Below are 142,103 nucleotides of genomic sequence, written 5' to 3' on the forward strand. Positions count from 1 at the left end.
GTCAAAATAATTTTGACGCCCAATTTTTAAAGACGCAAATATTTGGTCCAAATGCATTAAAGTCTACGGGCGTCCGAATAATTTTGACGCACGACAAAATTTTTTTTGACATGGCAGATTTTTCACCGGTGAATTGACGCTGCAGTTTCGAGAATTAATTTGCTTGCGGTGAGACCAGGAAATTCGTCGCAAATTTGTGTCACTACATGTTTGTGTATTTTGTTATTGGCCTTTGGTACTAATTCTTTAACATGCTGTGATTTGTGTGTGCTGCTTCTTGCATTTAGCATCAGCCCTGAGAAGTTAGTTTGCTGGCCAGTGCTATTCAATTGATTGTTTTATGCAATTTCCGATATACAGCATATTTGTTCTGAAATCTTTTTAATGTTTTATGTTAAACACTTACATAATTCCCTGCCCCACATTCTTAACCACAAAAAATACCTTATACTTAAGAACAGGTAAGACAAACCCACAACATTGTGGCACAGTAACTGGAAACATTCTGGAGGGAATGCATATCTTTCAAGACTGCCCTACGAGACAGAACAAATGTGGATTAAATAAAGGGCTTTGTTCACTCTCAAAAGCCAGTACAGGTGTTGTGTTTGGATGAGCTTTGTCCAAGAAGTGGGAGAGTAAAGTAGAAATGTTCTAAAGTGGTTGAGACTCTCAAATGCTATCTTTCCTAAATATCATCCTGCCAGTGCACCAACCTATTATGGTTTCAGAAGTGTAATGGAAAAGTGTTCTGTCTTTTGGAAAGCTCTGCTGTGAATAAAACATGGGCAGGAGTTACATAGGGGGGCAGATTTATCAAAGGTCACAGTGAAAATTCGAATTAAAAAAATTAAATTTCAAGCTAATTATAGTGTACTTCAACTAGGGAATAGTCCAAATTCGACTTTGACCATTCACCCTCTAAAACTTGCCAAATTGCTGTTTTAGCCTATGGGGGACCTTATGGGGGACCTTCTAGAACCTATTTGGAGTCGATTGGTCAAAGTTTTTTTTTGGAAAAACTTCAGATCGTTCGATTCAAATAAGCTATTACTTCGATTCGTATGATTCGAATTCAATCGAAAACGGATCTATTTGGCCAAAAAAAAAAAAGGAGAGGACCAGAATAGAAAATGCATAATAAAAAGTAGCAATAACAATACATTTGAAACCTTAGAGAGCATTTGGTTTTAGATGGGGTCAATGAACCCTGTTTGAAATGTGGAAAGAACACAAATAATTTAAAAACAATAAAAGATGACCAATTGAAAAGTTGCTTAGAATGGGCCATTCTATGAAATAGTAAAAGTTACCACCCTTTCAATAAATAAGAAAAAATGGGTATTGGCAATAATTAGATGCATTTTAATGTCAGATTTAGCTAAACACGCTGAGTAGTGACTGATCTCTCGCCCTCTAGCAGAGCAGCAACTGATTCTTTGGCTGGGTTTTTGGGCATGCAATGTCATTTATTTATTTTTTTAAATGTTGCTTTCATTTTAGTTTTGGTAACCGAAGACTTGGGCTGTGATTAAGCAAGTCTGCCAGTGTGACTGTTTTAATGGGCTCTTTGCTGATGTAGAATATCACTGCTATACTTGCAAATAGACTTGGGAAACATCATAGAACGTGTTACTAAAATATTTGCTTCACATTGCCCAGATAACCAGTGACATTTCTGCTGCACTCCATTTACCAAATTCTTTGGTCTGGAGCTGACATTTCTCAGTGGATTCTGTTATCGTTATTATATTCAATTTTTTCCCTATGCCCTTTCAATTTTTGAAACAAGATAGACTGCTGACATGCTACCCAATCATGCTACCCAATCACACATCAGTTCACTTCTCCCCTAATGATTCTTCTATGGGGGGAGGATCATTAAAGCAAGGTAGAACCAAGTATATGTATTTTGACTTATGTAATTCTACTACAGCAGTGGGAAAAGTCTCTGTTCCTTCAGCCTTTAATGTTTATGATGGTTTTCAGTCATTGAAGGGATTTCTTTAGTTCAGCTGAGTGGTACAGAATTCCCTGGCATAGTAAACTCGTAACTGGGCCTTATTATATATAGGTGCTCAAATATGCACACAACACTCAAATATAGCATTTCTGAGCTGTGACAAAACTCGGAGTTATAAATAACACCTTTTGTCAATGCCCTTAGAGTTGCAGAGTGTTGTTTATAGAGTATTTGTTGAGCCTAATAGCTGTCTGTGCAGAATGTAAAGTATCCAGTTCATTTGTCCAACTGAAAAAAAAGTCTCTCTCCATTCCACAACTATTTGGAAAATCTAACCACAGGAATTTAGAAATCATTCTTGTATCCCCTTTCCCTGTAAAATATTGAACTATACTGGTTGTTTTGAATAGTCTACATACACAAAAGGCCATTACGTGGTAGTAAAATCAGTATCCATGTCCTTTATCTCTAGAGCTTACAGTGACATATAGAACATCTGCAGCGATTTAGTTTTATCTGCACTTGGCATCTGTATAGACACTATATACAATGCACAGACTGACTAACGGAGACAGATTTGGGATACTGAAAGTCTTAACCAAACTATTCATTAAAGGACAGATGCGGTGGATGCATAGTGAGCACCCTTCCCCCAATTGCTGAGTTATTTGCATGGGTCAGAGCTCCTTTTAGAGAGAAAATTGGCATTGGGTCACGGGGGTGGGGGGGTTGCCTAACAGTGCCCACCTCCCTCCCAATGATTTCACCTTTGCTTGTCCTTTACACTGAATATACAGTACAAGGGTCCATAAAAACCTCTGACTTGGCCCCTCCAGATCAGGTTGGCAGCTTATTGGCCCACGGTTTGAAAATCCCATTGGTTAAGGTGGCCCTCTTCCAACACAACTGTGATTAGAATTGCCTATTAATTAATAATCATTTTACACTGTTCATTTTGACAGTTAAACTAGTAGCTAAACATGTACCTTTAATCAACAGAACCAGAGGAGTAACTACAGAGGAAGCAGACCATGTGGCTGCAGGGGGGCCCAGGAGGTATAGAGGCCCCATGAGTCCCTAATTAATATACAATTTCAATAAATATTGAAAAAACAGGTACACCTCTAGACATTTTGGGGACCTCAAAAATAATTTGCCCAGTAATATCTAGTTATGCTATTGAACAGAACCATACACTCTAATGGTATTGAGTAAGTCTTTAGGAAGACAAACACTTACTTTTTCTTGTCATTTGCTGTATGTCTCACACTAGTAATATCACAGTGGTGTCACAGTAAGGGGGTTTTCATTCAGAGAGGGGCTGGAGGTCTGTCCTAAAGAATGTGCACTTCAGTGGCGTAACTAGATGTTACTGGGCCCAACAGCAGATTAATTTTAGGGGCCCCCAACATATTCAGAGATTGTCCCTTTTTACAAATATTTGTTAAAATCGATCATTTTTTGGGCCTCGTGGGGCTCACTATACGTCCTGGGCCCCCCCTGCAGCCGCAGGGTCTGCTTCCTCTGTAGTTATGCCACTGGTGCACTTCATATGCAAACACTGCTGTATCCGCCAATCAGCCATAGGCCCATGAATAAATAGGGCAGCACACAGTTTTTCCCACAAAGCAATTTCTACTGGACCTTCAAGCTTGGGTTACCACCAGAAATGTCTAAGCCAGAGGTCCCCAACCTTTTTTTTATTTGTGAGCCACATTTAAATGTAAAAAGACTTGGAGAGCAACACAGCATGACAAAGTCCATGGGGATGCCAACAAAGGGCTATGATTGGCTGTTTGGTAGCCTCTATATGGACTGGCATCCTACAGGAGGTTCTGTTTGGCAGTACACGTGGTTTTTGTGCAACCAAAACTTGCCTCCAAGCCTGGAATTCAAAAATAAGCACCTGCTTTGAGGCCACTAAGAGCAACATCCAAGGGGTTGATGAGCAACATGTTGCTCGTGAGCTACTGGCTGGGGACCACTGGTCTAGGCAAAAAAATACACATTGCCTAAATATCTCCCTAACTGTACATAAAGCTGAGATTCACTGCTCTTGCCCTCACCCAAGAGCAGTGTAACTGAATTCCCACATTCCCCTGCTCTCTACTCCATTTAGTTTTGTAGCCAGGGCATGGGGATAGACATCAGGTCCCCCATTCTGGTGCACAAACAAGATTTTGAGCTGATGCAAGGCTTGTCTTAATTACAGTGTCCACAACATGGCTCCTGCCTGCTTGCTATAAATATGAGTTCCCAAACTGAAGAAAATAAGATTAAAATAATTTACATAGTGTAAATAAAGTTCATTTTGCTTGACTAACATGACAAAAAAGGATTTTGAATATTTTTGCTCCCCTTTACGAGCAATGAGTGGTGTTGGACACCTTGCCTGTAGTGTTTTCTGCTTACTGTAAATGCTGCTTCAAAATACTCGAAATTCCCTCCATTGCTTCCTAAAGTCTGTACTGGCATGTACACACTATTTCAATAGGCTGCAATGTGGAAAAAGACATGACAGAGACAAAACCCAAAAGGCCTCTATGTGCCATTAACTTAAAAGCTATTCCATTTATTTTCCTTTTATGTGTTTGGATCAGAGTTTTGAGCCTGCAAGCTGTCCAGCATTCAGGTATTAACAAATTACTCCTCTTGCAAGTATTGTTTTTATTAGAAATAATTCACAATCTCTGCCAGAGTAAACAATGTGATGTATAATTAATCAGTATACTAAGAGGCCAGATGGATCTGAAGGCTTTATTTGCCTTAACTAGGCAGCAATGCACAGAAGGCCTAAAGCACTGGTTTCTGGTTTATTGCAAGTCAGCAGCTACATATATTGTAACTGTATCTAGCATTATATACACTATAGCCTTCTGCAAGTAATGCTGGTTTTTATAAGCTCTGTTGTATCTCTTACCAGTTGTATTTTTGTGCGTAATCGTTAAACTGTAAAATACCCCCTTTCATTCTGCAGTGCTGCGGAATATATTGTAGATGTATAAATAATAATAATAATAAAGACAAACACATTCTACTTAGGAAAGCCTAAAACTCCCTGCAAGAAGCAGCTGGGCTTCTAAGGAATGCACCAAGGATTATGGAAAGGAAGAGGATCAAATGCAGAATATAAATAATGATGAGTATATAAAACGATGAACAAAAATTTCTCAGAAGCTTGACTTGTTTTTCACTTTGTAAAGCAGACAGTTCATATCTGAGGTTCCTTACAGACACATGTGGTTTCCATTTGATGCTGACATGTTAAATCTGTTCCTGAGTCTGAATCTAGATGCAGAATCAGATCCTGAATGTGTATCTGTTAGTAATATCTACTCTTATGCTGCCCATGCTTACCGAGTATGGAGTATCCCACAAACTAAACAAGCAGCTAAAATACTCCTGTGTTCCATTAGTGGATCCTTCATTGTCCAATTTTTCAGGCCTTTAGATAGATAGATAATAGATTCGTAGTGACTCCCCAACCCCCATCTCTTAATAAAGGCAGTTCGGGAAAACAATCAGGAAGCTTTTGATAAATTGAGAAATAGATTGAACTGCCAGGAATCTTTCTTAATTCCCCAGTTTGATCTGTAATAAATAGACCCTTAAATCATTCAAAATAAAAGTAAAGGCCTATTATAAATTGCCTTTGAATACAACTGTCTATAGCATGCTAACATGAATCTAAAACTGAAGTGCCTCTTTCATTCAGTATACTAATATTGCTATATGTTTATGCGTTGCTTCTTGTATTCATTTTACAAGTAACATTTCTCCACCAGGTTCATGCCCTACATGCCAGGCTTAACTATAATGACTAATAAGCAATTTCTGTATATGTTTAATGTCTTATTCCTGAAGTTTAGGGGAGCCTTCTAATGATCTTGCTACAGGGACCAGTAACTTGTTGATCACTAGAGCAAAGGCAGGTTGAATGTCTTGTTAATGACTAATGCTTTTAACATTGACATCTACTCCCATGACCGGTAGGACAAACTGAAATCAATTAACTCTATGCACCATAGAGCGCTCCTCTTCCCGCTTCTTCTTTCTTCAAATTTCCCAGGGCCAGGGTTGGACTGGGGGGCCCGGGGCCCACTGGGACTTCTGGTCCAGGGCCCCCCTCCAGCCCCCCTTGCCCCCTACTGTGATGCGCCAAGCTTGGCGTTACTGTGTTAGGGCGCAGCTCAGTGCGCATGCATGAACGGCGCCATGTGCATGCGCATGCACAGCGCCGAAAACTTTTCCACCCCCAAAATTTAGATATCGGGAGAGGGGGTCTGGCCCGGCAGGGGGCCCACGAAGAAAGCCGGAAGAGGATCGCTCCATGGTGCTTGCTGGAATAACCCCGGGCCAGTGCATTTTTCTGCTAATAGGAGCATAGGCCTGGGTTTTCAGGTAAGTATATACATTCACTTGGGGGTGCCTAACTTTTGGAACCCCTAGGTGATAAACCACTTCCCTTCTCCTTTAAGATTACATCAAATTTAACATAGAATCACTATCCAAATAATAGCAGATCTCCTGATATTGCTCTGGCATTTCTAAGTAACTAATTTAGTATAATGTTATTTCCTGCTTAAATATTTATCCAAATAAGATCCGCTCTTGTTTAAACAGAGCTCTGTGTTTTCTTGTAAACTCATTTTGTGTAATGTTATTTGGTGTCTGCTTGGAGTGGGCACAATAGGCAGATCCTGGGTAAACAAGGACATAACAATAAGGTGTGCAGACCTTACTCACACTATGATATATATATATATATATATATATATATATATATATATATATATATATATATATATATATATATATATATATATATATATATATATACCTGTGTATATATATATATATATATATATATATATATACACAATATCAAAACAGGGGGGTTGTGGGAGCACTCTAAAGGCTTTAAAGTATATATATATATAAGTATAATAAATGCTATTGCATATGTACCCAAAACAGGGGTTATTTTGTTACAAAGTTATGATCATAAAATTGATAAGCCACCATACCACGTCAAGGTAAACCCTGAATGGCGGTCCCTAACTTGTTTTATATTTTATGTGCATTTTAGCATTACCTGTAATCAATGTCCGTTGAACGCTGTTTTTTCACTGAGGGCTAAATCCTCCCCAGCCAGCAATCAGGCTTTTAAAGGAGAGATATTCCCAAAACAAACGCCCAATTTTAAAAGCATAGGATCACCACTAGTTTAAAGGGGGGGTATGGGGTGCTACAACCACTGAAGCTATGCCACAGCTCCTGGCTAAATATACAATATCAAAACAGGGGGGTTGTGGGAGCACTCTAAAGGCTTTAAAGTATATATATATATAAGTATAATAAATGCTATTGCATATGTACCCAAAACAGGGGTTATTTTGTTACAAAGTTATGATCATAAAATTGATAAGCCACCATACCACGTAAAGGTAAACCCCGAATGGCGGTCCCTAACTTGTTTTATATTTTATGTGCATTTTAGCATTACCTGTAATCAATGTCCATTGAACGCTGTTTTTTCACTGAGGGCTAAATCCTCCCCAGCCCTCAGTGAAAAAACAGCGTTCAACGGACATTGATTACAGGTAATGCTAAAATGCACATAAAATATAAAACAAGTTAGGGACCGCCATTCGGGGTTTACCTTGACGTGGTATGGTGGCTTATCAATTTTATGATCATAACTTTGTAACAAAATAACCCCTGTTTTGGGTACATATGCAATAGCATTTATTATACTTATATATATACTTTAAAGCCTTTAGAGTGCTCCCACAACCCCCCTGTTTTGATATTATATATATATATATATATATATATATATATATTACCGTCTATTGGCAAGAGGCATTGGCACGATGAGACAAGATGGAGAACGTCAGACAGGGACATCACTTTTATTGCTTTTGGAAATGTCTTGCTTCTTTGCTGTCTCCCACACAGTGAGGACAAATAACACCTGTAACCCATACTGTCTGGAGAAGGAATGAACCGCACAGGAATTCTTGAAAGCAGTCTGTCTTCTTGTACTTAGGCTCCACTTTGCTGTCGAATCAAGGCCCCACTTAGCTCTTAATGAAGTCACAGAAAACAAAAACAGGCTGGTAATTGCCATTGTGTGTTAAATGGCAGTTACCAGCCTGTTTTTGTTTTCTGTGAGAGTTTTAAAATCATAAATGATTTTTCACCTTAACTTGCCTAAATTATGGGCTTCCCCTTTACTATTTTGAACCCCTAATAAGTCAAGTAACCCCTCATCAGTGGGTAAGTCTGTATGACTACACAAGAAGTCATAACACATGGAAGTCGGTTAGAAAAACGCCAGCAAAAAGAAGCTGAGAATTATTACAATTGCACATCAGGGAGCCACCTGCCCATTGAGTTTCACTCCCAGTGTCACAAACTGTGCAGGTTGTTCCACAGAGAGAGCTTTATTGGAACATTGTTGTCCAACAGTGCTCCTTGTTGCATGGATGTGCAGACCCCACTTCATTTTCTAATGTTTTATACAGAAAAGAGCAGAGCTACTGTAGTGGACTCAATGGGTTAATTTTCCTTTTACTGCACAGAAAGTTCCAGGTCTGTAACGGATGCCCAATGGGAGGGAGTTTTCCCAGTTGGTCCTGGGGGCTTTTAAAATATATAAACTTCATAGTTTATATATTTTGAGTCAGCAAGTGGCTTCCTTTTTGGTCTTCCCTTAGTGCCAGGGGTTGAGGTGCTGGGATCTTGGAGCAAAAGGTCCAAATCTAAAGCTGGCCATAGACGCAAAGATCTGATCGTACAAATCGAGGATTCGTACAATTTTCGGACCGTGTGTGGAGAGTCCCAACGGAGATCGGTTGGGACTCTTCGTCCGGCGGAGATCGGTCGTTTGGTCGATCGGACAGGTTAAAAGATTTCTGTCGGCTGCAGATAATATCTCTGTGTGTATTGCTGATCGTACGATTTTCAGTTGGAGACTGTCACCAGCTTTGGTCGGACATAACTTTCGTATGATTGCTGTCAGGGGCAGAACATCGTCTGATCTGTTCTTTTGTACTTTATTTGATCGTAATGGTTAGTGGCAGGTCAGGAGATGGGAAAGTCAGATCTTACGATGATTCGTACGATTGGATCTTTGCGTCTATGGCCAGCCTAATGCTTTGATCCCTAAGGTGACAAACCGCCATGCTGAAGTTGGGGTGTTGTGCCTCTGTGAGTGAGGTAAAGACAGGTATAGTATCTTCTTTTATAACACACCTGTCGGAACGGTAAATCAGGCAGACCAGCTTAGCAAGAGCAGCATTCCAGGCCTGCTGAAGTGTAGGGACCACAGTCTGCAAAGGGACTCAGGCTATTTTCTTCATTGAGAGGCTTTACTGGAGGGGATGGGGATCCATTTCACAAAGGTGCTTCAACTGGTGAGAATATTGTCAATTTCTTTTACTTGCTTAAGTACTTGCTTAAAGGGATACTGTCATGGGGGAAAAAACATTCAAAATGAATCAGTTAATAGTGCTACTCCAGCAGAATTCTGCACTGAAATCCATTTCTCAAAAGAGCAAACAGATTTTTTTATATTGAATTTTGAAATCTGACATGGGGCTAGACATTTTATCAATTTCCCAGCTACCCCAAGTCATGTGACTTGTGCTCTGATAAACTTCAATCACTCTTTACTGCTGTACTGCAAGTTAGAATGATACCTCCCCCCTCCATTTTTCCCCCCAGCAGCCAAACAAAAGAACAATGGGAATTTAACCAGATAACAGCTCCCTATCACAAGATAACAGCTGCCTGGTAGATCTAAGAACAACACTCAATAGTAAAAACCCATGTCTCATTGAGACACATTAAGTTACATTGAGAAGGAAAAACAGCAGCCTGCCAGAAAGCATTTTTCTCCTAAAGTGCAGGCACAAGTCACATGACCAGGGGCAGCTGGGAAATTGACAAAATGTCTAGCCCCATGTCAGATTTCAAAATTGAATATAAAAAAAATCTGTTTGCTCTTTTGAGAAATGGATTTCAGTACAGAATTCTGCTGGAGTAGCACTATTAACTGATGTGTTTTGAAAAAAAACATGTTTTCCGATGACAGGATCCCTTTAACCTTTGCTATACTACTACCTCCTTATGTTATTGCTGTGTGCAATCAAACACCTTTATGGTTAAGAACCACTGGGTTCTACTGGGTAAAATAAAATCATTCAACGCCCCTTTCTATTTATTACACTAATATACAATTTGGTATATGTGACGCACTTTCAGGAAAGATCTCTTTTCTATGCATATTTAATTTGACTTCTTGCTGCTGTGGGTGTAATAAGATTCTTCTGCTGTGGTTTGGGTTAACATGACTAAGTGAAGCCTTTGGATTTATTTCCTCTTCCTGTTTATACAGGGAGGAAACAATAATCAAAACATACTGAAAAACAGTTAGTAATGGTATTGAGCAAGAAAATTCACACACAAAGCCTCCCAGAGTTATTACTTAAAGGGGATCTATCATGAAAATGAAAAGTTAATATAAGCTTCATCTCGCTGAATAGGAAATTTTAAAAATATAATCAATTAAAAATTCTGTACCGTTTATGAACAAGTCAAGTTAATCTTCACTCTCTCCCTCTGAGAAACCTGTCTCTCTTTATTCTCTCTTCATGCAGTAAGTGGTGTCAGTTTTTGATTGACCGTTAGATCTACATACATCATTTTGGAGGGTTGCAGCCAGTGGCGTTACTACAGCAAATTATTTTTCAGGCCCCCAAAATGTCTGGAGGTTGACCTTTTTTACCAATATTGATTGAAATTGTATATGAATTAGGGCTTCCTGGGGCCCCTATACGTCCAGGGCCCCCTCTACTTCCTCTTTAGTTACTCCCCTGTTTGCACCCCTCAACTAGGTGCTTACTCTTTAAAAGTAACCGGTTCTGATGGAAATCGCATTTCTCTATGTGTAGGGTGTTTGCTAGAGTCTTTTTTTATTTCCATTTGTTTGTGCTTGAGTTGGCTGGCCAATGAATCCCGATGAAGAGGAGAAGCTGCTGACAGCCGGTGAATTGACCTGAAGAAGATCTTTCACTGAACACCAATGATCTTTTTTTTTATTTTTTTTAAAGGGCCTGTAAAGACAAAAAAATAAAATCCCATTTTTACTTTCTTTAATGAAAAAGAAACCTAACACCATTATACTTTAAATAAAAAACGTGTACTGTTTTTTTTTTATAAGAAACCTGACTGTATGCAGTGAAATTCTCCCTTCATTTACTGCTGTGGATAGGAATTGTCAGACGGTCCCTAACTGCTGAGCAGGGAAACAATCATACTTATGAACAGCAGGGGGAGCTCCCACCTTACTTCCCAGCCATGCGAAACTCAATCAACTTTGTTTGTTTTCCTGTAGAACAGTCGGTGACTGTGCAGAGATTTGTATTGGATTTTATTTTTGCCTTTACATGCCCTTTGCTGTTTCCAACTCCAGCTGCAGGGACAAAGATCATGGAGACAGATTTAAACAGATAAACTGGAATTCTATTTGGAGGATTATTTTGCTGCAGCCACTGGTTCTGCAGAATTGGAGAACGTTTGCATTAAACAATACGAAATCAATAAAATCCACATTACATGACAAGTTACAAGATGATGACCCCCTGTGGCCAACTTTGAAAGCATAAATCATTTGTTTCATTTGTTCATGTTTATGTTTAGTATACAAAAAACACCATTTCTAGCTTTATTGTATTTTTGACTTTACTTCCCCTTTAAACCCCCTAGCCACCAATGTTTTCATCTCGTAGGGGAGCCCTGACAACAAAATGCTTTTCATAACATGGGGGGTGGGGGAGGCCATGGCAACTGATGGGTTTTTTTTCTCTTTAAAAAAGTTTTCTCAAGGTGATCGAAATGGTATTAGAATCTAAGCAACCATTAAATAAAATAAAAATATATATATATTTTTTTAAATTTTTTTAATTTTATTTAATGGTTGCTTAGATTCTAATACCATTTCGATCACCTTGAGAAAACTTTTTAAAATAATCCTTTTTAACTGGATTTGGGTACTCATAGTCTGGTCCAGGGAACCACATTCAATTCCTTCATTCTCTGTTATTCATATGGCACTGGTGGATTTGTGTTTTTTTAGATTTTAGCTCTTTAAGAGATAGGGTATGTAATATACGAGACCACAGTCCTCAGTGTACTACTTTCTCCCCGTGTGGGGTCTCAGGGCTTAGAAAATAATAGGCAGCAGTTTCTTTGGGACTTCTCCACCTCTACACTATTTTCCTTTTCCTACTCAAATTTCCTTGAATGTTGGTCCTGGTTCCTTTTTCGTTAAACTATATTATTAATGAATTACCTTGTGATTTTATAATGCACTAGCACTTGCATAAATTAATCATTTTGAACCACACCCAGTCGGCAAATGAATAACAATTGAGCACTTGCACTTTATAACTTATTGGAATCTTGAATCTATCGCTTATAGATTAAGTACATGAATCAACAAGTTGGCACTGGCTATTTTTAATACACAGAAAAAGCAACTCTCTGAACTTGTTGTTTTGTTAAATCTTTTTTTATTAGCACAAGCACTTTATAATTATCAACTCATTGGTTCACTATATAATTTAGATAAGTTAGTTAATTCATTTGAGAGTACGGGGGCTCTTACTATCTTTTTCTTTTCTTTTGAATAATTGGCAACAGTAATTCACGCCTCCGATCCTCCACGATGTAACATTTAAACCTAAAGGACTGCCTTTCTTCCTTGTAATTTAAGGGTAAGGCCACACGAGGAGATTCGGGGAGATTAGTCGCCTGGCGACTAATCGCCTCGTCTTTTGCAAAAGACAAGGCGATTGTCGCCAGGCGACAAAATCTCCCTGAATCTCCTCGTGTGGCCTTACTCTTAAATTACAAGGAAGAAAGGCAGTCCTTTAGGTTTAAATGTTACATCGTGGAGGATCGGAGGCGTGAATTACTGTGTGTGGACTAGCCCTAAAAAGTTAGCATTGGCGTGACACCTAGCTATAAAGGTAATGATATATGTATTGCTGGAAAAAACCTAAGATGCATTACTAATGGCAGCCAACAGGAGGCAGGGAATTCATTCCTACTGTAACTCTTCTCTCTGCTTCACTCATTCCCTGTACTTGGAACTAAGAGCAGACAGTAAGTTTTACTCGTGCAACTTTACCAGGTACCCTGCAAATACTGCATTTTATTTGTAATTCAATGTAATCTTTATGCTTTAGCTCTGAATAGACGAGTGCTTGCTTCATATCTGCTTGATATCTGCATTCTTAGACACAATCTGCAGGGCATTTATGTAAAGTAAAAAAAGTGTGTGTCCTCTTTGTATTTTTTTCATTGTTCTAAATACAGCGTATTGTAACATAGTTATATTTGCATGGCACAAAATCTCTGTGTATACTTAAACCTCAAGTTATCTATGGCCAGCTAGAGGTTGTTAAACTACAACTCTCACATCATGGTTTTTGGGGGATACCTTGAGTTATAATTCTGCAGCAGCTGGAGGACCACAGGTTACACAATTCTGGCATATAATGTTATACAGTGATGAAAATATAGCCGCATAAAGAGCGCTGCATGAAATGAGTAGAGTAACAATATAGGAGAGGGGTATTGTTTATATAGATATGTGTGCAAAGCCATATGTGACCCAAAGAGCTCACATTTTAAGTAATGCATTTATACTTAAAGGTCAGTGATTTTTCTATGCAAACTGTAGTCATAGCTGTATATAGAATTTCACTGAAGCCGCTATTGCTTGGCTCTAAAGCTAAACGATATACAACTATATTATAAAAAGCTTGTTATTGTTAAGCTGTTTCCATGAAATATGAAGTGACCAGTTCAAGACAGAGAGGAGGAGTAAACTGAAATCAGAAAAATACATTTTATTTAAATTAAACTGGAGTTTCAAGTAATTACATTCACAAAAGCCTTAATCCATTTCGTGATTATGCTGGTTTTTAACACTTTATTGTTAAACTGTCTCAATTGTCTTGTCTTTAATTGAACATCAATGGGAGGTTCCTCTGCCAGCCTATTTCTGCCAGGATTTGTAGTTTATTCATTGACAAAGGTTGCAGGTTGAACTCCTTTAAGCTGGCCATAGATGCAAACATCCAATCGTACGAATCAACGTATGATCGGACTTTCCCATCTCCCGACCCACCACTAACCATTCTGATCAAAGGCTTACCATTCCGATCAAAAAAAGTAGTAAAAGAACAGATCAGCCGATGTTCTGCCCCTGACAGCAATCGTACGATAGTTATGTCTGACAAAGCTGGTGACAGTCTCCCACTGAAAATCGTACGATCGGCAATACATGCAGAGTTATTACCCGCAGACAACAGAAATTTTCTAACCTGTCCGATCGCCAAACGACCGATCTCCGCCGGACGAAAAATGTCGGGACTCTCAACACACGGTCCGAAAATCATACAAATCCACAATTCATACGATCGGATCATTGCGTCTATGGCCAGTTTAAGAATAGACCAAAAAGATGACATCATTTGTAATCTATGGGTCCTATGCAAGGTCACTTTCTGCTGCATTAGTAACAGATGGTGATAATCACAAGAAGTGGCTGGATTTATTTGGACAGCATACATTCTTGAACACACTGTAACCTTTACCAGGAAGCCTTGGTGCTCACCATGTCCAAAAGCCTCTCCAGAAACTCTACACATTTTATTAGCTGAGTGCAGGGAAAACATGGAGGCTCTGTCAGACCCAGTGGCAGATTAATGACATGTGGGGCCCTGGAGGCTATATCCACACAGGCCTCCCTTCTAGGCTATTGCTGGGTCTGGATGTGTGCAGATTCACACCTCAGCTCTCTACATTGGGTCACGGTCAGCATGTGCCAGTAACATCACTGGATCTGCATGTATCCGAGACACTCACGTGACGTGCCTTGCCTGTTATCTTTTCCCAGCAGGGCAAATAAAAATAAATATTAAAAGAAAATAGAAATAATAACTGGTAAAAATCTAGATGGGCCCCTGATCCCAGTGGACCCCTAGGCTAAAACCTGTGCATTAATCTGCCCCTGGTCAGACCCATTAAACCTGTGTGCTGCTGTCCTTTGCTGCAGTTATTTCTCTCTATAATGTCCTCTCACTTGCAACTAGGGTTGCCACCTTTTCTGGAAAAAAATACTGGCCTTCCTATATATTTATATATATACCTTGGCAGTCTACCCTCATAGCTTAATTGTTCCAATACCAGTTTAGTTGCACATCTCTGCTCTTCAGCTCATTTAAGGACTGGAGCCTACAACTGCACTGCATACTCCAGGTAAGGCCTTACCAGGGACCTATAAAGAGGCAAAATAATGTTTTCATCCATAATCCCTCGGTTGAATGCCTTTTTATATACAAAGGTGGGGATGTAAAGCAGAAGGCTATCTTGCATCTCTGCACTCAGTGCCTTACATCTCATTTATAGTAACATGAGCAATAAGTGCATTAGAGTAAGGTGCAATCACTTTAAGCTTGTTTTGCAGCTCTTTCATATTTTGGAGTTAATCACCTATTAAATCCATAAGAACCACAGTACAGAGATAACTTGATAGCTGGACACATTATGATCTAGGATTCCAATACTGTGTACATTTTTCTGACGTGTAAATGAAATTTGAGAAAGATATATTACAGGAGAAGGAAAGACTCTATTTTCTTGGTGGTGCCAAAAGTTAGGCACCCCCAAGTGCTTTTATATACTTACCTGACACCCTGGGGCCGGAGTTCCTATCAGCAGAAAACTGCACCTGCCCAGGGTTCTTCCCGTGAGCACCACAAATTGATTGGCTTCTGGCTTCTTCTTGTGCAGTAGTGCGAAAAGCCGAACTTTAATGTAGAAGTTGGCTATTTTGTTGTACTACGCATGCATCTGCCCCGGGAAATTTGAAGAAAGAAGAAGCCGCAAGTTGATCGCTCCATGGTGCTCGCTGTAATAACCCCAGGCCGGTTGTTCACACAACGACTCCAAATTGATTTTAGGAGGTGCCCCATAGGCGAAAACACCAACACTACCCCTTAGGGGCAGATTTATCAAGGGTCAAATTGAAAATTCTAATTTTTAAATTTGAATTTCGAGTTTATTTTAGTGTAATTCAACTACAAAGTAACATAGTAACGTAGTAAGTTAGGTTGAAAAAAGACACACGTCCATCAAGTTTAACCTTTGGACTCTAGCCTAACTGCTATTTGATCCAGAGAAAGGTTAAAAACCCCATCTGAAGCCTCTCCAATTTGGAAAAAATTCCTTCCTGACTCCAAAATGGCAGACTAGTTCCGTAGACTAGAGAATAGTCCAAATTCGATTTGAGTTTAAAATAAATTTGAAATTCTAATTTCAAAATTTATCATGTACTGTCCCTTTAAGAATTAGAATTTAACTATTTGCCATTGAAAACCTGCCAAATTGGTGTTTTAGCCTATGGGGGACCTCCTGCAATCAATTTGAAGTCATTAGGTGGACTTTTGAAAAATGGGTTGATCCTATTTACCCAAATAATTTTACCCGAAATTTTAAATAAATTTCGATTGTTTGTTTTTTTAAATTCTTTTTTTGAATTTATGGGAGTTTTTATAAACTGTTTTATAAAAAAAATTCAACCCTTGATAAATGCCCCTAATTGTAACCAACTCTATTCATAGTTATTCAGGCACAACATGTCCTGTGATAATTTGAGTTTCAAAGACCTAGTTGCTGAGCCTGGCGTGGGCAAAACTTGCCAGTGATATACAATATATGATAAACAATATATAATGCTGCTTTGGTGCATTGTGTTTTCTGTTCTCGTGACATTCAGGAAACAGGAAGGAAAAGATAAAGGCAGCAGGGAATAAATACTTGTGTCCATCCAGCTGACACTAATACATTCTAGCTCATGAAGGCAGAAGTGGTAGATAGTGTTTGACAAGCTGGCTGGTGCCATGTTCATTATCAGTATGTTTTGCTGCTGTATATCGTTTGCCCAGGAAAACACATTTTTAATAGCTTTTAGCTCTGAAGCATTGCTTATTTTACAGTTCCTTGAAAGGGGCAAGTTGTGGGCTTTGTTCTATAAAATAGTAAGCAAGACAAAGTCTAATTCTACTTCGAACCACACACCCCTTCTCTAACGTACTGACAAGAAACAACAGCTGAAGCGCTGAAATGGATACTCTATCAACAAAAATACCATAATTAATGACAAGCTTATCTGAAATATAGTATTTGTAAATAGTTTATAGCAGTTATATAAGTTATATTAGACAAAAATGATACCACAGCGGCACTTTCCCCAGAGAATTCTAATGTAATGTGTACCACTAGGTGCAATCGTTGAGAAAATACTGTTAGTATTTGCTAGTTAATATTTGCATATAAGATCACATGGGTGGGAAGTGTCGAACCAGATGCCGTCACTCTCTTTTTCCCCTACACAGTCAGAGTCCAGACAAGACAAGTTTTATTTACCAGTTCTTCATTTCCAGCAGACACAACTGCATTGTACAGAAACATCCATCCAATCACGCCTTAAACCCACATAGGCTGACCCGGTTTACCTTTTCGTCCCAAAGGGTTACAATTGAAAGGCTTGGACGGGTATTCACTCTTGTCTCCAGTCCCCGGCAATCCCTGTTCCCCACCTGTCTCAGTAATCCGGTACTCCTGCAGCACCCCTTTACTATTCCGACCAGGCTTTTTACAACTGCCAGACCACCGGCCCGAAGCCCATCATATCCTACCTGTCCTAAACCCTTCCTTTGGGGGTCCCTATTTCGTGGAATATCCACAGGGGTACTATACCCACTAACCTCCTTGTTGGGGAAGTAGTCCATACTAAATACCCTAACTCAGACACCTAGTGCCTGCCAGGTCTGGACTGAGAATTAAAATAGGCCCTGGCATTTCGGGTACACAAAGGCCCAATCAGCCCACACAGAGGCCCAAACAGCCCACTAAATACTGACTTTCTATGGCACCTTATAGCAGCCCCTCTGGCATTTGCCAGAACCCACAGATTGCCAGTCCAGGCCTAGTGCCTGCTCTACTTCCCCTCATTTCTCTAATCCTACTGCTATCTCCTATCTCCTTCTTTTCAGGTCTCTTCTTGTCCAGGCTTCCATACTCGACAACCCCCTCCCATTGGAAAACTTCAATCCAAAGGTGTGGCCCCTTTTTATACCTCCAAACTCTCTACTTCATCTGGTGGTGGGGCTGTGTATTACATTCCTACTAATAATACCGTTGTGCACCATCTAGTGGCCGTTTGATCACATTGCACTTACAATTCTTTCAGCAAATACATACACACATTAATTGACTAACTTTTAAACATCACCCAGTTACATTAATTATTTCACCCCTTACAAGTGTCCATTCTATTATATAACCTTACATTTTTAACAGTGGCAGCTGTGAAGTACATTGCTCTCTTGTGCCTTATACCAGTACAAAACTCTATTTGTGAGGTTAAACCATAATGAATTAAGGGCAAGCCCTAATATTTGAGGAAAATACAGAATCTAAGCCTTTCTCTAATTTTTTTTCCATCTGTATGATCAGTGCTGTAGCATCCACACAGTGGCAAATCTGAGCAAATAGTTTGTTGCATTTACCCTTTTGTTAACTTTAGAATTTGTGGGGATGTTGTGCGGATATTGACTCCACCAAGATGATCATTCCTGAGGATAATTCCTCTGAAGAACCAGTGCAGAAATGTGTCTCTTGTTATTAACTTGTGCTTATTAAATGCAAGTACATTTGGAAGCAGCCTTGTTCTTTATAACATAATCAGTGGAGGTTATTATATACTAAAATTATGTCGTACAAATCAGGCCAATGTAAACATTAATGAAGCTCTCAGGACTGTTTTCAATGAGATTTCCATAAACAAGTCCCAGTCTGTCCCTGCTTTTAAAGGGGTGGTTCATGTTTAAGTTAACTTATAGAATGGCCAGTTCGAAGCAACTTTTCCATTGGTCTTCATTATTTATTTTTTTATAGTTTTTGAATTATTAGCCTTCTTCTTCTGGCTCTTTCCAGCTTTCAAATGGGGGTCACTGACCCCATCTAAAAAAACAAATGCTCTATAAGGCTACACATATTATTATTGCTACTTTGTTTATTATTCATCTTTCTGTTCAGGCCTCTCCTATTCATATTCCAGTCTCTTATTCAAATCAATGCATGGTGGCTAGGGTAAATTGGATCCTAGCAACCAGATTGCTGAAACTGCAAACTGGAGAGCTGCTGAATACAAAGTTAAATAACTCAAAAACCACAAATAATAAAAAATGAAAACCAATTGCAAATTGTCTCAGAATATCCCTCTATACGTCATAAATGTGAAAAACCCTATAATATCCCTAAATGAGAAAGTGCCAGCAAAGCACACAATATTTGGTATATTTGGTATTGATTTGGTATTGCTGTCTCATTTCATTGTAGGCCTTCCAAAATTATCATGGCTTCCTACAAATCCTCTGGCATTAATCTTGATTGGCCACGCAGCTCTGTGATCTCCAATGACACCACCACACATACACCAAATCCAATCATCAGTTGATCCGACTCTATAGGTTCATATGAAAATTCAATCTGGTCTGTAACTGACCACGTTTAGTCATAAATCTGTGAATGTAATTTAAACAAATAATAATTTAAACATTAAATAAACCCAATAGACTGGTTCTGCTTCCAATAAGGATTCAAAGGATTGTTTACCCTTCAGTTAAATTTCAGTATGATGTAGAGTGTGATATTCTGAGACAATTTTCAATTGGTTTTCATTTTTTTATTATTTGTGGTTTTTGAGCTATTTAGTTTTTTATTCAGCCGCTCCGCAGTTTGCAATTTCAGCAGTCTGGTTGCTAGGATCCAAATTACCTTAGCAACATGCAATGACTTAATTTAGATACTGGAATATGAATAAGAGAAAGCCTGAATAGTAATAAAAAGTAGCAATAGCAATACATTTGTAGCCTTACAGAGCATTTGTTGTTTAGATAGGGTCAGTGACCCCCATATGAAAGCTGGAAAGGGTCACAAAAAGAAAGCAAATCATTCAAAAACTATAAAAAAAAAATAATGTAGACCAACTGAAATGTTTGTTAGACTTTGGCTATTCTATAACATAATAAAAGCTAACTTAAGGGTTATATCTTAGTTTGGATTAAGTACAAGTTACTGTCTAATATTACAGAGAAAAAGGGAATACTTTTTAAAACTTTGGATTATTTGGATAAAATGGGAGACAGCCTTTCTGTAATTTGTGTGGATAGGTAGGAATATGTAACGCTTATCTGGCCTAATCTGCCAATTAGGAGTTAAGGGTGACCAGCTAGATAGTGAGCATGGGTTACAATGCGAATCTTCCCCCAGGGCAGAGCCTTCGCCAAATGGAAGCTTCCCCTTTAAACTGTAGTTGAACTACAACTCACAGGCATATAAGTGCAAATAGAAGAATGGACGCCAGGAGGTTCTTTTAGAAGGGTTAAACAGGAGCACAGGTTTATTATGCCAAAGGCAAATGACCACAGGTTTACTTACAACAGTTCTGAGGACACAGCAGATGGAATCACTTTGGACAGTAAAGGTTCACAGTCAAACAGATGCGACTCCCAAAGGATATTGCAGATAGGTGTATATCAAATCCCAGTTCAACCGACGTTGCACAGTGAGGGGATCGGGATCAATCAGGTAGGGGTCAGGTAGTCCTTTGCTCACCTACTGCCCTAACAACTGAGTTCCCTGCTCTAAAGGCAAACAGGCCTTGTGGGAAGCTACTCCCTACTACAAATCCTCGTTGGAGCGACAGCTGCTCTTTCTGCTACACCTCTCTGTCTTTCTCTCCTAGAGAGAACTATAACAGTATCTTACTATTTAGCTGGTCCTCGTTCACGGGGTTTACCTGGTCCCCGACTTAGCACTAAAGGTGTCAGGTCCCTTTAGGGTAAAGGCTTTACTGGGGCCTATGGTGATCCCAGGCTCAATGGAGATTCACCTAGCAGCAGCACCAGGAGCCAAAGAGGAAGAGGACACTCCCTGCACACACTATATAGCAGTGTGGCAGGGGAGTGTCATTACACTCCTTGTCCAATAGGTGTGGGTGTTACACTTTACCAGTTACAAGGGCTTGGCCCAATAACAAGGGAAAAGAGAACTACATACAAACGGTAGGGGATTAACTCTATAGGGATAGGATATCCTATAGGTCCCTACAAATATACTACAGGAGATTTTTCCCAGCTGCCCCCGTCATGTGACTTGTGCTCTGATAAACTCCAATCACTCTTTACTGCTGTACTGCAAGTTGGAGTGATATCACCTCCCTCCCTTTCCCCCCCAGCAGCCAAACAAAAGAACAATGGGAAGGTAACCAGATAGCAGCTCCCTAACACAAGATAACAGTTGCCTGGTAGATCTAAGAACAACACTCAATAGTAAAAACCCATGTCCCACTGAGACACATTCAGTTACATTGAGAAGGAAAAACAGCAGCCTGCCAGAAAGCATTTCTCTCCTAAAGTGCAGGCACAAGTCACATGACATGGGGCAGTTGGGAAATTGCAAAAATGTCTAGCCCCATGTCAGATTTCAAAATTGAATATAAAAAAATCTGTTTGCTCTTTTGAGAAATAGATTTCAGTGCAGAATTCTGCTGGAGTAGCACTGTTAACTGATGCGTTTTGAAAAAAACATGTTTTCTGATGACAGGATCCCTTTAAATAGGAACCTTTCATTGGGTTGGCAGAGTTGGTGTCTTGTTTGCTGCATCATTGAGAGAATGTTGTTAATGCTTTTTTGTGTGTTTCCCAAAACAAGGTCTGTAGCACTAAAATGGAATGAGCTTGTTTAAGGCCAACATCATGTTATTTGTGACCTAAGCCAGCGTCTCGCCTTTTTCTCTGTTTACACCTCCAAAGAAACTTTTAACCAAATATGGTTTATAAAACTGCTAGCTAATTCAAGTTAAAATTCCTCATGATCCATCCAAAAAATCAAGCTGTTTGAAATCCCGTTCCACCAAGCAGTGCATTCCTAAGTGATGTCATTCTGAACTGCAGGATTTGTGTATTTAGTTAAATCACCAGAAAATTATTTTAAAATGTTTTTACTATGAGCCTTGCAAGCATTCTTCCTCCTCTCACATGATCCTTGACATGGACAACGCAATGCAGGCAAGGCTACATACATTATGGGGCGTGGAACATGTCTGCAAAACATTACCGCCTTTATGTTACTTTACCTTATTACTATGCCAAATCAACAAGGTATAACAAGGTACTACAGTATATTCCCTCATTGCTTTGAACATAAAACTTGGCTATTTTAGCTACTCCATAATACTGAAAAGAAGGGCTACTCTGTTTCCTTATAATTGTAGTCTCTGCACTTGACTTTTTTATGGAACACTGTTTTCAGGGCATATCCATTTGTATCTCAAAACCAACAACATTTCTACAGGAAGAGGCTCTTTTATACACACACACAGACACACAGACAGACACACACAGACAGACACACACACAGACACAGACACCCACACAAGCAGCGGCACATACGCACACAAGCAGCTTGTTTAGCTGCCACATATGCAATGCCCACCTTTCTGCAAGGACAGGTAAAGGATCTGTTATCTAGAAAGCTTAGCATCTGGGTTTTTCTGGATAATTTTGATCTTCATACTTTAAGTCTGTTTAAAATCTTGTAAGCATTAAATAAATTATACCTTAGTACAAGGTACTTTTTGTTATTGCAGAGAAAAAGGACATACTTTTTAAAAATGTGAATAGTTTTGAGATTGAAACGGAGGAAACATTAGTAGAGGCTGGCACAAGCCGAACCCCACAAGTAGAGAAGCAGGAGCCAGATTTTAAAAGTTAAAAAAAAAAAAAAATCAAGTTTTATTTTCCATAGTTAAAAGCAAAGGCCTGACACATTTCGTGTCTACCAGGGACACTGAGCACAACATACATGGTGCTTGAAGGAACAAAAAAGCCATTAGGGAATGAGTGGGTGGAACAACCAAATGTACCAATCATTGAAAAGCCATTGGATTCCATTAGAACAAGTTTAAACACACCCCAAGGCTAAAAAAGACATTAGTTGGCTTAATTAAGGAATACAAAATTAATATAATGATGAAAAAGAATATTGATTGAGATAGCGTCTATGGGAGATAGCCATCCTGTAATTCAGAGCTTTCTGGATAACAGGTTTCCAGATAACAGATCTCATACCTGTACCTCCTATCAAAGACTTTTGACAAGTCTTTGGCTAATGGCAATACGCATTGGTGCCCAAAACCACGACAACCAAAAATCAGCTGCAGGTACTGACTTTAATTGCAAGAACATGAATAACAAGATACTCCTGTTCCTACTGAATAAAACTCCACTAAAACTCATAGGCTGATGTTTCATTGATACAGAAAAAATATTCTTGCTTGAAGGAATTGGTGGGGAGAGGAGCTAGTCCTTTCTCATTTTTTTTACCAAATTAGGTTGTGTGTATATTTGTTTAGTTTGATGTTTAACTAAGGTTAACTACTTGCGAGATTTCTAAGTGAGGGGAAATAAAAGCTGCTGAAAGTTGAATATTTTTGGCAGAGATCTTGAGGCAGAAAAACAAACCTAATGTTCCATTCAGATTACACTCATTGGGGAAGAGATTGCAGCCAGATGGCTCCACAGGCTTTGCACTCCTAGAGCTTTTGTGGTTATTTCAAGTCAAATTCACATTTTCATCCAAGCACACCCCCATGCAAAGGAACTGTATGATTATCAGAGCTGGCAGCCTGCCATGTGACAGAAGTCATGCTTTCCATACAAGTGTGACCCATAACATAATAGGCTGAGTGATGAGTGCACAGGTGGCTAGGATATAATACAGCGACTCCCTGCCCATCATTGTTACAAATGTTCCCTACCTGTTATTCTTAGCTTAGACGTTAACCAACTCTCTCTGCACGTGATGAGTTTCAGTGCAGCATTTAGCTCTGCATTATGTAAAAATTCTGCAGAAAGCATTTTGAAAATGCTTGTTTTATCTTTGTCTCACAGCAAAACTTGCTCTTGCTTCCCTGATAAAGGTGGTCAGAATAAATAAGCGGCCATGACAGGGTTGGTATACAGTGATATTATATATGATGATATATGATCTAAGATGTATCTGTACACTTGCCATAGGTGATCAATATACAGGTCTGGACTGGGAGTCAAAATAGGCCCTGGCATTCCAAGTACATAGAGGCCCAAACAGTCCCCTACCAACCCAATAAATAGCGACTGTCTATGGTATCTTACAGCAGCCCCTATGGTATTTGCCAGAATCCACAGATTGGCTGTCAAAATATGCATGGTCACAGACCCCATACCAGACACTAGTGGGACATTCACTAAGATTCATAGTTGCGCTGGCGTCCGATTCGCAGCGCTTCGCCGCACTTCGCCAGGCGTATTTTCGCCAGCGCTCCGCAAATTCACTAAAATCCAAAGTTGCGCACAGGGGTAGCGTAAGGTTGCAAAGTTGCACTAGCGTTAATTCGCCAAGCAAAGCGAAGTTACGCTAGCGATGGTTAATTTGCATACGGCGCCAAATTCATGTTACAATGGAGGAATATGTAGCAGCACTACACAAGCCTGGGAAACCTTCAAAACAGCAAATAAAATGTTTATTTTGCCCTACACATGTGCCCACTGTATAGTTAAGTTGCCATGAGTTAGGAAATGTAGGGGGGAAGGAGGGGAGCCCCAAAACATTTTTCGATCTTTTTCAGCCTATCACCCATAATAAAGAAAAAACACCAGCGTTTTTTGGGACTTAGAAAAAATGTTAACTTTTTTTGAAGCAATCCCTATCTACTCTATTGCACTTCGCCTGGTCTGAGGTGGCGAAGGAAGTCTAGCGTAAAAGGTAGCGTTCAGAACAATGCGCGTGTTAGTGAATTTGCGTAGTTATGTCCGTTGCGCAAATTCGCCAGGTGTAAGGTGCGAAGTAACACTAGCGAAGTTACGCCAGCGTCCATTAGTGAATCGGCGAAGTAACGAAAATGCCCAACGCTGGCGTATTCACACTAGCGTTAGGCGCTTTCGCACTTAGTGAATTTGCTCCAAGGGGTGTCCAAGCATGTTTAAGGTATTTGGAAGGTGGTAAAAACAGGAATCCAAATAAACTCATATTGTTATAGCCTTGTAATTCAATGGCAGATGAAAAAAGCTAATTGCTTTCTTGCTACATTAATCCTTCTACATCTAATCCTTTAACATCACAGGGATGGCTATTTATAAGGTGATACAGTGTTAATATGAAATGGTGGGTGGCTGTTGTACTGTAGCAACTGCTGGGTGACAAGGCGTAAGAGACTGCATTCATATACTCACAAGTGTAGAAATACACGATCGCTTTTACCTGCCGGATGAAGATGCAACATGCAGCGTTCACATGCGACAGTCGTGTCGTGCCGGATGCTCGCAGTGACAACGTCTGACATTCCTATTACTTACCTTAGATTCAGCGCATTCGACGTGACGCCTGCGATTCATCTCAGCGTCGGAACGGATGCTATCGCAGGTAAAAGCGCTTGTGTAGTTCTACCCTTATTATGCTTTCTTTAAAGGTAAAACTCCACAAGCACTTCTTATCAGATTTTGTGGGTCAGATCTGATCTGATCCTCCATGTAACACCATGCAACATCACAAGATTTTGTAGGATGCTACAAATTTGGATCCACCTAGGCTAAAATGTAAAGACGGATCAGATAAAAGTCGCATGTAGTCAGTGTTGTAACTACAGAGAAAGCAGACCCTGCGGCCCAGGAAGTATTGGGGCCCCATGAGGTCCTAATTCATATAGAATTTCAATAAATATTGGTAAAACAGGTCGATCTCTAGACATTTGGGGGGCCTGAAAATTTATTTGCTTTGGGGCCCAGTAATTTCTAGTTCCGCCACTGGATGGAGTCTTTTCTTCATGCATCCAACAGTAATATATATTCAATGAGAATAAATAATCTCTCTGACACCATCTGTTTTATCTTCGTCGTCGTCGTGTTGTGTAGGACTGAACATTCTACATATAGTTTATGCATCAGATTTTTCCATCATTCCCATTACATTTTGACCCATGCAACTTCATTAAGTCAATCTGACGCCATCCTATAAAAGCACTTGTGGAGTTTAGCCCTGAAGCTTGCCCTGTGATATTCTGAAGAACTGGTTGAAATGTAGTTTCTTAATGAAATCCTACTTCAGTGAGCTGCCTAACATTGTATTAAACAAAACAGTAGAATAATGACAAGCTGTAGTGCAGTTCTGCAGCCCCTTGTGTTGTGTTTGTTGGATTGCCTTTGCTACATATGCAAGTGATAATCTGTGGGAAATAAGTGTGTGAGTTGTATAAATGATCTGACGCTGCTCATGTCTTTGCTTTTTGTCTGCAGGAAACTCTATTAATCCAGTATAGAGCAGGCCAGTGATTAATAGCACAGGTTACGTTCTCCCTATCAGGTAAAGTCTTATACTAAAATAAATATAATGGCTTATTAAAAAACAAAACCAAAACAAATAATATAACACCTCACCCCTTAAGTGACACTCCATTGTTTAAAATCTCATGGATGTAGTTTTGTGATGCTTTTATGGACAGATAAATGATCAAAAAATTGTGTTGTAAAAAGAGGCATTTTGAAAGTGGAAGTACTTAGTGCCCCTGTTTTCTTGTCATATTTATATTTTCTCTGCATAAAATACTATTTACACAGAATACTACACAAATTCAGCACTTGCACTAATTGATCTACAGTTACTGTAGTGCACAGAACATCTAGGGGCAGATTTATCAAGGGTCGAAGTGAATTCGAGGGAATTTTCGAAGGAAAAAAATTCAAAATTCAAAGTAATTTTTTGTATACTTCGACCATCGAATAGGATACTACAACTTCAAATTTACTTCGACTTCGATTCGAAGTAAAAATCGTTTGAATATTCAACCATTCGATAATCGAAGTACTGTCTCTTTAAAAAAAACTTTGACTTCAATACCTGCTGAAGTGCTATGTTAGCCTATAGGGACCTTCTACAACCATTTTCTAAGTCTTCACACATTGAAGTAAAATCGTTCAATCGCATGCTAAAATCGATCCATTGAACTATTTTACTTCGATCGTTCGATGGCCAAATTCGGTGGAAAATATATATAAAGTATTTTTACTTCGAAATTCGACCCTTGATTAATCTGCCCCTTATTGTATGGTTTTGCACCCCATTAAAGGGGACCCGTCACACAAAAAAATTATTAAAAATCCTATTTTATCACATTAGTCAAGCAAAATGAACTTAAAATACACTATATAAATTATTTGAATCTTGTTTCCTTCAGTCTGGGAATTCAAAATGTTAGCAAACAGGCAGCAGCCATTTTGTGGACACTGTTATTAAGACAAGCCTTGTTTGTGCACCAGAATGGGGGACCTGATATCCATCCCCATGTACTGGCTACACAATTAAATGGTGAAGAGAACGGGGGAATGTGGGGAGAGCAGTGACATCTAGGAAGTGCTGAATGGAAAGTGAAAGTAATTGTCTGCCCGCCTCTATGCAACTGGAATAGAGGAAGGGCAGACAATATTTGATTGACAGCTGAGATTTTTAAATGAGTTTACAACAGCTCTGAATGCTTTAATAAAAAATAAAAAATTGGATTTCATGTTTAATTTGAAAAGGACTTTTATTATACAGATTTTTGTGTCTGGGTGACAGGTCCACTTTAAGTTAGAAACCAAAAATTCTTCCCTTTTGCTCTTTTGGTTGGGACTCCAGATCTCCCTTTTATGCAGTAAATGTTCTCTTTACAATAGAAAATAGTATTCAAAATGGGGAGACTAACAATTGTGTAATCTGGTTCCCATGAAATACAGGTTAGAAAACCTTGTTCTTGAGTGCTCATATGTTACTAGCCAAACAATATCCATCATCTGCAACAGCAAATTCCTGTGTTCTTGGGGGTCCCATACATAAAGTTTTTTCATTTTTAAATTCTATACAGTATTTCTATTAGCACCAGGGCAATATCGCCCATTAAGTGTGTGCAGCAGTCTCACTGGCACCCACTGTGAGTGTATCAGGAGAAAATAGGGAGACTTTATGGAGAATTTGGAGATATGAGAAGAGAAGTATGGTAGGGGGCAGTTGAATAAATGTTTCTTGGTTATAAGTGTGGTAATCATTTAAGAAGGGTGTGTGAGCCAGTGAGTGCAGGGATATGCAGATAAGGGTGACCAGACGTGAATGCCTGGCGACTACAAAACATGTGGGTAAGTTTCTGCAATTAGTGATCAAATATGAAAAGGTTTGTAATAGTTTATATGGGAAAGTATTAAAAACTAGATAGGGGGTATTTATCAAGGTCCGAATTTATCTCAATATCGACTGCTGCAAACTCCGATCCAACCCGGGTTTTTAACACTTATTTATTATAAATTTGTTTCCGGGAAAAGCTCAGATTTTCTCGATTTTTTTGTGAATTTTCCGCAAAACCTCTTAATTTTTCACCCGGAAGCTCCGAAAACATTGTGAAATTGCCCGAAACCCCCGACACAACCAAAAATCAATGGGACTGTTCCCATTGACTTTTATGCAATCTCGACAGGTTTGAGATGCCGTGTTTTTATATTCTGGCTTTTTAGCCCCCAGGGGTTTAATAAATTCCGGAAAATAATCACGAATTTTCGGATTTCGAGGAATTTCGGGTATTCGGAGCTTAGTAAATAACCCCCATAGTGTTTTTATGGTCATTGGATGAGGAAAACGTAGCCAGAGAATATAAACGTAAGTTGTTTTTCAAAGCATTTTAAATATTTTGTTGTTGTTTATGTGAGTGTATTTACTGACGCGCATTACCATACACTCAAGTACAAAATAATTCCATAACACTTTGTATCTCCTGTGACATAACGTGGCAGATAAATGCTACAATTATATATCACACTGACTCTTCTTTTCGAACTAAACCCACTAAAAAACGTGCCATCACATTAGTGACTGAGAAAAAGCAAAACTTGGCGCTGTGAATTAATTTATTTTGCTTTGTTGAAAGGAAAGCTTAAAGGGGATCTATTATGTATGTATAATGTATCAAAATGTCGTTTAATTAAAATAAATTATTCATTTAGAACCCAAGTGTATATTTTATTAAAACATGGGCAGGCTTCCTGAAGGTTCACTGCATTATGTTAAGTGCCTGTAAGTGTGCCAATATGGTCAATGGTGTATGGGGGATTGGAATATTTTGGGGTCATTGAGCAGTTCTCAGTTATAAGCAACTGCAATTGCCTTTTCGTTTTTATTGGGTCATAATTAGCAGTCAGTGCTTACAGAATTAACGCAACTGTCATTCTGCTAAAGACGAGATTGCAGTCAGTAAGGAATGACTCATGCAGCCTGTCTGGCTTTGGAAATGTTTTGGTATTTCCAAGTGTCCATGGAAGCTCCTGACTATAATAAACATCCACACAATAAACATACAGAAACTAAAGCGCTGAAAATGTCTCATGTCTCAAAGCTCATTAAACAGTAAGAAGGCATGGTTACTGACATAAAAATCGGTTATTAGGAGTTTAGTCGCCCGCGATTTTTAAAAAGGAAGTTGCAGCGACAAGGCGATCGTCTTTGTGCAGGGAAGATTTCACGCGACTTTTGTTTGGAAGCAATTTATATCCCATAGTGCTTGGCGCTACGTCCAAGAGCTGGAAGTAGTCTCGGCGTTCATTTCCTTGGCATTAATTTCATCGGCATGTTATCTCGGCGTCTTCATTATGGAAAACACGCTGGCAGTTTTATTTAAGCTTATATACTTATATTATTATTTTCTACAGAAAGAAAGACAAGAAAGAGCAGCTGCTAGACAGTATTGGGTACATCCCATAACAAATCAGCGGGTAAGGAGTTAACAGTTTTATGTTCTATACGGTGAACTGTGAAGTTATCCTGAAAAATTCCAAAAGTTTTTTTCGAATGTCTACATTAAGCTTTGATGAGCTGCTGACCATTTTAAAGCCAGGTCTGTGTCATGCCCACACATTGATGAGCGACGCTGTGTGCATAATAGCTCGCGATTTGCATATTCCTGTATGTAAAGACAAAACGAACAACTTGTCGCCACAACTCACTTTTAAAAATCGCGGGCGACTCATCTCCCCTTATCGTGCCTGATGACCCGTATGATAGACTGTATGCAGGACAATCAGTAAATGAACAATTGAAGGCAATGAAAAAACACAAAACATTAAGCAAGACAATTCAAGAAAAGAAATAGGAAAGAACCTTATATTTATATATATTTTGAGCCTGTAATTGGGTCGGGTTGAGTGTAGTTCACAAGAGGACTTTCATGCTGTTATCTGGTTATTTATTCTAGCGACTGGAGACCGGTGTTCAAATGAAAATTGAAGATGAATGGTACAGAACAACCATTCCCCCCCCAACAACCAGCTAGTATTTTCGGTTTTAGTCTGTAAAAAGGCAAAAAACATATACATAGTAAATACTAAATGAAAAGTTGCTTGGAAAAGGTCCATCTATAACATACTAAGGGGCAGATTTACTAAGGTTCGAGTGAATTTTCAAAGTACAAAAAGTTTGAATTTCGAAGTAATTTTTTGAATACTTTGACCATCGAATAAGATACTACGACTTTGAATTTACTTCGACTTCGATTCGAAGTAAAAATCGTTTGACTATTCAACCATTCTATAATCAAAGTACTGTCTCTTTAAAAAAAGTTTGACTTCAATACTTCACCAACTTAAACCTGCCGAAGTGCTATGTTAGCCTATGGGGACCTTCCAGAGCAATTTTCTAAGTTTTTTATATTCTAAGGAAAATCCTACGATCGTACGATAAAATTGTTCGAATCGTACGATTCGAAGTACGATCGGAGTACAATCATACGATGAATAAAATCCTTTGAATTCGAATGTCGGAGGATTCTATTCGATGGTCGAATTTCGAAGTATTTTCCACTTCAAAATTCAACCCTTCATAAATCTGCCCATATGTTAATATAAAGGTGTCCTTCCACTTTTACAGTAGGAGAAGAAAACAAATAAGTAAGGGTGAAGGGCTGGGCTGAAGAAGTTTAAGGGGATGAGTAGGGGGTTAACACTGGTGGGAAAAATCAGATAGTGTTAAAATAATATTAGAGGAAGGCTGGGGGGGCAAGGGATGGAAGTGCTACAAGAAAAATGTGGGGAGGGGGAGTGGGGATTAAATGAATGACTCACACTGCTCAGTTTGTTCATCAAAGGAAATACCTTCTCTTTGGTTATTTATAGGGAGATTTCAGATAAGAACCAGAATTTCTACAAATTAAAAAAAGTCAAAATAGATTAAAATGGAAACCAGATATTTGCCCTTAAGGAAGTACATTCAATTCATAGCTTGGTGTGATCCATTCCTCATGCTTGCCTGTTACTATACAATTACAAGCAGCCCGTTCTGTGTAAGTGCAGCAGGCACATGTGCATATCTACTGTATAACATTGGGCCTGTAACAATGGCCGGTGTTTTATTGGGGCCAGATTTTAATAATGATGTTGAGGTTATTTAGAGGTAATTTAGACAAAACTTGATAGAGCAGATCAGAATCCCATATAAACAGACATAGTAAAGGCTAAAGTACAAGAATGACTTCTCTCACTTTTCCTGCACACGTTTACTTGGGATTTCAGCTCTTGCTGAAGCGCCTGGATCACTTGTTGCATCTGCTGAACGTCTATATATTTTCCTGCATTAAAAAATTTCCGTTGTCTGTACAAATGTATCAAACATCATGAAAACAATTCCTTCCTTTTCTTATTTTATCTCTAGTGGGGGAAAACCTGGACCTGAACTGCCATGAAATGCTTGCATGGCCAACTATATACGATTTCTCTACGCTAACAGCAGTTTGTTTGGTTAAATTGCCCAGTTCCCTGCTCATCTACTTGATAGATTTACAGGCTGAACAAAAGCATTGGCTAAGATTTCTTGTCCACATGGAGCCTGGAGCCTTTACTGGTTACTGGCATTAAATGAAGCTGTGGCAGCTGATTTTTAATCTAGAATCGATACTGTACATGCTGTCAGCAGTCACTGCTTCCTCAAAATCTGCATGGGACTGTGGTTACGCAAATAACAGCGAGTGACAGGTTTTAATACAGAAACAGTAATACACAATGATCTCACAGCAGCAGCCTTGATTTAAAGGGGTCTATCAACTGTAGGGAAAGAGAACAACCGTTTGTCTACATGGAAATGCAGTGCCAATAGGGGGCAGATTCACTAAAGTACGAAGTGGCTAATGCTAGCGACAATTCACCAACGTTGCCACCCGCAGGGACATCGCCAATTCGCCAACAGGCGCCAATTCGCTAACGAAAGAGACCGTCGCTAGTGTTCGTTCACACTCTCTCGCCAGGCGACTTTTCGCTCTGGTGAAAGGTCGTTATTCCGCAAATTCAGCAAAGTGCGGATTTTACTGAGCGTTACCTCTTTGGCCAGAGTTGACTTTGCCCCCTCAGACCAGACGAAGTGCTAAAAAGAAGCTACATCTTCCTCAATCTTCTGTCACTTATGTCTTATCCTGTCTGCCGAAAAATGCACTAAGTTCAAAAAACGCTGGCGACTTTTCCTTTTTTAAGCGGAATTGCCTGCAAAAGTCCTAATTTAAACTTTTTTTGGGTGACCGGTTTTCTCCACACATTTCATAACATATGGAACATTAATTTTACAGTGGACTCTCTTGTCTTTATTAAGGTTCCCTGGACATGTATAAGAAAAAGTGGTAACTTCAAACATTTGCACCAACATTTATAATAAAGCCCTCCATACAACTATAAATTACCCCGCCCTATGCAAATTGACATGAAGATCACTAGCGAATTTTAACTAGGCACAAAGAATGCTAACAAATCTTCGCTATGAAATGCTCGCACTGCTGAAGTAACGCTAGCGTTCGGCGCCCAGGATGAAACTTCGCAAATTAGTGTAGTCATAGCTCATTTACAACTGGCGAAGTTGTGTGAGGTGTGCGACGCTAACGCTGGCGAAAATTTGCCGTTAGTGAATCTACCCCTAGGTGTGCAACACTTCACGCTATAAATTTTGCTCATACTGTATAATACACAGATTTTTGCCCTAAAGAACCCAGTGGAGTTGATTTTGCTACAATAACTCAGGGCTAGGAATTATGTCCAAGTTTTATAATAGGGGTAGTTCATATAAATTAACTTTTATAGTTATGATGGTGATATTCTGGGACAATTTCCTATTGATCTTAATCTTCGAATTATCTTGTTTTACTTTTAAATTATTTCCCTTTCTTCAGCAGTTCTCCAGTTTGGAATTCTATCAGCTATCTGGTTGCTAGGGCCAGTTTGCTCTAGCAACAAAGGCAGTGATTTGATTGAAGGTCTGAAATATGAACAGGAGTGGCCCTGGATAGAAACATAAACAATAAAAGTCATGACCCCCATTTGAAAGCTGGAAAGAGACAAAATAACAAGGCAAATAATTAACAAACTATAAAGTAAAATTAGGGATGCACCAGATTCAATTCAGAATTTGGCCAAATCCAAGTCTTTTATCACAGGATTTTGATTCAGTCAAATTCAAGTGCCTGGCTGAACTCTTGTTGAAGATTTTTAGAAATGTATCTGTGAATGTTATAAAATGATTTATTTAAAGGGATACTGTCATGGGAAAAATGTTTTTTTTTTAAAAAAAACGCATCAGTTAATAGTGCTGCTCCAGCAGAATTCTGATCTGAAATCCGTTTCTCAAAAGAGCAAACAAATTTTTTTTATATTTAATCTTGAAATCTGACATGGGGCTAGACATATTGTCAGTTTCCCATCTGCCCTAGTCATGTGACTCGTGCTCTAATAAACTTCAGTCACTCTTTACTGCTGTACTGCAAGTTGAAGTGATACCACCCCCCTCCCCAGCAGCCTAACAACAGAACAATGGGAAGGTAACCAGATAACAGCTCCCTAACACAAGATAACAACTCCCTGGTAGATATAAATGTAGCACTCTGACTCAGTAGTAAAATCCAAGTCCCACTGTGACACATTCAGTTACATTGAGTAGGAGAAACAACAGGCTGCCAGAAAGCAGTTACATCCTTAAGTGCTGGCTCTTTCTGAAAGCACATGACCAGGCAAAATGACCTGACATGGCTGCCTACACACCAATATTACAACTAAAAAAATAAACTTGCGGGTTCAGAAAATGAAATTTTATATTGTAGAGTGAATTATTTGCAGTGTAAACAGTTGCTGTACTACAATCTGTAATTGGCAGCTTTTTGTGGATTCTGTGTTTGAGCCAATCTATACAAGACAATATTTATTTTGTGGTTGTCACTGCTCACAAAAACGCAGATATGATAAATCTCATACACTACACATACAGTAAATAAGACATGGGTTTAGCTATATTCAAAATAACAGAGACAGCTGGACTAACCATTTTGTCTTGCCCAAATTCCCAAGTGCATAGAGTTTTCATTGGACCATGTTGTCGAATTAAACCTCATGCAATTGGGTACCGAGGGGCAGATCTTAGTGACCTTGTTGATTACAATCACCCAGCTCCTCCCTGCCTGTTACTTGTCTCTGTCATGACCTTCTGTGGTCAAAAGATGCACTTTACAAGGAAGGTTGGTCACATAGTAGTAGGATGACTTTTTGGTGCCACGACCTTCTGCAATACAACAAGAAACCAGATTTAAAACTCCTCTTCCCCCCTCCAGGGCTATGGAGATTAGCAGCATCAAGTCCTTGAAATAGTATTTTAATGCTTGCCTGTCAGCAGGGTCTCCAAGAGAAAGGAATGCGTTTGCAAAGTGATCTGGATATGAATATTTATCATTTTAGCATAGGATCTACCTATGTCATATTTGCTGCCAAATAAATACAGAATACATACAACACATTTCCAACCTGTACTCATAGTGTAAATTAAGTCAGAGGCTTAAGATAAAATGTGCACAACAAGTGTAATCACCCATCAGCAGTTAAATTTAATTAATACACTGTAAATTGAACATTGGAGGCAAATCTGACTTGCACCACATGAAAGAATTGCACCAGTAAATTACACAATAGTCATTAAACTGTCAGACCCTATACATATGCCTTTCAATTGCAATCTTGTGATCTATAGGGCTGATTTAATAAAGACAGCTGCAAGTGCAGTCACACTGCAATGGATGCAATTAATGCACATATCAACTTTATACATTTGTTTGTTTTTTTTATTAAAGTCCGAATGCTAAAAGCTCGTGAATTATTTTACTATAAAATGTGAATTTTTAGTGGAACACATCGAAAATTTATTGTACCCTGTGGCTGCAAAAAGTCAGAATCCGAAAATACTCCATCTTCAAAATGTCAAGGTCCTGTAGAAATCAATGGCAGATGTCCTATTTGTAATTTGAAGATATTATTGTCTGCGCTGGATTTCGCACAATAATTTGAACATTTCGGGCTTTTCTGGCCATTTCACAAAAAATTCTGACTTTATGAGCGTCAAATCCCAAACATTTGGATTTTTCGCGTGACTGAAAAAAGTCACAGTTGTTCCTGATCCGAAATCGTGGATTCTAGTTTGATTCTAGTTTTGAAAAATAACCAACTAAAAGTAATTGCTTTCAAAGATGATTTTTGTATTTTTGTATCGTTGTTCCAAGCATCATTGTGTCTATCTGGCCTCTCCTGCTCTACCTTGTACAAGCGAGACAATTGATCCAAGGAAACTAGGGATGCAAAAAATCCAGGATTCGCCCTTTTTCAGCAGGATTCGGCCTAATCCTTCTGCCAGGCTGAATCCGAATCCTAATTTGCATCCTAATTAGGATAACATATGCAAATTAGGATTCGGATTTGGTTCGGTATTCGGCCAAATCTTTCAAGAAGGATTCGGGGGTTTCGGCCGAATCCAAAATAGTAGATTCAGTGCATCCCTAAAGGAAACCCAGACCGTGGCAGTGATTCCAGGCTTTCCAAAATAGGCCATGTGAAAAGGATCAAAGAATTACATGCAATTAAATGCAAACATCATTTTAACACCACTTGTCAGAAGTGACTTCATCCTAAAAATCTCAGCTGCTACTTGTATCTCATTTGTTACTACACTCACATGCAACTGCATTTGTTTTGACACAATTGTGGTGGTTAAAACTCCCACATGGTCCAAACAGTGTTGGAATTGTTGGAACTGCACTGTACATAAACACATGGCTATTTGTACCAAAATTGCAGTTAATGTACAGTTGAATGAAAAAGTGTAGGTACCCCTGATCAAATTACATTTTCAGTTGCTGCCAGACTCAGTGAGGGTCATTTATAAACACTGGGCATATTTGCAGATGGGCAGTAACCCATGGTAACCAATCAAATTACTGCATTCATTGTTCTACTTGCAGATGACTTTAAAAAGCTAATCACTGATTGGTTGCTATTGGTAACTGTCTATGGACAAATTTGCCCAATGTTGATAAATGAGCCCTAGTGTGTTAAAAAAACAATATATTTGAAAATGATAATGCATAGTTATAGTTTATTTCACCAACTTTAAAACCCAGGAACAAAGAATATTTTAATTGTAGCATGTGCAAAAGTTTTGGCCTCTATGGTCCAGTGATAAATAGGTGAGGTCCCTGACCCTAATTACCTCATTAGACCTTAGGAATTGTCTGCTGATCTGCTAATGACAACTGCAAAGCAGCAACTGAGTGAAGATCCGCAAAAGAAGCTCAATGGTGTCTGCAAAGCAGGGGAAGGCTGTAAAAAGATTGCAAACCCATTCCAGCTCACAATTTATCTGCAATGTCACCAAGGAATGGCAATCTGGAACTGTGGAAGTCAAGGCAAGATCTGGAAGTCAAAGAAAACTTTCAGAGAGAACTGCCATATGCTGGCCAGAATGGCAAATGCACCCCCCCTTCCAAAGGACCTGCAGGAAGATTTGGTGACAAAGGTTGATGATGCATTGTTCCACAGTAGATGTCAGGATCGTAAGGGTTCTGGCTCCGCCCCTCGAGACATTCCAGGCGCAGTCACGCAGCGCTTCGGAAGCAGCGCGGGCGCGGTGACGTCGACGCAGGCGCGGTGACGTCGACGCAAGCGCGATGACGCCGACGCAGGCGCGACGGCACTGACGCCGGCGCGGGACGCAGGCATGTGACGCTGACGCCGACGCTGACGCCATTTTGGACGCTGGGCCTATTTAAACCATCCTTTTAGAGCAGGACCTCGCTCAGACATCGTCTTTGCTACTCTGAAGATTCCTGTGAATTATCCAAGCTTGATTCTTTTCGACTTTGATCTACTTGACTACGCCTCTTGCTTATTCCTCCTGTTTTGACGTTCCGGTTGCTGTTTTCCTGGTTGACCCTGCCCGACTTTGACTTCGCTGACCTCTCCGTTCCTGACCCGGCCTGCCTGACCAATCTTCTTCTTCTCCGCTGGGAGCTGTGCTTCAACATCCTACTGCTAAATCGGCTCTCATACCTTCCCCTACCAGTCTCTCCTCTGTTCATATCGAGGGTATACCGTGTGGGGTACTGTAGGAGCGGCCTTCTATCAGCCTATTGGTTCCAGACTCCGGGTAAGCCTGACAGTAGAGCATTGCTTGCACAACATGATCTTCATGGAAGAGTCATCAGGTTGAAGCCTTATATGCAACTTACTTAAAGAGATACTCTTAAGAGAAAATAACCTTTTTTTATATCTATCATAACATTGTCTTTGAATGCTATTTATAATTTTGCCATAAAAGTAATTGCCTGATGCTTTTACATTACCTTTCTTACTACCCTGTTGGGGGCTGCCATATTTGTGCAGCAGGAGTCCATTAGCATTAGAAATTATAACTGACAGGTTAAGAAGGGACAGTCAGGTTGACAAAACAGTCAGGTTTAGGAACTTCAAGTAACAATTACTTACAAAAGCAGAACTATCAACGAAGAATGATCAACATGACCTATAGGTAACTTTTAATGAAGATAAAAAATTTGAAAACATTTTTTAGTGTCAGTATCACTTCAAGCTAATTTATTATGTACAGTATGCAGAACAGCATCTAGACAAGCCAGGGGTCTTTTGGAAACAAGTGATGTGTAAAAAAAATAAGTAAAAACAGAACTCATTGGCCAGAATCCCCAAAGGTTTGCTTGGAGAGAAAAAAAAACATGTTGACAACTGTTGAACATGGGGGTGTCTCCATTATGGTTTGGACTTGTGTGGCAACTAGTGGCACATGTAACATGGCATATGTAGATGGAAGAATGGATTCCTCTACAGATCAGCAAATTCTAGATGTCAATGTGAAACAGTCAGTCAAGAATCTGAAGCTGGAAGGGGGTCCTGGATCCTACAACAAGACAATGATCCTAAACATAAGCACCAAGAGGATATAGTGGCCAAAATATGGCATCATAATGCCCACAATTCACTGTTGTGCTCCAATGTATTTTATTGTTCCATTCAGTTTTATTGTTATTATTAAATCTCTTAGCCCATGGATCCTTAAAGTTGAATTTTAGATTGATATTGCAGTGTTGCTTTGATAAAAAAAAAATAAAAAAAAAAAAAAAAATATATATATATATATATATATATATATATATATATATATATATATATATATATATATATATATATATAAAGAAGACTTCTATAAGGGACAGTGACAGAATCAATACTCAAATACTACTTCAATTCTCCATGAAAATATAGAAGCATCATTTATAGTTAAAAAGAATCATTTTTTTGGTGCACCTTTAAAGGATATAGAATGTGTTTTAGGTCCAGTAACAAGCTGTTCCTCAGAGGGAGTGGGCCAATTGGCAGAGACCTACTGTCTAAATCCTGGTTTCATTTCCGTATCAGCTACTGGTGACTGTATTGGAGCCAATTTAGCCCCCGGTGTGTTAATCTGTGGGCTCTGCAGTCGCAGGACTCTCTGCACATGTACACTGTATAGCCATTGCTTATTGATAACCGATTAGTTAGTTAGTTCGTTCCAAAGAATGATTTTATTTTGCGTTTTCTTGTCCTGTTCAAACACAGGTATGCGCTGCTGCCCTTCTGTACAATGGCATGTCCATTCTTAGCACACAGATTTGGCAGCCATGATTTTCCAGGCATGAATGCTTAATGTCAGGCTGCTGACTCACAGTTCTTCAATAGAACTGGCATTTAGCACTGAACTATCCATGCAGCTCTGAAAAGATCCCATCTTATCTGTCTCTACGTCCCAATCGCAGTATATATTCCCTCCTTGGCTGCAGGTTTCCCAGGAGCTATTTATACCGCAGCCTTTTGTGCCAGAACTAGCATTATAAATTCCGGGGGGGGGGGGAAGGAATTAAAAAAAGTGATGATATTGAGACGAAATAAAAAGATAAAATTGCCAGATTTCCTTCCATATTCACAAACCTCTCAACTTCTGTGAATTTGTCTTTTAAACAGAACAGTTTTCAGATTTTGTCTTTCGTACGACATTTCAAACGACATTTTCCCAACATTTTTTCGGAATTTGTCTTTATCTCTTCCTAAAATCTCTTCCTAAACCTGTCAGTCATTAGATGCCTCTCAGCTGTACATTTGCCTCATACTTATGATTGTGCCCTTCAGAGAAGAGATTCCCTGCCACTTTAACAGGCCAATATGGCAGAACACAGGGTTTATCTCATATCCATTCCTATTATTTATCATGTGCAGTAGCTCAAGATCCCAGTTTAGCCATCAGTGTGTATGGGCTGCTCACTGATTGGCAAGATGGATGTTGGGAACAGAAGGGACACCGTTAAAAGAGGGTGCAACACTGCTGGGCAGCTCTGTAGTTCTAGGCAAGATGGGGGTGGGTTGTGTACTGGTACAAAAACTAACATTTGCCAGGGTGGCTTTACTTCATCTTCAAATAAAGATGCATTATATGCTTTCAAATTGAGGGGATGTTCTATTAAGCTGGCCATAGATGTAAGATCCAATCGTTATCGTGAGACCACCATTATCTCGAACTGATCATTTAAATGTACGATGTGTCCATCAACTAAAAAGACCATTTCAGGCGATATTGCCAGCAAAACTGAAGAGTAGCTGCCTGCTTGGCCCTGCAAACATAGATAGATTGCACTGGGACCGATAAAGATTTTTAAACCTGGCCGATCAATTTTCTGACAGATGTACGATCATTTGAATCCCACTACCGCACGATAATTTGACAGATTGCACTGAAATCGGTCATTCACCAAAGAAGAATCGTCGCATCTATGGGGACCTAAAGGCTGCAAATTTATCCAGGCCCTTTTCTATTCATATTCCAGTCTCTTATTCAAATCAGTGCATGGTTGCTAGGGTAATTTGGAGAGCTGCTGAATCAAAAGCTAAACCGCTCGCTACAACAAACTTAGGGGCAAATTCACTAATCGGCGAAAATTCGCCATTGATGGCTTTGCGCACATCGCAACACTTCGCCAGGCGTAAATTCGCCTGGACAACAGGGTACCGAACGCTGGTGAAATTACGCCAGCGAAATTACGCCCAGCAGTTCGAAGTTACGATAGCGTTGGCTAATTAGCATACAGCGTGCATTTAAAGTACAATGGACGTATATGCTGCAGCAAATACATTACACTACACAAGCCCAGGAAACCTTAATAAAATTATATAAAGTTGTTATATTGCCCTACACATGTGCCCACAGTATAGTTTAGGTGCCATATGTTAGCAAATGTAGGGGGGAAGGAGGGTACCCCAAAAAAAAATCTAGATCTTTTTCAGTCTATCACTCTATAAATAGGAAAAAACGCCAGCGTTCAACTATTTTTTAACTCCTATCTACTCTATTGCACTTCGCCTGGTCTGAGGTGGCGAAGGCAAGTCTGGCGATAGAGGTAACGTTCAGTAAAGTCAAAAACTTAGTGAATTTGCGTAGTAACGCTCTTTCGCCCGACTGAAAAGTCGCCTGGCGTTAGAGGGCAAAATTACGCCAGCTACCCTTAGTAAATTGGCAAAGTGCCAAAATGCCAAAATTTGCCAGCGTTAGCCACTTCGCCCTTTAGTAAATTTCCCCCTATAAGTTAATGGAGTTAATGTTTAAGGTGAACAACCCCTTTAGTGCATAATCATATGTGTAGGTAGTCACTAGAACACACAATCAAGACAGTAAATGATGATGATGATTATTTTAAATTAAAAATAAACTCCCAGGCACTTGGTCATAGGCTTTTAACTATACTGTGAATGCAACATGACTTAAAGGGGTAGTTCACCTTAAGTTAATTTTTAGTATGTTATAGAATGGCTAATTCTTGGAAACATTTTTATTTTATATAGTTTTTGAGTTATTTGCTTTCCTCTTCTACCTCTTTTCAGCTTTCAACTATTAGTCCCTGATCTCGGCAGCCAAAAACGAATCCGCTGCGAGGCTACAATGTTATATTTATAGTTACTTTTAATTACTTATCTTTCCACTTAGATCTTTTCCTTTATATATACCAGTCTCTCATTCAAACCACTGCCTGGTTGCTAAATGTAATAATAATAATAAATGTAATATTGCATGTAATAATTCAATAATAAAAATGAAAGCCAAATGCAATTTGTTTAAGAATAACATTCTCTACATCATACTAAATGTTAATTTAAAGATACACAACCTCTTTAAAAAGAAAGGCAACCAACCAAGGACAAGAACATTACTGGCCAATCAAATAAAAGGATAAAATAGGGAGAATAAAGGAACTTATAGCAGATATATAACCATAACATTAGGATACATCAAAATTGGAGTTCATGCAAAGGGACTGTAGTACTGGGAACAGTTTCACTTCTTGGATAAAAACGCAAATAAATCCAGTAGCATGCCCATTAAAGTTGCAACAGTACAGAATGTGTTTATTCAGCTCCCTGGGCTCTTTATTAAGCCTAGTGAATTACATCAAAACCCAACAATTATAATGTAAGTGAAGGGAGGAGTCACAAAGCATACTCATTGCTGTCATCAAAAGTATCATTAATAATAATGACATAATAAAGTCCAGTTGAAGTATACAAAAGTCCAATAAACATAGTGATATGCCACCCCACCAGTCTCTATACGTTCCATGAGCAGGGGAGAAGAAAAGCAAACAGTTTGTGTTGGATCTGCTCTATTTGGGGTGCCACGCTAATGACTTGAGAGAATCTGATCTGAAGTGGTATTTATTTACAAATGAATTAAAAGGTATAAACTATAAAGTGAACCAACTAAAATGGAGGAAGGAAGAAAGGCATAGGGAAAGTTGTAATGGAGGAAGTGGAAAGTGCATAACTAACAAAGTGTTTACAAATGCTCTTTATATTCACACGAGGAAGACCATTCAAACAAGCATACTACCCTTTTCCCAAGACAGCCAAACCCAAAATATTGTCTCAGCCAATGAGGTTGATGTTAGCTGTTTTTGGAAATTATACATCTCTTCTTAGATAGACAAGGGAGCTAAATCAAGTTAGGATTCACTGTAGATGAAATGACATGGTATAATGCTTCAGGTGTCATTGGGAACTCTTGCTATCCCTGCACCCAAACCAGTGTGCCCAGTAATTTGTATCTCTTTGATATTGACATTACTGTAGCTGAAAGGATTGTTTTATGGCAGGATGTCTGTTTTCCAGGCTTACACCTACACAATTGCCATTGAGGAAAGGCAGATGTTAGTTACCCCATTGTGTGTATGGGACTTACTGTGAAATATCCAGCATCCAGTACTACAGTGTGAGTACCATAAGCAATGTGAGATTGACATACCTGGTATAGTAAACAATACCTGCACATTGCACTCAGCACATTCCTTAGATGCATTCATATATGCAGAAGATGCAAACCACACTCAGGGTGTTCAATGGCGATCAACAAACTTTAAAAAAAAAAAGTATAAAATTAGTACTCAAAATAGAAAACAGAAGAGATACATGTGTACACTATTAGATAACTTACATGTGGATAACCATGGCAAGGGTGTATTCTCTATTCAAGCCCCGGAGCCATATAGTGTCCAACTTATTTATCCAGTACATTTCCCTGCGTCTAAGTAAAAGGAGTCTGTTACCTGACCTTTTTGCTACTTTCACTGGGTCGATAACCGAAAACTTGGGGAAAATGTCTTTACAGATTATTCACCTTCCGACAATGGTTTCTCAGCTTTAGCAGTTCCCATGTCTCAGACATTTCTTCCATTATAAGAATGGTATATAGATGGTATTTGTCTCCAGCAAATAATGTGCAGGGCATCAGACTTGACATGTGCTCACAGGAGAAACTGGAATATATGACATCAAAAGTGCAATGTATGTGTATGGCTTGTCTCAGGCTGATAATATATACCAGCGTGCAAAAAACAGTTTAATTGTATCGCTTTATATAATAATACATATGCTTTCTTCGTACATGTTAAAATGGCATGACATAGTGAAAGAAAGAGAAAATAAAAATAGACAAGGAAAAGAATTTAACATATTGCACAGAGGCCTGGATTTTTGGGCAGGCCACAAAGGCCTCTGTGTTATCCTTCCTATATATTTATCTTTTATCCCTATTAATAACATTGGGATCAACCATCATGGCGACCAGGTGGCAACCCTACATGCCACCCATTGGCTGCATCTGACCTGGGGACTGGGATGGAGATTTTGACAGTTGTGTGACTATCCATTCCGCCTAGTCTCCAGTGCTGGCAAATGGGGAGCTGCAAGGATGGGGGAAAGCAGTGGGGCTGCGCAAAAGAAGGGGTTGCGAGCTGGTCAGGGCAGGGGTTGTGTGAGTAAGTTAGGTGTGAGTGGAGTGGGTTGTGTGTGTGGGGGCGGGTGGGGCGAGCACCCTAGGGGCACACAATTTTAAAATCCTGCCCTGATTGCACAATTACAACGCTCGATCAGAGTTTCCACTGTATATACTGTATCTAACAATACTATTTATCATGTAACCTTACACCTTTTGTAGATGACCAGGTTCACTCAACAGTGATGGGATGTCCCAACATGTTTAGCATCCCTATAGCCCAGAATAATATTTGCATTAATGGGAGCTAAGCTAGTCCCCATAGCTGTCCCACAAATCTGCTTATTTTACCATCAATAATTTATTTTCAGTTGACTATTTTGTGCATTTGTTTCTGTCAAGGACTTCTACCAGTAAATTGTTGCTTCAGCTCTATAGGACTATATATTTAGAAGAAGTTCCATACATGTACATCTTAATAATATAATCTTTTGTATGGTATACATACATGCATTGTGCATAATTGTTCTTGCAAATTTGTTTTTTGTTTTTTATTTTCACACTAATTTTCTTCTCCCACCTTAGTGTCCCGTTTTTTTTCCAATATGCAATATGAAGTAGAAGTGTAACTGTTTATAACATATTCTGTCTATCTCTCTCTCTCTATCTATCTATCTATCTATCTATCTATCTATCTATCTATCTATCTATCTATCTATCTATCTATCTATCTATTGGTCATGGTACCTTTAATTATATGTTATAATGGATTGTGAACCTACTATGCTTTAAGTGCTCTTATAGCGATGGCTGATACTATGTAGAACTGGAGGAGTTATGACTTTCCTGTTTCGAATATATTATTTCCATTGTGCTATTTGAACATCGTGTTACTATTTTGAAAATCACTCTTAACTAAGTTATACTAAGCCATTTTAATGGTCCCCATCTATTGTATAGGATGTTATTGCAACTCATATCCATCTAATGTATTTTATTTGCATTTTTTGTATGTCTATTCTGCGGAGAACAGCCTCTTATTTACAGTATAAGGGAATTTAATAATATATTGGATAGGGACTGATGGCATATAGCTCAATAATGTGTGTTTAATTTTTTGGCGTTTGGCCATTGTCTGGCTAATCATATGACAGTTGCTGCTGCTTGTCCCCTTATAGAGACTAGTCTGTTAAAAGGTTAAAACAGTTGACTCATATTGTTCAGTTTATAACTCAGTCTCACTATGACAAATGAATGTAAAACAGTGAAATTTAAAACCCAATATGGGAAAAGCAATATCTGATTTCTTAAACAACATGAGAAGAATTTATATACCTGGCAGAAATCTAACAAATATTGAAATATTTTTTCACAGTGGACTTGTGTCCTGCACTCACAGATGAGGCAGGGACGTTCTGTGATCTTTCAGTGGGGTGTTAGGTTTCCTTAGGGCTTGAACTTCTGTGTTTTCATGGGGCGGCTAAATTAGAAATCTGAGTAGTTGCGTGGGCATTTTATGTGTACACTATTTTTTCTGGACTCTATTCTTCTCTCAAAAGATAACCAAAAATGGTCTTGCTTTTCAAGTAGGATTAAACAAGAAATCCCTGGAGGGGGGTGTGAACATTTTGCATCTGACTCCTTATTAATAGCTCCCTGTATACATCTGTTATCAAACAGTAGATTTGCTATCAACCAAAGAACAGAGCACTTGGCTTAGGAGGCTGCTTGTGAATTTCACTTTCCACAATGTCATTTGAAAGGCATTCAGGTAAATCTATGTAAATCTGAAGGTAGGGGACAATTTGGAAAGGGGTGATCACGAGATACTTGGTTCTAAGTGTTTCCTGTTATATTGCTCCCAGTTTCTGTTTATTCCGTCAGGTTGCAAATGGGGAGCAGAGGTGTCTGTTATTGATTATTTTTTGCATTTGTAGTTTGGAAACCAATTTTTATTTTGTCTGATGTAAAGCACAGCTGGGAGTAGGAATGGTATATTAAGTTACTACATTTCAGTGTTTGATTGTTGAATTGAGTTGTGTGTGTGGTCACTGTGAGCGAGTCAATGTGTAACACAGAGAAGACACCAGATAAACATAATCAGATAGCAATAGCCTGAAGTGATAACTAAGTTGCTTGCCATGGGTATAATAACACTTATACTGCAGCCAATACAGTTAAATATCCTTAGCACTGAGGGCATTGGTATAATCACAGACACAGCAAAGATCAGTATGTATATTTTACATTACTGCTGTTCAGGAGCTGGAGACACATTTAGGGGGTTATTTATCATAGTCGGATTTTATCTCAACATTTTCTGCTGCAAATCCGCTCAAGGTTTTTTACGCTTATCTATTATTACATCAAAAAATCATTGGGACTTCTCCCGTTGACTAATATATAACCTCAACGGGTCTGAGATGCTGGATTTTCTGATTCGGACTCTTCCATCCTCGGGGTATAATAAATTCCGAAAATATGTGACTTTTAAAAGTCAGATTTTATATAAAAAAAAAAATCACAAATTTTTCTGGATTTTTGCATTAGGAGTTTAATAAATAACCCCCTTGATGTTTGTATCTATGGATTATTAATTCTACATTTTATTATAATTTTTCTCTGTATGGATTGGAGTATACTTATACTATATTTTAAAATCTATATTATAAAGTTTTACCCCCCCCCCAGACTAACTAGTAATTGGTGTGATGCTGACATCTATGGTGCCTACATGTTTCATGTCTTGAGACTGCAATGAGCACAGCTTGACCTTTCTATTGTCTGAAGTGTCAGACACCAATATAAGACTAGTGAGCTATTTGTACTTTCTCAAAACCCCTGTACATGGCAGTGTATAAAACCTGCAGTGAATGGATTTCTATGGGACATAAAAGCAGTGATGTGAAGTTTCTCTGATGTGACTGTGAATGTATCTAACAGGGCTCTCATACTTTTTTCACGGTTTGTAATGCACACACTGATTCATAGGATTCATTTTCATATCAGTTGGATGAATGTTTATTAAAGCATACTAATTATTCCTCACAAGGAGGTTTATCTATCTGTTTGTTAGGAAAAATCAATATGATTCAACCTCTGAAAACCATAAACTTGAGGTTATTAAGAGAATGTGGGTCTCATTGACTTATGATTAAGTACCAGAGGGTATGAAATGCTTAAGGTGAAATACCAGTTGGTCTGTATGCCTATTCTTTTAACTTGATGTTAAATAAAAAATAGCTTTTTAACTTTACTATAGAGTTTTGAGATATTCTTTTTGTTTTTTGATACATGTGCCATTGGGACTGGGGCTGTATCCCAAGAACTTTGGCCCTTTTGACAGGCCTTCCAAACTGCAGCATTTAATTGCTTTTTTCAACTCATTTACTAATGGGACAGTGTGGAATCTGATCTTTGGTTTCCAGAAGATCTTGAGAACTAAGTCTGCGATGCCCTGCCCAGTAATATGGAACACAGTGTAGCCTTCTTCCTCATGGACTTGCACATTCTTTTATGGCTGCATTTGAAACAAGTAATATAAATAACAGAGCAGTATGTAGAATAAAGATGACTTCATCATTGATGGCCAAATTGCAAAGTCTGGCTGTTGTCTGGGCAACAGGCTAAAGAGCAAACATATCCCAAATAAATTAGTTTGGGCTTATCATGCAGCCTGTGACAGAATTCCAGCTTGCCATTGTTTGTACTGCATCTGTCACATTTTTCTAGATATCCTCTGACATAAAGCAAGACATCCAAGCAACTGGCCAGGCTTTTATTTAGCGCAGTTTGTTGTTAGGATACAAACAGATGTCAGGGCCAGGGATGAATGTTTTCTATCTGCAAATCCATGCACATAGTATGTTATATGACCTATGCATAGCCATATAACAAAATAACTACTGCTTTTTTGGGGCTGCAGTTTTATTGGTACTAGTTTATTGCTTATCTTTCCTATGTATTCAGGCTGACTCCTATTCATCTTTTAGTTATCATGTCATTAAAATGGGAAAATGGAACCATAGTATCCACATACAGTACCTGATAATATGACACACTTCATATAAAGAATAATTGTAAAATGACTCATGATATCACTGTCTATGTCACAGAAAGGCAATTTTAAGGTATTACATAGTAATTAAGGTTGAAAAAATGAATGACTATTACTTTTTTCGTACCCAAGTAAATCTTCGACACAGATCGACAGGCACGCACTCAGCGGGACTCCATCCGAAATGCTTTATTTACACAAACATATTATGTCCTAACGCGTTTTGTGTGTTTCCACATGTAAATCTTACCTAACTTGTCAAAAAGAGATAAGAAACCACCTGAATGTCAAGTTTGCCTCAGAAGAGGACAGCAATTCTTCTCTGGCTTCAACAGGTCAATCTGACCAGCCCTGGAACAAGTATTGTACTCAGAGTATTATTATCGTTAGCCTTCTATATTCTTGCTTGCTAAAAAGGCATCCGTTAGAACCAGATCAGGGAGGAAATGCCATAGCTTTATAGCTTTACAGCTTGCAGTATCTGCACAAACTATAAATGTTATACAAAACTAGGAGGTTTCTACCAGATGTCAGGTCTGGGGACATTGAACAGGGGAGCATGCTGAGCTTAAAGGGGTATTTTACAATAAATGTACCTGAAAGTATGAAGACAATGATATTTTAAGGCATTTTACAATTAGTATTTTTAAATAAATGATTTAATTATTTGTTCAGCAGATCTCCAGCTTCGTATTTCAGCAGATGTGCGGTTACTATGGTCAATTTATCACAACAGCTAGGCAGTGGCTTTATTGACAGACTTGAAAAATAAATAAGAGGCCTTTATAGAAAGATCAGCAATAAAATGCAACAATGACATCCTAGATTTACATAGCAAATGTATTTGTTGATTAAGGTAAGGCAAGTTGCTGGTTTCAGCGTGCAAATTCCAAATGATATATTACTGTAGATTCCAAGGAGAATGTGTCTCACTCCCACACTTGAAAAAGGGTTATACCCGAAACATGTAGTGTTTACATTGCTAATAAATTAAACACTTGCAGTTTTGAAAATACTGCCTTGATGCTGTTTATTCCTACTATATACATTATTCTGTATTTGTTGAACAAGGCAGAAAGGAGGCAACACATTTAATAACTATTAAAAAAATTAAGACCATTGCAAAATCGCTAAGAATAGACAATTCTATAACACACTAGATGTGAACTTCAAGGTGACCTGCCCCTGTAAGGGCAAGAGATTCTGTTAGGCTCTGCACAATGACTAACTGCTAAACTCTGTTCATTTAGGGGCAGATTTATCAAGGGTCAAATTTCGAGATTATGGGAGTTTCTAAAAACTCCCATCAACTCCCATAAACTCAAAATTTGGAAAAAAAACGACCAATCGAAACTTATTAAAAAAATCTAATTCTTTAAAAACGAGTGAATAGGATCGAGCTCGAACCAAATTTTTTTTTTTTCAAAAGTCCACCAAACTACACCAAATTGATTGTAGGAGGCCCCCCATAGGCTAAAACACCAATTTGGCAGGTTTTAGATGATGAATAGTCAAATTCAAATTCTTGAAGGGACAGTACATGATAAATTTTAAAATGCAAATTTTTTTAAAATTCAGATCGAATTTGGACTATTCCTTAGTTGAATCACACTAAAATAAACTCGAAATTTGAATTTAAAAGTTCTAAATTTTGACCCTTGATAAATCTGCCCCTTAGGGGTTTGTGTACTTCGACTAGGAAATAGTCCAAATTCTATATGAATATGAAAAAAATTAAAGACATTCAAATATCGAAATTTATCATGTACTGTCTCTTTAAAACTTCAGCTTCGACCATTTGCCATCTTAACCCTGACAAATTGCTGTTTTAAACTATAGGAGACCTCCTAGAACTTATTTGGAGTCAATTGGTGGACTTCAATAAAAGTTTTTTTTTAAAAAAAAAATACTTTGATTCTAATTTGTTCGAATACGATCTCACTTTGATTCGAACGATCGAATATAGTCTATTCACCCGCAGATACATTTCGGTTGGTCTTTTTTTATTCGAATTTCAAAAGTTATGGGAGTCAAAAAAACTCCCATTACTTTGAAATTCAACCCTTGATAAATCTGCCCCTTAGTGTTGCTAGAACACTTGGATTTGGCCAAACCATATCTTGGATTTGGTGTACACAATAATCTAATAAAAATACAACTAAGTTGGCACGATGCATTATTAGTCAGATTGTGGTATTTCTTTGTTTTAGCACATTCAGGCCCTAAGACAAATGCTGATATGCTTGGCAGGCAAGGCATTGTCCTGTTTTTTTAACATTTGTTTTTTAACATTTTGGGGCAAATTTAGTTATGGTCGAATATCGAGGGTTAATTAACCCTCGATATTCGACTGTTGAAGTTAAATCCTTCGACTTCGAATATCGAAGTCGAAGGATTTTGCGCTATTCGTTAGATCGAACAAAAAATCGTTTGATCAAAAGATTAAATCCTTCGAATCGTTTGATTCGAAGGAATTTAATCCATAGATCGAATGATTTGTGTTCGACCAAAAAAAGATAGCTAAGCCTATGGGGACCTTCCCCATAGGCTAACATTGACTTCGGTAGCTTTTAGTTGGCGAACTAGGGGGTCGAAGATTTTTTTTTAAAGAGACAGTACTTCGACTATCGAATGGTCGAATAGTTCGAATCATTCGATATGAAGTCGAAGTCGTAGTCGAAGATCGAAGTAGCCCATTCGATGGCAGGGTTTAACAGACTTCCAGTAAATATTTGAACTCAGTTAAAGCAACCAGTAAATGTACAATAGGGAGAAAAAAACCCATAAGATCATTGCCCAAGTGTTTTCCCAATGAAATCATACATATATCTCTGCTGCTTGCTTTGGAGATGCATCTTTGGAGAGACATACTAATACCTAGCATTGTGCTCCTGTGTTCCTGTAATGTGGCAGCTCGTTTTATCAAATGAATGTGAATATTGTGGGCCAGCTCATTAGATAATGTAAACACCAGCTAAAATGGAAGGAGTTTATTTAGTTGAGATGCTATTTTATTTCCTGGCGGGTATGAAGTGTTTATAAACGCAGGAATAGGAACCACAATATATCTGTGGTTTCTTTAACCCGTCACATATCACACATCATTTGCACTTACTGCCGGCATTTTCTTTTCTTTATATTTTGTGCACTTTCACTGTAGGGAGTCCATTTACAGACTCTTATCACTCACATATCCTTCTGTATAGTCATATGTGGGTCAGAATGTCTGTGGGCCGTGGCGGGTATGGGCTGAACTTTAGCCTCTCTCCACCCTGTGACCTTCTACTTCCCCACTTGAGTGCACCGGTTTAGGATCAGACCGGGATTCTTCAGGGCTGGGATAGGGTCGGGTGTGGGTTGACTTTTAGTCGACCTGCACATCACAATTCTGTAGCAAGATCAGATGTTGATCAATGTTGATTTACAGGCACAAACAATCAATCAATATCTATGCAGAATTTAAAATGCAATAAAATGCACCAAAATAACTCAGAAGTAATTTCACAGTGCTATTAGCAATTACACTACTCACATTAGCAATAAAAATGTTCATAGGGCAGATATGTATATGTGTATGCACCCTTCCCCCCCCCCCCACACACAAAATATGTTTGTGTATGTAAATGTAAGCATGTGTTGGTGTAAGTGTGTGTTTCTTTGTATGTGTGACGTTACCTGGGCCAGGCAGGTAGGAAAGGAGCAGAACATACAGGCGTGGGTTGCAGGTTCCAGACCATAGTTAGACTGTGTTGGTATCCAAAACTTACTATCAAAGCAAAGAAGATGTTAAAGTGTCAGTATAACCCCCTTGTTCAACATGAGTGCAATCAATTGAGCTTGTGCTGAACATACTTTCTTTTCAGAAACATATCTATGGTTTTGGTCCAGTGCCACCTTAATGCACTATACCTTTAGGGTACTAGTATTACAGGTTAACATGCATCCTCAGGAATAGACTTAGTGGTAGTTCACCTTTACATTAACTTCTTGCATGTTCACAATATTTGGAGACAATTTGCAGTTGGTCTTGTTTTTTTAATGATGTAATAATTCAAGTATTTGTTCAACAGCTGAACTAATTGGGGGGGGGGGTGCAGTGGTTCTTTGACGTGCTATAATGTCTACAAACCCACATCATGTTACATTGTGTACCAAGTGTTACATTGGTCTCACTCTTAATGCTGCAAGGAATATGTGATGTATGTATGTATGTATATTTTTATTTGTATAGCGCTCTTTGGAGGTTATGTAATGAAAGGCATTAAGTTTGCCCAGGGGCAGTAACCCATAGCAACCAATCAGCAGGTAGCATTTACTGGTCACCTGTTTAAATTCAAACATCTTATTGGTTGCTCTGGGTTACTGCTCATGGGCAAACTTAGTGCCTTATATTACATATGGGGGAGTGAGGGCAAAGTACTGTACAGCAACGTGATACTGGCATACACAGATTTCATCACATTATACAATGATGTGTCCTTTTAAAAAGGAATAATGTACAGTATGGTACCCCATTTGGTGCCTCCACTTTGATTGGTCAAGATACCTTGACCTTCATTAAATGAAATTACACAATTTGTCTTTGTGTAACAATAGTTCTGCAAGTTCTGATTCTTACGGCACCATTTCTGAACAGGTCCGCGCCACTACACTGCGGGCACAATGTCCGGAAGTTTTGATTGCCACTACTGCAGAGCCCCGCTCCAAGGAAAAAAATATATTGAGAAGGATGGACACAACACCTGCGTGAAGTGTTTTGACAAAATATGTGCCAACACCTGTGCAGAGTGCAGGAAGCCTATTGGAGTGGATTCCAAGGTAAGAAAGATAAGATTCTATTGCTTTCCATCTGTGAAAGTTTCTAAAAGGACATCTAAAGCCCATTAAAGATTATGGATAGAAATTCTGTATTTTTCAGAATTTCGTACTGTACCAGGCAAAATTTTCAGTAGCCCTACAAAAGCTCCCCATCATTTGTGTGCCAGTGGCAATGCACATGGGCTGAAAAGCTGAGCTTAGAGGCCACTGGGGGGCAGAGACAGAAAATAAGAGATTACAAATTTACAAGTAGGTGCATTGCAGGTAAATTTGCAATATTGTGGATATTTCTGAAATACCGTGCCAGGCCTATTTATAAACCAGACTGTAGTTAACATATCTAGGATTTCAGGCTAAACACTGCCTTTATTTGTTGTGTTTAGTGGGGGTGGGTGCTTACTAACCCTTGGTAGGTCTCCAGCATATCTAAGGTTTATACAATAATATAAAGAACATAGAGAGAGTATCCAAACTGGTCTTCAATTGATAATTAAACAAGTATTTCACTTACAATATGTTAAGAAAGTGCCAAGTCCTAGATCATAAGGGTAGGACTACACAGACGTTTTAGGGCGATCCGACGCTCTACGACAAGACGAAAATAAGGAAGAGATAGAAATGTCAGATAAAGTCGCAGCGTTGATCCAACGCGACACGACTGTCGGATGCAATTGCTGCATGCTGCGTCTGCATCCGACAGTCGTGACGCATCGGATCAATGCTGCGACTTCATCCGACAATGACTTCACTTACCATTTCCACATGCATTTTGTCGCAGCGCGTCGGATCGCATCGAAAGCGTCTGTGTAGTTCTAAGAGGAAATTCTAACATTTTTCTCCACCTTGAGGCAAATGCGAGGACTGGGGAATCAAGGTGGAGAGTACCTGTGATAGTGCTGTGAATAATACTTTATATATGTGTCATTTGTTTGCAGAGTTTGTGCTCTTCTTCATTTAACTCTGCACACTGATTTCTGGCAAAATATAGATGCTATTTTTATGATAGAACGGACCTTATTGCAGATGATAAATAAAATATCAGCTAATCTGATGGAATAAATGTATCTGTATTGAGCAGTTCTCACCTCCTCCTGAAACATATTGCACTAATGTGTCAGGCAGTTGGTTGATGGGCTAATGATTAAAGGCTTATTTCCTATAGAATAACAAGTAAAGTACATACAAGCCACATGGATGTCAGGCCTCAGATATATAATGCTCTAATAATATAGAGAGTAATGTGGAAGAAATAAACATTGCTTTAAAATAATGACTTTGTGATGCATTGCATAAATATCCTTATTTTAAAATTCTAGCAAATGTTAATAAACACTGCCATCCAGTGGCAAAGTCTAGAAATACTGTAAAGTTTAAAGGGATCCTGTCATCGGAAAACATGTTTTTTTCAAAACACATCAGTTAATAGTGCTACTCCAGCAGAATTCTGCACTGAAATTCATTTCTCAAAAGAGCAAACTGATTTTTTTATATTCAATTTTGAAATCTGACATGGGGCTAGACATTTTGTCGATTTCCCAGCTGCCCCTGGTCATGTGACTTGTGCCTGCACTTTAAGAGAGAAATGCTTTCTGGCAGGCTGCTGTTTTTCCTTCTCAATGTAACTGAATGTGTCTCAGTGGGACATGGGTTTTTACTATTGAGTGTTGTTCTTAGATCTACCAGGCAGCTGTTATCTTGTGTTAGGGAGCTGCTATCTGGTTACCTTCCCATTGTTCTTTTGTTTGGCTGCTGGGGGCGAAAAGGGAGGGGGGTGATATCACTCCAACTTGCAGTACAGCAGTAAAGAGTGATTGAAGTTTATCAGAGCACAAGTCACATGACTTGTGGCAGCTAGGAAATTGACAATATGTCTAGCCCCATGTCAGATTTCAAAATTGAATATAAAAAAATCAGTTTGCTCTTTTGAGAAATGGATTTCAGTGCAGAATTCTGCTGGAGCAGCACTATTAACTGATGTGTTTTGAAAAAAAAAAAATTTCCCATGACAGTATCCCTTTAAGTAGAAATCCACAGCCTTCATATTTAATAAGTACAAATATAGGTGGAGCCTGTGGGGCAGTTCAACCCTGAGTATGTGCCTGCCTTTGGCTCTCAGATAGTATTGGGAGTTGTAATTTGACATCAGATGTTGTGATGCAGATTGAACCAGGTTGAACATCCCTGAGCCCCTCTGTTCCACCAGGACTCCCCTCCCCCATGGTCACAGGGCTGGAAGATGGCACGTAGTTAGGTATTTGCAGGGAGAGTCTGTGGATATAGTGATAATGGGTTTAATTTTGATATCACTGTGTTGTTTGTGGGGTAAGCACTCAAAGATCACTCCTCCACGCAGTTGAAGTAAAAAAGGTCTTTATTGAAGTACAAGTGGGGATTACAGCCTTACGCGTTTTGTGTTCTCACAACACTTAGTCATAGGCTCGTGTTGTGAGAACAGGCAAACGCGTAAGGCTGTTATCCACACTTGTACGTCAATAAAGCCATTTTTACTACTGCCTGGAGGATTGCACTTTGAGTGCCTACCAAACAAACAATACAGTGATGTCCTCTCCCTTATGCTAAAGGCTTGGAGCAGAGAACCTAAGCCTCCGCATTTATCTGTTGGGTCTCTCTAAAAAAAAAAAAGAAAAAATTTGTTTTGTATAATATTAAATGTGGATATCTCCGATCCCTGTGCAGGAGCTGCATTATAAGAACCGATACTGGCACGATACCTGCTTCCGCTGTGCTAAATGCTATCACCCTCTGGCCAATGAGCAATTCATTGCTAAAGACAATAAAATCCTGTGCTCCAAGTGTACCACCAAGGAGGACTCCCTTCGCTGCAGTGGCTGCCACAAGCAGATCCAACCAGGTAACTCCAACTACTCATCAGCCATTGACCTCCTCAGTATGAAATAATGCTAAAGTGACATAAACCTGTCCTTAATAGGCACAACGGCAATACACTCAGACATTTTTTTGTAACAGTAAGTGCCGGAATACATAAAAAGCAACATTTGTTAAAATGAAATGTTAAACCACCTATAATTGATAGTTATATCATTGACGGGATTTTTGACATCTGGACAATTTATTACTACAGGTATGGGATCCGTTATCCGGAAACCCGTTATCCAGAAAGTTCCGAATTACGGAAGGGCCGTCTCCCATAGACTCCATTATAATGAAATCATCCAAATTTTAAAAAACTATTTCCTTTTTCTCTGTAATAATAAAACAGTAGCTTGTACTTGATCCAAACTAAGATATAATTAATCCTTATTGGAAGCAAAACCAGACTATTGTTTTTTTTTAATGTTTAAATGATTTTCTAGTAGACTTAATGTATGAAGATCCAAATTACGGAAAGACCCGCTATCCGGAAAGGCCCAGGTCCCGAGCATTCTGGATAAAAGGTCCCATACCTGTATTACAATTATTATATTATCATCATGCATAGAGGTCATAGAAAAGCCTTTGGTTACTATGGGATGGCATTTAGCGGGAGAAAGAAAAAAAAGGTCTTGTGACTGCAGTCAGCTGTTACTCGGGTGATTGTAAACTCATCTGAAGGCAGTTTATCAGTTTGGAACAATCCAGGTGTCTAAATAAAAGCTGTGCCCATACCACCTATTTAATCAGTGAGTCATTTATTGTTTAGGGATGGGTTGGAATCTCTTACAAACTGCTCATCCCATGTACAGTGAAACCTCAATTTTACATACCCCGATATTCAGTTTCCCCACATTTTACATTTCGCTGATTTTCAATTGACACCATTTTTTTGGTCCCCTTAAAATCATAAAATTGGGGTTCTACTGTACTTTGTTCGCAGGTATTGCCTCTAGCAATGTGGCCCTGCATGGAATGTGAAGTTGCTTCAGATGCCCAGATCTGGTCAGTAGTTTGATCAGTTTCAACCATACTACCTGACCATCTGGGCATAAATTGCCACTTGTGGGGAGACTGATAATCCTGCAGTCCTGGTGGATTGAGAACTATGTTCCCTGATGTAAAATCTCCATCAGTTGGGAGAAAGGAAGTGAAGCTCCATCTTTGCAGCTCCCCCCTCATTTGCTGCTGTTTGAATAGTTGTGCTGCTCAGTCCCCACCAACAGATTAATGCTTGTGGGGTAATAGTATGTCTTTCAATGAATGTTAGGAATGCACCGAATCCAGGATTCGGTTTGGGATTCGGCCTTTTTCAGCAGGATTCGGTTTTCGGCTGAATCCTTGTGCCTAGCCGAACCGAATTTGCATATGTAAATTAGGGGTGGGTAGGGAAATCACGTGAGTTTTCATCACAAATTAAGATTTTTTTCCACTTTTTCCTTTCCTGCTCCTAATTGCATATGCAAATTAGGATTCGGCCGAATCGTTCACCAAGGATTCGGCCGAATCTTTCACCAAGGATTTGGCCGAATCTTTCACCAAGGATTCGGCCTAATCCCAAATAGTGGATTCGGTGCATCCCTAATGAATGAACATGTTTCTTATACACTTGTAGTCTGGTGTTCTGGTAAAAATATAAGGATATTATAAGTCACAGAGGAGTTCAATGACCATATAAAAGCACAAGGCCAAAGACTGAGTGCTTTTATACAGGTCATGGAACTCCGCGGTTACTTCTAATATCCTCATATTTTCCAACAATGTAGTTCTTTATTTACATTCACATTGACCCCTAGTAAAGTATATTATGGTACTTTTATTAGTTTATTAGGCTCCAATATATGACACAGCTCCATTCAGAAATTTCAAGTTTAAAAAGCCTTTATTTAGCACACGGCTTTATGATCTGCAACAATACAACGTTTCAGGCCTGCTTCCGGCCCTTTTTCAAGTTTATTAGGGAACAGTAGTTTTAAGGTACAGTGACTTCTATATATATATTATAGAACAGTGGCTTCCAGTATAGTATGAGACTACGATGCAGACATAATAAGTCACAGTGCCATCAGAATATCACTAAAGTATGCTCGGTACACCATAGAAGAAGGGTCACTGCCTTTTGCTGAATTATATTCCATACTCGGAGCAAGCAAGGCGTGTGTTTTTCCTGCTGCAGGAGGACGCAATGTTGAATACAAGGGCAGCGCCTGGCATGAAGAATGTTTTACCTGCAGTAACTGCAAGCAGGCCATTGGAGCAGGAAGCTTCTTTCCCAAGGGAACCGATGTCTACTGTGTGACATGCCATGAGCAAAAATTTGCCAAGCATTGTGTAAAGTGCAACAAAGTAAGTAGCATCACAACATCCATTATTTGATAATACATTTAATTATGATTCTTTGTGTCTGAGCAGCTTTCCCCCATACTCTATACATGTTAGCAGATCATCCCAGGGCGGCTCAGACATGGGGTACTCTTCTTTTTAGCAAACCCATCAGATTAAGAATGACCGGCACACACACATTTACAGGGGTGTCTTTACAATGCCACAAATAGATGCCACAAATAGATGGCATTACCCTGTAATAAAATGCCACCGTAGTGGATATGCAAATGAATCTGTTCCACAAAGCATAGTTTTGACAACTACTCACATTTTTTTAATTAGACCAAAACAAATATTATCAGGCTGGTATATATGTTTATGTCTGAGTTAAGCTGGACATACATCTTAATATGGCTGTATATCTGCTGGCCATGGAGCCAACGCTTGGCAAGGACTGATATGCTTCTCTCCCAATGGGTTATGCAAACCTGTGCAATAGACATATGGATGATTTTTGGGGAGATATCAGTTGGGTAGGCCCTCCTGAGAGTTCCATACATGAACCAATAAGATACCAGAGACCAAGTTGGCAGCTTTTATTAGCCCGTGTAGGGCCACCTTAATTTTTCCACTCGATCTTTTGTTCTTGAACCTACAGTCCAAGTCTTTCTATTGTTTAATGACTGCCTGGCCACAAGCTTTCTTATCACCTCCCATAAATAGCAAGATTTGTAATTTTTCACTTCTAAAGTTGCAGCAGAACGCATTGCCAGTAGGTGAGTGGAGATGATCAGCCAGTGTTTAAGGGTATGCCCAGCTCAGAACAGTTGTTTGTCAAATATAGCTTCCCTTTCATTTTGCTCACAAATTAAAGGGAAAGTGTAATGGGAAAAACATTTTTTCTTTAAAACAAATCAGTTAATAGTGCTGCTCCAGCAGAATTCTGCACTGAAATCCATTTATCAAAAGAGCAAACTGATTTTTTTATATTTCATATTGAAATCTGACATGGGGCTGGATATATTGTTAGTTTACCAGCTGCCCCCAGTCATATGACTTGTGCTCTGATAAACTTCAGTCACTCTTTACTACTGTACTGCAAGTTAGAGTGATATCATCCCCCCCCCAGCAGCCAAACAACAGAACAGTGGGAAGGTAACAAGCTCCCTAACACAAGATAACAGCTGCCTGGTAGATCTGAGAACATCACTCAATAGTAAAATCCATGTCCCACTGCGACACATTCAGTTACATTGCGTAGGAGAAACAACAGCCTGTCAGAAAGCAGTTCCGTATTAAAGTGCTGGCTCTTTCTGAAAGCACATGACCAGGCAAAATGACCTGAGATGGCGCCTACACACCAATATTACAACTAAAAAAATACACTTATTGGTTCAGGAATGAAATTTGATTAGGTTGAGTGAATTATTTGCAGTATAAACAGTGTAATTTAGAAATAAAAATGACATCATAAAAATCATGACAGAATCTCTTGAGGATACCACTCTCATAGCAGAAGTGTACCTGGCCCTATAGCAATTAGTGAAGCTGCAATGGGCTGTAGTGTAACGTATAGGCCCTACTTTCTCTCATTTTCATGTACCAACCACCCTAAAAATTGACCTTTGTTACTGGGATAATTTGTTAATGCCTGAAACATAATAAACATATCCATCCCTGTATTACATCGATATAGTCTCTGAATGAATGTTGACTTTTTTATGATTGACAGCCCATTGCATCTGGTGGCATAACATACCAAGATCAGCCTTGGCACGGTGACTGCTTTGTGTGTGAAACCTGCCATAAGAAGCTCGCTGGCCAGCGCTTCACTGCAGTGGAGGATCAGTACTACTGTGTGGATTGCTACAAAGCCTTTGTGGCCAAGAAGTGCTCTGGATGTAACAACCCCATCACAGGTAAATGTTCTGGTACATGTTACTTATTAGAAAACTACAGACACTAGTTACTAGTGAGGATATACAGTACCGGTATATAGTGAATAAAGTTCCCCCTATTGTAAAATATAAGGATATTAAAGTCACCGAGGAGTTCCATGACCATATAAAAGCACAAGGCCGAAGGCCGAGTGCTTTTATACAGGTCATGGAACTCCAAGGTTACTTCTAATATCCTCATATTTTCCAACAAGGGGTACTTTATTTATTATAATACACAAGCTTTAGTGAGTCATGTGACAAAAATGACACCACTACTCACCGTTTATAACTGATGACATCACTAGTCACCATTTATAAGGATATCATTTACAAGATATTTTTGGCTTTTGTGTATTATAGACCTATAAATAGTGTAATTCTCTGTACAGAGGCAGAGTCAATAACTTGGTTATAAAAGGAGCGCTAGCGTTGCCTTGGCTGAATGAAATGCATTTGTCAAACTGCAATCTCACATAAAACTCCCGGCTGTGACAGTAAGCGATGCCCCAAAAAATGCAATTCAGAGTTGAGCTCTACAGCTGCTATTTCAATGGGGCAGTGTACTCAGCAACCCCAGCTGCTCCAATCCACTACTTAATGGCTATTCCCCAGCTGAACACTGTTATCATTGACTATACGGGCTGATTGTAAGATAGAATTGTAACTATGCACAGAGAGACCCTTTAGCTATAAACAATATCTATGAATAACTTGGATCACAAAAAAATGTAGTTATTTTTTGTCATAATATTATACAAAGCAAAAAAGTAGTAGAAACAGTTAGATGGCAGAAAAGACATTTGAGAATTTGCATTAGAATTAGCTTTGACGTAAGCTGTAGGCTTTGATATTTAGACATTTCAATATCCATATTTTTGCCGTTCTATTCAGCCACTTTTCAGACTGAATTATAAAAATGTTTTTTTTTAATTGCTAAGGGACCCTAGCTTCCTTGGACTGAATTTGACTTTCTTACTTATCAATTTATTTAATCCCTCTGGTAATGCTCATCTAGTTACCTCTTACTGAAATCACACAGAACAGACAACAGTTAAGGCAAAAAGCCATTCTTGAAAAAACTGCAGGCTCATAAAAAATTGTTAAAAAAAAGCTAAAAACGCTAGTTATGTTCAGAATAATAGCAGTCCAACATCACTAACCGGATCACTCACTGCTTTTGGTAGAAATTCTATTTCTACATGGCAAATAATTCCCTAGTAGGTGTAGTAGAGTAATAGAAAACCAACAGACCCAACAGTCATGACATGCATGCTACTGATTCTGTGTAACTGAATCATTAATTGAGGCTTGTTCCAAATAATAGAGAACGAAGAGAAAAGGACCGCTACTGCTCACCGCGTTCTCCCAACCAGGTGCTCCGTCAAGCAGTGTCCCCACTGCTAACTTCCAACAGAAACAAAACCAGCAGACGGCACTTCTGGAAAGGGGTTTATTGGGGTTGCTGCTGCAAAACCTAACGCGTTTCACTCCCGAAAAACTAACGCGTTTTGCAGCAGCAACCCCAATAAACCCCTTTCCAGAAGTGCCGTCTGCTGGTTTTGTTTCTGTTCCAAATAATAGTTTGTTCCAAATAACAGCAGTGTGGGGTTCAATAAGTGAGGTCATTCATTGTGTTAAAAAAAACAGGTGTCAATTACAGTTTGTTTGTCCACAAAGTCCCATTGTTGAAAAAAAGACTTGCTGAAGAGCTTACGATTTGCCAAAAAACACATTGAGTGGCCTAAAGAGAAATGCAGCAACATTTTGTGGACTGATGAAACAAGATTGTTCTTTTTGGGTCTAGGGGCACCAGACAGATTTTCACACACTTCTTCAGAAATACACTATAAGCAGCATGCACAACATTTGCTGACTTCATTCCTTAAATATGGGCTATAATTGAAACCTTTTTTTTTCACAGAATGAATGACCTCTCTAATTGAACTCCTCACTGCTAGTATTTGGAACAAGCTATTATTTGGAACAAGCCTCAATTAATGATTCAATTACACAGAATCAGCAGCATGCATGTCATGACTGTTGGTTTTCTATTACTCTACTACACCTACTAGTAAATTATTTGCCATGTAGAAATAGAATTCCTACCAAAAACAGTGATTGATCGGGTTAGTGGTGCCGGACTGCTATTATTCTGAACACAACAGTAGAAATTAGTGACATATGGCTGTAACTGAGAGACACAGACTACTTGTAAGAAAGCCTTTAAAATTGTTTGTTTTAATTTCATATACACATTCACAAAGCAACAAAATCATTGCCCCAGCTTTGAGAGCTATAAAAGCTTCTTTATTACATTCCTACATGCCACTTGCAGGTGGCATTTCATTTCATTGCAAGAATGAAAGAACATAAAATCCTAAATGAAACCTTAAGTGGCCCACTTGGAAAGGAATAAATATTTAGAAATTCTCTCTACAAATCCTAATCATAGCCTTTACCAGGAGTATCTACAGTAGCTCCCACATGACAATTTCAAGATTTACCAGGCCCATATTCTAGTTTGGCAACGGGGGAGAAAATAGGCTGAATTCCCATTAATTTGTAAGGAAACAAATCTTTGTGTCTCTGTATTTACACTTTTACATGCCTGCTACATAAATAGTGGCTGATAGGCTTCATAATTCATGCCCTCCTGCCCCTTTAACAGTACGACATACAAACAATTACATTTTAGACGATATTTCAGAGATGTGAGTAAGGCACTTGGCAATGACATTAAGAGTAAGGTCACACTGGGAGATTGTCGCCCGGCGACTAATTGCCTCTTTTTTGGGGCGACTAATCTTCCCGAACGGCTTCCCCTGTCTTCCGTTTGCTAGAATGAGAAATCGCCTGCAGCATGGCACTCGCGGCGTTTCGTTTTCCGAAGTGGCTCGGTTTCCTCGTGAGGCAACTTCGGAAAACGAAGCGCCACGAGTGCCATGTCGCAGGCGATTTCTCATTCTAGTAGGCGGAAGCAGTTCGGGGAGATTAGTTGCCCCAAAGAAGAGGCAGTCGCCGGGCGATTAAATCTCCCTGAATCTCCAAGTGTGACCTTACTCTTACATTATGTGGATTTTTTTTTTAAAGAAAATTTTATGCATGTAATGATTAAGAAATTAATGATTAAAAAATGTTCTTCCCTAACAGGGTTTGGAAAAGGATCCAGTGTTGTCAACCATGAAGGCAATACCTGGCATGAATACTGTTTCACCTGCAAAAAGTGCTCTCTTAACCTGGCTAACAAGCGCTTTGTGCGCCATAATGAGCAAGTTTACTGTCAAGACTGTGCCAAAAAACTGTAAAAGGGCTATGGGAAGCATCCACTTGATTCTTTTCCCATTATAATTACCAAATAGAAGGCTTAATATACATCATACAACTTCCATGTTACTGTTTTGTAGTGTTTTCTGTGAATGGAAATGTAAAACTGCATGGCTTCCTTTATATTTTCCACTAGAGCGAATCGAAATCTTCTATATACATATAAAGCAACAATGAATGGCTTGAACTGTAGAACCTCATTCTTAAAACATAGTTCAATGGATTTGCTGCAGTTATCTCCTGCTTTTTATCTGCATATGGAAAGATAGAGCTACAATGTGTGTATATACTGTTTATACATATACACATATATAGTGAGTGGAATTCATGCCTGAAAGAATTGCATGTGTGCTTACAATTGATAGATTTGTATAATTTGCATGTAGTTCTTAACATCAGTAATGCAATAAATGCCATCCATGATACTACCCAATACGTAAGACTTTTGTTGACCATACTAGAACTTTTACCTAAAATCTTTAGTAAAACAATATTAGTTAGTAAATGGGCAAGTAGCATAGTGTGGCCCCTCATCCCCATTCACTTTATCCAGGTAGAGTCTCTTGTATATGAATATTTGACACTACTCAAAATAATTGTAAAATGTTCATCAGATTAAATGCACCAAATTGATAGCCCATGGGTCCCGACTGGACACCAAACAAGCAGCTGTTTTCTACTTTGAGAGGCTTGCAGCACTTGGGGGTGACAAATGTTAGGCACCCCCAAGTGATTGTATTGACTTACCTGAAATCCTGGGCCGGTGCTCCTATCAGCAGAAAACTGCATCAGGCCGGGGTTATTCCAGTGAGCACCACGGAGCAATTCACTTCAGTCTTCTTCTTTCTTCAAATTTCCCGGGGCAAGCGCATGCGCAATTGAACGAAAAAGCCGACTTTTTAGTTAAAGTTCGGCTCTTCATTCTACTGTGCAAGCACAGACGCGCGAAGAATGAGGATGAAGGAAGATCGCTTTGTAGTGCTTACTGGTATAACCCCGGGACAGTGTCGTTTTCTGCTGATAGGAGCACCGGCCCAAGGTTTCAGGTAAGTCAATACAATCACGTGGGTGCCTAACATTTCGCACCCCTAGTGATGCAAGCCTTTCCTTCTCCTTTAAAACACAAAGTAAACCTTTCCTGCTGTTTCTATCCTAATAATAGAGTATGTTAAGCGTATCCTAATCGGCAAGTTTGTCTCTCCAAATTATATTGCCCCATTAAAGAGATTCTGTCAAGATATTTCTGGTGTAGTTATTTCTAAATTACACTGTTTACACTGTAAATAATTCACTCTACCATGTAAAATGTAATTCCTGAACCAGCAAGTGTAATTATTTAGTTGTAATATTGGTGTGTAGGCGCCATCTCAGGTCATTTTGCCTGGCCATGTGCTTTCAGAAAGAGCCAGCACTTTAGGATGGAACTGCTTTCTGGCAGGCTTTTGTTGCTTCTACTCAATGTAACTGAATGTGTCGCAGTGGGACCTGGATTTTACTATTGAGTGCGGTTCTTAGATCTTCCAGGGTGCTGTTATCTTTTGTTAGGGAGCTGCTATCTGGTTACCTTCCCATTGTTGTTGTTAGGCTGCTGGGGGGAGGGTGATATCACTCCAACTTGCAGTACAGCAGTACTATTTATCAGAGCACAAATCACGACTGGGGACAGCTGGGAAACTGACAATATGTCTAGCCCCATGTCAGATGTCAAAACTGAATATAAAAAAATATATGTGCTCTTTTGAGAAACAGATTTCAGTGCAGAATTCTGCTGGAGCAGCACTATTAACTGATGTGTTTTATAAAAAAAAAACCCATTTTTTCCCATGACAGTATCCCTTTAAAGTAAATTATCAGTTGATCTAAATCACGCAGCCATGTTTCCTTGGCAGTTGGGAAAGCTATAGAAGAAAGAACATTTACCAATCTGCGCTGGAGAAAACAAAAAGTTTGCAGATCGGTGAAGTTCTGTTATCAGAATCGGCACATTGCTATAGCAACCATTCACAAACGTTGCTATTCACTGGTGCTATACATAGGCGGGAATTGCAGAGGCCAGTAGTAATGTGTGCTTGAATTGACAGGATCTCAATGCACTATTCTGCGCTGCTCCACCTTTCTTACAGGATCTAATGCGCATGTGCTGGTCTTTCTCAGAGACCAATGTATTATGGGTGATTGGCAAGAAGAAGTCAGAGTTTTTTGTGCTACTGCAGTAAAATGAATGAGTGGATTCGACCGAGCTACTTAAGGTATTATTCTAAAGCCTTTATGGAAGATTGCATGTTCCTGAGACTTTCCTTGTCCTTCAAGAACAATACATACAGAAAGGAAAAAAAAAACAAAAACATTTTAATTTGTTTATTGAACAGTACACGCATATTTACATCATTAGCTGTAGAGAAATATTTAACAAGTAACAGTTGCACACAAAATAGCATTTTATAGGTTAGATTGTCTTTGCTAAAATTAAGCAGCGTTTATACAAAAATAAATTTTGTTTACCTAAGGCACTGCTCCATTGGGACCTTTAAACGTAACTGTAAAGATGGCTACACACCAAGCCAATGGCTCTAACCATGCATACTACATACTCATACTAGTGACTGAGCCGTAAATCACTTCACTGGCTGCTCTGCATACACCTAACATCAACCTTGAGCTAGAGTCCTGCAACGGGTCGGTCCCCCGCAAAAACCTGCGGGTAGGCGTTCCGGGTGCGGGTATAGACGCAGGTCGGGCCTTCTCAATAGCAATTTTTACTCCTTTTTTCTGATCACGCCTACTTCCGATGATGTAACTTCCAGGTTAACAATGACAGCACTTCCTGATACTTGACGGTCAGTGGGTCCGGGTTGCGGATAAGGTACTTGCGGGTCAGCTAGCGGGTAAGAATTCAGGTTGCGGGTCCGGGTTGCAGGTACAGGTCTAGTTCCAAAAAATGGACCCGCACAGGACTCTACCTTGAGCTATTATACCCATCTGTCAGTGTGTAATACCTCCGGCAGACTTCAGTGTATTGGGATTATCAATGAATATGTTATCTACCCCCAATATTACAAAGCTCTGTTCTGTGCAATGCGAGCCACTGTCTGTATGAGCAAGTTGCTTCAATTCTGCATTGCTGAAAGTTTAGATCTCTATGCGATTGGCCAGCTTCAGTAGCTTTTCATGTTACAAGCTCATAGAAAAAAAGTTGTTGGTGCAAAATGGGTTATACAAACAAAAATAAATTTATCTTAACCAAAGAGATACATTCAACAAATAAATACCTGTATATGAAAAAGACAGAGGTTTTTAGGCAATAACGTTCAAACAGTAGTAATATTTTTGTTATACATGCTTTAATATTAATTCTTAAATACAGTACTCCGATTCCAATGTCTCTTTATTATTCATAACTGTCACTAGGTAAAGACTTAAGTCTCATGTGGAGAATTGTTGTCGCTAAAGGCAAATATAACAAGGCCAACGTCTCTGTTACCTGGCTGATAGGCTCCTGCTAAATGTTCAGACAGCACTGACTGCAGTCCAACCGGATCACTGAATGGGCAAGTCAAATTGACCCTTCTTGGAAGCCATACATGCAAAAGTGGTTGGGCCACCATAGATAGGCATGAAAAAAAGTGACAATCGCTTCTGAGTTAACTTTTTATTATGTTGTAGATGGACTTAATCTAAGCAACCATTTCACTGGTCTTCAGTTTTATTTTGTATGGCTTTAATTTCAGTGGCATCACTTGTATTTGTATTGCTTATATTTCTATTCAGGCCCTCCGCTATTTATATTTCATTAGGAATCCTAAGGAGACTAATTACAACTCGTCTTAAAATACTGTGGTGCAAACACCACACTAAGGAGGTCAAATTTCAAAGAATTTTTTTAACTCTAATAAATTCAAATGTTCTCACAACTCGAATGGGAGGTTATTTATGAGAAAACTAGAACGTCTAATATTCGACTGAATAGGAATGACCCAAAAATTCAAATCAAATCTTACTCCAAAAAAACCCACCAAAAAAACTTAAATGTCAGGAAGGCAATTAAAGGAGGATTCAACCCGTAATAAGAAAAAAAAACATCCCCCCGGGCAAATACCCTTAATTTTTTACTCACCCCTCCGCGCAGATTCTGGCCACGGGAGGCATCTTCTTTTTTCAGTCTTTTTCTGAAGTTTCGCGAAAGTCATGAAAATTTTCAAATATTTCCATGACTTTCGGCGCATGCGCAGTTGTTTGGGACCGGAAATTTACTCCAACTGCGCATGCGACGAGAATGCTGTCAATACACGAAGATCACCGGAGAAGAAGATGGCAGCCGTGAATTCCGAGGCTGAATCTGCACGGAGGTGTGAGTAAAAAATTAGGGGCATTTGCCTGGGGGGAAAGGTAGGCTGAGGGGGGGCGGTCTACCCAGGGTAGGGCTGAATTCTCCTTTAACAGCTTCATATCGTTCAACGGACCTCTGCCATTGACTTCTACATGAACTTGGAAGATGGCAAATAGTCAAATTAGAACCTTTTCCAGGATCGAGTTGTGATCCATCTCACGTTCAAATTGCTAGTTTTAAAATCGAATTTGTGCGTTTTGACCAAAACAGTTTTTTTTTCTCGAAAATTCAAATTTACCATTCGAACCGTAGTAAATCTGCCCCTAAAAGTTAATTTTAAGCAAAACTAAATCTGTACGAGCAGATGTAGCAATAAACACAAACATAACTGTCTCTAAGCAAAAGGCTATGGGAAATCCAGTGTTTGAGAGACACAAGTTCATTTGTCTCCACTGGCAAGATCAAGCTCATATACTCATATATTGTGGAGGTAATTGTGAATATATCATTCCACCAATAGAATCTGCCTAGAGGTAGTTAAGAGTAATTTGCTGCAATGTGTCTTGAAAATCTCCACAGGACAAATTTCCTAATCATTTGCTGGATACCTGTGTTTGTCCAAACTGGTTCTTCTGGAGGGGACAGGTCTTAGCAGGAACAGATATGCACAGTAATCAGCTGTAAAAACCTGCTACACTAATATAAACAGAGAACTCAAGTAGTATGTTATAATACTGCTTTTGTATGTACACAATAAAATAATACATATGCAACTTAAATACAAAATTTAGATAGCAAAATGAAATGTTTCCAAAAAAAAACAAAAACAAAAAAACTGGACAAAAAGCCAACATTCACTACAGACGCTCTCCCTGGTGAACATTCATTTCTCTTTGCATTAGTCAAGGTGTACGTAACGGAGTCCAATATAAGCAAGGGAAGAGTTTAGAGCACTTGTAAAGCCTACATGAACATTACGGATTTTAATATTCTGAAAAGCATATATTAATGGATGGAATTAGAAACTATCAGAGAATGTCATTAGCATAGGGGTGTAGTTAAGTTATAATAAAAATGTTAAGTGCTTACAAGATTTGGTTAACGAAGAAACAAGTTTGTTAGTATTTGCTGAAATACCAGCGTACAACAAGTAACGCTGCATCGCTAGTGACCGAAACATAACATTCTAAAAATCCCCCGAGATGCTATAAATATGCAGAACACAAGGAAAAAAAGGATGAAATAGCCAACATAGTCTCCCTGAAATGTTAAAAATGAAGTTCCTTCTCGTGCCAGGTGAGTTTTCCAATATTATAAGAAATATATAATGTTGCGGTAGCAGCTTCTAATGACAAGGCTTCTGCGCTTTATTAAATACTGGAGAGTGAAGTGCAATCTAAGGAGTTTCACTGCTGGAATTTCACATTTCTAAAAAACAAAAACAAAAAAAAAACAATTACAACAATTAAAAAGGAAATACTGGGGAATTGATCATTGCTAAACAAAATTGTTACATAGCATTTTCTTTTTACAAAACAATGGTAAAGTGATAAGCATTCTAACCATTGTTTCACAGCAACGTAGCAAACAATGACCATTAATTTACTGGAGTCTATGGGCATCAACTTAGTGGTAAATATAAAGGAAAAATTCCTTAGTAAGGGGGGAGTTTAATTTGCCAGTCCACACAGGGCAAAATTTGTTCCAGGATTTTGTCCTAGTTCCCAGGGCGCCATGGGTGTCCGCAGAAAATTTTCCAGGGTGGGGCAAGGAGGCATCTGTGGGCGGGCCTGTGAGATAGGTGGGTGTGTCACTGCCATCAAGGGGTGGAGCTATGCCACGGCGATCAGCCGATCGCCGGGTCAATCAAGGGAATCCTGCATAGTTTCCCTAATTTGACCCGGGCAACCCTTCAAAATACCGGTTGTCTGACAAGTGGCAACCCTAGTTCACACAAAGATGGCAAAGTGGCAAGTTCATGTATAAATACCCCCAGAACTCACAAACAGATGGCACAGGGGCACGTACATGCATAAATACCCCCAGAACTCACAAACAGATAGCACAGGGGCAAGTACATGCATAAATACCCCATGTAGCCACATGTTCTTTTTTTACAATTCATTCTGCTGGGTACCTACATAATCTAGATGACAGTCCCAGACCCAACACCACAGTAATAAAAGCCACACAAACATGGGAGATAAAACAAACACTAGAAACCCACTGGTTACCAGGGACCCCCATACAAGTTAAAAAAAACAATTGGTGGTTAGGATAGGGGCCCCCCATAAAAGTTAAAAAAAAACTTCATTGGTGGACAGATAGAGACTGTAGAAAGAGAGGGACTCACAGAGAGAGTCAGAGTGCAGAGAGAAGCAGAGTGCAGTGAGACAGAGTGCAGAGAACAACAGAGTGCAGAGAGAGAAAAAGACAGAGTAGAGAGAGAGAGAGAGAGACAGTGCAGAGAGAGACAGAGTGCAGTGAAAGAGAGAGTGTAGTGAGAGAGGCAGAGTGCAGAGAGAGACAGAGACTCACAGAGAGAGACAGAGTGCAGTGAGAGAAAGAAAGAGTGCAGCGAGAGAGAGACAGAGGGACAGAGAGAGAAACAAAGACTCAGAGAGAGAGAGAGGGGTAGAGAGAGACAGAGTGCAGGCTAAAGAGATTCCTGAGAAGCACAGTGACTGCTGGCTTCCCCTTCTTACCACATCAGTTCCTGTACTTCCGTCTTCGGCATCAGTGATGTCCACGCTCGTAAGGGGGGCTGGCTAATCCCCCTTTGAGCCTAAATCCTGCCTGGCCCAAAACTTTCTTCCTTGTTCCCCCCTGATGGCAGGCAGGCAGGCAGGCCTGCACACAGCACAGCATGAGAACGGAGACGAGTGGAAGGGGCGGAGCCACAGTGGGAGCTGGGACGGAGGAGCGGTCCTAGAGCCCACAGTTTGAAATGAACATTATAGATCAGGAGCGGCCCACATTACAAAATGCCCGAATAAACAGATGGTCAGTCTGCTGGTCCCAGGGGGGGGCACTGACCCCTCTTGCCCCCCTCTGTGGACGCCCATGCAGGGCGCCTTCAGTCATTTTACAAAATTATCCCATGAACTACTAATTGTAAAAAGTCAAACATTTTTTATTAAGTTAGCGTGATAGGTGTCTGAATTTAGTGGTTCCTCTGCCAAAGGTATGGAATATATAACACCGCCAGCTCCAATTAACATACATCATTGTTTTTAAAATGCAGTAAACACAAATTCTACTCTGTCTTTATATGGTTTTCCTTTATTAGAATGTTACTCTAGTGCAGGGATCCCCAACCTTTAGAACCCGTGAGCAACATTCAGTAGTAAAATGAGCTGGGGAGCAACACTTACATAAAAAATGTTCTTGGGGTGCCAAATAAGGGCTGTGATTGGCCATTTAGTAGCCCCTTTGTGAATTGTCAACCTACATTAAGGCTCTGTTTGGCAGTGCATTTGGTTTTTATGCAGCCAAGACCTGCCTCCAAGCCTGGAATTCAAAAATAAGCACCTGCTTTGAGGCCACTGGGAGCAACATCCAAGGGGTTGGAGAGCAAAATGTTGGGGATCACTGCTCTAGTGTCTCTGTTGCCTCTGAAGTCTCTGTTGCTCTACTTTGGACTGAGGCTGAGTTAAGATCCCGTGCAGGCTACCAGAGAATACCCACCTTAGGAAATGTTAAATTATGGTTGTTAGCCATAACCATAGCTACTGTAGCAAGGCCAGAATACTCAGAGCCACACATTACATTTTATCTTGAATGCAGTACAATACTGCCACCGTAGTGTAAATTGGCTTTGCTATGACAAAGCATTATTTATTAGTGAGAAGCAAAAATTTTAGACCATATTCAGCAAGAAAAAGACGCCCAAAGACTCGAAAGGGTGAAAAAAATTGTCAAGCTGCCTTGCGCGTCAAAAAAAAAAAAAGATGTGTATAGACCCATAGACGTCAATGCATTTGGCAAATTTTATTCACCATTTCGCACATTTTTGTGAAGCAAAATGAGTCAGATTCTCCATAATAATAAAACAGTACTTGACGATTACTAGGCTGCATGAATTCATAATGAAAAACAATCCTTTAGGGTTTATTTTATGTTCCAATGGTTTTTACCAGACTAAATGATATGGACATCCAAATTATGGAAATACCCCTTATCTGGAAAACCCCAGGTCCCTGGCATTCTGCGTATCTTGACAGCGCTATATAAATAAATGATGATGATGATTCTCAATATTAGATCTTGTACCTGTAGTTAAAAGTAGAAAACGATCTTAGTAAAAACACAACTTGCCTGCAGCTGACTCAATAGCTGTGGATAAAACATTCATTTTCCCCTCCTCGAAGGCCAACTTTGGAGCACCTGGACTATTAGCATCTTCTATGTAGTTCTTCTTGCAAAGGTCCATGTTAACAGAATCAGAGGATAAACTAGTGGAGTTGGAGTGGATTTCTAAATCCAAAATCTCTTCAAATGTCCAAGTGCTGGATTTTCCATTTAAATTATTCACCAATACCCTTAGTTTATCATCTTCATTAAATGGGAGATGATCTTGGCTGGATAAAGCAGTGTCAGAACCCACAAGACTGCGTTTAAAAAAAAAACAGACAAGTAAAAGTCTTCAACAAGAAAGAACAGCTTTAAGAAATGGTAAATAGTATACAATATGTGTGTGGAAAGCAATAATGTACTATGATGCTTCCTGTTTGTGTGATACTACAATATCTCTGTGAATTGGGTACAATATCACAGACCTTCATAGAGAAGATCGGGATATGAATTAAAAATAGACAAAAATGCCTCTGCATTAAATAACATTTTTATTCCAAATAAAAACACTTTTCTGAACTACTGTTGATTAATTAAAGCTTTGATGAAGGGAACACTGACCTGAATTCATTTGGAGGTACTGTGTCTAAAGGCTCCTCATTCTCTTTCTGCACAGAGCTTGGTTTGTCCACATTCATAAATAATTCAGTTTGCTCTGGGGCTGAAGCATCTGACAACAAAGGATCTGCAGAAGTCAGAGTAGAAAATTCCATGAAGCAAGCCTTTCCTTGTTCATCTGATTCCTCACACTGATCAACTCCATTTAGCCTTCCTAAAACAATAAAATCGAAATAACATTTCATAAGTATACAAGGGAATCAGCAATTAGATTTGATTGATCTTCAAGTTAGACAACAAAAGCAAAGGTCTGATTGGTTGCTATGGGCAATATCGCAGGTGATATTTGTCTCCAATTTTAATAAATATGCCCCTTAGTGTAGCATTGGCCTTATTACAACACATCCAGCTCCAGATAAAACTAGCTTGATTTACCAGATAACACACTGAAAAAATTTAGAAAATTCAGTAAAGAGGAAGCTAATTTGAATATTTCTCTTGGTGTAGAAAAATACACACTTTTCCCTAGTGTTGAATATTTGGCAGTTGCTTCTTTGTCTTTAACCTTTTAAATGCCACAGATCGTAGAATCTACGTTCTGTGGCAAAGGTACTTGAAATGCCACAGAACGTAGATTCTACGTTCTGCAGCATTTCCTGGTTCAGGAGCGGAGGAGCGGCTGTTAGAGCCGTTCGCTCCGTTCCTGCTCGATCCCCTGCCCCTAGGCAACGAGCAGAGCAGGGGATCGAGTGGCCCCTGGGGCGCGATCGCCCAGGGGCCCAAAAACAGCAGCAGGCACGTGTTACTTACGTGTCCTGCTGCTGCAGCCTGCACCGGATCGACGATCTCCGCCCCCACAGCACACAGACAGGAACCACGAGGCAGATGTCTTCCAGAGGCTCTTCCTGATCGCCTGCAACAGTCTCCAGCGACTTTTTCAGGTTAGTGCAACAATTACACACACAAACACACCAACACACACTTATTACAGTAATACACACTTAGATTCACACTTACACACACTTACACATACATTTTTGGGGATTGGGGGGGTCACTTACACTCACTGCACTTACACACATGTGCACACGCACACACGCGCACATAACATGTAATTTACCATTTGTACACACGCACACGCACATACATGGCATTGTGGCTTTTTTTTTTTTTTCTTATCGCATCGTTTCTTTTTTTGGCTGAAAAAAATGTTTTATTGCCATTACGCATAGCGTATTCGCTAACCGTACTGTGCAATACCTTTTGTATGTTATTTCGGTGATTATATTGCAATTTTGGGTATTTTGGTGCATTTCTAGCCATTTTATTGAATTTTTAGCCATTTTATTGCATTTTCAGCTCTGCATATGTTGTGTTCACTTGTTTCTAGCCGTAGAACCTGTTTGGCCCATCTAAAATATTCAAATTGTGATTCTGACGGCCGATAACACTAGTCTGGAAAAAAAACATTGATTTTTGTGGTTTTATTGGATTTTTTTGCATTTCACCCTTTACTGCCTTATTTTGTTTTGCCTTGTAAATTTTATCTACTATATATCCATTTGGGGGTCTCTGTGCGCCACATAGTTTGGTATATCTATGCATATTGGGCATCAAAGTGTTCAGTAGACCTCTGGCGTTCATATTTAGGATGTTTTATGCTGATACGTTACGAAATGTGGGGCATATAATGGGGTAAAATTCAAGCTTTCTGACAATTTTCAGAAATTTGATAAAAACCGTTATGTTCAGCATTGCTTTGCAGTTTGGCAGTTTGCAGTAGAAACACTTATTTACCCATATTGGATTCGTCAGAATGTGTACTTTCTGAAAATATATGGTTTTCTGGGGTCTCTGTACTGTTAGGGGGGTCTAATGTCGCATAATACACACACCAGGTGCTTATATTGCAGCAGCCAGCGCGTCAGCCGTGAAAATGTATATACACTATTGTCATTTGGGGGTCTCTGTGCGCCACATAGTTTGGTATATCTATGCATATTGGGCATCAAAGTGTTCAGTAGACCTTTGGCGTTCATATTTAGGATGTTTTATGCTGATACGTTACGAAATGTGGGGCATATAATGGGGTAAAATTCAATCTTTCTGACAATTTTCAGAAATTTGATAAAAACCGTTATGTTCAGCATTGCTTTGCAGTTTGGCAGTTTGCAGTAGAAACACATATTTACCCATATTGGATTCGTCAGAATGTGTACTTTCTGAAAATATATGGCTTTCTGGGGTCTCTGTACTGTTAGGTGGTCTAATGTCGCATATTACACACACCAGGTGCTTATATTGCAGCAGCCAGCGCGTCAGCCGTGAAAATGTATATACACTATTGTCATTTGGTGGTCTCTGTGCGCCACATAGTTTGGTATATCTATGCATATTGGGCATCAAAGTGTTCAGTAGACCCCTGGCGTTCATATTTAGGATGTTTTATGCTGAAACGTTACGAAATGTGGGGCATATAATGGGGTAAAATTCAATCTTTCTGACGATTTTCAAAAATTTGATAAAAACCGTTATGTTCAGCATTGCTTTGCAGTTTGGCAGTTTGCAGTAGAAACACACATTTACCCATATTGGATTCGTCAGAATGTGTACTTTCTGAAAATATATGGTTTTCTGGGGTCTCTGTACTGTTAGGGGGGTCTAATGTCGCATAATACACACACCAGGTGCTTATATTGCAGCAGCCAGCGCGTCAGCCGTGAAAATGTATATACACTATTGTCATTTGGGGGTCTCTGTGCGCCACATAGTTTGGTATATCTATGCATATTGGGCATCAAAGTGTTCAGTAGACCCCTGGCGTTCATATTTAGGATGTTTTATGCTGATACGTTACGAAATGTGTGGCATATAATGGAGTAAAATTCAAGCTTTCTGACAATTTTCAGAAATTTGATAAAAACCGTTATGTTCAGCATTGCTTTGCAGTTTGGCAGTTTGCAGTAGAAACACTTATTTACCCATATTGGATTCGTCAGAATGTGTACTTTCTGAAAATATATGGTTTTCTGGGGTCTCTGTACTGTTAGGGGGGTCTAATGTTGCATAATACACACACCAGGTGCTTATATTGCAGCTGCCAGTGCGTCAGCCGTGAAAATGTATATACACTATTGTCATTTGGGGGTCTCTGTGCGCCACATAGTTTGGTATATCTATGCATACTGGGCATCAAAGTGTTCAGTAGACCCCTGGCGTTCATATTTAGGATGTTTTATGCTGATAAGTTACGAAATGTGGGGCATATAATGGGGTAAAATTCAAGCTTTGTGACGATTTTCAGAAATTTGATAAAAACCATTACGTTCAGCATTGCTTTGCAGTTTGGCAGTTTGCAGTAGGAACACATATTTACCCATATTGGATTCGTCAGAATGTGTACTTTCTGAAAATATATGGTTTTCTGGGGTCTCTGTACTGTTAGGGGGGTCTAATGTGGCATATTACACACACCAGGTGCTCATATTGCAGCAGCCAGCGCGCGTCAGCCGTGAAAATGTATATACACTATTGTCATTTGGGGGTCTCTGTGCATCACATAGTTTGGTATATCTATGCATATTGGGCATCAAAGTGTTTAGTAGACCCCTGGCGTTCATATTTAGGATGTTTTATGCTGATAAGTTACGAAATGTGGGGCATATAATGGGGTAAAATTCAAGCTTTGTGACGATTTTCAGAAATTTGATAAAAACCGTTACGTTCAGCATTGCTTTGCAGTTTGGCAGTTTGCAGTAGGAACACATATTTACCCATATTGGATTCGTCAGAATGTGTACTTTCTGAAAATATATGGTTTTCTGGGGTCTCTGTACTGTTAGGGGGGTCTAATGTCGCATATTACACACACCAGGTGCTCATATTGCAGCAGCCAGCGCGTGTCAGCCGTGAAAATGTATATACACTATTGTCATTTGGGGGTCTCTGTGCACCACATAGTTTGGTATATCTATGCATATTGGGCATCAAAGTGTTTAGTAGACCCCTGGCGTTCATATTTAGGATGTTTTATGCTGATAAGTTACGAAATGTGGGGCATATAATGGGGTAAAATTCAAGCTTTGTGACGATTTTCAGAAATTTGATAAAAACCGTTACGTTCAGCATTGCTTTGCAGTTTGGCAGTTTGCAGTAGGAACACATATTTACCCATATTGGATTCGTCAGAATGTGTACTTTCTGAAAATATATGGTTTTCTGGGGTCTCTGTACTGTTAGGGGGGTCTAATGTCGCATATTACACACACCAGGTGCTCATATTGCAGCAGCCAGCGCGCGTCAGCCGTGAAAATGTATATACACTATTGTCATTTGGGGGTCTCTGTGCGCCACATAGTTTGGTTTATCTATGCATATTGGGCATCAAAGTGTTTAGTAGACCCCTGGCGTTCATATTTAGGATGTTTTATGCTGATAAGTTACGAAATGTGGGGCATATAATGGGGTAAAATTCAAGCTTTGTGACAATTTTCAGAAATTTGATAAAAACCGTTATGTTCAGCATTGCTTTGCAGTTTGGCAGTTTGCAGTAGAAACACTTATTTACCCATATTGGATTCGTCAGAATGTGTACTTTCTGAAAATATATGGTTTTCTGGGGTCTCTGTACTGTTAGGTGGTCTAATGTCGCATAATACACACACCGAGTGGTTATATTGCAGCAGCCAGCGCGTCAGCCGTGAAAATGTCTATACATATTGTCATTTGGGGGTCTCTGTGCGCCACATAGTTTGGTATATCTATGCATATTGGGCATCAAACTGTTTAGTAGACCCCTATGTTTATATTTAGGATGCTTTATGCTGGTAATGATACATGGACAATACGATGCTGGAAAGTTGAAGCTTTGAGGCAATTTCCAGATATTTCACCAAAACCGCCAAATTTGGCAAAGCCTTGCGACTCAGTAGTTTGGAGCAGAAAGGCATGGGTACCCATTTTAGATTCCGTAGAATGTGTACTTTCCAAAAATATATGGGTTTGGGGGGTAAACATATATTTCTGTGTTTTTACCCCGCAAAAATGCAGTCAATGTGTTGATTTTTCATTAGCTGAAGTTACCCACGGGACTGTTTGTATGCGCTAACTTGATTTTGGGGCCTCTAAATGCCAGATACTTTGGTAAACTTATGAACAATGGCCACCAAAATGTTCAGAGGAACCCTGGCAATCATATTTAGGGTGCTTTTTCTTAGTACGTAATGACACATGGGTGATATGGTACTGGGAAGTTGAAGCTTTGATGCAATTTTCAGATATTTCACCAAAACCGACAACTTTGGGAAAGCCTGGCGACTCAGTAGTTTGGAGCAATAAGGCATGGGTACCCATTTTAGATTCTGTAGAATGTGTACTTTCCAAAAATGTATGGGTTTGGGGGTAAACATATATTTCTGTGTTTTTACCCCACAAAAATGCAGTCAATGTGTTGATCTTTCATTAGCTGAAGTTACCCACAGGACTATTTGTATGCACTAACTTCATTTTGGGGCCTCTAAATGCCAGATACTTTGGTAAACCTATGAACAATGGCCACCAAACTGTTCGGAGGAACCCTGGCAATCATATTTAGGGTGCTTTTTCTTGGTGCATAACGATACATGGGTGATATGGTGCTGAGAAGTTGAAGCTTTGATGCAATTTTCAGATATTTCACCAAAACCGACAATTGTGGCAAAGCCTTGCGACTCAGTAGTTTGGAGCAGAAAGGCATGGGTACCCATTTTAGATTCAGTAGAATGTGTACTTTCCAAAAATATATGGGTTTGGGGGGTAAACATATATTTCTGTGTTTTTACCCCACAAAAATGCAGTCAATGTGTTGATTTTTCATTAGATGAAGTTACCCACGGGACTGTTTGTATGCGCTAACTTAATTTTGGGGCCTCTAAATGCCAGACACTTTGGTAAACTTATGAACAATGGCCACCAAAATGTTCAGAGGAACCCTGGCAATCATATTTAGGGTGCTTTTTCTTAGTACGTAATGACACATGGGTGATATGGTGCTGGGAAGTTGAAGCTTTGAGGCAATTTTCAGATATTTCACCAAAACCGACAACTTTGGGAAAGCCTTGCGACTCAGTAGTTTGGAGCAGAAAGGCATGGGTACCCATTTTAGATTCAGTAGAATGTGTACTTTCCAAAAATATATGGGTTTGGGGGGTAAACATATATTTCTGTGTTTTTACCCCACAAAAATGGAGTCAATGTGTTGATTTTTCATTAGATGAAGTTACCCACAGGACTATTTGTATGCGCTAACTTCATTTTGAGGCCTCTAAATGCCAGATACTTTGGTAAACCTATGAACAATGGCCACCAAATTGTTTGGAGGAACCCTGGCAATCATATTTAGGGTGCTTTTTTTTGGTGCGTAACGATACATGGGTGATATGGTGCTGGGAAGTTGAAGCTTTGAGGCAATTTTCAGATATTTCACCAAAACCGACAATTTTGGGAAAGCCTTGCGACTCAGTAGTTTGGAGCAGAAAGGCATGGGTACCCATTTTAGATTCGGTAGAATGTGTACTTTCCAAAAATATATGGGTTTTGGGGGGTAAACATATATTTCTGTGTTTTTACCCCACAAAAATGCAGTCAATGTGTTGATCTTTCATTAGCTGAAGTTACCCACGGGACTGTTTGTATGCGCTAACTTCATTTTGGGGCCTCTAAATGCCAGATACTTTGGTAAACTTATGAACAATGACCACCAAAATGTTCAGAGGAACCCTGGCAATCATATTTAGGGTGCTTTTTCTTAGTACGTAATGATACATGGGCGATATGGTGCTGGGAAGTTGAAGGTTTGAGGCAATTTTCAGATATTTCACCAAAACCGACAATTTTGGGAAAGCCTTGCGACTCAGTAGTTTGGAGCAGAAAGGCATGGGTACCCATTTTAGATTCAGTAGAATGTGTACTTTCCAAAAATATATGGGTTTGGGCGGTAAACATATATTTCTGTGTTTTTACCCCACAAAAAATGCAGTCAATGTGTTGATTTCTCAGTAGCTGAAGTAAAGTCCTGATCAATTTGGATGTGCTAACTTCATATTGGTGTCTCTAAATGCCAGATACTTTGGTAAACCTATGCATAATGGGTATCAAACTGTTCAGTGGACCCCTGGCAATCATATTTCAGGTGCTTTTTCTTGGTACCTAATATAGTTTGGGATATGCGGAGCAGCAAAATAAAACCTTTGAAATGATTTTTCAGAATTTTGAATTTTTTTTTGAAAAACCGCTATTTTCAGACAAGCTTTTATGTTTGGTAGTTGGGAGTAGAGAGACATAGTTACCCATTTTGTAATCGGCAGAATGTGTACTTTTCAAAAATGTATGGTTTTCTGGGGTAAACCTACGGTTTCACGATTTTTTGCCTTGGAATCTAAAGCATGCTGTTTTCTGCCTTAGTGCTTTCAAAATTCGGTAATATACTGCCGGGAGTTTTTGCTGTACAGAAATCCTAAATCTCCCTAAAACTATACATATCTGGTATTGGCACGTTCGAGAGACATAAGGCTTTCCAAATCAGTTGGATTTTCATCCCTAAAATGAAATATTTTTCTGGTATAAATTGATATACGATGAAAAATGGTAATTTTTCATTTTTTTTTGGTATTTAGCACTATAAATTTTTTTGCACAGGTGGAAATACATGAAAACTCAGGCAGATTTAGAAAGCTCAGTTTCTACCGAAAAAAACAATGTATAGTTTTCCTAGGTAAACTATAGGTTTCCCCTCAGAAAATGCCCCTAAAGTGAGAGAGCACAAAATGTTTCAAAAACAGCTGGCATTTCGCGTAACCAAAATGTGAAATTCTGCTGGCACTTAAAGGGTTAAGAGGAAAGGTAAAGACATTCTCTCTTTACAAGCAATACATCCTTCCACCTGTATTACAAAAAGAGATAAAAAAAAAGAACTGTTGATCCAGCCTGCATATAACATACCATGCATATCTGCTTCAAGATCAAGCTCATCACCATCATCGTCTGGGCTTTGATCAGACTGATCTTCATCCTTTAGGAAATGAATAACTTCACTTAACTTAAAGTACCAGTAAAAACAAATACAATATTTTTTAGTGACAACAGCCTTACTTTGTATTTTGATCCTACATGTTTATTGATCAATATATGAAATATATATATATATATATATATATATATATATATATATATATATATATAATATATAATATATATATAGTAAAGTTAATACTGGTTAGTCTAACCTTTGGAAGTAATGTATCATTCTAAAAGTTACCTGCAACTTTTGTCTGGCTGTCACATATACCTAGAATTACTTACAGCCTGCACAAATACCATATAGTTAAACACATTTTGGTAGGAAAGTTCAGCATATACCACTCTGTGTAAAAGTATTTACCCCCTTAGACTTTTTCACATTTAGTTGTGTTACAACCTGGTATTTCAATCACTTTATACTTGTTACTAATGGACATGTATAGCTGAATTCTCTGGCAGACGTCAACGTATTAATTTGAAAGGAGTGCAACCTGTGCTGTCTCTTTTATTTTAAGATTACTGTAACAATTTGATAGTGAAGCCAGACACTGTTGGTAGTGTGAACACCAGTAAGAAGGGATCGTTGCTATCATATCAAATGTGCCTTGTTACAAGTCATAAAACCACATTTGTCTAGGATTATAGATGTGAGGCTTTTAGGGTACGGCTCAAACATCTTTCCACATTTTGATCATGCAATTTTTGCCCATTTTCTTGGCAAGATTGTCCATAGGGACAGTTGGTAAATGGCAGGTTTATTTAGGGGGTTCACAGCAAATGGACTGAATACTTTTGCTGAATTTTAAGTTCAGCTACTAGAGAATCCAACAGGTGTACCATCAGCCTATTTATATGAAGATCTTACTCTTGAATCTGTTTGATCTGTCTTCCTAGTTCTTTTCATGATTTCTTCAATTCTCTAAAGAAAAACACACAGAATGTCATTTTGATTAGATATAGAAAAAAAAGTACAGTAATACAGATAATGTCTAAGACAAGCAGTAAAGAGGTCCAAAGCAGAAAAAAGGAAGTAATTGTGATACTCTCATAAATGTATAGTTCCTATAAATATAATAAATGGAAGATAACCCCTACAGGATATGTACGTTACTATACAGTGTATGTGTACTTGTTACTAATCAATTATGTGATCTCCTACTATGGCCATGTATTTCTGTTTTTTTTGGCTTTAAATAAAAGTTGCACTTGTTTCAATCACAAACCAGGTTGCTAAAAGTGGTGATTTATTGTGACAAGCTGCTGGGCAATAAGGCCAGAAGTGTTTCAGGTGTGGCACCCTTAATAACAGGCTTAATAAACAAAGACTATACAAAAAAAAAAGTACACTACTCTTCAATATATATTTCGTAGCTGAAACAAGCAGTAAAGAGGTCCAAATTAGCACTAAAGGAATTCCCATAATTTTAAGTCCCTATAGATAAATAATATAATAAATGGAAGGTAAACTCTACAGAGTAAATTAATGTTTCGAATTATATTGATTGCAGTATTATTTGATAACACAATACACAAGTAAACAAAATGAAACACACAGATATAGTGATAGCTACCTTTTTCCTTTGAAGCCTTTCCTGCATGTTTTGCTGCATGATTTTCTCTCGCTCTTGCCTTTGTTTCTCTGCTTCTTCAAGGGCTTTAGCTTCTGCTTCCTCCTTCTAAATACAGGAAATGAAACAACTTGACCACTACATAAAATGTACATTACAGTAACAATTCACAACAATTTTTTTCAAACTATGTAGCATAATTCTATGGCAACAAAAAAAAAGTGTATATGTAAATGGAAACGTACTGTACAATAAATTTCCACACACAGGAAACACCAGACCTCCAGATTTTATATGGTCATAATGGTGCTAAATGCACAAATACATTATCAAGTTAACATGAGGAGAACAATGTAAAGGAACCTCATTTTTATTGAGCCTGGGATCCATAGTGTGTCTTCCCTACATTTCTATACCATTTTAATTTATAATCACACCTGCTGCTGAAGTTCTGCCAAGTGCTCCTGTTGTTCAATTTCCTTTTGGATTCTTTCTTCCTCTGCGTTTCTTTGCTCCTCCTCTGCCTCTAGCTTCCTCAGTTCTTCTAATATTTTGGCTTCTTCTATCCGTTTGGCCTTTTCTTCTTCTGCTTTTTGAGCCATTTCTTCTTGTTTTACTCTGTTAAATAGCAGGTTTATTCTGTATACTTACACATAATATAAGTGAATAATCTACAAGTGGCATATAAAAATAAATGCAAGAGTTTGGTCTCTAACATGACATCAAGTGACAATAAAGTGGAGTATTATTTACTACTAACAGGTCAAACAGGTTTATAAAACTAGCTTAAAGGGATCCTGTCATCGGAAAACATGTTTTTTTCAAAACACATTAGTTAATAATGCTACTCCAGCAGAATTCTGCACTGAAATCCATTTCTCAAAAGAGCAAACAGTTTTTTTTATATTCAATTTTGAAATCTGACATGGGGCTAGACATTTTGTCAATTTCCCAGCTGCCCCTGGTCATGTGACTTGTGCCTGCACTTTAGGAGAGAAATGCTTTCTGGCAGGCTGCTGTTTTTCCTTCTCAATGTAACTGAATGTGTCTCAGTGGGACATGGGTTTTTACTATTGAATGTTGTTCTTAGATCTACCAGGCAGCTGTTATCTTGTGTTAGGGAGCTGTTATCTGGTTGCCTTCCCATTGTTCTTTTGTTTGGCTACGGGGGGGGGGGGGGGGGGGGGAAGGGAGGGGGTGATATCACTCCAACTTGCAGTACAGCAGTAAAGAGTGATTGAAGTTTATCAGAGCACAAGTCACATGACTTGGAGCAGCTGGGAAATTGACATGTCTAGCCCCATGTCAGATTTCAAAATTGAATATAAAAAAATCTGTTTGCTCTTTTGAGAAATGGATTTCAGTGCAGAATTCTGCCGGAGCAGCACTATTAACTGATTCATTTTGAAATTTTTTTTTTTCCCATGACAGTATCCCTTTAATACTCAAACGCAAAACTATACTGCATTCACATTCCCTCATACTATATTGTATAACAACCAGGGAATAAATATTAGTTAACAGAAAAAGTGCCAAGTTATATGTTTTAATAATTTTTCCATTCCATGGCTATTTGTATTATTCCCTTAAAATAAAGGAAAATAGCATTTGTTTCCCTTATATCACTCTAATACTTCTAATACATCTTTGGTGGTGTGTTAATTTTTAGAAAAGGATATGTTTATTGTTAAATGCATTAAGTGACAGAGAGACACAATCCACCACACCATAATCCCTTGTATAGCGTGCTTGGCTAAAACAGGCTAAACAGATTGTTAGTCCCCAGTACTAGAGAGAGACCGTATCTGATTCAGACTTTGCACAATGGGATTTTCAAAACTACACAATAGTCCTCCCAAACGGCTCATACACAGGCCAATAAGATTCTGACTCAGTCTAGAAGAGCCAAGTCGTCAGCCCATGTGTGACCACTTTAGACTTTAACAGCAAGGGTTATTTTCTGCTCATGCTTTCCCTCATACTAATTGTCTCCAGAATTATAACAGCAACATTTTACCCATTTTATTTGAAGCAGTATGTTGGACCATAATTGCACTTTAGGAACACACAAAATTATTTACTTTTCTTCTTGCTGTCTTTGAATTCTTTCCTGCTCTTCGCGCTCTTTCTGCTCCCGTGCCAGACGTCGATTTTCAGCCAAGATTTTAGCAGCCTCCTCAGCAGTTGTGCTTCCTGAAGCATTTTTACAATTGGATTCTGTAATAGAAATATGCAGAAACTGCAGCTGTAAAAATGTGTCTTTAATTTAAAACCTGACATTAACTGGCGTTATACTGTAACTGTTTGCTGTTTTATGTCTGTAATTGATAATTCCTGTCTGTAATTGAATGTAATTGAATTAAATATATTTAATTTATATGAGGGTCTACACACACCTCCAAACTCAACACACAAATGGTGACTCAAGGGTCCTTGCGTCATTGGATGCAAATAAGGCGCTGGAATGGTTATATTTGTGGGAGACAATGCAGAGGTTCCAGTTTAGCCCCAGGTTCCTCAAAAAGGTTCAACTACTATATTTCGGGCAAGGGTGTCCACTCTCCCCACTTCTCTTTGCAGCAGCCATCAACCCCTTGGCCATTTACCTTTGGCAGGCCCCTTTGTTCCTTTGTTCAAGGATTGAAATATGGTGAAATTGAGCATAAGCTTGCACTCTATGCTGATGTTCTGTTACTCTTCTTGGAGGATTCTCAGGCATTGCTATAAGAGGCCTTACTCATTATAGAGAGATTTGCTACCTACTAAGGGCTTACGATAAATCCAAATCCGTCATTCTCCCCCTCGGGCCTTAAATGGGTGTCCATGTTCAGGTACCTGGGCATCACTATTTCTAAAAACCTCTACTCCTACATTACAGTTAATATTGAGTCCCTTGTTGACCAATTCAAACATACAGACAACAAATGTCTGGTCTAAACTAGGGATGCACCAAATCCAGGATTCAGCCTTTTTCAGATGGATTCGGATTCCTTCTGCCTGGCCGAACCAAATCCTAATTTGCATATGCAAATTAGGGACGGGGAGGGAAATCGCATGACTTTTTGTCACAAAACAAGAAAGTAGAAAACGTTTTCCCCTTCCCACACCTAATTTGTATATGCAAATTAGGATTCGGTTTGGTATTCGGCCGAATCTTTCGCTAAGGATTTGGGGGTTCGGCCAAATCCAATATAGTGGATTCGGTGCATCCCTAGTCTAAACTACCTATTACTCTATGGGGTAGAATCAATTTTTATTTACTCAAACTGCTATACAAGTTACACAACTGCCCCATATGCAGTGTTGGACTGGCCCACCGGGATACCAGGAAAACTCCCGGTGGGCCCAGGTGTCAGGGGGCCCTTATGCTGCTAAATAGTTGGCCTAATTCATGGCCATTTCCTATTTCTTTGAGAACAAAGAGGCTAAATAGATGGAATAATAGATTATAGTATGTAAAGAATAGAGACTAGGAGAATAGCGGTTGAGTGAGGAGAGAAATAATAATAGTACTGAGATTGGGCCCCTGGTCTATGGTTCTTTGGTGGACCCCTGGTCTAAGGTTTTTGGGTGGGCCCCTGGTGTCCCAGTCCGACACTGCCCATATGGATCCCAGAGACCCTATTTAGCAGAGTAAACTCTGTTTTACTCCCCTTTTTGTAGGCTAACAAGTCTCCATGCCTAGCCCAGACCTCTCTGGCAATCCTGCTGGATAAAGGTGGCCTAGTTCAATCCCACCCAAGTTTCTACTTCCTAGCCAGCCAAATCTACCATATACATAGTTGGTTCTGCAGTGACTTGGCTGACCCTGGTCTCCAGCTCCTGGCCATGAGACTGGGCTCCCTAGAGGCGATTAGGAACCTGCCATACAGGCAACTAACTGTTTGTGAACCAAGTTTGTTGTATGTTTTCCCCTCCCCCTTCCCATGAAAATGTAAATAAAAACTTAAATGTATATATTTAATTTATAAATAAAAAAATACATGTTTCTTAATTCATTTCCAGCAAGGATAAAGAAAATGTCATTACCATCTTTGGTCTTTGGTGAGCCACTGGTGATTTCTTTCTCTGATGTCTGTAAACCTTTTGGCTCAGCAAGGATTTCTTGAGTCTTTTCCTTTGGTTTGGTTTCTGTTTCTGCACTTTTTTTGGCAGCATTTAAGACATTAGGTGTAAGGGACGGGCGTTGTATTGGAACAGGTTTATTTGTCACAACAGGTGAGGAAGTTCTCTGTTTTGTCACAACTGGAGATGAAGAATGGTTCTTTTGAACCTTTTTACTTAAAAAAAAAATAACAAAAATAAATACATTAAGACACTTGGGTGTCCCTTAGTAAGACAATAAAAAAAATGATGAAGAAGTTTCTGGACTTCTAACATCAAAATTCTACACATATTCTTACCTACATATCAAAAATACAAGAGAACCAAACTAAATATAAGAAATGGTACAACTCAACCAACAAATGGATAAGTAATTAAGACATTGTGGAACTATAATGTCCTGATCTAATACCTACTGTAAATCTTGAAGGAGGCAATTTGTTATTTGTGCCTACACAAGTTAAACTGATTGAGAAATGATGAAGTTCTGCTATTATTGTGCTGAAGTTTGCTTAAAGGGATTCTGTCATAATTTTATGGTGTAGTTTTTATTTCTAAATTACACTGCAAATAATTCACTCTACCATATAACATTTCATTCCTGAACCAGCAAGTGTATTTTTTTTAGTTGTAAAATTGGTGTGTAGGAAGCCATCTCAGGTCATTTTGCCTGGTCATGTGCTTACAGAAACAGCCAGCACTTTAGGATGGAACTGCTTTCTGGCAGGTTATTGTTTTTCCTACTCAATGTAACTGAATGTGTTGCAGTGGGACCTGGATTTTACCATTGAGTGCTGTTCTTAGATCTACCAGGCAGCTGTTATCTTGTGTTAGGGAGCTGCTATCTGGTTACCTTCCAATTGTTCTGTAGTTAGGCTGCTGGGGTGGGGGGGGGGGAGATATCACTCCAACTTGCAGTGCAGCAGTAAAGAGTGACTGAAGTTTATCAGAGCACAAGTCACATGACTTGGTGCAGCTGGGAAATTGACAATATGTCTAGCCCCATGTCAGATTTCAAAATGAAATATAAAAAAATCTGTTTGCTCTTTTGAGAAACGAATTTCAGTGAAGAATTCTGCTGGAGCAGCACAATTAACTGATGCATTTTGAAAAAAACATGTTTTCCCGTGACAGCTTGCCTTTAATCCTTGTCTAGGCCCACAGAATGAATTGGGAACTGAAACACAGGGTCCTTTAGAATTGAGTAGAAGGGCTTTTACTAATTATACTTAAAACTGATTTATCGAACTGTATCTTTATAATAAATAAATATAAATAAATACATGCTCAAACAGATTTTTTACGGCAAAATGTAATATTTGTCAGAAGCTATCTCCAAAGCAAAAACTGAAATAGATTGCTAGAAGTGCTCATACTCCAATAACATTCTATTTAGTCACTCTTTGCCACAGCGGCAGCTTTACATCTTTCAGGGGGGGGGGATTGGTTAGGTGTGAAGGTTACCCATTTGTCAGAACCTTTCTACCATAGACAAAGTGGCAGATGTCAGATATGTAAAAAAATTTGATAAAATAGTGTTTGCAGTCAACTGTGTCATTGCAGACTTCTATAATGCAATATTGTCATTAAATAGGTTTTGACTATTTAAAAAAACAAAAAACAAAAACCCCACTGCATCTGTTTGTTAAAGGGGTCAACACTGGCAAACCAGCTAGTTTCATTAATAGGATTTTAGGCATAGAATTTTTGGGCAAACGGAAAAAAAGAAGATCTTGTGCACCCAACAAACATTTATGCAACTTCCTATCCAACTTATATCAAATTCCTATTAGATGGATAATATAAAATCCCATTGACTTCTTTGAATATCTGTTAAATCAAATAAATATAAATGTATGAGTACATTTTGGTGAGCATCTGCTGAACACATACTTTTCAGGTGTTGGGGATGGTGGTCGTTTTGCTGTGTTAGCAGGAGACGGTGATCTCCTTCGAGAATTAATTAGCGCAGGAGATGGTGGGCGTTTTCCCATTGGAGGAGGTGATTGTTTTCCATGCTCAGACTTCTAGCAGAGACATAAACTAAAATCTCAGTTACAAGAGAAATGGACACACATGGACTAGTGCTACATGTCAGGCCATTTAGAAAGTGTTAAATATTAACAATACACAGATATTCAAAAAAAAAAAAAAAAAAGTGTAGCATCCACAGTATAGATTGTTACTATCGATAGAAGTGTGTAGAAACTCATAGTAACACCAACACAATTACATAGTTACATAGCAATGAAAAGATTTTTGATACTCACCGTTAAATCTGTTTCTCTGTAGTCAAAAGGGGGACACAGGGAACGATGGGGTTAAGCTCCATCCTCCGGAGGCAGGACACTTGAATAATAATTTAAGTGGGCGTGGCCATCAGGCTTACCCCCACACACCATCCATTCACATTGAGTTTGTTCCTAAGCTGCGATCGGAAACTTTAACAGGCAGATCAGCTACCCTGAGTGTTATTTAGTAAGCAACCAAATAGCTCGCCTAAGGGCGGGAAGCCCTGTGTCCCCGTTTCGAGAGGAAGATTTAACGGTGAGTATAAAAATCTTGTTTTCTCTGTCGTCTGAGGGGGACACAGGGAACGAAGGGTACTTAACACAGCAGTCCCAACTACAGCAGGGTGGGAGCGAGCTTAGTATCTTGTTTGTATTATTAAGTACAGATTGCAACACCTTGCGACCCATAGAACCTCGTGGAAGAGAATGTGCCAACCTGTAGATTTTGTAAACGTGTGAACAGACGGCCAGGTAGCCGCCCTGCAGATCTGCTCCAAGGAAGCCGAGTTGCACAATGCTCAGGAATCCCCCACTGCCCTAGTGGAGTGGGCCTTGATTCCTCCAGGTGGTGCTCTTCCCTTTGCAGCATAGGCTTGTTTGAATGACTCTTTAATCCTTCTAGATATGGATACTCTTGAAGCTGCCTGACCCCTATGAGGACCAGATGTGATGTTTGGAAGGATTTTCTATGTACCCCTGTAGAGACCTGACTACATCTACTTGTGTAGTCTGCGTTCCTTGTCATTTTTAGGTTCCAGATACATGGAAGAAACAATGATCTCTTGGAGCACAAGGAATGCGGATACCACCTTGAGTAGAAAACTCGGGACTGGTGTAGTACGGCTTTGTCCTTATGGAGATTAAGTATGGAGGCTCACACGACAGAGCACTAAGTAGACACTCTCCTGGTGGAAGATGTTCCCAAGACAACACCACCATTCATTATCTATGCATGAGCAACCAATTCAGCCGTTCAATGGTGAATCGTGCAAGGCTACAAGCACCAGGTAGAGTTCCCACCCAGCTACCGGGGGACTGAACAGAGGAGCGATGTGGGCCACTCCTTGTAAGAATGTGCGTATTACATCCTTATTTGCCAATCGAGACAAAGTCAATACTTGAACTTGAGAAAGCTACGTTTTAGTCCCAACTGTAACCCTGTTGTAAGGTGACAGTATCCGTGGCATGTCCGGTTCAGAGAAGGGAAAATCAGATTCGTTACACCATTTGAACTACGATACCACAGCCTAGGACATGATTACGATGATGGCAATAGCTTCTTCCATTAGTCCTCGACTCCGGCAAATGGGTGCCTCAGCAGCCGTCCTGTCAAGCGAATATTTCAGGATTGTGATTTGCGATCGGTGTAATGGAGAAGGTCCGGTCACGGACAATTAAAGACTGGTTGTGCCACGGACAACTAAAGACCGGTGAACCAGGTCCTCCGCGGCCAGAACGTAACCACTACTATTACAGTCAATCGACTGCTTGATCTTTTGAGGACGCACAGTGACATTGGAAGCTGGGGGAAGACGTATGCTAGGTCGAACTGCAATGCTGTATCATGGCGTCCACCCCTGCTCTATTGGATCTCGGTAACAAGTGAAAAATTCTTGTTACCTTGCAATTGGATCCGGATGCCATTAGATCTAAGCTTGGCTGTCCCCAAGGTCTACAAGGTGTTCAAATGTTTCTGGGCATTGGGCTAGCGATGATTCTACTGCTCTTAGTTCCGGTATGTAACAAATCCATACATCCAGGAATCGTAGTAGTTTTCCTCTGATCCATTCTGACGATTCCGGTGGGAGTGGCCTGTCAGGCTGAAATAGCCTTCTCTCCTGAAGGCTTGATGTGTGGCCTGTTGGTCTTCTATGGGGTACGGTTCTTTCTGCTACTTGTGGCAGTTCTGCTCTTGGCCTGTGGGGGAAGGTACACCCCCCCGTTGTTTTGGCAATGAATTTCTCCGGCTCGTCCCCGAATAACCGTTGGCCTTTGAATTGGAACTAAATAAGCGTTTTCTTAGAGCTCATATCCGTCGCCCTAATCTTGAGCTACATCGACCTGTCTGGGAATCCTATATGGTCTATCCGTTGATAGTGATTCAGACCATGCCTGTACGGCTCTGAACACCCAAGCTGAAGCTAGGCAGGGACGCAGATGAATAGGTAGCTCGTAGGAAGCCATCTAGCCTTGAACCCATGACTGGCAGAGTGGTAGATTTGGACAGCCTTGACACTGGCGCATCTATTGAATAGATCGGAAGCTTTCGACATCATGTAGATTATCACGATGTCTGCCCTCCTATTGATGTTCCTCTTTGTCTGTGGATGAGGCACCAGAAGAATAAACTTCACCCTCTGAATGAGATGAGGGTTGTTCAGGTGAGTTAAAAGGGTTGGCAGTGTCATTGTTTTGCCTCCTCTGCACGTTTGCGCTTATCGCTAAGTTTTGAGGCCAAACTTCGTTAGGGGTCTGCCTAAATTGTCCACAATGGCAGAAGTCCCTGCAGAGAGGCCATAGACTGGAAAGCTGCACTGCATAGAGAGGAGGGTTGGTTCGGCTGTTGTCCCAGCCTGGTTCTGAGAACTGCCCTGCATTGCCCCAGATTTACTTACAGCCTCTACCAATGTGAGACTTCTGTCTACTGCCTCACTTTCTTCTAGTAGACTGCCCGAATGCGCTGCTGCCCTCATCCTGAGTCGGATGTTGTGAGAGGCAGCCAGGGAAGTTGTGCAGCTCTTCCCCTTGGTAGGAAGCGCACACGTGGCAATTCCCTGCGTTCCACCCGAGCGGTCCGGATTCTTTCACAGCCTCTCCCAACGTGAACTCCTGTACTGTCTCACTCCCTCCTAGTAGATTGTCTGAATGTGCTGCTGCGCTCATCCTGAATGGATGCTGTGAGAGGTAGCCAGGAACTCCCTCCTTCATGCAGCTCTTCCCCTTGGTAGGCACCGTCAGTATGAGGGACGGAAGGTGGGGGAGTGAGAAGGGAAGAAGGAGGGGGAGGAGCCCCAGAAGAACTTTTTGGCAATGTCCCTTAAGAAGGGCCCGTGCCACTTACCCCCACACCGGCCAGACCTGCGTTGAGGTAGACAATGCAGGAACCGTCTGGGTGGTTGTTACAGCCAAGGCTAGAGAAAATTATCCCGGTGTGCTGCGTCAAACCAGGTAGCCCTGTTTTGGGTATCAGCCCGGGTGTCAGCTAGTGCTAACCGTAGACTTTGTCTCTTGAATGTCCATCCTCCTGTGAGCAGGACACTTAAAAAACTGAATGTGAATGTATGGTGTGTGGGGGTAAACCCGATGGCCACGCCCACAAATAATTATTCAAGTGTCCTGCATCCAGAGGATGGAGCTTAACCCCATCGTTCCCTGTGTCCCCCTAAGATGACAGAGAAAGTAAGTTTTCCCTTGAGAATATCTTGCGAACACAGAAATTGAAAGGCTTGTTATAAGACCTTAGTCCAGGGTATATATATTTTTTACCTTTTGCAGGAAGGGACACATGTTTGTGTACTGTTTTTGTCCTAGAACACATCATCCCATCTTTCTTTAGGCTATCTGCCGTACATGGATTGCCTTTTGCTCCCAAAAGCCACTAAACTAAAGCTCTCTTCAGCTGTAGGAAGGTGTTTACAGCTATAGGCCAGCAGCTAGAGTGCCACAGATTCCATCTACTAATTTTAACCAACTGTTTAAGACAATTTCTCCCAGAAAAGAAGACACTGTATTTTAATACTTTGCAATTTTTCCCAGAACCCGTTTATAAAATTACACTAGAGTGAAAAAATCCTACTAGTGTTCCTCGGACATACCCCATACCAAAAATCTTTTAAAATTCTTATGAAGAAAACCAGATTCAATGCAACATCTGTCATTAGATTCAATATTTATTTGTTTACCATAATATATAGATCATGTGGTATATGAAATAACAGAGGCACATACAATAGCAAAAACACAACCACTCTATTTTTGAGCATTGTGCAAAGGAATGTGCATTATAAGGTTATGGTATTGCCCACATTTAATGAAAATGTAAGATATATACCACACTAAAGAATACAACAACAACACAGTTCCTACCTGGGAAAGATCTGGGGTACCAGTACAAGGTGACGTATTCTGTGGTGACTTCAATCTGTCAATGCTTCGGCTTCGTAAAGGACCTTTAGGGGCGGAGGGTGGGGTATTGATGGTAGTTGCAGCAGCTGAACGAGGACAGAGGTGAAATTCTGTAAAGTTAAGAATGTGACAGGACAAAACAGAAAGCCAAGTGCAGTTCATTCCAGAGGAGAAAAAGAGAGGAAGAGACTGTGTATTAGAAACTGCAGAGAAGTTCCCAACAGGAAGCGTGCAGTGCAGTGGTCAGACACAGAACAAGAGCACCACAATTTAGTGTATACAAACAAGACAATCAGGAAGAAAGAACCCCTTAGAAGTATTAACACCACATAAGGGCTTATTAGGAAGGTTAGACTTTTAAAGTCATATTTTTTGTTGCTATAGTGCAGAAACTATGGAAAAAAGCTAAAATGGCTGCAACACCTCAAAACAGAGAGCTCTGCACAGACCCAGGCATAGAAGATCAGGGATCTGTGGTCGGCTAGGGAAAGATATGGCAAAAAAAACTGGCCCGATCTTATGTAAAAATGCATAAACCACTATTGTGCATTTTGCTAGTATGTTTTCTATAAAAAAAAAACTAGATCTTCCCACATTCAGTATGTTGCATAGTATAACTAAATAGTTGCATATAGTACATATACTGTACATCAGTAAATAACCTTTATTTAGCTTGTTTGTGAAAAATACCAAGTATGACTGCAGTGCATCGTTTCAGGAGTAACTATAAGCCTTAAAGGAGCAGCATAATCAGAATCTGTAATCAGTAAGTAAACTTCTGAATGTTCTTATGGTTCTGACATTACCAGCTACGTATGTGTGGTGCTTCATAAATGTGCATCCGCTGATTACTGAATCAGAGTAAGAATAATGCTTGTTCCACTAGAAGGACAAATGAGTTAAAAAAAAAAAGAAATTGCGATTGTAGAGCAATTCTTTTTTTTTAAATTTTTCTATTAATTTTCATATAATAAAGAAGCCAGGTTAGCTCCATAATACATTAAAAACACTAAAGCAATAATTAAAGGGGTAAGCTGTGGAGTGTTTTAGTCCCTCCTTCCCCTTTAAACAGCTGGATTTCAGCTAGGGATGCACCGAATCCAGGAATCGGTTCGCATGACTTTTTGTCACAAAACAAGGAAGTAAAAACAGTTTTCCCCTTCCCACCCCTAATTTGCGTATGCAAATTAGGATTCAGATTCGGTATTTGGCCCAAATCTTTCATGAAGGATTCGGGGGTTCGGCCGAATCCAAAAAGTGGATTCGGTGCATTCCTAATTTCAGCATAGAAAATGGCATTTATTCATACTTTTTGAAGAAACAGGTAACTGATGGATATTTTAGGGGTTTCTGTGTTATGCGAGTCATTCTTCGTGATGCACAGCATATAAAAACAGCATCTGATATACAACCATAAGACTAAGTGATAAACTTGTGTTTTCCAGGCTCCCAGTTTTACCTGTTGAATCTTTTCCATCAGATGGCAGCATGGCTGCACTCTTACTCCTAGCTAGAGACGACTGTGTGGGGGTGAGGAGACGACTCATTATGCTACTGTCTAAAGGACTGGTTGGGGGTCGATATGCTATGAACAAACCAAATAGGATTGTCAATAAAACATATCATACTATCAATTAAAAAAAAATAAAAAAAAAAGCGAGAGAAAGCGAAAACAAGTAAAGAACAACACATATTAAAGATGCAGTTTACCTTGAAAATGTACTTTTAGTAGGATATAGATTCTTATAAAATCTGTAATTTGTCATTTTTAAGTGTTTCTAAAGTAAACCCCTGTTTATCTTCAATTCTTTGATTCAAATGTTTAAATTTCAAACTGGAGAGGTGCAGAACAAAGTCAAATAAGGGAAAAAAACAAACCCCCCCCCCCCCAAAAAAAAACCAAAAGAAAGAAAAAATGCTAATTATTTTAGAATACAACAATCTAAATCATACAAAAATAATTTCAAGATAAACCATTACCTTCAATGCAAAAAAAAATAAGGGGAAATGAATGGGAAGAACACCATAAAAAACAATGACAGTAAATGTGTTTAGGGACACAGTTTAAAATAGGAAATTTATAGTAACATGGAAACGGAAAACTTTACATCAAGATTTAGATTATCACAATTTGTCAAGGACAGGTTATTTTAGCATTGTATGGAACACAACAAACATGCAGTAAATATTTCAGACATTACTAGTTGTCAGCTGGAAAAAAAGTTTTACGAGGTAGGTTGCCAGAGATGTTATTTTAACTAGGGATGCACCGAATCCAGGATTCGGTTTGGGATTTGGCCTTTTTCAGCAGGATTCGGATTCGGCTGAATCCTTCTGCCAGGCTGAACCAAATCCTTATTTGCATATGCAAATTAAGGGTGGGGAGGGAAATCGCGTGACTTTTTGTCACAAAACAAGGAAGTAAAAAAAGTTTCCCCTTCCCACCCTAATTTGCGTATGGAAATTAGGCTTCGGTTCGGTATTCAAAATAATCTTTCGTGAAGGATTCGGCCGAATCCAAAATAGTGGATTCGGTGCATCCTTAATTTTAACATAATATGGCACACAATAAACATGCAGTACATATTTCAGGCATTAGTAGTTGTCAGGACATAGCTGGGGAAAAAAAAAGCTTTATGAGGTAGGTTGCCAGAGATGTTTAGTTGAATGCAACGGTCACTAAAAATTTAAAGCCCTAATATTAGAATATGAAAATAAAAAGCATAATCAAGGTTAGTTCACACGCAAACACATTTTTCTGTAGTATATATTGCAATCCTAATTCTTCTTTTGCAGACAGCAGCAATCTGTTTTAGTATATAAAGAAACAGGGCAAGACTTTATTAATGGGGTAGAAAAGCAACAGTATGTTACAGCACAGGCCTTATTTATTGAGCTCATGAGACATGAAACAGTCAACAGACACCTGTTTTTTCTTCTTTCTTCACATTATCTACACAGGGTGATGTCAAAGGCTTATTACTCAGTCTGTTAAGGGATGAACTTCTCTTTTGGTTGGCTCCACCTAAACACCAAATCAATACTATACTATAAGCATAAAAACAAGTAATGCACATTCTCATGCTTTCCTTTTAACACACAGGTTTGTTTCTGAGGAATTCAGAGTGCAGAGCTTACTAACACATGCCAATTATACTGCAACATCACCAGAATCTTCAAATGGCTTATAGCTGTACTCGAGCTTATAGATTTCCCTATTGTATTAAACCTGAGGCATCAACAGGATCACTCAATTACACTAAAGTTACAAGGATGTGTTTTGGGCACTTTGACCGAAGTTACTGGTGACTAGTTCTCAAAGCGCCAAACCCCCCCTCCCACCATAGATTTGTATTGTAAATGACTTGTGCCAGCAAATGTCATGTCAACAATTGCCGGGAAACACTTCAAGCAATCGTCAGGCAATGTTCAATATGCATCATGTTTTTAGGCTACTTTAAGATGCACTAAAAGTACCTGAAAAACACCATGTGCCAGTAAAGGGGACCAGTCACCCAAAACAAATATTCCAAATCCTATTTTATGACGTTAGTCAAGCAAAATTAACTTTAATTACACTGTATAAGGTATTTGAATTTTGTTTCCTTCAGTCTAAGATGTCCCAATTATAGCCAGTAGGCAGGAGCCATTTTGTGGACACTGTTTTTAAGGCAAGCTTTGCATCATCTCAGAATCTTGTTTGTGCACCAGAACGGGGACCTGGTGTCCATCCCCATGCCCTGGCTACACAATTAAATAGTTAAGAGATTGGGGGGAATATGTGGAGAGCAGTGACATCTAAGAAGTGCTGAATGAAAAGTGGCCCAAGGCATAGAGGAGTGGCAGGCAACATTTGATTGATAGTTGAGATTTTAAATGTGTTTACAACAGCTATGAATGCTTTAAAAAAAATTGAATTTAAAAATAACTTTTATTATACAGTTTTTTTATGTCTGGATGACAGGTCCACTTTATCATTGGACTGTAGTATGAATAGGCACCCATTCAGAGCACAATGAGGCCAGACACACAAAACATCATCATCAGGAACAACCACACATTCACATAGCAGAAAGATGTTTTAGACTGCACCTTTGTGACCAGGAACACATTCTTTTAGATTGCTGTGTGTGTCTCTGCCGACCATTCATTTAAAATACACCAAGAAAAGCATCTACTGAACTCAAAATACAATGTACACAAAAGCACAAATGTACTTAGGCTAAAATATGAAATTAAACTCATTTATTAAATCAGAGCTTATCAGATAACCTTTCTGCTGAATTTTAGTTACTACAGTCGAATATCTATGCTGGTAAAGTTTTGGTATTCCTTGGAAAAGGCAAGGAGCAAACCTGCTGCAGCAAAGGCTGGAGTTTACCATCAGTGGTAAAAATTAAATAAACAAATCCCACACTGGCTACTTGTAAGATAATTATAACAGCACAGAAGAGGTTTGAAAGATGATATGGAAAGCCATCTGAAAAATAATGGAGGTTTACCATATCACGTTGAATGGAAATGTAAGGGGAACTATCACAAATTTAACATAAGCTTGAGCACACTGAAATAAGAAACTTTAAAAATACAAATCAATTAAATATTCTGCATCGTTTTTGAAATAATCAAGTTTATCTTCACTATCCCTCTCTCAGCATCGGTTTCTCTTCATTCTGTCTTCTTGCAGCAGTCGGGTGTCAGATATTCTTTGATAATCCCCTATAAGATATATTTTGGTCATTCATCTGACACTCAACTCCTGCATGAAGAGAGAATGAAGAGAAACAGATGCTGAGAGTGGGATAGTAAAAATAAACTTGATTATTTCAGAAACGATGCAGAATATTTAATTGTATTTAGAAAGTTTCTCATTTCAGTATGCTGAAGCTTATATTAAATGTTCATTTTCGGGATCGTTCCCCTTTAAAATTGGTCATGGAAAAATACACCTGCAACACCTATTGATCAGTACAACATTTAAACAGCATACGGAAAAGCACCATCAAACAACATAAACCAATACATTATCTGCAAATTGCACCTTTCTTTTCCAGGTTTGAGACTCTAGGTGAGTGTGGCTGTGAATTTAGAGGAGTTTTATTACTTAGTCTGCTTAATGAAGAACTTCTCTGTTTGGCACCTAAAACGTGAAAAGATCACAACACATTTACATTAGACAAGCCTGTAGCTGATTTAGTATTAATGCAATTAATCCGTATGTTGAGGGCTAAAAGTAAAAAAACAAACACATTACTTCAACAATTAATGAATTAAACGTTAAGCTGATAAAATGCACAAACGAATGACGCTGGTGTGCATGGTTGTCCTGGGAAAAAATAATACACACATATACAGTACATATACGCAGTGCCTTGTAAAAATATTCAGACCTTTAAAAGACCTTTTTTTTTTTTTTTTAAAGAACAGCTGTGTTGGTGTCCACCATGCCTGGCTGTGTCACATCTGATTTCAAGAAACCCACATACTAGAAACCAAGGCCTGATTAACTTCCAGTTGATTGTTCCACTAATTCTGGCCTTCCACATTTGGGAGCCAACACATGGGATGTGATGTGGCCAGTAAGTGGCCAGTGGCTTGGTAAGGGGCAAGCAGGGGCAGCTGTGGGGAAATTAATACATGTGGCCTTGGAGGTGGAAGGGGCCCTTTCTGAGGGCGTCATTGTCCTTTATAATGTGTTTACAATTTGTCAGCTGAAGTTAAAAAATAAATTATATATAAAAATGATGTCGGTTATAAGAACAAAAAATTCCTTAAACGACTGTGTTTTTGCTGCCAGCATGATCAGTAACAATTAACACACACAGAAAACACAGAGTTTAAGGATATACATTTCAGTTTCTGCATTAAGATGGCAGAATGTAAATCAGTATTTTACCTCTGTCAGGATTTTGAAGGGTGGCAGAAGAGGAAGACAAACGCTTGTGCATTGCACTCTCTGCCTGTTTAAGGTTAGTAGTCGAGGTGGAACATTTACCTGTACAGGTGAGGAAAAAGACAATATCATATTATTATCATTTTTAATTTATTTTGTGCAATATAGTACAGGTATAGGATCTATAATCAGGGCACCCATTGCACAGAAACCGCCGAAACACAGCAATACAAATATTTTAAAAAAGCAATTCTTTATTTTATAGGGATGCGCTAATCCAGGATTCGGTTCGGGATTCGGTCTTTTTCAGCAGGATTCGGTTTCGGCAGAATCCTTCTGCCAGGCCGAACCAAATCCAAATTTGCATATGCAAATTAGGGGCAGGGAGAGAAATAGCATGACTTTTTGGCACAAATCAAGGAAGTAAAAAAATGGTTTTCCCTTTCCACCCCTAATTCGCATATGCAAATTAGGATTCAGTTCGGTATTCGGCCAAATCTTTCACGAAGGATTCAGTGGGTTCGGCCGGATCCAAAATAGTGGATTCGGTGCATCCCTATTATTTTATAATGACTTCCTTTCTCTGTAATAATAAAACAGTAAATTGTACTTGATGGTAACTAAACTGCATCTGCAAATCTTATTGAGCTTTTAATAAAATATTGAAACCGTTTTTAGCAGTTAAGGTATGGTATGTTAATGCAATTTTGGAAAATACCCCAGCATTCCAGAAAATAGATTCCATACCTGTACTCCATGCTTCACAAATAATTATTTTAGTTATTTGAATTAGTTTCTGCCCATGCTGTAACAGTTTACTACCCATTGCCATTTATGAAATAGCATTTTTGGTACCCTGTTGACAATATGTATAGCGCAACATATTTTTCTTAAAGATACATATAGAGTGAGTGTGTATGTTTGTGTGTGTGTGTGTTTTATTATATACCTATTCACAATATTGTTAATTGTTTTCCTGTTTTTGTACAATCCAAAAATATATGGAAGCATTACAAAGCATAGCACCAAAACAGCAGAATATGTTAACACTATTCTGAGACAAAAGTTGGATTCTTCTGCACCAGTTGAATTAGAGACACTAAACAGAAGGTCCAAAACTATTTAAATCTGATATGATATGATGTCGGGACATACAAGATCATCATTCTTGTCAGTCGCTTGCACACAACAATATAGCTTATACAGTAATTTTTCTGGTTACCTTGCCATTCTGAAGCATCCTGAAGGGAACCTGTGCTGGGAGTAATGCATTTTTAATAGCTAACTTTAGCATTAGAGGAATATTGAGGGAAGCATAGGCAGCTACTTTAATGCATGCAGTGGTATTGCATAAAACACAATTTAATTAATTGTTATTTGGGAACTTCTGTTTGCAAAGTAGCATACATTTAAAGAGATTCTGTCGAGATTTTTATTATTTCGTTTTTATTTATAAATTACAATGTTAACACTGCAAATAATTCACTCTACCATGTCAAATTTCATTTACTGAACCAATAAGTGTATTTTTTTTAGTTGTAATGTTGGTGTGTAGGCAGCCATCTCAGGTCATTTTGCCTGGTCATGTGCTTTCAGAAAGAGCCAGAGGATGGAACTGCTTTCTGGCAGGCTGTTGTTTCTCCTACTCGATGTAACTGAATGTGTCGCAGTGGGAACTGGATTTTACTATTGAGTGTTGTTCTTAGATCTACCAGGCAGCTGTTCTCTGGTTACCTTCCCATTGTTCTGATGATGGGCTGCTGGGGGGGGGGGTGATATCACTCCAACTTGCAGTACAGCAGTAAAGAGTGACTGAAGTTTATCAAAGCACAAGTCACATGACTGGGGGCTCCTGGGAAACTGATATGTCTAGCCTGATGTCACATTTCCAAATGAAATATAAAAAATTTGCTCTTTTGAACAGATTTCAGTGCAGGAGTCTGCTGTAACAGCATTACTAACTGGTGCGTTTTGAAAAATAAACATATTTTCCCATGACAGTATCCCTTTAAGTTGCTCCAGATACAAGAGGCAAACACTTGTCCACCCCACACAAATTTGTGTCTATACTGCTCTAGTAAACTTGGATATAGGAGCTACATGACCTCTGTTGTGTGAAGCAATCTTTGAAAGCAATTATTAAGCAATAACTAATAAACTGCTCATAATCATGAGTAACAAGCATCTCAGCATGATCTAGACAGGAACGATCTGATTCTCAGCCAAGATAACGGTACTGTTGCCGTTCAGTGCAAACCCTGATCTAAAGACATTGTAAGAGTGCAGCTAGCAGGGTCACTTCATCTAGAATGGCAAAAGCATGATGATTAATGGCAATGTTGAAAGATCAAGAGGGGCTGACAATGTGGATTGCCTGAGAGGCAAAAACAGTCTCCAAAATGCAAGACATTACAAAAAGCATGCCAGGACTAAACAACAAACTATGGTAAGGGTGGTTATGCTCAGACAACATGCAACAAAGCATGACATTAAAAAACGGCGTGAATTTTTTGAAAGTTACTTTGCAGCATTAGTTACTTTGCAGCATTAGTTTCTTTGGTTTTAATAAAGGAGTATCCTTGAGTTGATATAGCAGTGCAGATTGTTAGAGGTTAGCATACCACAGGCAGAAAGTATCTTATTTAATAAATACCGCCAGATCCACCTTTTTCTTCATTGTGAGGGTCTGTGGGGGAATGGGCTTTTTCAACTATATCTACAGGACTAGAACTATTTCCAGTTGTACCTGAACAGGAACAAAATATAAACAGATACAAATTGTAATATTTAGGAATACAGCCTCTTTCTAACATATAATGAACAAAACAACAGGGCTCATTTACTAATTCAAGCACAAAAATGTGGCAAAACAAGAGCATTTCACAGAAGTAAATACAGGCTGCCTTCATTATATAAAACATCTGCTTTAGAATAGGGAGTACAGATGCACAAGCAAATAACTTGCACCAAACGGCTGCTAATGCAGTTTTATCAGCTGCGCACATTAGCTATCTAAGGGTCGAAGTGAAAATTCGAACTTCGAATTTTTGAGTTTTTTTTATGGCCAAAACTGTCAAATTCGACTAGGGAATTGTTAAAATTAGATTTTTTTTCTCTTAAAAATTCGAATTCGATATTTATCATACACTGGCCCTTTAAGAACTGAAATTCGACTATTTGCTACCTAAATCCTGTTGAGTTGCTGTTTGAGTAAATGGGAGAGGTCCTGGGATCAATTTGTTTGCAGCCTTCTTGACATTCAAGCTTTTTTCGGAGAAAAAACTTGATTCGAGTTTTTAAAAATCTAATTCGATTTGAGTTTTCGGTTGATCCTATTCAACCTAGTTTATAAAATTAGCTCTTTTAATAAATTTCGATTGGTCGAATTTCGAGTTTATGGGAGTTTTTAAAAACTCACATGAAATCGAAATTCTAACTTTGATAAATGTGCCTCTTAATGTTGCAACTTTCACCATTGCACAATGTGAAAGTAACAAGCCTATAGTTTACCAAAGTAGTCAAATTAGCTGCAGTTTTTATGGAATTTTGTGAAATGTATTGAGGGTAAAAAAACATGGTGACGTGCCTGTTATTTTTTTCTTTTTACTCAGCATTTGCATTATTTAATAAGGCCTTATTTTTTGGATAAGCAAAAGTTACTGTGGCCAAATCTAAATTAAAAATTGTTGCGTTAGAAAACTCACAAAAAGTAGACAATTTTATAAACAATGTATAGACTAGCTTTAGATGACAAATCTTACCCATATTTAACTAGTTATCGGGAGGTTACTGCATGTTTGGGGCTAACAGTAAGCTAGTGGGATCTGTTATCCGGAAACCCGTTATCCAGAAAGCTTCGGATTACAGAAAGGCTGTCTCCCGTAGACTGCATTTTATCCAAATAATTCAAGTTTTTAAAAATGATTTCCTTCTTCTCTGTAATGATAAAACAGTACCTTGTTCTTGATCCAAACGAAGATATAATTAATCTTTCAAAACCAGATTATTGGATTTATTTAATGTTTAAATGATTTTCTAGTAGACAAGGTATGAAGAATCACATTTTGGAAAGATCCGTTATCCGGGAAACCCCAGGTCCTGAGCATTCTGGATAACTGGTCTCATACTGGTACAGGTATAGGATCCCTTATCCAGAAACCTGATATCCAGAAAGCTCCGAATTACGGAATGGCTGTCTCCCATAGACTCCATTTTATCCAAATAATCCAAATTTTGAAACATGATTTCCTTTTTCTCTGTAATAATAAAACAGTACCTTGTACTTGATCCCAACTAAGATATAATTAACCTTATTGGAAGCAACACCAGCCTATTGGGTTTATTTAATGTTTAAATGAATTTCTAGTAGACTTAAGGAATGAAGACCCAAATTACGGAAAGATCCATTATCCGGGAAACCCCAGGTCCCGAGCATTCTGGATAACAGGTCCCATACCTGTATTTGCAAAACGTGGGTAATACAGCACTTAGAAAAGACAAGACTGCTCTTTATCGCTTGCTATACGTATCTAATAGCATCTCCACATTGAATATTCTCATGTGCAATCCCTATACATTACTTATACAATTTGATAGTAGACAGCAATAGCTAAAACTGTATATTTAAAAACGTGAAGACACCAGTATATCTAGGGAAAAATTCTCATAGGTGTTTTCACCAAGCTGCATTTGTATTCTTAGGCTCATTCCTTCTGCAAAGACAGATGCTAGCAATGAAAAACCAACATTTGCTGCTGACAAGAATATCAAATTTAGAAAAAGTCTGGTATCCAGATGGAAAAACATTAGGTGTTTTACAATACTATATATCATCATTATTTTATTATTTATGATTCAAAACTTTGACATGTAATGAAAAAATCCACTACGGTGTTTCTAGGAATATGAAACATGTGAGACAACAGGTTCATTTTCCTCTGATTGTATTTGTTTTAGGGATGGATCGAATCAAGGACTCGGTTCGGGATTCGGCCGAATCCTTCTGCCCGGCCAAACCGAATCCAAATCCTAATTTGCATATACAAATTAGGGATGGGGAGGAAAATTGTAAAATTGTGAGACTTTTTATCACAAAACAAGGAAGTAAATATATATTTTCCCCTTCCCACCCCTAATTTGCATATATAAATTAGGATTTGGTTCGGTATTCAGACGATTCTTGCGCGAAGGATTCTGGGGTTCGGCCCTAATTTTTTTTGGAATATACAATCTAACATAGTTTTGATAAATATAAAGTATGTTCACTATGTCTTTTAATATAAATATGGAGTAATGTTAAACCTTGTTTGTGCTATATACTGAATTTTACATTCTTCCAGCACAGAAAATGGAGACTGACATCACCACTTACGTTTAAATGCAGCTTTACTGGCTTTTATTTGGAAAAAAATCAATCTTCAGCCCACTGGCTTTACATAGGGAATAACAGTCCCGCTTTAACACCCTCACTGGTGAACACAATCTCACGTTTCTCCACTTACTGCTTTCAGTGCACACAACTCCTAGAATCGTCTCTAAGTAACACTCAAGACACTCGTCTCCTGGGAGGGGTTTCTTTTTTTCATTCCAGTCCTTTTGGAGCGCTCTCCAAGCACTCTTTTTTCCCAGGTGCACACAAACTCTCCTTCCCTCCACTCAAGGAGGTTCTCACGAGGCCCCTCCCCCCTGATCCATTCAAGGAGGTCTCTAGGGGAAAGCTCTGAGGTCTAGTCCCACACCTCCATTTAAAGGGGAAGGAAACCTAGTCGGCGCAAACCCCCCACCCCCCCCTCCCGTGTGTTGCCCACCCTCCCTCCTCCCCCCTGGCCTACCCGTCCCGCTGGGAGGGGGGGTGGGGGGGTTTGCGCCGACTAGGTTTCCTTCCCATTTAACAACAGGTCACCTGTAGCTAACTACTAAGCTACCTCTACTTAGGCAGCTGCAAAACCCTTCATGGAGCAAGGAATGGAAGCCCACCCTGCTCTCTTCCATTCACTACCCATTATCCAGCTTTTCCTGAGCGCACATACACAACTACAGCAATGTTGTGCTGCAGAAACACACATATTCCCTGGAGTTTTCATTTCACCAGCCTAATGCTGGTCAAATATACACAAATGTTCCTATGTTGTTAGAATTTCATGTTCTTAAAAACCAGGGAGCAGTTTTGAAATCAACATGGAAGAATATTAGGGTGCCCAAAAAGAACCGAAAGCAATAAAATTAAAAAGAACACAAAAAAACAAAACTGCAGTAATTAGTGACAATTGACACCAGACAGCATTTTTGCAGACTGGAAATAGCCAGAACAAATTAATAATTCAAAAACTAAAATAAATAAAAAAGACCAACTAAAAAGAAGCTTAGAATATGCCCATCTGTAACATACTAAAAGTTTATTCAAAGGCGAACATACCCTTTAAAAATGCAATACATTAGTCCTGTTTCCTTATTGGCCCCCATGGTATTAATTTGACCGGGGCATGCAATCTTAGAGCAGAATCCCAGAGCATCTGGAAGGAAGGCTATACTAAAGTAATCAGCTAAGATGTACCCACCATTTTCTTACCTAATAAAGGGGGTTATGTAATTGAAGACACTAAGTTTGCCCAGGGGCAGTAACCCATAGTAACCAATCAGCAGGTAGCATTTACTGGTCATCTGTTTAAAAGCAAACATCTTATTGGTTGCTATGGGTTACTGATCCTGGGCAAACCTAGTGCCTTTTATTACATATGGTGGATTGTTTTACAATAGCCTGTGTAAGCAGCAGGTGCGTTCATATATGTCTGCTCCTTTCATACTACTCAATCCATGGAGGTTAAAGGAACAATGTCAGACAAATATTTTCTGTTTGTTTTCCACTACCATATTACATACTGATGCAGGAAGGAAAACCTGCAACCAAGATCAAAGAGAGTACTGAAGGAATGCAACATGTATAGAAAGAAATCGCCCGCGCTCGGTCTAACCCACGCTGTGACGTTGACCAGCTACCAGAAGCACCCTTGTGCCAGCGCTTGGTCTAACCCACATCATGAAGTTGACCCACTGCCATAAAGGATAAAAAAAAAATATTTGAACACACACATTAAGAAAGAATTGCCAGTGCACAGTTTGCCTTTAAAAATAATTATTACAAAAAAATGAGTTAATACCACACAAAGCACACAAGGGTGATACTAACGTCTCATTTTTTGTAATATTTATTTTTAAAGGCAAACCATGCGCTGGCAATCTTTCTTTTTTTTTTATAATGTAGCAGATATAGCTTATCTTGCTATTTTACTTTTATGAATACATTCAATGAACATTTCATAAGATATTTATTGCATAAATGTAGCAATAAAAAAAATAATACTCTTCAAAACAAAAAGCAGCCAGGGACTTTTACGTTGATAAAAAAATATATATGCTCTATATATATATTTAAGTCTAGAGTCTATTATCTTGGGTGACTATAGATTCCAAACTTTTTCCAATAGGTCACTAAAATAATTCTATGTACATTCTGCACAGTTTGCATGAAGAATATAGCATTTTAAAGAGCACTGCATAATACTTAAAAATCAATGGTAGGTGTAGAAAGGTATTTTTTACAGCTAACTTAATACTAATAATATTTTACATTGCACCAACTATTATTCTGTATTGAGAGGCACATTTATCAAAAGTCGAATTTTGAATTCATGTGAGTTTTTAAAAACTCCCCCAAACTCCCATAAATTCGAAAATCAACAAATCGAAATTTTTAAAACTCGGGTGAATTAAATCGACCCGAAAACTCGAATCGAATTCGATTCATGTCTGGAAGGCTGCAAACAAATCCAAATTGATCCCTGGACCTCTCCCATTGCCTTAAACAGCAATTCAGCAGGTTTTAGGTGGCGAATAGTCAAATTAGAATTCTTAAAGGGCAAGAGTATGATACATCTCGAAAATCAAATTTTTTAAAAAAAACTCAAATCGAATTTGATTAACTCCCTAGGCGCATTTGACGTTTCGACCCTTCATAAATCTGGCCCTCAAAGTCTCAGAGTTAATATATGTCATTCTGTCTAGTAAAAAGAAAAAAAGGACAGATATGACTAAGCATATCCAGTTTTAGTAGACTTTAAGGAGTACTTTTTAAACCATTATCTCCATAAAGTATTTAGGGTTCAAGCTGTCTTTAACATAAAAACAACAGATCATCATTACCATGCTTGAGATCAACATCTTCCATGGATCCACCACCCCAAGACCATCTCTTCTGTCGCTGATCGAGTTGGCTGCTACGCTCCAGGGTTCTTCGTACATTCGCTTCTCGACGTTCCTGTCATTAAACAACATTATTATGCAACCTTGAAAAATTCTTAAAGAGGAGCTTTACCATCAGATACACTCATAGATCAACCCTATTCTAAGTCATTTTTCAGTAGGTCTCAATTTTTCATGGTTTCAAATTATTAGTCTTCCTATTCAGCACTATGCTGGCCTGTAGCTTAAAATGCTTCTGTAAGTGACTCTGGCAACCAAAAACAGATTGACTGTGAAACCTCAATTTTATCCTTATTTGGATTTTCTTAAGTTTAGCTTTCTGTTCAGACCTTCTATTAATCATATTATATTCTTACTAATGGATTATTAAGTTCTAGCTATCGAACAGGTTGAAGAAATAAACCCTTGTGTTTCACATCACTTTAAATCTTGCTTTCTGACAGTAAATATAGCAACCTTATAGAAGATGCACATTTCTAGCGCAGGCTAAATATCAATGAAACCAATAATAATAGTAAGCATATTATATCTGTATAATGTACTGTAGGATTTAGCATCACTTGCTTTGCACACACTTAAATTTCATCAGATACTACTGCAAAAAAAATAAAAACTGCAAATGTGATAGAGCCCACTGGGAACCACCCAGTAAATCCAACAATTATGTTTTCTTCCTCAGGCAGGTGGTCCTTTTGGGAGAAAGCTGCTGAAACCTGCGGGAAATAACTAACAGAGGCCAAAGCCGCCATCTTACTTTATTCCTAGGTGTCTGTGGCTTAGGCTTATGTACCAACAGTAGAGTGTCATTTTCTGATTATACTGTGCATGAGTGAATCTCAGTCCACGCTAGGGAAGCCTGAGAAAGCCACAGCTGTTTTTTCCAGAAAAAGTAGAACCAACCTGAGATTAAACTTTGATTAGATTCACAGTAGGTCGCTTAATGTATCGACCTTTCATTGTCCTTTAAAAATATCTCTTACAAGTATTACTACTGGGAAAAGATTATCATGAATGTAAGCAAATGACTTGAAGCAAAGACTGCCAACAATCATCACAAAGTTAATCGGACAGGAAAGCTACCACAACAGAAATGGTTATCAGGGTTTGAAATCTTACTTGATATGCATGCATGCATTTTATTATATACAGTTAACCATTTGTGTTTACATTATTGTTTTTGCTGTACTGTAATGCACTGCATTTCAAACTGTTTAAGGCTTGGAGACACAACTATAGTATACGCTATATAGTATGTAGAAATTAAATGAGTTTTATTACATTTTGATTGTAAGGTTTTTATGTTCTCTGGGGGAATAAATTACATGTAAGGAGTGTGCTAACATGACCCTAACAAAGAGCATTTTAATTCTGCAGTAAAGCAAATATATTTTTTTTCTTTGTTTTACAAGGAAGCTATCATGGAAAAAGTTAAGATTTTTTTTCTTATGTTTATATTAATCAGTATTCTTTGTTTGCCCACACAACTCTCACTCCTTTTCTCCCTCTGCTTCATTGGCTTCTTGTCTGTGTCTTTTAATGACAATCATGATGCTTCTTCAATGGCTGCTTTCTTACATCATTAGTTTACAGCCGATCATCATCATTCATACTTTATAATCATTCATACTTGACTTTTTACCACACAACCATGCTGTTAAGATATTAACCTTTTCTTCGAAAATTTTCTGCTTTCTTTTTTCTTCCACTGCTGCCCTCTTCTGCTCATCTTTAAGTTTCTGTTCTTCCAGCTTTTTTAGCTTTTCTTCTATTTGTTTTTCATATTGGAGTTTTGCTCTTTTCTCTTTTTCAAGCAACTGTGATTCTTTGGTTGCTGCATTAAAAATAAAAGATATAGCCATAATTTACAAGCATATTAAGCAGAAACTATAACAAATAATGGGCTAAATTTAAATAAATGAAAACCATGGAGTTCTGAACTATATTCAGCCAAATGTCCTAAAAATCCTTCTAAGTGGAGTACCTAGATATTTAAAGCACAGCCATTCCTCATACAATAATGAATCAGGCTCAAAAACTTAACTGGTTTGCCAAGATGCATATTGAAAAAGCTGACCGCCCTTAACCTCAACTCTACCGAACTATTGTAGTAATAACTATAGATCTATAAGTATAAATATACTGTAAATGTATATGAGACAGAAAACTGTCTCTTAATTAATTTGCCTTATTTACAGAGCTGTGAAGTCAGAAGCAATTTTGGGTATCTGGCAATGGAGCTGGAAAAACATACTGTCTGACTCCTAATAAATGTAATGAGAAAAAAAAATACAATGTTACAATGTCCTATTTCATAGATTTCATAATTAAAAAACCAGTAACATAAAAAAAACACATTTGTTTCTACAAAAACACCAAGACACTTTTAACTTTAAATTTGCAGTCTGTATTAAGAAATAACTTACAAATTCTCCGCTTGCACTCCTCTTCAGAAATGGCGACAGGGCGACGATCCATTGTGCGGCACTCGATTTCTCCTCCCTGCCTTCTATAGGAGATAGATAGGGAGGAGAAATCAAGCGTCGCACGATGGATCGTCGCCCTGTCACCGATTCTGAATAGGAACGCAAGCGGAGAATCAGTAAGTTATTTTTTAATAAAGACTTTTAAAGTTAAAAGTGTCTGTTTTTTTTTGTTAAGTACAAACAAATTTTTTTATGTTACTGGTTCTTAAATGATTTCTCTGATGTACGAACAAAGCTCAGTGCTTAGTTTTTTCACTAGTGTGAAGCCCATCTGAGCTATTATAACCTTATTATTTTAATTTTTAACATAGGCTTAGTTATAGATTTAGCCCCAGAACGTGAACAGTATCCTCAATCAAGTTGGCAGTGACTAGCCTTAATTATAGATTTGAAGCCAAACTTGAACAGTTTCTTCATTTATGCTGGCAGTGACAGGCCTGGATAGTCAATGATAGTGAGTCACATTCCTGGACCGTAGTTCTTTGGTTTGTTCCCAAAAGCAGACACCATCTTCACATAGCTTTAAAATTGCTGAGCTTTGGCAGTGATGGAATTCCTTGTATGATGTGTAGCATCAATCAACATGGAAAATACATTATATTGTTATAATAAAAAAAAGAGCAGTCGGCGTCAGAGTAAGAGGTACCGTTAACTGAGGAGTCAGAGTCGAAGGAATAATGTACCAACTCCACAGCCCTACTTGTTTAATAAAAAGCATTAAAAAACCTCCAATATTGGAGGCACTTACCATTTAGTCTATCGCGCTCTTCTCTACGTTCACGTGCTAATCTCTGCCGCTCATCTGTTCTTAAAGCAGAGCCATCTATTACTATAAAAAAGAATCCAATTACACATGAATACAATGAAGGCTAAAGATTATAATAATAAAAGGTTACAATAACATAGCAATCGAACAGCCTACAAAATGTTTTACAGCAGGCTAGGGGAATGATACTTCTTTACGAGGCTTTCCATTCGTTTGCATTGCAAGAGTCTGTAATGTTTTCACTCAAGTTTGCAAAGTCACAATGCCAAATCTAAATACCTGAAGCGTTTCATGATCATCTTTTGAAAGAGAATCATGATAATTATTTAGGATTTGTACATGTTGCTATTGATCTGGTCCAAGCAATAAGCTCCTACAACAGCCAACTGGGTGGAGTTGAGCAAGAGCTGAAATCAGGAGACCACGGAGTGGTGGGTGCATGGTTTTCCCTCATCTACCTTTGGTTGTATGAGAGAAATTTTGAACATGTGATATTTATATTGATATATACACATTAACAGCTCACCTGCCATTTACTTACTGTTAAATAGGTAGAACTAGAGTTCTTTAAAAACATAACTTGTTCTTAACATAATTTTCTTTTTCATTGATGATTCCTTAAGGGGGTTACAGTTATTCAATTTCTAAACGAAAAGAGCTTGTTCTGAACAACAGCCTATTGCCTTAATCACAAAAAAAAGATTGTAGAATTTTGTGAGCTAAACGGGGAAAACAGGGAGATTGAAGCTACTCCATGTTTGGTTCTTGCAAGGGAGATAATTAGATCAGTATATAGATAATCCCCTCTGTATTATGCATTTTGCTTATCCGTCAACTGGTAATCAAATTATCTACCTCACAAAAAACATATGAAATAGCTTTAAATACCCTATTTGCCCTGTTTAGCTAAAGAAATAACCAAAACCATAGATTTTTCATGATTTCCTGACTGGACTATCATATTCATTTATTTTATTTTATTTTAATGCACTGTTACTTAGGCAAATTATATGTATATGTATTGAATGTTAAAGATTGAAGATGGCTGCTGTTTGTCTGTCTTGAAATAAGCCCTTTTGGAATAAAGGCCTTTTAAGAATATACCTCACGTGTGGTGCTGTCTGTTTATCGAATTTGTTTACAGAACAGGTGGAAGTGGCCACCTCAGACCTGCACCCGCATCTAATATACCCTAAGGGTGAGTGCTGACTTCTAATCTATATTCCAAAGATTGAAGATGCCACAGCTTGTAAGCATTTACTTACATTGGCTGTTTTTAAACCATGAGTGTATGCTTTAAATACTTTGGCAATGCAATGAGCCATCCAACTAGAAATAGATATTTGTTGTTACTTTACCCTTTGTTAGGCTCAAATGCTTAAAACAAAGCTCAAGATCTCACACAAACAGTGAATTACCACATGAATGTCCAGAAAATTCTTAGCAATGGAGTTACAAACATAAGATGCAGTTGTGTTGTATGTGCTGTACACAAAAGGATTTTTGTTTGTTGAATGTTCACTGTAGACACACATTCTTCACAAAGGGGACACAAAATATGCTTGTGTTGACCTTATCCCTTCACAGACTGGGTAGGGAGAATTCCTTGTTCTGACAATAGAATTTAAGACAAGGGCCACATGGGGCCGAAATTAGCTTGCTGAAATCCACAGGCCAATTTCATCCGCTACCACTGACAGCAGCCTCATCTTCTGTTCAAACCCAGAATCACTGTTGGCTCCAGCGTAATAACACACTTTTTATTGTCCAATAAAAAAATTAATAAAATGTATTGCCAAAAAAACACAAGGTTTTGTATTTTGCACCGAAATCCTGCGAGTGTGTTTGCGCCAGAGTTAACACAGTGGTTCCGGATGGGAACAAAAAAAGGAGGCTACTGCCAGCGGTAGGGGCTGAAATCAGTGTGTATGCTTCTGTAACATGAGTGGGATGAGAGATCAAGATATATGCATCCAATCTTTCAAAGGGGAATGGTACAAACATTTTGGACGCAGTATCTGCAGCCCACTATCTCAGTCAGATGGTATTGCTATGCATGTTTAGATTCTTGCCAATGATAATACAAACTTTTAATCTGGAGGGGAAAATGTCTCTCCCCGATATGCCATCGGGCTGATCCGATCGTGGGCCCTAAAAATATGAATTATTAGACTAAAATGGAGTCTATAGGAGATGGGCTGTTATTTACCTCTGCTGTGAACTTGCAACGCTACTTTTTGTTAGAGTGCACAGTGCTTTTTTCTTAACACTGTATTAAACATCTTATCCATGAGTTCTATTAACACAGTCCCAGAAGTGTGGGCATCTTAAATTTTAAAACAGATGAACCTATACAAATATTTTCTTTCCGTTTTGAGGAAGAGGGTGTAAAAATTCCAAGAAAACCCAACCCTGGATTAATATTTTTTAAAGGAGACATAATGTAAAAAAACAAGAATCTACCAGTGCATTAAACTCTTTTAGATATAGAAGGAATGTGATTTTAAAAGTTTATTGAAAATTTCTGCAAAAACCCTACTAGTCCCACTCATCTGTACCACTTTTTTGCCAGCTAAATTCTCTGGCTGTGTAGGGGAGTGCTGGTCTGTAGGATGGGAACCAATCAGCAGCTAGGCTGATCTGACAGGGAACTGTCTTTGCTTGTGTGACTGCAGGGCTGTGATTGGTTATCCTCCTCCTACTGTTCTTCTGGCAGGTACCGTTAGGACATGCCCACCCCTCATTTTAATATTAATTTACAACTAAAACCAGATAACAGATCTTTACATAATTTGGATCTTCATACCTTAATGAAGTCTAGTAGAAAAATCATGTAAACATTATATAAACCCTCATTTTAATATTAATTTACAACTAAAACCAGATAACAGATCTTTACATAATTTGGATCTTCATACCTTAATGAAGTCTAATAGAAAAATCATGTAAACATTGAATAAACCCAATATACTGGTTTTGTTTCGAATAAGGATTAATTATATATTAGGATTATATATCATGTAAACATTGAACAAACCCAATATACTGGTTTTGTTCCGAATAAGGATTAATTATATATTAGTTTGGATCAAGTACAATGTATTATTTAATTACAGATAAAAAGGAAATAATTTTTAAAAATTTGGATTATTTGGGTAATTATAGTCTATTGGAGACGACCATTCCGTAATTTGGAGGTTTCTGGATAATAGATTTTCGGATAATGGATCCCATATCCGTACCTCTTTTGAGCAGGGGGTGGAGGAATTGGGACTGTGTATCTTTGATATGGAAATATTTCATCATGCACTGCCTGTTTCCTATTCCTCAATGCTAGCGTATTGAAGAATTTCGACACCAAATATTACAATGCCAATAGTTCTACAATTGTGCATTTTAACTGGAGATTCTCTTCAAGAATGAATTTGGAAAATGTCACTTACCTGGTTTTGTTGATTTTGGAATCAAGGCAGGCTGATCTGGGACAAGGCTAGAACCACTTTGATTTCTTCTCTCTTCTGCCTGCGCCTGTGCTGCAGCAACTATGCACAGAAAAATATAAATGACTGGAATGGCAAACAATCTGACACACTTCGGAATAGGTTTCACCTCCCTACCAGAATGTTTTTTTAGGTTTCTCGAAATCAAGAATGCATTTAGAATATCCCAAATCAAATAGAATTCAAGTGTAGTTTTTTAAACTTAATTTACCTGACCTGACCTTTCAAAGCTATGAACTATTCATACACTATCCTCTTGCAGGCATATGGCAAAACTTGTACTGGTACAGGTATAGGATCCATTATTCGGAAACCCGTTATCCAGAAAGATCCAAATTACAGAAAGCACATCTCCCATAGACTCCATTTTATCTAAAAAACCAAATATTTAAAACTGATTTCCTTTTTCTCCTTAAAAAATAAAACAGTAGCTTGTACTTGATCCAAACTAATATATAATGAATCCTTATTGGAAGCAAAACCAGCCTATTGGGTTTATTTAAAGTTTACATAATTTTCTAGTAGACTAAAGGTATTAAGATCCAAATTACGGAAAGCCCCAGGTCCCGAGCATTCTGGATAACAGGTCCCATTCCTTTATTAAGAAGTGGAGAAGTGACATACTAATTTATATGATGACATGTAAAAGGAGGCCTCAAAGTTGAACATATCCGCTTAAAAAAGATATACAGGTATGGGACCTGTTATCCAGAATGCGCAGGACTTGGGGCTTTTCCGGATCTTCATACATTGTCTACTAGAAAATCATGTAAACATTAAATAAATCCAATTCTTCTTCCAATAAGGATAAATTATATCTTAGTTTGGGTCATGTATAAGGTACTGTTTTATTATTATAGAGAAAAAGGAAATAGTTTTTAAAAATGTGGATTATTTGGATAAAATGGAGTCAATGGGAGACGGCCATTCCGTAATTCGGAGCTTTCTTGATAACGAGTTTCTGGATAATGGATCCCATACCTGTATATACAAAACAATAATAATATATTTATACACAAAGTCCTGTTCTGGTGCACTCAAAAAACATAAGGAAAATGCCATATTGAGTTTTAGAAAAACAGCCACACTCACAGGTCTTGTGAAAAATGAGAAGTGCATTTATTCAACGTTTTGGCCCCTACATCGAAGCCATCATCAGGAAGTGAAAAAAATACATAACACAGTGTTACTTAAATGCTAAAATGGTGCCAAAACATCCAATTAATGATGCCAGTAGTGGGCGTGATTTCAATAAATTATCTGTTGTGCATATACCATCAGTACATAGCCTTGTTAATATATAAAAGCAACTAATAAATACAGTATATACTTGAGTATAAGCCGAGTTTTTCAGCCCCCAAAATATGCTGAAAAACGCTACCTCGGCTTATACTCGGGTCAAGCGCAAAAACGGTCGCCGGTGTCTAAGAATAGTCGCCGGTGTCTAAGAATAGTCGCCGGCGCCCAAGAATAGTCGCCGGCGCCCAAGAATAGTCGCCGGCGTCCAAGAATGGTCGCCGGCATCCAAAAAACTAGACGCCGGCAATTTTTTGATTGAAACTTACCAAAAGCTGCTGCATTTCTCACCGTTGGCTTATACTCGAGTCAATAATCTTTCCCAGTTTTTGGAGGTAAAATTAGGTACCTCGGCTTATACTCGGCACGGCTTATACTCGAGTATATACGGGTATGTGAAAAATCTTGTGTCTATTCCTAGATTTATCCCCAGAAGTGATAAAAAGCCAAAAGGCAAATAAAAGCAGAGTGTGATCATCCCCAGTAAAAACATTCATAAAATAAATGAGCAGAACCGCAACTCTACACACTCATACGAGTTGCACTCAGCCGCAAGTTGATTCTGCCCTTATAGCCCATCAACCAGGTTCCGGACTAATGTACAGGCCGATCCACCTGTCCTCACTGTTCATTCACTGCCATTAATCAAACAGAAGCCTCCACATGCTGGCCTTCTGCAAGCGGTTCCCATGGTAACCCCAAGTACACTCGTGCAACTCTCAGGCCCGCTGGCAGCATACTCCTCCCACAGGCAGCTACTACATGTATGGGGTACCAAGTCTCCTTGCCACACACCGGTACATTCGGCAAAGCAAAACCCTTAATACTTTGTGGGATATCAGCGTTTTTCGGTCCAATAAACGATAAAAAAAAAAATATATATATATATATATATATGTGTGTATATATATATATGTATATATATATATATATAAATAGTTGACACAATATGGGTCACGTGGCTTGGTGCTGAAGAAACCTGGAAATGTTCTGACTGCAATTGTCTTATCTCCATCAGTTTACTCTTTTACCTTGTGTCATGTATCAAGAGCAGCAATTTTGCAGATTGGCCATTTCTGACCTTGAGGGGAACACACTTATTCAGCATCCTCATTATCTGCTCTATTTTGCCATACTAGATTTAGCCTTGTCACAGACAAGGGATAGAACTATTACTTTATGCAAAATGTGAGTCTGCTTTAACTGACATTTTAACTTTGTTTTTTTTTTTTTAACAAAAAATGCAGGATTTAAAACACAACATTTTTAACTCAGTAATGGGGTAGTAACGTTTTTATAAACAATAGCAAGAGCTGATTTAAGGGGCAATCTAAAAACACAAAAGACCATTTTATTCTATTGCAGGAAAAACACCAAGAAAAATATATCTGTACAAAGGCCCTTTTATTTAAAGAAAAATCCCCATGGGGAACTCAAAGTAGTCTTCTGCATTCAACTTCCAGTAGTGATATCAAAATATTATTTTCTATAGCTTTAGAAATAAGTCAAATCAACTGGACTTGCTGTGTTCTGTTTTTTACTTTCTTGAAGAAGTTTCAGCAGTCATCCAATTGGCTTTCTCAATTCAGTTATTTTCTACTTATTTTCTACAGATTGTTAGGTGCATGTTCTTTAGCAAGCCCCTGTTTGAAAAATGTATAAGAACAGCACACTGGCATATTTAACTTACATTCACCATTTAAGTGGTGGCCTGCTAGAGGAAGGCATAACCATGTACTTTACTCGACTACTACACCTTGTGGACAACAGATGAGTGCAATTAAGGTGTATCCCTAAAATAAAATGAAATTAATGAAATAATAAAATTTTTAATAAAAAATTTTTTATGGCACTGATTTCCCACAGTAGAGCTTTGCTAGCTGTAACTATTGTGTAATTTGGCCAGGGTGCCCAAACTTTTTTATTCAGCTGTAATTCTGCGCTCATTTCTGGGCAGACTCTGTAGAGCTGTATAAGGGCAGTGGCCCACGGGAAGATATGTAGTCTGCAATTTTTTTAGACGCTGCAGGCAACAAAACTCCCAAAAATGCCTCTCCATTGCTGGGAATAGGAATCGCTAACGGTATGTTCAACTGATCGCTAAATTGCCCAAAGTTTTCTCTGGAGGCATCTTCAGGCAATTTAGCGATCAGTTGGGCATACCACCAGCGATTTCAAATACCGGCAATGGAAAGGCATTTTCAGAGATTTGTTGTCCTCGGGTGCGTCTAAAAAGTCGCTGGCGACAAATCTTCCCGTGTGACACTGCCCTGAGAAAAAAAGATAATAATGCGATAATGCCATTAGCTGGAGTTGCTGGATGAGTTAAAAATATCATTGTGGATAAGGGGAAACATAGATCTTTCCTCGTGTCATAAATTTAGAGACAAAGCACGTATGAAGACAGATACAAAGGGATTATTCTGTCATAATTAGAGTATTAAAGCTGACAGATGGGAAGCAAGGTTAAGACACAAACTACAATAAGGATTAGTGATTGAGGTGGAGCAAGACTGGATGGAACACAAAGTGAAGACAGTGAGAGGATATCTTTCAACTGGGAGCCAGGTCAATTATTTGTGCTAATGGCTGTAAGTGCTGTGTCACTTCATTCTAGTCAAATGATACTCCCTGCAGAAAAGTATATTTAAAGGAGACATTTACTCCCTGCAAAAAAGGATATTTAAAGGAGACATTTTGTTTAAAAATTAAGACGTACCCGTGTATTATACTCATTTAGATATAGAATTGTGCTTAAAAAGTAGTGTTTCAGGCTGATTTATTGAATATTTCTGCAAAAACCCTAATAATCCCTCCCTTCTCTTCCACTTCCTGCTCCCTGAATTCCCAGGTTGTGCAGGGGAGCCGGCGGCACTCAGCTCAATGCACTGTAGGATAGAAACCTAACAGCAGCTAGCAGGACCTGATAGGGAACTGGAGCTTGTATTTGTTTGTGTGACTGCAGGGCTGTGATTGGCTGCTCCCTCCTACTGTGCTTTTGGCAGGGGCCGTTAGGACACTACCACCCTTCATGCTGACAGATGACAGTTATGGAACTATGGAGTTTTTTTTAGAAAATACAGAATTTGGGTTTCATGTTTAATTATACAGCTTTTTATGTCTGGGTGACAGGTCCCCTTTAAGTATAGAACTTATAGTATTTGCATAATTTAGATTTCACTGTCGCTTACAAGAATGCAAGGCACCTTGATTACAGTTCTGAACACAGGTACAAATCTCTACCCCATCCTAAATTGTACTTGTGAGCAATCCTATCTACAGTTCAAGCTGAGAAAATGCTGCCAAACTCTGCCTTAAGGGAACAACTTGGCCTCCCAGTGATTCTACTTGCTTATACAAAGCTTGGCACAGGGTACTTTTCTTCCCAGAGATGCCATACTCTCCTCGTGCCCCAGCATCCTCTGCACCACCCTGCTGGAGCTCTCATAAGTGGAACAGCCTGCATGATATGTAACTTTTATAAACAGGTCAGCATTCTCAAAATTTGGGGGAACTGAAACCCTTAAAATGATTCTGTTGAATAGCTCAGCACTGACTAAAGCACTTCATGTATATAGATAGCTATAAATGCATTTGTACAATGGTAAGCAACAAATCTGCCTTTTACATTAAAGGAGACGTATAGGATAAATGAAAAAAACCCTAATTTTGTAGGCAATTATAAGTAATATATGGTGTTGATTTTACATGGTGCCAAAAATTAACATTATCTTTAAAAATAGCCCCTTTATTGGAGATCCCTATAGATGTTCTCTGGTGTCCGTCTGTGCTTCTAACGAGGGGTGGGTGTGTCCTAACATTCCCTTCCAGAAGCACAGTAGGAGGAGGACAGCCAATCACAGCCCAGCAGTCACACAAGCACAGAAAGGCTTCAGTTCCCCATCAGGTCCTGCTAGCTGCTGATTGGTTCCTGTCCTACAGTACAGTGAGCTGAGTGCCGCCTGCTCCCCTGCACAGCCTGGGAATTCAGGGAGCAGGAAGTGGAAGGGAGGGATTATTAGGGTTTTTGCAGAAATATTCAATAAATCAGCCTGAAACACTACTTTATAAAGCACAATTCTTCTATATCTAAATGAGTATAACGCACTGGGACAGTCTTATTTTTTACACAAAATGTCTCCTTTAACAAATGTGCCGTGATGATAAACAGACCTTATAAACCCTTGATCTAAAAGTGAAAATATGGACTGACAAAAATCCTCATTTCTAAGAAACACTAACTGGTTAACATTGTGCAAATAGTGTCCTTAGGTGGATAGAGTAGGTAGTGTCTGAAACAGTATGTGTATCATCTCCCTGACTGTAATCCTTGAGTGGAAGCAAGATGCACCCCCACCCCTCCCCCTAGTGCAAAAATATATAGCTGCAGGGTTGGACCATTACAAATACCTTTGCCAATGAATATTTAGACATTTTGTTTCATCATTAAAGTGAGCACTGTATTAAACAAAAAAGGCGTGTTTTTTTTTATCGAGGAAACAACGTGTGCATTTGCACCATTTCATAGCCCTACGGGCAAGGCCAGACGTGGCGTTTTTAAAAAAGCTCCGCCAGGTGTAAATACGCATTAACTGCACTACCACTGAAACTAATGGAAAACGCACTATGGCAATTCACACAGGGCGCTTGCAAGCCGAAATCCTCCACAGGACGCCAGTATTGGCGTTTTTCAGCAAAAACGCCAATACGTCAAGAAACTACCGAATCAATAGACTCTATGGGATCAGCACGTTTGAAACCACACTTTGCGTCAATACGCAGCGTATTGTGTCCAAATTCTCAATGAGAAGTGCATGTTGGGAATAAAAAAACCTACGCGCTGAAAAGCGCATGTTGACGGTCGTGTGTGGTTTCAGTGGCGTATTTACCGCCGACATTTCTTTTTTAAAAACGCCACGTCTAGCCTTGTCCTAAGGGTCAGGGCACACGCTCAGAATCGGGAAGATTAGTCGCCCAGCGACAAATCTCCTCTTCTTCAGGGCGACTAATCTCCCCGAACTGCCTCCCGCCGGCTAGAATGTAAATCCCCGGCGGGATAGCACTCGGAACGCTTCGTTTTCCGAAGTCGCCCGAAGTTTCCTCGTGAGGCAACTTCGGAAAACAACTCCGAGTGCCATCCCGCCGGCGATTTACATTCTAGCCGGCAGGAGGCAGTTTGGGGAGATTAGTCGCCCCGAAGAAGAGGAGATTTGCCGACGAGTGACTAATCTCCCCGAATCCGAGCGTGTGCCCTGACCCTAAAGAACTCCCTCTGAATACCGACAACTTTGAACAAAGCTTTTTTTTACCCTGGAAGAAAATGGCAACTTCCTGTCATGAATTTCCCACATTTGCCTCTTGCATTACTGAAACTTTGCTCTCCATATTTTACACGTTCTTACTAAGCCTACTGTCACCAATATGGACGTTTTCTACCTGCGGCCCCCCAAGCTACTGCTGAACTAGAACACACCAGAGCTGGCAGAGAAGGCAGGCAGTCAATGTACTATAACATATTTGTTGTGACGTGGGGGGATCCGATTTAGAGAGGATAATGCTAAGGGGAAAGCCAATATTTAACACAGGAAACTTTGGTGCAGAGCAAGAGAGACGACGCAGCAAATCAGAGTCCCCGAGTTCTAGGGTGCTCGTGTCATAAGGCACAACAGACTGTACCATCAGCACGGGGGGCACACATTCCACTGAGAGTGCTACAGCGTTCTCTTCACAGTCCCTCGCCTCAACCACGTCCTCAAGGTCCCTAAGCAGTAGCCCATACAGTAGTTTTCTCCATAACAGGCCACGTCGTTCTATGTCACTCACTTCCCCCTCCCTTATAAATCGGCCCTACTTCCTGTCACTTTTCTTAGAAGCCAGTCCGACACTGAACCGCACTATATGAATTCCTCTGCACAATACATCCAAATATAATTTGTTCCACTTCTGCATGATCTTACCCATCTGTTCCCGCAGTTCCTTCAGCTTGCCACTTCCATCCGCCATCTTTTCCTCCCCCTGTATTGCCGCTCTCTGGTGTCCGCCCCGCTCCGCGCATGCGTATGAGACAATCACGCTCACAGGCTGTTGCTGCTGCTGTTGCTAGGGAGAAGGGACTGATTAGAGATTAACCCTCTGGGGAGCGCATCATGAACTTGATCAAAAGAGTCACATAATAAACACAATTAAATATGGACTTTATGCTCAGATTTGTCAGTAAGCTGTGTGGGGGGCGAGGGCAGAACACTCTTGTTTGAGCCATTTCCCATGCTCAGCTGTTAGTGGAGTTACAATTAACATACCTTCCAACATTTTGGAAATAAAAAGAGGGACAAAAAGTTTTGCTGCACCGAGTGTGGTGAATTTTTGTGACCACACCCCCTAATTACCATGTCTGTTTTACAAAATATGTCAGGTTATCAAAGTTTGAATGTGTTTTTTTAATGTTATTACAGTTTTGCTAATGAAGATGAATTGCCATTTAAGCTGCAAGTCAGTTTCCCCAAGATACCTGCTTATTTTAAATTGTTACAAAAGTATCTAAGTATCTATTCTGGGCTCTCTGCCAAAAGCCAAATAAGTTAGAACTTTTTTTTCTGGCTGTTCTGTGCAGGAGATCAAAGAGAAAGTCGGGACATTTCAGTAAGTCAAAGTCAAAAGTAAACTTTATTGTCATCTCAGCAGTATACCAATATACCGTGAGACGAGACAACGTGGCTCCAGGTAGTACATATCACAAAAAGGCACTTAAAAATACTTTACTTAAAAAGTAAAACCCGGGACCAGGGCCGGATTTACATAGAGAGCGCCCCTAGGCCTGCTTTAATTTTTTTCGCCCCCAGTCCCCTCCCCTTTATTCGCCCAAATTTTTGGAGCAATGGGGATTGGTGCACGGGAAGTACGTCAGTGCGCAAGGGGCGCGAAATTCAACCTATTTAAAGCCCATCATGTCCACAGCACCTTGCCCGTGATAGGATTGTATTCCTGGTGCTTCTGAGCCTTGTGCTATTGTCTGATTCCTTCTGATTCCTGCTTTGACCCCTGCCTGGCTATTTTGACTATTCTGAATTCTGGATCCTGACCTTGCCTGCTTACGACTACTCTACAGTTAATCCTTCGATTGATCAACCGGTTTTGACCCTTTTGCCTGTTTGACGATTCTTGTTATCTGCCTGCCTCGACCCAGCCTGTCTGACGATTCTTGTTATCTGCCTGCCTCGACCCAGCCTGTCTGACGATTCTGTTGCCTGCTCCATTTGTACCGTGACCTTCGGCCCAAAAGACTCTGCTACCTGCCGTGCCCCTCTGCTAGCCAGAACATCTCGCCTTGTACCCCTCGTTAAGTCCAGGTGGCACCCGAATAAGCTGAGGGCTCCTCCCGAAGCCCAACGGTGGTCACACTACTGGTGAAGCCGAGACCAGGGTACTTGGCACCTGTTCTGGTATTGGGTGCCGGCCGTGACACAGTGGGGATGAGCTGAAGATACAATCATTTTTTACATTTCCCCATTGATGATGAAAATTTGCACAAATAAATTGAAGGGCACAGGGGTGATGAACAGCAGTGGGCCTAGGGGCGCCCTCTATGTAAATCCGGCCCTGCCTCTCTGGGCCCCCTGCCAAAACCTTTGTTTACCCCCACCGTGCATGCACCCATACATGTACTGTGTTTTTGCTGCGACCGGCCTGGAGAAGGGAGCACTGCGGCAGGAAGAGGGTTGCACAGGACTGGCCCATGAGAGGCGGGACCCATGTAGGGTTGCCACCATTTCTGAAAAAAAAATACCTTATAAAAATTTCTTTATATTTTTCTTTTGTCCCTATTAATAACATTGGCATCTACCATAATTTTTACTGGCAAGGTGGCAACCCTAGGCTCATGAGAGGCGGGGGCCCACTGGGCTTTTTCCTGGTGTCCTGCCGGTCCGGTACGACCATGGTAAAAATCATCCTGAGCTATAAAAATACACACTATAACATAATTGCAGCCCCCTTCCTAAAACATATCAATCTTTGGGTACAGTTTACACACTATCTGCCTCAGTTTGTTCATCTGCAAATAAATATAACCCGTGTTGCAAAGATATCTAATTTTTTACATAACTGCATAATGGCCTGTGAGGGGGTCTTACATGCAAGGAGGCTTACTTTATTAATATTACCAGGTTATATGTACACTTATATCAAATCCAGTTAGAAGGAATACAATTAATTTAATTTAAATGCAATTGGTGCAGTCCACAAACATTTATTAATTAGATATTGCCCTGATTTTCCAAATGTTCTAGTGACCTTGTACTTGATGACAAAGCTGTGAAGACATTTTCCATAACAGACATGTTATGACATTCCTATAAAACCAGGCACATGAAACATTGCTGGATTTTTCATATGCCATCAGCTCAGATGCTTACTGCAAGGAAGAATTATTTGTCTGTGCCACAAAGCTGCACAGGGGAACATGACATCTACTGCTAAAAATATAGAATGCGATAGCCCAGTCAGGTTCTTCCATTGATTACAGGGGCTGTTCACATTTAAATTAACTTTTTGCATGATGTAGAAAGTGGTGTTCTGAGACAATTTGCAATTGATTTTCATGGTTTCGTTTTTTGTTTTTTCTTTTTATTTAGCTCTCCAGTTTGCAATTGGGTCCAAATTACCCTATGTGCCATCATGTATTGATTTAAATAGGAGACTGGTATATGAAAAGAAAGATGAGCAATAGAAAGTAGCAATAACAATAAATGTGTAGCCTAAGGGTAAGGGCACACGCTAAGATTCGGGGAGATTTTGTCGCCCAGCGACAAATCGCCTCTTCTTCGGGCGACTAATCTCCCAAAAAGTCTTTCCGACGGCTTGTATCTAAATTGCCAGTGGGATGGCACTCGGAACGCTTTGTTTTCGAAAATTGACTTTGGAAAACGATGCGCTCCGAGTGCCATCCCAAGTCCAATTGAAAAGATACTTAGAATAAGCCATTCTATAATATTATAAAAGTTAACTATAAGGCAAATCACCCCTTTTATGTAGTCACACTTTAGCAGAATATACAGTATTTTGTCAAGATGTTTAAACTGTAAGTTGTCCACGAAGCTGGGACATTGCAGCGGCTACAAAGGATTTTGTGCTTATAATGTAATTAACAGATCACACTAAAAATCATGAAGTGAGCTGGTCTGAATATCTTGTATTTAAGGCCCACTGATTAGTGATGGTCGAATTTATTCGCCAGGCGCGAATTCGCGGCGAATTTGCGCGATTCGCGGCAGGCGAATAAATTCGCGAAACGCCCGCGAAAATTCGCCGGCGTCGAAAAAACGGGCGCCGGCGTCAAAAACGAGACGCCGGCGCCGTTTCGCGAATTTTTTGCCTTTTTTGCAAATTCGCCCATCACTACCACTGATGCCTATTCACGTTTCCTGTCAGTTGGTTCTCCTAGCCTGTCCTTTGTGTACACACTGATTATTCTCATTACTCTTGAATGCTGCCTGATCATACCTGTGTCTGGACTTTGAGCTTTGAACAAAAAATTTGTTTAACCCCTTGGTACCTTGCTAGGCCTGCCTATAACATGTGCCTACTTTGCTTGCCTTGTCTATCCTACCTCTACCTTAATAAAGGACTTTGTTTTTCAAATGTTTTATTGGATGTTTCACAATAAACAGCAAGAAGATAATAACATGACAGCTACTTCCCTGCAGACTCGTAATCATATAACAAGTAACACAGAAGTGTGCTAGTTCAAAAAGAACTAGAATATGAAATAAAAATGTTAGAATAAATAACACATTTCAGTTGTCAAACAGAGTAGTAACTATGTGAATATATGAAAAAATAATAAAATACAAAAATAAATAATACAACAATAAATAATCCAGTGGATGAAAATGAAAACCATTGTTTTCAGGAAAGAATTTGATTCCCAAATCGGGATATGTATCACATACAAAGAAACTTGAATATTTGATCTCTTTCTAGAATCACAAAACTCTAAATAAAGGGACCAACTAAGCTTAAAAGAATCTCTCAATCTGTTTTCCTCTGATTTAACTTTCAGAGCTTCTTTCCAAAGGACTTTGTTTTACCAATACCTGTCCTACTTGTACCCCAGAACCTGGTTCTTCTAGTGGCACTGACCAGTGTCTAATAAAGGTGCATATCCATATTTTGACTCACATCTTTATTTGATCCAGATCAAGTAAACTCATTGGGCTTGTGCTTTGACTTTGGTGTGATGGTGGTTAAAAAAATTTAATTGGTTTAGGCCTCTTTTTACACCCATTCCACATAAAAAAGCAAAATGTTATTTTATCCTAACTAAATGCACAGATGAGAAAAAATCCAGCATTACAATATAGCGCTCCTACTGCCAAGTAAATTCTTAAATACTTTGCAAACATGCTTTATATTCTATCAGTTCAGCCATAGCTAACCACTTTATGATGTCACCCTCTTTAGAGCTTAGGTATGCGTTTCAAACATGTTTTACATTGAAGGAACACTGTGGGGCCCATTTACTTAGCTCGAGTGAAGGAATAGAATAAAAAAAACTTCGAATTTCGAATGTTTTTTTTGGCTACTTCGATCATTGAATGGGCTACTTCAACCTTCGACTTCGAATTGAACAATTCGAACTGAAAATCGGTCGACTATTCCACCATTCGATAGTCGAAGTACTGTCTCTTTAAAGAAAAACTTCGACCCCCTAGTTCGCCACCTAAAACCTACCAAAGTCAATGTTAGCCTATGTGGAAGGTCCCCATAGGCTTTGCTATCTTTTTTTGGTCAAAGAAAAATCGTTCGATCGATGGATTAAAATCCTCCGAATTGAACCATTTGAAGGATTTAACTTCGACAGTCGAATATCGAGGGTTAATTAACCCTCAAAATTCGACCATAAGTAGATTTGCCCCTGTATGTACTGTGTTGCACGTTCTCTGACTTCATAAACAATAATCACATACTATATTTCATTTTACTGATTTAGTCTGTTGATTTATCTGTTGATTTAGTGTATCTTTAAGGAAGCTTGAGAGCTGATGTTTGCTTTTATGTATGAATTAATAAAATGGATCAATAGCAGATGCCAGTAAAAGAGTATGTTAATTGTCTGAATAATGAAAAAAATGTGTATTCAATTTTAATGCTGATTTTGGTTACATTTTCTGATGTGTATTAATAGTAAGAAACATAACGACCATGTGAATGTGCAACATTATATTCCTGCTTGCTATGCAGGTTCTTCTGTTGTTCTGCTTTCTTATTATAGAAACCACTTGTTGTCTAGGAACTGTTCTTTGTCCCTGTAGGCACGGCAATCTTGTAATGAAGTAGAGAGCAGCTACAATGTATAAAATGCTTTAAATAGTTGATGTGCTGATTTTCTTAGGGGTTCTCAGGATGTGATATGATTTGTATCAAGAAAGGATTCAGCAATGGACCTATCTCCACTCACTGCCCTGATTATTTCATTTAAATGACCTTAAAGGGGACCTGTCACCTTAAGAAATCATTTCAAATCTTATTTTATGATGTTAGTCAAGCAAAATAAACGTCACTTACACTATAAAAATTATTTAAATCTTGTTTTTTTTTAGTTTTGGAAATCACAATCACAACAAGCAGGCAGCAGCCATTTTGTGAACACTCTGCATAATGCCAAAATCTTGTTTCTGCACCAGAATGTGCCACCTGATGTCCATGCCCATGCTCTGGCTACACGGTTAGATGAGGAGTAGAGGGGGGAATGCAGGGAGTGCAGTGACAGCTAAGAAGTGCAAAATAGAAACAGAAAGTAACTGATTGCCCGCCTCTATTCCTAAGGCAAAGAGATGGGGCAGCCAATATATGATTGGCATCTGAGATTTTTAAGCAAGTTTATGACAGTTATGAATGGATGGTCCCCTTTAAATAAAACGTTTGCATAAGCTGTCTGTTAAAGTACTTTACAATGCATAAAAAGTAGTGTTTTTACACAAATGCTATCATAAACACATCAAAAAATGCCATAGAACCCATACTTTAAAGGAACAGTGTAAAAATAAAAACTGGGTAAATAGATAGGCTGTGCAAAATAAAAAATATTTCTAACATAGTTAGTCAGCCAAAAATGTAATGTATAAAGGCTGGAGTGACTGGATGTCTAACATAACAGCCAGACACTACTGCTCTCTAACTCTGAGTTAGCCAGACACTTGAAGGGGGACCAAATGGGACATAACTGTTCAGTGAGTTCGCAATTGATCCTCAGCATTCAGCTCAGATTCAAAAGCAACACTTATGACCCATATAACCCCCCCTCAAGTTAATTGGTTACTGCCTGGTAACCAGTCAGTGGAAACCAAGAGAGCTGAAAAGCAGGAAGTAGTGTTCTGTCTATTATGTTAGACATCCACTCACTCCAGCCTTTATACATTAAATTTTTGACTAACTAACTATATTGAAAATATTTTTTATTTTGCACAGCCTATCCATTTATCCAGTTTTTATTTTTACACTGAACTGTTCCTTTAAAGGAAAACTATACCCCCAAAATTAAAACTTGAGCAACAGATAGTTTATATCAAATTAAGTGGCATATTAAAGAATCAAACTGGAATATATATTTAAAGTGATACTGATTCTAAAAACTATGTTTTAAAATATGAATGTACATTAAGGGGCACATTTACTAAGCTCGAGTGAAGGATTCGAAGAAAAAAACGAAGTTTTTTTTGGGTACTTTGACCATCGAATAGGCTACTTCGACCTTCGACTAAGACATCGACTTCGATTCGAACTAAAAATCGTTTGACTATTCAACCATTCGATAGTCAAAGTACTGTCTCTTTAAAAAAAACTTTGATTACCTACTTCGCCACTTTAAACCTACCGAGCTACAATGTTAGCATATGGGGACCTTGCCCATAAGTTTTTTAAGATTTTTCTGATCGATTGATGGATTAAAATCATTCAAATCATTCGATTCCAAGGATTTAATCGTTCGATAGAACGTTTTTTTCTTCGATCGAACGATTTTTCCTTTGATCGTTCGATCACAGTATTTGCGGTAAATCCTTTGACTTCGATATTCGAAGGTTTTTACTTCGAGGGTCGAATATCGAGGTTTAATTAACCCTGGATATTCGACCCTTAGTAAATGTGCCCCTAAAAGTTACCTATAGGTCACGTTGATTATTTTTTGCAAAGAGGTTTGTTTTTGTAAAGTTATTGTTAGTTGAAGTTTCTAAACCTGACTTTTTTTATTTATGATTACCCAATGGCACATACTACTAAAAAAGAATATTATTATGAAATGGTTTATTTACATGAACCAGTGAATTAAATAGTTACTTTAATTAAAACATCATACACTCTGAAGGGAATAGAAATGATGCCCCATAATAGTGATAAAGAGTTTAAAGTTATACTGACGCAAAAACTATTCAAAATATCACTCCAAGGCTAATTAAATTACATTTGCCTTTTACCCATCTCTGCAGCAGAGAAATGAAGATGACTGGGGATGACTGGGGTTTTCTCTGGAAAAAAGGCACTTGCGAGGGGACATGATAACACTTTACAAGTACATTAGAGGACATTATAGACAAATAGCAGGGAACCTTTTTACCCATAAAGTGTATCACCGTACCAGAGGCCACCTCTTTAGACTAGAAGAATAGAACTTTCATTTGAAGCAACGTAGGGGGTTCTTCACAGTCAGGACAGTGAGGTTGTGGAATGCACTGCAGGGTGATGTTGTGATGGCTGATTCAGTTAATGCCTTTAAGAATGGCTTGGATGATTTTTTGGACAGACATAATATCAAAGGCTTTTGTGATACTAAGCTCTATAGTTAGTATAGGTATGGGTACATAGAATTTAATTTAAAGTAGGGAGGGGTGTGTGTATGAATGCTGGGTTTTCATTTGGAGGGGTTGAACTTGATGGACTTTGTCTTTTTTCAACCCAATTTAACTATGTAACTAACTATGTAACTTTGTTTAAAGTGGCAAATTGATGATGACATTACATAATCTATAAATTGCTGGATTAACTGAAATACTAACAAAAGTAACATTCTGTAGTCAGATTAGGGTATGAGTGTCTATTATAGAGCTTTGATATTTACTGCCATCTACAGGCTAAGTTTTGTATTTTTCAGTTATCCCTTTACTAAGAACCTTATCAACGAGGCTGGGTTTATTTGTGCTGCACTAGATAACTGTTTTGATGCCTCACCACCTGTGTATTTCTTGCTTGCTTTCTTTAAAGGAACAGTAACACCAAAAAATAAAAGTGTTTTAAAGTAATAAAAATATCATTTACTGTTGCCCTGCACTGGAAAAACTGATCTATTTGCTTCAGAAACACTACTATAGTTCATTTAAACAAGCTGCTGTATAGCAATTGGCGGAAATTGAAAAAAGTCTATATCGCACAGGTTAAATAGTGGATAACAGATAACACCATTATGTTCTACAGATCTTATCTGTTATCTGCTGTGTAACTTGAGCCTTTTCTCCTTTGAACAGCTGCCCCCATTGCTACACATAAACAATAGTAGTGTTTCTGAAGCAAACACATCAGTTTTGCCAGTGCAGGGCAACACTACATTATTTTTTTTATTACTTTAAAAAACTTTTTTTCCATTTTACTGTCCTTTTAAAGGGATACTGTCATGTGTGTGTGTGTATATATATATATATATATATACACATATATATAAAAGCAATTCTTGTATACTCCTGAGGCTGAGGAGAGGTGTCAGTGCAAGTCATAGGAAGAGAAGAGAAGCCCATGCATTACAATGCATTACAAAGAATTAAAAGAGATGGAAAGTTCATGATACAAAGACTGATGGGGTAGCTACTGAAGGATTAATTAGGACATATACTGTATGTCTTGTGCTTCCAGTCTGGTAAAGTTTCTTTTTGTAGTATGTGTAGGTATTATTTTTGGAACAGTAATGTTGAGGTTTAGGTACTGTATGTTTTCTACATGGTTCTTTGATTTGCACAGGCAGCTATTGTCCTTTTTCTGGGTCCATTGTAGTTCAGTGTTGGTTTAAAAGGGAGAGCACACATGCTCAGGGTCTTTCCTGGGACCTCACTTCTCTGGGAGGTTGTTACAGGCACTGGGCTCCGGTTTGGGTTCATCGTAGATTAGACCTAAGTAGTGTTAGCCAGTTTAAAGTCATAGTCACTCTAGGAGAAAAAGGGAAGCTTAGGGAAGGTAGTGAGCATCCTTTCACTCCATCGAGGAGGAATAGTGGGGTTAGGATGCAGTGGGGTGTAAGCCACTAGTACTGGGATTTTCTGTGGGTGAATTGAGGACCAGGAAGGGTGCCAAGATACAAATGACCCCAGAATGAGGATCGTAGAAAATCGTGTACTACTCCCAGGGAGTGTAGTAATTTATATTCATCTATCTTTACCTCTGGGAAAGATTGTCATAACTGAATTTTGTACAGTCTCAAATGAGCAGATTTGCTTTATTCAGGTATTCACTGTTAATAAACAAGTTCATTGCTGCAAGAAAACCTCTGTGATCTGGATCGCTTACTGAAAAGAGCAAACTACAAGGTACAGGGAGTTACCGGGAATTGCCCACAACTTAACTACAACTCCCACAGACTACTGTGCTTTAACCAATAAAGAAATAGGCGCCAGGAGGTTCTTGCAAATCAAACAGAACAAAATAACTTGATTTGTTGAGACAAATGATCCACAGGTTACTTACATCAGTTCAGAGGCATTTGCAGAATATAAAGGCACAAAGCTCAGACAGTATATCAGAGGTAGATGCAGGTGTATTTCCCTGAGGATGTAGTAAAGGCAGTACAACTTTCCTCTGGGCAGAAATACCTCACACATGTCTGGATCTTACCAAGTGGGGTGGTCAGGGAGGAGAACCTAAAACCTGACACCCTATCCACTGTGGTCCCTTTACTGTAGGCTAATTTTACAGCCTGAGAAGCTACCCACTGCTACACATCCTTGTTGGAGCACAAAACTGTTCTTTATATCTTCCCTCACTGTCTCACTCTCCTAGACAGATATATAACAGATATATTCCTGCCACTCACTAGCCTCATTCATGGGGTCCCTGCTTCCCGACTTAAACACTAGCGGTTCAGGTCCCTCTAGGGCATGCGGTTTTACTGGGCCTTGGTGAACCCAGGCTCCCTGGAAACACCCAGCTGGATCAGCAACCAGAAGCCAAAAAGTAAGGTCCACCCCTTCTCACTCATTATACCAAAGTGTGACAGGAAGTGGTCACAACACCTCTTGGTCAATTAACTGGTATATGTAAATTACAACTAGCTACATGGGAATCTGCCCAGCAACTAGTGAGATCAGGAAGTGTAGGGATTTAAAGCCATTGGGACACTTTAACCCTATGGGTCCCTACAATTGTTATTATTTAAAGGGTTAAAAACACTTTGAAGAAGATACAGAACCACATATACATATCTGGTGCCAAGTGCAAAAATTGCACCAGCCCACCCATTGAAAGCAAGTTCTGATGAGTGACATTTTTCATCAAGTTTTGCAGCGAGACGCCCATACGCTCTAATGGGTGAAAAAATTTGTTGCGTGTCAAAAACTTTTTTGTTGCATCTTGCACATTTTCACCGAATTGCGAATTTTCAGCGGAGCGAAATAGGTCAGATTCACCCATCACTAAAAGTGACCACAAAATTTTGCTAGCTGTGCTAAAACATGAGAGGAAAAACGAATTCCTATTTGCAGATATACATGTTCTTACATCAGTATGGGTGGCAAGCAGGCAATGTATGAGCATGAGCACACACACAAATAAAAACAGCGCTTGTCAGCACAGTGTGCATGCATTAGTGTACGTTTGAAGAGGGACGCCTGGGAAAGGTAAGATGGCAAGTGCTGCTTTAGCTTCCCTTCAATCATTTGACTAGATGTAATGAGATGAATACATTGCCAATAAAATATCAATGTGTGTGTGAAGAAGAAGAAGGAATTTATTATTTACTAAAGTGTTGAGAACAATGTATTTACAGATTTCCAATGCAATGGCTTTGGTTAATATATGGCATGTATTGCTCACAAAAACTACACTCACATTCTGAACTGACAACTAATTTTGAGGCATCTCATCAAATCAGTTGGAATTACTTTCAGGGCTGTCTTTTTTAGCATGCAGACCCCTAAACCTACCTTATGTAAATCAAAATTAAATGTATACAATTATAGACGTTGGAATTCTCTCCAGCTGTTGCACAACAACAGCTCCCATTTTCCCAGACAGTCACCTGATGTCACATGCAACATGTGCCAGACTTTTCAGTATTACCCTACATGTAAATATATTAGTATTAGCCCTGAGGATGTTCTGAATTGTGCAATATGTTTATTGTGACTTGTTTCCTGTTGCCAGTTAGTGCCACACCTTACTGTATATTGTGTTACTTACCATTCAAACTTTGTGCCACTGATCCACCCTAAAAATGCAAACTCTGCTTTAATTTGACCATAACCCGTTCCAATTTTTTATAGTAATGTGTTAAATTACTAGCATATTATATAATTTAAGGAGGAGTAAGGCAGAAGGGGCCAAGTTGGCAGCATTTATGGGCCCATGTACTCCCAAATTTGCCCGATAAAAGAGATAATAGAAGTAATTTATCAAGTGCAGGGCAGGATGCAAAGTGTAAACAATCTGTCCTGTTTTTTTGTATTTAAAGGGGGTTATTTACTAAAGTCCAATTATATCTGGTTGATCATTTAAAGGGAAAACTATTTTTTCAATGATTTTGGTGCATAAACAAAATTTGGACATGATCTAAAGCTTGCCTTAATAACAGTTTCTACAAAATGGCTGCTGCCTGTTTCACATGATAGTGAATTCAAAGACTAAAAAGAAACAAAATTAAAATAATTTATATAGTGTAAGTGAAGTTTATTTTGCTTGACTAACATCATAAAGCAGGATTTGGAATTATTTTTTTAGAGTGACAAGTCCCCTTGTCACTCTAGATGTGATCTATTTGGATTTTGCCAAAGCGTTTGATACTGTGCCCCACAAACGACTGCTTTCTAAACTAAGGTCTGTTGGGCTTAATGAAGTTGTTTGCACATGGATAGGAAACTGGCTACAGGATCGGGTACAGAGGGTGGTTGTTAATGGTACATTCTCTACTTGGAGTAAGGTTCTTAGTGGGGTCCCCCAGGGCTCAGTATTGGGTCCACTTTTATTTAACTTGTTCATTAATGACTTAGGGGAGGGTGTTGTAAGTAATGTATCAGTGTTTGCAGATGACACAAAATTATCCAGCCCAATTAATTCCATCCAGGATGTGGCATCCTTGCAACAGGATCTTGACAAACTGGCAATCTGGGCAGCTAAGTGGCAAATGAGATTCAATGTTGATAAATGTAAAGTCATGCACCTGGGATGTAAAAATATCCAAGCCACTTATACCCTTAATGGGACTGCACTAGGCAAATCCATTATGGAAAAGGACCTTGGAGTCCTTGTAGATGATAAACTTGGCTGTAGCAAGCAATGCCAGTCAGCAGCATCAAGGGCAAATAAGGTCTTGAGCTGTATTAAAAGGGGCATAGAGTCACGGGAGGAGGGGGTCATTCTTCCACTGTATAGAGCACTTGTAAGGCCCCATCTAGAATATGCCGTACAGTTTTGGTCTCCATCACTCAAACAGGACATTATTGTATTAGAGAGGGTACAGAGAAGAGCAACTAAGCTGGTAAAAGGTATTGAAAATCTTAGCTATGAGGAAAGACTGGCCAAATTGGGGATGTTCACGCTGGAGAAGAGGCGCTTAAGGGGTGATATGATAACTATGTATAAATATATAAGGGGATCATATAACAATCTCTCTAATGCTTTATTTACCAGTAGGTCTTTCCAGCTGACACGAGGTCACCCATTCCGATTAGAAGAAAAGAGGTTCCGCCTAAATATTCGGAAGGGGTTTTTTACAGTGAGAGCTGTGAAGATGTGGAATTCTCTCCCTGAATCAGTTGTACAGGCTGATACATTAGATAGCTTTAAGAAGGGGTTGGATGGCTTTTTAGCAAGTAAGGGAATACAGGGTTATGGGAAATAGCTCATAGTCCAAGTTTATCCAGGGACTAATCCGATTGCCATTTTGGAGTCAGGAAGGAATTTTTCCCCCTCTAAGGCAAATTGGAGAGGCTTCAGATGGGTTTTTTGCCTTCCTCTGGATCAACTGGCAGATAGGTAGTTAATAAACAAAAAAAAAAAGGTTGAACTCGATGGACATGTGTCTTTTTTCAACCTTACTTACTATGTTACTATGTTACTATGTCTGCCTTGGAGTGGGACGTTTTTGGGGATAGACCCTTGATGTGGCTCAGAATTTGATTGTGTGCATTTAAGCCATATCAATTTTCCCAGGCAATGCACACATTTTATACTGTGCACTGCAGCCCAATAATATATTTAAAATATCGCTGCACATAAATCAGTACATCCACATTGTTTTCACTTTCTATTACTTTCCTTTGAAAAGTAACTATACGATGCAAATCACTTCTTCAAAGCATTACAGCTGTCACATCATTTCTAGGAGGATGAACAAAGGAGTGTGTTTAGACAGACTCTGATGTAGGCATGGTAACACTGCCATTAGCATTTATTATGTGCAAGATCTAATATTAGAGCAAAGGCATTAAAATGTTAAAAATATGGATTAAAAAAGGGTTAGTGTTTCGATATGCAAAAGCCTCGGATCATATGGTGTTTTACTGGCATAAACAGTCCAATTAGTATTATATTTATGATATTTTGCTACAATGCAAACAGGTCAGTGTCTGACTGAGACACCAAATATCCACCAGAGAGCCTAATATCACAGGCCCACTGACTAGCCTTAATACATTTTCTTCTTCATGAGAAAAACACTGATATCAAGTATCATTGCTTATTAATAGGGTAGGACTACATGGATGTTTTCGGTGCGATCTGACGCGACACGCCTGTCTGCATCCGACAGTTGTGTTCAACGCTGTGACTTCATCCGACATTTCTTTCTCTTACCATATTTCTGTCGCCTGCGACTTGTAGTAGGCGTTTTGTTGCAGCACGTCGGATCGCGCCAAAAATGTCCATGTAGTCCTACCCTTATTAGTTAGCAACAACCTGCTCCCTAGACTAGTTAGTACTGGGTAACATGCTGGTACAATATATAAGTAAGTAATGATGATGACTAATGCTGTGTGGGCAGGTGAATTTTCCCAGTGTGTTCGCTTTATGGCATTTGCTACTAGAGTGGGAACTCAAAGCAATGCAGTTTATATTTACAGGCAAACAGTGTGCAGCCCAAAACTCTCTATGCCTTTGTTGTTTTCAGCAAATATTATGGTTTTTTTTTATTGATATATCTCTAAATACTACCAAATGTAACAGCAATTCTACTAAGGCTTTAATACAATAATACACGGGGCTGTGCACCAGACTGTGAGCTCATACTGTGTAAAACCCCCTTAGTTTCTATGCAGCCAGAGAAAACAGCTAGGGGCATATTTATTAAGGGTCAAAGTGAAATTAGACTAGGGAATAGTTAACATTTGAGTTTTCTAAAAAATTCAAATTCGATTTTCGAAATTTATCATGTACTGGCCCTTTAGGAATTCGAATTAGACTATACAGCATCTTAAACCTGCCAAATTGCTGTATTAGTCTGTGGAGGACGTCCTGGGCTCAATTTGGAGTTGTTTGCAGCCTTCTTGAAAATCTGAAATTTTTTCGGAGAAAAAACTGGAACAATTTCGATTCAAATTAGAATTTGATTCGAGCTTGCGGGTCAATTTTTAATAGATTTCAGTTGGCCAAATTTTGGTTAAATTTCAAGTTCATGAACTCTAAATTCGACCCTTGATAAATCTGCCCCCTAGTGTGCCACTTACCTTAAAAGGGTAGTTTACTTTTAAGTTAAATTTTAGTATGTTATAGAATGACCAATTCTAAGCAACTTTTCAATTTGTCCTATTTATTAATTTGTATAGTATAGTAATTTGTATAGTTTTTGAATGATTTGACTTTGTCTTCTGATGCTTTGCAGTTTTCTAATGGGAGTCAATGACCCTCTGTAAAGCTAAATACATTTATTGTTACTATTATTATTGTTGTTATTATTGCTACTTGTTATTACTCTTCTTTCTATTCAGACCCTCTCCTATTCATATTCCAGTCTCTTATTTAAATCAATGCATGGTTGCTAGGGTAAATTGAACCTTATCAACCAGGTTGCTGAAATTGCAAACTGGAGAACTGCTGAATAAAAATCTAAACTAGAATTCTTGCAAATAGATTAAATCCACGGTTAAAACAATTCATTTCCTCATATCAGGTAGGGTTTATACTGTAAAAACTAGCCCCTGATAATACAAGAAAAATTATTAATATAGCATTGCACACAAATCATAACAAAAATTACTGCATTATAGTTGCTTTAGATGCAGAAAAAAGCCTTAGATAGGTTGTCACTATACAATAAACCCTCAACGAGAATATCAGTGAATGGTTAACTTTCCTCATTCTTTACATTAACTAATGGTACTAGACAGGGGTGTTCATTATCTTGGTAATTTTTGCACTTCTTATAGAGCCCCTGGCAGAGCTGATTAGACAAAACCCCTCTATTAGTGGCTACCCAATAGGGAAAAAAATATCTAAAGTTTCGCTATTAGCCAATGACGTGATTCTTACAATTACTAATCCAATAAAATCTTTACCAGCATTATTTTGTTTGCTTAAACAATATACTGCAACTTCCTTTTATAAAGCAAATATGGCAAAAACAGAAGTATTACCTATTTTTGGACAGCTTAAAAACCTCTTTCGGTTTTGAATGGCAGTGATCTGGTTTATCTAAGTATTAAAATAGGATTAATTGATTTATTTTAATTTTTTTGGTAATATTTACAAATGATATTCAGGATTGTCCTCTAATATAACAGCTGTTAAAATGATGTTATTATACTTGTTTTGGATTATTATACCTAACAAATTTTCCCATCAATTACAAAGGTTAATTTCTCATTTTATTTGGAAACAATCAAAGCCAGGTATTGCTGTTCATATTCTAAAAAAATATAGGAGGTCTATATTTATCAAATTTTAAACAATACAATATGACGGCCCATCTCAATCTTTTTCAAAGATTTTTATATACAGATAATACCCCACAATGGGTGGAACAAGAGATTTTTATATCACAGACTTCTGAGTCACAGTCTCAACTACTATATACTATATGGACTCTTCTTATAATTCGATCCAAGACACAGAAACTGTTTTCAACTGCACATGCAGCGTTTAAAATCTGAGATAAATCTTAATCAACCCTTAATCAAGGGCTGTATTGAAATTTTCCCATGAAAGCCTTTTTAGGCATGTTCTGTAATAACTTTATTACAGGGCCACCATCAGAAATCAATGGGCCTCCGTACATATTCTGGGCCCCCTGGGCCCCACCCACACCACAGTAAATACGCCACACAAAAATGTATGCTAAAATATGAACACCATTGCTGGCCTGGATCCCCCCTACAAGTTAATAAAAACTATTGTGATGCAACCAATGTATGTATTAAAGCACAAAACAACAAGTATATGGAATAATAATGAAGTCTTGAAAAGGCAGCTTCCTAGGACTTATTAAGGTGAAGGTACTTAGAGGTGAGAATGTTGCATATTTACTGTTTTCTTTTAATCCTATGCTGTACAATATCTTTTAACAGATCCAAAGCATAAATGAAACAGGAAGTCAGTAGCACCATAAATGTCCATATGCTTTATTGTTTCCTTGTTGAGTCGGAAGACTGTGATACTTGATTACAGGCAAGGGATAGGTCATAAATATAAAGAGTAGAGAAGAGATTATACAAAGGTTCAAATGCTTGAATGAGGATCAGAAGTAAATCTGAAAGTCTGTTTTCTTTTCAATAATGCATATATTTGTACATGTTTTGAAGGTTAATTAAAATAAAATGCATAAAGTAAGGAAATGAAAATGGCAGAAGGAGATAAAAAACTGTAATAAAGGCATGTAGGGGATCAGATTACCCTTTCCCCTGTTCTGCCTGGGGCATCATCAAGCGCGGTTACAGGCAGGGAAAGTGGCCGATTGGCTGGAAGCCCCAGGGGACTAGTGATGTGCGGGCTGGCCCGATACCCGTAAGTCGGGCGGGTTCAGGCCGACTTCGCACTCTTCTTTGCGGGTGGCCATGAAATGCCAGCTTCTGACTTCGTCTTTTATAGATGCTGCGCCTGCTCCCCCTTTTGTGGCATCATCGGCGGGGCGAGTCGGTGCAGGTCTATAAAAGCAACCCGGAAGTCGGATGCGGGCGCGGATTAAGGTAGGGCGGGTTAGGGTCGGGGAAATCCCGACCCGCACATCACTACAGGGGACATCTGGCAAAAAGAGGAGGATCCTGGAAGAGCCTTGGTTTGGAGCCAAATGCAATGGGTTGCCATGAGAGGTTATAAAAACACCCCTGCTGCAACATCCAGCCAGAACCAGTGTGTGTGAGACTGTCCAGGAGTGCAGACAGGCTGCTGTGTCATGCTGTGCAAATTTAGATGAGATGTCTGCAGCCCTAGAGAGTACAGAGAGCCTATCCTGTTCCTTGCCAAGCTGCTAGAGACTCAGGTGGTAAAAGTTGCCACTATTGAGGTGAAGTTCCTCAGTGGCCATTAGGTGGAGGCACTTCACTGTAAATCCCAGTACCCCAGTATCTTTCATGCAAGGAGGGCCAGGTCTGCCTCGTGCCAAAGTAAGTGAGTGTACCAACAAAGGGTAACAAACATATTGTACATAAATCAAGGAAGGGGGTTTTAGAGTAGTGATGCTCCATTACATTTGCATTGATTGTGTGTTCTTCATTATTTGATTTATAGATACAGGTAATATACATAAGAAACAAAACATTAAACACACATTCAAATATCAACTAAGATATGTAGGGTAGGGGAAGGGGGAGAAGTAAGGGAAGGAAGAAAAAAGTATAAATATGTACTTAGTTTATTATTCATTATTTTGATATTTTGTAAATGCAGCCAATCTATTTTAGTGTAGCTCTATGTCGGTTGTTTTTAGCATGGTTTCAGGATTTTCTATTTGAAATTGTAGACAATATTCTGTGCTTATTAGGGATACTAATGGGCAGTGTGCCAATGAAGTATAATTGGCACCATTTTTACTATTGCTATCTTCCTAGTATATAGTGGGTCCACCTTATTGAGAGATATTATCTGTCTGGATAGTTTGTCTGGTAGGTTTTATTATGGTTGTAAATATATAATTAGTACAGCATGTAAGCCTGTAATGGCAGTCCTGTTGGAAATGCTTGTTAATTGATGTGATTAACTTTGTGGAAGGAAGTGTGTTTATACATTATGCACACAGAGACTTAAGCTGGCCATAGATGTTGAGATTTTTAAAAGATCCGATCATCATAGTGAGACCACGATTATCTCGGAACGATCGTACGATCGTACGAATTGTCTATCAACTAAAAAGACCAATTTGCCAGGAAAACAAAGGGGAGCTGCCTGCTTGCCCCTGCAAACATATATAGATTGCACTGGGACCGACAAAGATTTTTTTAACCTGGCCATAAAATCGTAAGATGTTCGATCGTTCGAATCCCAGTTACTGTACGATAATTTCAAAGGATTGGTCGGACTTCGCTAAAATCGGTCGTTCGGCAAGAGAAATCTTTGCGTCTATGCGGACCTTTATTTTCCATCCTGACAAATCAGTTCTCTTTGATCCCAGATTTCAGTCCACTGACAGAGGCAAGTTATATGATTGCTTTTACTGCTCTGCACTAGACAGGGCCGGAACTAGGGGTAGGCAGAGTAGGCACGTGCCTAGGGCGCAAAGCTGGGAGGGCGTCAGGCACGTACCTCCTCTGTCGCCTACCCCAAGTCCGGTTCCCTTCTCTGCCCGACTCTATGTATTTTTCGCGCTTTGTGCGCTTCTGCGCATGCGCAAATTCGTGCATGCGTACGCGAGAGCAAATTCGCGCAGGCCACGCGCGCAAATTTGCGCAGGCGCCGCATCTGCCAGGCCTGCCTCGGGCGCCTGCCCAGCGTGGCCCGGCACTGGCACTAGATTAGTAAAAAAACGAATTGCCGTGGGGTTGCTATGGATAACCGAATTAAGGAAAGGTTTAAACAAGTTAGTAGATAAGAACTTTAGTGGGTTATCATTTAATTATTATTAGAGTTAACTGTTTTCTGGCTGACTGTTCAGATTAGATCTTACAGTCAAAAAACTGCTTCTCAGCATGTTTTCCTTGTTATATGTTATATAATTATGATCCCAAAAAAATTGCCGAAAGTTTTTCTCTGTCAGTTCATTCTTCTAAAGTTAATAGAATTTTGATCATCAGCATTCACCCAGGTGGCATTTGAAGTATTTCTGCATTTCCATTCTATCTCAATTAACACTTAGCTAATAAACCTGACATTCATTTAGTTCCTTGCTCTGCTCTTTCAGTGGCTCATCAAATTGTAGATGAGTTTCAGGCTCCGAGACATCTGTTCTAAACGTTCTGAGCCTTTACAATAGCTTGTTTCAATTATATTGTAACTCAAAACAAAAAAAAAAAAAAGGAGAGCATCTCTGTAGAACAGTTTATTCTTAAATATATCTGCCTTCTCCCCATGCCTTTGACAGCACCAATATGACCATTTATTTCTACTTGAGTCATCTACATCTCCTGTTGTAGTCATCATGACCTGTAGCTAGCACTTGATTGGTGCATATTTCATTATGCAATAGTCATTCCTGTCATTCTCTTGTGGGAGGATCATATGCCACACAAGCCAGAAGCAAACTAAAGAAACTGTGGGTTACAATCTCCCCTGAATATCTTCAGACACTGACAGCTAGAATGCCAAATGTCTGAAAAGCTGGAATTGCTGCAAATGGAGGCTTCTTTTATGACTGTAAAGTTTATTGAATAGAGCAGTATGAAATAAAAAGAATATTGACTACCCCTTTGAGAGCCTATTAAAACCAGAAATTCCCCTTAAACTGGTTTGTAAAATATACTCAATAATCTTTACAGCTGCTCAAGTCCCATTTCACAGCACATTTCACAGTACATACCTTAAGTGGAGGGTCCTTTTAGGGAACCTGAATGAAGAACACTGGGAAGAAGCAAATCATAATCTGTACCACTTTTAATGATGTCACAGATGCCAAGCAGAGAAAACTGACTTCCTTCATATGATTTGGAACTGCCCAGCAATATAAAACTTCTGGAAAGAAATAATATACTATTTGTTTCCTGCTCTCCCTACACTGCATGTCTGTCTTCTGGTTATCAAAAAAGACCCCACTGGAGGGATTCAAACTTGTAAACTAGGCCCTATCATCATTCTATCACTATCATCACAATTTTTCTGCTAAAATACACACGCAGGGGTCTCCTGTCACAAATTTCCTGCTTAACTCTTTTGGTACTTCGATTGATATTGACTACCTGTTGCCGAACTCTGCTTGCCTGTCTGATCACGCTACTGTATTTAACCCTTTGGAACTCCGCTTGGTATTGAACTCCTGTTGCCAAAACTCTGCTTGCCTGTCCATTTACGCTTTTGTGTTTAACCCTTTGGAACTCCGCTTGATATTTGACTACCTGTTGCCGAACTCTGCTTGCTATTGGTTTACGCTTCTCTGCCTTGACCACTGTTACTTGGTTGAACTTCTGATTACCGCTGCCGACCAGTTTTGCCTTTCCTGGCTACGCCTCAGCTACTACTTCTTTGGGAACCTGCATCTTGTGAACAACTACTAGACGCCACCTGACCCACGAGTGTTACGGAGTGAAGCGGCTAATTTCATTACCTGCACTAACTGTCATATCTGCTGATTATTCGTCAACATCTTCCTGCAGCTGACTGTTACGCTAGTATCACGTGACGCCCTCTTGCCCTCAACTACTTCCACAGCTAACGCCACATCTTCCTGTATTTACAGCCACAAGACCCGCTCCACCACAGGCCGGTGCATCCTGCTAGTAATCACAGGCTCCCATACTACGCCTTCACTAGTTTCCCTTGTATCCAGTCGAGGGTGCACTGGTGGGGGAGCTGTAGGGGTTGTCTTCCTCAGCATCCGTGGTTCCCGGTTCGGTAAGTCTGACAGTGGGACACCAGGAAAAAAAAATACAATAATAAAATTTAGGATTAGTTAGTCCTTCAGAATAGCTCTCTCCTGCCGTTCCTTTTCTCAGCTGCATATAAAATGTCACATAAATTTTTTTTTTGGATTAGCACCTAAAGCAAACGGAGAAAGCAAAAAAACAGAAATATGCAGAGCGGAGTAGCAATGGCATACTTAG

General features: G+C 39.0%; 2 protein-coding genes across 3 annotated transcripts; one reads left to right on the forward strand and one right to left on the reverse strand.

The window, feature by feature from the left end:
* The first annotated feature begins 13,104 nt into the window (after window positions 1-13,104).
* fhl1.S (four and a half LIM domains 1 S homeolog) lies at window positions 13,105-63,591 on the forward strand. Of its 2 annotated transcripts, none has more exon segments than NM_001093890.1 (6): window positions 13,105-13,138; window positions 52,501-52,682; window positions 55,380-55,554; window positions 57,751-57,920; window positions 59,632-59,818; window positions 62,990-63,589. In NM_001093890.1, coding segments are annotated over 5 exon segments (843 nt in total). In that variant the 5' UTR covers window positions 13,105-13,138; window positions 52,501-52,526; the 3' UTR covers window positions 63,145-63,589.
* Window positions 63,592-65,506: 1,915 nt separating this feature from the next.
* On the reverse strand, window positions 65,507-120,811 carry LOC108700556 (ensconsin). Its single transcript, XM_041575129.1, is given in 22 exon segments — window positions 65,507-68,918; window positions 71,808-72,100; window positions 72,405-72,615; window positions 80,379-80,448; window positions 81,322-81,375; window positions 82,028-82,132; window positions 82,462-82,642; window positions 84,106-84,241; window positions 86,054-86,304; window positions 88,022-88,155; window positions 92,506-92,654; window positions 94,004-94,129; window positions 95,471-95,569; window positions 97,586-97,684; window positions 98,441-98,539; window positions 101,091-101,183; window positions 106,637-106,751; window positions 108,364-108,527; window positions 109,928-110,008; window positions 113,389-113,487; window positions 120,699-120,751; window positions 120,753-120,811. Coding segments are annotated over 22 exon segments (2,664 nt in total). The 5' UTR covers window positions 120,797-120,811; the 3' UTR covers window positions 65,507-68,910.
* Between the last annotated feature and the right edge of the window lie 21,292 nt (window positions 120,812-142,103).

The sequence above is a fragment of the Xenopus laevis genome, chromosome 8S (assembly GCF_017654675.1).
Source record: "Xenopus laevis strain J_2021 chromosome 8S, Xenopus_laevis_v10.1, whole genome shotgun sequence".
NCBI classification, from domain to species: Eukaryota; Metazoa; Chordata; class Amphibia; order Anura; family Pipidae; genus Xenopus; species Xenopus laevis.

Bases quoted from the DNA above. Each gene is read 5' to 3' on its own strand.
- fhl1.S (XM_041574253.1), top strand. From the start codon at position 45,557: ATGTCATTTGAAAGGCATTCAG. The intron at 45,579-52,500 runs GTAAATCTATGT...ATTTCTGAACAG, and splicing joins GTCATTTGAAAGGCATTCAG to GTCCGCGCCACTACACTGCG. The intron at 57,921-59,631 runs GTAAGTAGCATC...TATGATTGACAG, and splicing joins ATTGTGTAAAGTGCAACAAA to CCCATTGCATCTGGTGGCAT.